The sequence below is a fragment of the Capricornis sumatraensis genome, chromosome 3 (assembly GCF_032405125.1).
Source record: "Capricornis sumatraensis isolate serow.1 chromosome 3, serow.2, whole genome shotgun sequence".
Taxonomy (NCBI): domain Eukaryota; kingdom Metazoa; phylum Chordata; class Mammalia; order Artiodactyla; family Bovidae; genus Capricornis; species Capricornis sumatraensis.
The window spans coordinates 38,602,119-38,741,339 of record NC_091071.1 but is presented as its reverse complement, the minus strand read 5'-3'; the positions used below and the strand labels follow the sequence as shown (position 1 = coordinate 38,741,339).

At 57.9% G+C, this 139,221-nt stretch overlaps 4 protein-coding genes across 5 annotated transcripts; 2 read left to right on the top strand and 2 right to left on the bottom strand.

Moving 5' to 3' along the window:
• Positions 1 to 15,785: 15,785 nt before the first annotated feature.
• TFAP4 (transcription factor AP-4) lies at positions 15,786 to 27,451 on the bottom strand. Its single transcript, XM_068969016.1, has 7 exons — positions 27,256 to 27,451; positions 19,524 to 19,689; positions 19,319 to 19,417; positions 18,750 to 18,920; positions 18,122 to 18,262; positions 17,323 to 17,478; positions 15,786 to 16,510 (listed from the first exon to the last, which is right to left on the bottom strand). Exons 1-7 carry the CDS (start codon positions 27,342 to 27,344, stop codon positions 16,325 to 16,327), a joined length of 1,008 nt encoding a protein of 335 aa, XP_068825117.1. The 5' UTR covers positions 27,345 to 27,451; the 3' UTR covers positions 15,786 to 16,324.
• A 41,805-nt stretch (positions 27,452 to 69,256) lies between these two features.
• Positions 69,257 to 73,983, top strand: GLIS2 (GLIS family zinc finger 2). The gene is made up of 6 exons (XM_068968575.1): positions 69,257 to 69,428; positions 70,293 to 70,465; positions 70,998 to 71,174; positions 71,252 to 71,385; positions 71,486 to 71,604; positions 72,895 to 73,983. Exons 1-6 carry the CDS (start codon positions 69,257 to 69,259, stop codon positions 73,692 to 73,694), a joined length of 1,575 nt encoding a protein of 524 aa, XP_068824676.1. The 3' UTR covers positions 73,695 to 73,983.
• A 2,280-nt stretch (positions 73,984 to 76,263) lies between these two features.
• LOC138075278 (coronin-7) lies at positions 76,264 to 137,588 on the bottom strand. Of its 2 annotated transcripts, XM_068966948.1 has the most exons (31): positions 137,453 to 137,588; positions 135,019 to 135,115; positions 134,126 to 134,200; positions 130,448 to 130,518; positions 129,883 to 130,066; positions 126,937 to 127,013; positions 118,531 to 118,581; positions 112,999 to 113,085; positions 112,466 to 112,548; positions 92,682 to 92,736; positions 92,231 to 92,288; positions 91,997 to 92,142; positions 91,823 to 91,915; positions 91,577 to 91,708; positions 91,028 to 91,154; positions 90,539 to 90,714; positions 89,947 to 90,055; positions 89,747 to 89,833; positions 89,524 to 89,666; positions 89,345 to 89,449; positions 89,182 to 89,267; positions 87,454 to 87,595; positions 87,274 to 87,363; positions 86,357 to 86,473; positions 85,952 to 86,087; positions 85,449 to 85,537; positions 85,037 to 85,123; positions 78,015 to 78,099; positions 77,093 to 77,229; positions 76,693 to 76,758; positions 76,264 to 76,373 (listed from the first exon to the last, which is right to left on the bottom strand). In XM_068966948.1, the coding sequence occupies exons 1-31, from the start codon at positions 137,510 to 137,512 to the stop codon at positions 76,287 to 76,289; spliced, it is 3,138 nt and encodes a 1,045-aa protein (XP_068823049.1). In that variant the 5' UTR covers positions 137,513 to 137,588; the 3' UTR covers positions 76,264 to 76,286. The 2 variants fall into 2 exon arrangements, with proteins under 2 accessions (XP_068823049.1, XP_068823050.1); XM_068966949.1 differs by lacking the exons at positions 76,264 to 76,373; positions 76,693 to 76,758; positions 77,093 to 77,229; positions 78,015 to 78,099 and adding an exon at positions 84,284 to 84,898.
• Positions 105,905 to 108,475, top strand: VASN (vasorin). The gene has a single exon (XM_068968584.1). The coding sequence runs from the start codon at positions 105,905 to 105,907 to the stop codon at positions 107,921 to 107,923; it is 2,019 nt and encodes a 672-aa protein (XP_068824685.1). The 3' UTR covers positions 107,924 to 108,475.
• Positions 137,589 to 139,221: the final 1,633 nt, after the last annotated feature.

Below are 139,221 nucleotides of genomic sequence, written 5' to 3'. Positions count from 1 at the left end.
GGTCACGCCTCCGCCTGGATCTCGTCCCATCTTCCTGAAATCCATTTATCTTCTTCCTCTTCCCACTCCCTGGAGACTGGTCCTGGACTCTCTTCTTTTTCTCTCTCTGCAGCAGCATCCTCGGGGATCTCACAGCCTCGCCCTCATCTTTACCCAAACGGATCCCCAGACCCGACCTTCCTCCTAAGCTAAGCATCTGCATCCAGGTGTTCCTCCAGGACCCAGAATTCATGATGATTTCAGATGACCTTTTAAAATCGGTTATTTTACGATCCTGGTCTTACTTTTCTGGCAAGATGCTGCCTGCTGTGGCCTACATGAAACCCTCGGGGGCTCCTTCCCACCCAGCTCGCCAGGCCAAGGAGTCCAGCAGATTATTCCCCAGCATCTGTGGGGCCTGCCCTCCAGTCCATCCCTCTCCCTTGCCAGAGTACACATCATCCCAGCTCGTTCTACTCCTCCCTACAAACAACTGCCAGACACACTGTTCCAAACCACCCCTCCACCCCGTGGTTACCTGCCACCCACAAAGCAAAGCCCCCTCCTCAGCCCAGCACCGCTCACACTCTGGCCCCAACCCTGCCTCCCGGACTCGCCACAAACCCCACCTCACCCTTCCTCCCCGTGACCCTCCTGGGTCTCACCTGAGCCCCACCTTCCCTGGTGCATGAATGTGCTCATCCCTGTTTTTCCTCAGCATTCTCTTCTGAACCCTATGCTTCTCAAGGCCCATCTCAGACACTCCCTCACCTGGAAGACGTTTCCTGATCCACTCAGATCCACTTCCGTCCACCCCACCCCATTTACCTGGACCTCCCCGAGGACACGCGTGTGTATTCTTTGTGTGTGCACAGCCACAAGGGGGACACCCTATCTCCCCCAGCCCCGGACTGTAAGCATGCCAAGGACAGAGTGCCTCTCCGCGTTCCCTTGGCCCCACACCTGCGAACCAGCAGGCACACACTAGATCCGGGATGAATTAAGGAAGGTGTCTGAGTGAAAGCACTTTGCATCCTCGAGCAGTATTTAAATGGAAGGGAGGGTGAGTCTGGCTTTAGATTGGATTTGGGGTAGAGGGGCGCACCCCATAGTGGCAGACCCTATCCACGCCCTCCTCTTCCAGCCACACCCCTCCTTCCAGGCCAGAAGGCATCGTATCTCTATGCCTTGTCCTGATCCCTCAGGCCAGATCAATGAAGGAACAGTCACTTTCCTCCTGAGTCGTCTTCCTCCTTCCAGGAGTCTTGATTAGGCTCCTTCCTGGCCACCACACCTGAGCGAGCACCCAAGGCCAGGTGGATGCAACCAGCCTCAACGGACCCCTCTCTGGTCCAAGATTCCAGCTCTGGCCCTTGAGCTAGCTGTGTGAGCTTCACCGCCACACCCACGTGGGAGGCAAAGCCCGCATTTCCCAAACCGCGGCTCCACAGGCCACCAGGCTCGATGCCCACGTCGGGGACTGCATCCACTGAGCAGATCCAGACTAGCGCCTCATACACCCGACGTGGGAAGTGGACCACCTGCTCCCCACGACTCACCTGGCAGCACCAAGGCAGGAGCTGGGGACCTCACTGGGGACACAGCTTGTGGTGGAGGGGCACATGCTGCAAAGGCTTCTTGGGTCTAATTCCTCCCCAGGATCCCCTAGCTCATGACCTTCTCTCTGAGCTCTCCCCACAATTGGATCATGGCACTTGGGCTACCCTGCTGAGGGGCTGTGAAAACCACTTCCTTCTGGGTGGGAGAGGAAATGTCACGAAGGGGTTAGAGACCCCCATTGCTCTTGGAGGGCCTTGGGAGCCCCAGCACGCACCAATCTCTCACCATTGGGATGGCAGGGTGGGGCCAGAGCAGACTGGGTGAGTTTGCAAACCAGGGCTGGGCTGGAGGAAGCAGACTGAGACCTCCTGTCGTCCCTCAATCTCTGCCTCAAGCAGGTAACAGAAAGCAAGGCTGTCCTGAATTCAGCCTAACAAACACCAGCAGTTTAAGCCCAAAGAAATGTTTTCGCAGCACCCCCATTCCCACATGCTCTCTGGGGAGTCAAAGTTCAAAGGCATTGGTCTTGCCCTGTATCCCAAGGCAGCCATGCATGGCCCTATACCCACAGGCAGAGGAACTGGGGTGTCCAAGGAGGACTGCAGAGAGAAGGGCCAAAGGAGGCCAGGAACTCCCAGGTGGGCTGAGACCGGCCCTGGCCCAGCGTGCCTGCCGCAGACTCGCTGTCTGACCTTGACCACGGTTCTTTCCTCTGGTTTTTGCTCCCTCACCTGGACCATGAGCAGACTGAGTAAACCCTCTCGGGGCTGTTTTCCTCTGTCCTTGAGCAGGCTTGGCCCCAGGCCAGGTTCCCAAGACAAAGAGAAGGACGCTGGCGGTTACAAAGGACTGGGGCGGATTGGGGGTCGGGGAGGCTGTGGAGCCCATCACCCTGGTGCAGAGGACCACGGAAGCAAGGAGGGCAAACAAGAAGGAAAGGCGGCTCTGCAGGGTCCCCCCAGGAAGCGGGAAGGGGACCTGCCACCAGGGAGGGGTGAGTGACATGGGGCTGGAAATGAGGATTCAGCAGAGGGGTGGGAAGTTCAGGAGCAAAGCTGTGTCTGTGGCATGGTGGCATTTACTGGTAGCATATTCTACAGGCAAGTCAACCGGTAGAAAGGATTGTCACTATGGGGTGAGGGAAGCCACTCATGGAATCCCCTACCCTGGATCACAGGAGGAAACCATCTGGGGTTTACAATCTGCAACTGGGGGTTAGAAAGCCCGCCACTGTGAAGAACACACAGCACAAGCCGTGAGCAGTGGGGAGGAGGGCGGGGTCCCCGCGGGGTCCAGGCCAGGGCCAGTTGGGGGGCACACCACAGAGTCCAGGAAGGAAAGGACTGCAAAAAAAGGATCTTTGCAGAAAGCACCTGCCTGCCTCCTTTCCCAATGGCGAGGTCCCCCAACAGGACCTGTGGGACATTCCAGATGTCCAGTTCCCGTGGTGGGAGGAAACATAAAGGATGTCCCTAAAAGGCTAAAAGTTCCTGGGGCGACAGCGTGGAAGCTGCGGAGCTGGCAGCTGGGGCTGGGCGGTGCAGGGGAGAGGTCGGCAGTGGCTCCCAGGCTCAGGCTCCGATTACACGGCTGTTTCCATACTTAGCCGCCTGACAGCCGCTTGGAATCCTTGCCGCCCCGGCCACTGCAGCCCCATGGAGCCCAAATTTAACTCAAGGGCAGACAAGGGCAGGGCCCAGTGGCACACGCGAGGCCGGAGCCCCCCGCCTCAGTCTCCAGCCCTCGAAGGACTGGCTTCTGCTCCTGCCTGACACGGGACCTGCCTTAGACTTCCTGTCTGGGTCTAAGACCTCAAGAAAGAGAACCCCCAAGGCCCCACAGTCCCCAGCACAGAAGAAGCCTACAGTTGTCACGAAAAGGCGAAGCAGGGCTCCTGGACTCCTGGGGGGTTCCCAGGGCACCCCTGAAGCATTTTGGAGGGGCATTCAGCCCCAGGAGTCTTGGGAACAGAGGTGGCAAAATGCTCTAGTACCCCCTCCACACCTATAAATAGCCCCCACGCTGTAACCAGAGCCACCGCCTCTGCCACAAAAAGTGCTGAGATGTCACAGGAAAACCACGGCACACAGGCCCCAGCCCCCTTCCAGTGAAGCCCCTGGCCTAGCCCAGCTCCATTCCAGACTGGGTCCTGGCCCTCCTCTGAACTGCCAAGTTTGGTTTCCAGCTCTTCGCTCCAATCCACCCCAAACTGAGCCCCACTCTGTCCCATCGTTCCCAAGCCGTGCCCCCCTACCTGCCCTCACTCATGCAAAGCCAGGCACCACTCCATCTCCACCAGGTGGGAGGGTCAACTCAGTGACCTCCAGGGGTTCCCTCCACCTCCAAGAACAGGGTCCTCTGTCCGCCTAGGAGGCTCCAGTCTTGACTCCTGGGGTCTTCCTCCCCTACCATCTACCGGCTGGCCCTTCTCCCCAGGCCCCTGCTCAGGCTTTGCACCTGCCTGCACCTCTCAGGTCACGGCTTCCGCTCCCTCTGGCCTCCTCCCCACGAGCCCCCTGACTGCTCTCAGGTCTCTGCACCCAGTGCCTTCTCAGTGAGACCAGGCGGGAGGCAAAGGGCTGCCAACAGCTTCAGGAGCCACAGAGGCCTCATCCTCCGTCCACCGCCCAAGCCTCCCACCCCACAGTAAACAGAAAACCTCAAGGGCGCATGGGGTCACAGGCTGGCCCGGCCAACTGGCTGGGGGTCGTACCTGCTTGTCCTGGGAGCAGGAGTGAGGCCACGAAGCAGCAGAGCAGGACCAGCGCCCTCATGGTGACTGCCAAGAGAGCCCAGCTGCTCCAGACCTCTATTTATAGGGCAGGCGGCAGCGGGGGCGGGCGGCAGGGTCACACAGTCACCAGGGCAACTGGGCGGACGTGATGGGCCAGCAGCGCAGACCCCAGAGGCCGTGGATGCTGCTCTGCGCCTGCGGCGCCAGCTGCCATGGGAAAGGCAGGGCCTGGCTGACTCCTCTCCCGTGACAGCCCCAGGGTCACATGACAGGGGTCGCAGGGTGGGCAGGGGTGGGGGGTGTACAGCAGAGAAAAAGTGGGGTGTCCTTTTGGGTCTGGTCTGGGAGTCAGGGATCGAGTCTTCTCAGCACCTGCAGTCATGTGAGCTGAAGTCCATGCGAGCAGTCCCTTTCACACGCTTCGGCTTTGTGGACCAAGGGCCTATTAGACGACAGGCACTGACACATTTGAGGCCCTCTCTGAAGGTCAAGAGGGTAGAGCCTTGATGGTCAGTTGAGGAAAGCCCGTGACATCTGACCTTTGAGGTCGATGGCGAGGAGCCTTGGCTTCCCTCTCCCCTGGAAGAGACAGAATGCTGACGGGAGGGAAATGGTACATCGGATGCTGTGCGGTTGGGCAGAGCCTGGACGAACCAGTGCCTGTCCAGCAGCGCTTCTACAACACGCTACTTGATGCACTCTTCCCGGGGGCACATGACGGCCCCCTGAAAGCCAGCTCTAGAAGGGGTGGCGTCGGCTGGTCCTGCTGGGGACGGCGTCCCTGTGGGGGCGACCATTGGCCATGGGGGACAGGACAAAATGGTTGACAGGACAAAGTGCATCTTTCATGCACTTCCCATTTAAAACGGTTTTATGAGACACAATGGCCACACAGCAAATAACGTATTCAAAGTGTACAATTCGATATATCTTCACACACGTACACAATCACAATCAAAATGACAAATGGATTCCCCACGCTCAAATTGTCCTCACGTTAATTACAGTCCCTCCCTCTTCACCCCTCTTACCCCTTCTCAGGGCTTCCCAGGTGACGCTAGTGGTAAAGAACATGCCTGCCAGTGCAGAAGACGTAAGGGACACAGTTTCAATCCCTGGGTAGGGAAGATCCCCTGGAAGAGGGCATGGCAACCCACTCCAGTATTCTTGCCTGAAGAATCCTACAGGACAGAGGATCCTCGCGGGCTACAGTCCACTGGGTTGCAAAGAGTCGGACATGATTGAAGCGACTTAGCATGCATGCATGCCTACCCCTTCCCAGGCAACCACTGATCTGCTTCTTGCCACTATACATTAGTTTGCATTTCCTAGATTTTGATATAAATGGAATCATCCCATCTGCGTTCTTTTTTATCTGGCTTCTTTCACATAGTATAATGATAGAGACATTTTCACATTGTAGCACATATGAAGAGTTGACTCCTTTTGATTCTGAGTTGTATTTCATGGCCTGGATAGACCCCAGTTTGTTATCCATCACCCGTTGAGAGACTTTCAGTTTTTAAAACTGCTATAAACATCTATATACAATTCATTACAACATACACTTTCATTTCTCTTGGGTAAATACCTTGGAGTTGGGCTTTGCTGGCAGTCCAGTGGTTAAGACTTCAGGCTTCTACCTCAGGGGTCACGGGTTCGATCCCCGGTCAGGGAACTAAGATCCCACATGCCACACAGTGGCAAAAAAATGTTTTTAATTCTTTTCCCTTATATGTTATTACAAGATATTGAGCACAGTTCCCTGTGCTATACAGTAGGTCCTTGGTGGTTATCTACTTTATATATAGTAGTGCATGTATGTTCATCTCAAACTCTTAATTCACTCCTCTTAGTCTTTTTTCTAAGATGACCATACGGTTTATAATCCCAACACCAGTTACTCCACATCCTTACCAACATTTAGTATGGCCTGTTTTTCAAATTTTAGTGATTCTTATAGGTGTGTATTGATACCACACTATAGTTTAAATTTGCACCTTCCTAACAACTAATGATATTAAGCATGTTCCTGTGTATGTATCTGTCATCCACTTCTTTGGTGCATCTTTGATGAAGTGCCTATTCAAATATTTCCCCATTTTTTAATGTCTTCTGGAGACAATCCTTTATCAGATACATCATTTGTAAATATTCTGCGGCTTATCTTCTCATTTATATGTGTATTTCAAAGAGCAGAAACGGTTATTTTTATAAAGTCCAATTGATCAATGTGTTATTTTATGAATTATACCTTTGGTGTCATACCTAAGAACTCTTTGCCTAACCCAAGGTCATGAAGATTTTTTCCTGTTTTCTCCAGAAGTACAGTAGTTTCAGGTTTTACATTTAGATCTATAATCCATTTTCTGCTTTTTTTAAACATATGTTGCAAGACTGGACCAAAATTTAGATTTTAACAAATGTATATCCAGTTGTTCCAGCACTGTTTATTAAAAGGACTTTCCTGAAGCATAAAAGTGTTAGTGCTTACTCGTGTCCAGCTCTTTGCAACCTCATGGACTGCAGCCTGCCAAGCTTCTCTGTCCATGGGATTCTCCAGGCAAGAATGGGAGTGGTTTGGCATTCACTTCTCCAGGGAATCTTCCCGACCCAGGGTTCAAACTCAGGTCTCCCATACTGCAGGCAAATTCTTTACTGTCTTATCGACCCTGAATTGCCTTTGCATCTTTTTTTTAAAAAAATCTACTGACTATATATGTGGACACCTTGGTGGTCCAGTAGTTAGAACTCTATACTTTCTTTTTTTTCCCACACTTCCATTTTGAGGGGCACAATTTCCATCGCTGGTAAGGGAACTAGGATCTCACATGCCAAACAACTTGGACCAAAAAAAAGGTTTTTTATTTTAATAATTGACCATATATATGAGAATCTATTTCTGGACTATGTCCCGTTCCATTCCATATGTCACATATATCACATTCCATATGTGTCTGTCCCTTCACTAATCAAGATTGCCGGGAGAAATATCAATAACCTCAGATATGCAGATGACACCACCCTTATGGCAGAAAGTGAAGAGGAACTAAAGAGCCTCTTGATGAAAGTGAAAGAGGAGAGTGAAAAAATTGCCTTAAAGCTCAACATTCAGAAAACTAAGATCACGGCATCTGGTTCCATCACTTCATGGGAAATAGATGGGGAAACAGTGGAAACAGTGTCAGACTATTTTGGGGGGCTCCAAAATCACTGCAGATGGTGATTGCAGCCATGAAATTAAAAGACGCTTACTCCTTGGAAGAAAAGTTATGACCAACCTAGATAGCATATTGAAAAGCAGAGATATTACTTTGCCAACAAAGGTCTGTCTAGTCAAGGCTATGGTTTTTCCAGTGGTCATGTATGGTTGTGAGAGTTGGACTGTGAAGAAAGCTGAACACAGAAGAATTGTTGCTTTTGAACTGTGGGTGTTGAAGAAGACTCTTGAGAGTCCCTTGGACTGCAAGGAGATCCAACCAGTCCATCCTAAAGGAGATCAGTCCTGGGTGTTCATTGGAAGGAATGATGCTGAAGCTAAAACTCCAATACTTTGGCCACCTGATGCGAAGAGCTGACTCATTGGAAAAGACCCTGATGCTGGGAGGGATTGGGGGCAGGAGGAGACAGGGACGACAGAGGATGAGATGGCTGGATGGCATCAGCGACTCAATGGACGTGAGCTTGAGTGAACTCCAGGAGTTGGTGATGGACAGGGAGGCCTGGCATACTGTGATTCATGGGATCACAGGGAGTCGGACACGACTGAGCAACTGAACTGAACTGACCTGAATATCTCACTATCTTGATCACCGTGGCTTCCTAATAAATCTTGAAAATAGGTAGTATGAATCCTCCAACTTTGATATTCTTTTTTAAAGTCATTTTAACTGTTCTACATGAATTTGGGGATCAGTCTATCAATTGTATTTTAAAAGTCTTCTTGGAGTTTAATTGAATTATGGTGAATCTGTAGATCAGTTTGAAGAGAAATGATGAGTTATCAGCTGCAATGGGTGTGTCAACCTGGCTAGGTCATGACACCCAATTGCTGGTCAAACAACAGTGTAGATATTGCTGTGCAAGTGTTTTTCAGATGTGCCTAACATTTAAATCTGCAGTCTTGGACTTCCCACTTCCCTGGTGGTCCAATGGTTAAGAATCCGCCTGTCAAGGCAGGGGACATGGGTTCGATCCCCAGTCTGGGGAACAATCCGCATGCCAAGGGGCAACTAAGCCCATGCCCCACAACTACTGAGCCCGCATGCCCTAGAGCCTGTGTTCCGCAACTAGAGAAGCCACCTCAATGAGAAGCCCGCTCACTGCAACTAGAGTTTCCCCCACTCACTGCAAGTAAGAAAGCCCGCACACAGCAATGAACACCCAACACAGCCAAAAATAAATAAATAATTTAAAAATAAATAAAAATAATTAAACCCCAGCCTGAGTGAAGCAGATCACCCTCTCTAATGTGGGTGGGTCTAACCCAATCAGTTGATGGCTTTAAGCAGCAAGACTGAGGTCCCACGATGGGGAGGGAGTTCTGCCTTCAGACTGCAATGTCCACGCACCTGACTTCCAGCTGCTGCCTCCCCCTTGGATTTCTGACTTTCTGGCCCCCTCTGTAAACACAGATCCCATTGGCTGTTTCTCAGGAGACCCTGACTGACACACCAACAGTAAGTCTTCCAACCTGTGTTCATGGCTGGGGAGCTGGAGGGGGTGTGGCCCTCCTTGTGAGGGAGGGGCCTCATTCCGTCACAGGAGAGAAAAGGACGTCTGAACCAAGGAGGTGCCCGCTCCACCCGGGGCTTCGAGGGATGGGAGACGAACGTCACTACCTCACAGAGAAGCCTGAGGCTCTGGGCTGAAGGGACTTGTTCAGGGTCACCAACTAGGAACAGAGCTGCTGGGCTTGAGCCCGGATCAGCCTGCCTCACAAACCTGGTGCTTCTCCCATCAACCAAGTGAACAGCATCCATGGTAGGGGGAAAGGAGTTAGCACATGAGGGAAGGGCGTGGAGGGTAGGGCGGGGATGTGGAGAACAGACAGAGAGTCAGAGAAACCACAGGAAACCACGCCAGGAAGACAGGGAGGGTGAGCCCAGCTCCGCTTAATGGGTTGACTGCGTCTGATTTAAAGATGACCTGTTTGCGGTCAAACAGGTCCTTGTACACCCAGCAAACGACTCACCACAGCCAAAAGGTGAAAAAAGCCCAAGTATCCCTCAGCAGATGAATGAATAAACTGAATGTGGTCCAGCCATACAATGGGATATTATTCAGTCATTTAAAAAAAAAGAAGAAATACTAAGGTATGCTACAACATGTGGCTAAACCTTGAAAATGCTATGCAAAGTGAAACAAAAGTCACAAAAGGACAGCATGTTACTTTGCTAGGATTGCCGTAACAAAATACCACAGACTGGGGGCTTAAACGACAGTTTATTTTCTCACAGTTCTGGGGGCTGGAAGTCCAAGATCAAGGTGTCAGCAGATTTCATTTCTTCTAAAGTAGCCCTCATCAAGAGGACCTTCCCATTTACCTCAGGAGTTAGCGACTGTCTTCCTTGGAAGGACCCAAATTCCCATCATCCTCCCTACAATAACCCTCACAGAGATCCCTGCTTGAATACCTCCAATGACAAAGAGTACTACCACAGAGTACTGCCTCTGCTGTTCTGCATGCCAGGTGAGGCCCACAACCAGCCACGTGCTCCAGATCTCCTCCCCACTGCCATCCCACCTTCTCGCAGGAAGCCAGGGACACGCACCATGAGGTCCCCCGGAGAATGGAGATCGCCCCTCCCCTGATCTCAAACAAGCAGACCCCACTAATTGTCAGTGCCTGTCCAACCCAGACAATTCCTTCTCCCTACAAGGGAACAGGCTGTCATCAATTCTCTTTCCCCGTTTTCAGAGCATCCTCTCTATCTGCCTCAGATAGGCGAGAGGGGACGTGAGAGGGACGACTAATCTCTGGAATGTGTGCAGCACTCGCACGCAGGCTTCTCCAATCGCTGTGCGGTTTCCTCTTGAACTTGATCCTGAGGCTGCCATGGAGACAGGCCGCACCCGCGGGAACTTGTGACCTGGGCCCCCTAATTCAGGAAACCCTGCAGCTGTCACTCCTAGCTCCTTTTCAACACCAGGGGTGTGGTGGGGGGGACAGCCGGTTCGGGGAGCTCATTCCTGCCTACGGCTGCCGGATTCAGGGCCCATCCTGCCCCCCAGCCCCCAGTCCTACCATCCTCCTCTCAGCCAGCACGCGCTCGCGTCAATCAACACCGAAACCTGCAACTCAGCAGCGCAAGAGGAGAGAGGGGACCAAGGCAGGGGATGGCACTGACCCCACGCCCCAGCCCAGGACTTGCAGGGCGAGGGAGGGCATGCAGAACTCCAGACGGAGGGGGAAAAGACAAAGGCCACAAGGACAGCAGCCTGTAGGAGAGCAGAGAGAGGCAGCTGGATGAAGAAGGGATTGCAGAATGGGTCCAGGAGCGGCAGGGGCAGGCAGGGGAGAGCCAGAGACAAATCTGGGGCTAAGGACAACTTGGCCGACCAGCCCCAAGAGGTGGCTGGAGGATTTGCAAGGGCTTTATGTACTGGTCTGAGGCCAGTTAACCAACCGCTAAGGAGGCCAAGGTCACAGGGAGTCCCCTCCCTCTTTCTGCTAGATAGCCCTTCAACATCTCACAGAACTAGGGTGGGGGGCTAATGTTCTGCTGCCAGACACCCCCAAATCAGGGCACAAGCAGCGTTTATCATAACCCACCCTGTGCCAGAAAAGCATACAAATGGGTCCCAAATATCCATAAAGTACACCAAGAAAACAATGGGAAGTAACAGGAGATGAAAACCACACAAAGACAGGCACACGAAGTGGAGCCATGTGTAAGGCTGATACAAAAGCAAGCGGCAGTGCATACGTAAACCCTCACGTGTGTGTAACTTGATCACTTGCCAATTCAGTATCCTTAAAATAAGAACAAACCAACTGTTCCGGAGAAGTGAAATTATTTCTGCTGCTGAGACTCGACAGGAATTTCTTCTGAGGATCTTCACAAAGAGGACATGGTGCAATGTCACGATCCTTCAGAACAGAGGAGACATACATTTCCCATAAGATTTAATCCCTAACGAAGACCTTAAAATAGGGTGGGGGAGGCCACTAGGAACCAAGAACACCTAGTCCCCTCCCAAAGAAACCACCACAAAAGAGGGTCCACAGCACAGGCTTACGATGCCCCTTCACCGTCACTCTGGTGACAGAATCCATAGGCTGGCACAATCTATTTGGGGGACAGTCTCTACTAGAATATATTCACAATGGTCATAAGTTGGAAACACCCTAGCTGTCCATTATTAAATGACTGGCTAAACAAATTGTGGTATATTCATACAATGCAGTATTCTTAGAAATAAAAAAGAACAAACTGCTAATATATACAAAATCAAATATGAATCTCAGAGAATTATATTAAGAAGCCAGACAAAAAGAGTATATATACTGCATGATTTGTATGACAATATAAAATAAGCAAAACTAGGGACTTCCCTGATGGTCTAGTGATTAAGAATCCATGCTTCCCCTGCAAGGGGCCAGGGTTCGATCCCTGGTCAAGAAGCTAAGATGCCGCATGCCTCAAGGTGTGGCCGAAAATATATAAATAGAACTGTGGTGAGATTCTACTCTACACCTACCAAATTGGTTGGAAAAAAACCCTGAAAAATAGAGTGATCTGACAATATAATATCAAGTACTGGTGAGGATGCAGAGCAACTCCAGTTCTCAAAATCGCTGTTGCAAAATGGTACAGAGCAACTGCAGACACAGGTACAGAAGTGAACCCATGCAGAACTGTAAACTCTGAATAAGTCCTGTGGCCTGCACCAAAAACACTCACCTGGTTTCCATGGGGTACATTAGGTAGGCAAGATGTTAGCACTGGGGGAGGCAGGGTGAAGGCTGCAGATGCCTCCTGTACATTCCTGTAACTACTTCCAACAATTTTTTGTTTAAGAAACAAACCACTTGAAGGCTTGGTAAGATGATGGCTATATGGGTGTACATTCAGTCTGTGAAAATTCACGGAGCTAAATGCTTCATTATGAGCCCTCTAAGTGTATGTAATACAGTACTTCAATACAAAAGTTTATAAGAAAGATTTTGTTGAACTTTGCATTGGTCATGTCTCTCCTAGACGCCTTCCCTTCACAAAAAATACAGTCCAAGCTTCGTAGCGTGACTTGAAAGTCCTCTACAATCTGGTTCCCACATTATCTCCACTTCCTCCTCCTCCCAGGCCAGTGTCTGCTGTGCCCATTGGACACCGTGCCCTTTCTGAATCCTAGGCCTGGCTCCCAAGTGCCCAGATCCATGGCCTTCCCTACAAAGGTGTGGCCAGAGCAAGATGCACACAGTTTAGTTCAGTTCAGTCACTCAGTCGTGTCCGACTCTTCGCAACCCCATGGACTGCAGCACACCAGGCCTCCCTGTCCATCACCAACTCCCAGAATTTACTCAAACTCATGGCTGTTGAGTCAGTGATGCCATCCAACGATCTCATCCTCTGTCGTCCCCTTCAATCTTTCCCAGCATCGGGGTCTTTTCAAATGAGTCAGTTCTTCACATCAGGTGGCCAAAGTATTGCATACAGGGCTCCCAGATTCGGCAGGAAGAATGAGCTATTTCATGTGTAGTTTGTAAACAAGAGTAAGGGGGTAGGGCACAACCTTTGAAAGAATGATGAAGCCCAAGGACACGAGGTAAACTGATTAGAACTAAATGGGTCGAAGATGGCAGACAAGTCAACTTCAACTAGAACTTCATCCTCAGTAACAGCTCACCAAGGTAAGTGACTCACCAGAGGCGCCATGACAGTTCCACGAACATCAAAGACCAAAAAGTGGGTGGTGGTCCAATTCCTGGAAATCTCCAACTCTTCCCCAAAATTGTTGGAATAACCGTCTCACTCATTAGCCTATGAATTACCCAGTCCATAAGAGCTAACTACCACATTTAGAGGCTGTACTTGCGTTCCTCCATGGTCCACTCTATGGCACTGAAATGGCCTACATACTGTGGAGCGTTTCTTTCTAAATTAATCTACTTTTTACCTACCACTCTGTCTCTCACTGAATTCTTTCTGTGATGAGACATCAAGAGCTTGAGCTTCATTAGGTCTTGAAATCAGATGTATGACCTCACAAGACAGTGAGTTTTGGCCACCTTCGAGTCCCAGCCATTTGGGTTTAAGTTCCAAGCTGGGCTTTGGCAGTGTCCAAGTTTCCGCACATGGGTGCAAGTCCCAATTTGAGGCGAATGGTTTCAGTTTCTTACATTCGCTACCTGTGAGGAAATAACATCTCAAATATTGTGGGTTAAAAGGAAACAAGTTATTAACACTAAGGTCATTTGTTCCCTTCTGACTGCGACATCGTTAAGTCTCTGGAACGGCGGGGGCTCCAAACTTCTGCAGCGAAGGAGCCACCACAAGACCCAGCGGGCACAGCGGAAAGCCTGCGAGCGCCTCCGTGCGGAGTACACGCGGGAAACGCACGTTTGCAGCGTCTGCGTGCGGAGCGTGCGTGGGAGGGCGGGGGCGGGGTCGGGCCAGAGCCAGAGAAGCGTGCTATCGGGAGCGCGCGAGAAGGCCTGAGGCACCAAGGAGCATGCGCAGCGAGGGGCCGGGCGGGGCGGGGCGAGTCCGGGAAGGGGCGGGGCCGCGGCCGCGCCCCCGATTCCCGCCTCCTGCTGGTGAGACCGCCTACGGTAGCTGGGCTCCAAAGGGCAAGTCTTGGGTATTCCCTTGACCCCGCCCCCGAGCCCCGCCTCTGGCCTATAGGAACTGAGTAGTCCGGCAGACACCGGAAGGAGGCGGAGCCTCTGCCCCTGCTTGCCAGACATCCTGGTTCCACAGCGCCCTCTATTGACCCTTTTAGGCGCTGCCTGCAACCCGTAGGACGCGTCTTGCTGCTGCTGCCAAGTCGCTTCAGTCGTGTCCGACTCTATGCGACCCCATAGACGGCAGCCCACCAGGCTCCCCTGTCCCTGGGATTCTCCAGGCAAGAACACTGGAGTGGCGCGTCTTACACCTGGCTAAAAGGAGAAGACTCTTGAGAGTCCCTTGGACTGCAAGGAGATCCAACCAGTCTATTCTAAAGGAGGTCAGTCCTGGGTGTTCTTTGGAAGGAATGATGCTAAAGCTGAAACTCCAGTACTTTGGCCACCTCATGCGAAGAGTTGACTCATTGGAAAAGACCCTGATGCTGGGAAAGATTGAGGGAAGGAGAAGAGGGTAACAGAGGATGGGATGGTTGGAAGGCCTCACTGACTCAATGGACATGAGTTGGAGCAAACTCCAGGAGATAGTGAAGGACAGTGAGGCCTGGAGTGCTGCAGTTCATGGGATCGCAAGGAGGCAGACATGACTTAGTGACTGAACAACAAAATGCCATTGAACTGTTCACTTTTAAATGCTTAATTTTAAATTGTTAATTTCACTTAAAAAGTATTCAAAGTTAAAAAAAATACAGGCCCCTGCCTTCCTTTCTATCCAACAAATTCATGTCTTGAACAATTCAATGTGGGGTGAGGTGTGAATCCACTATTCTGCTCTGACCTCAGTCTGAAGGTACCTGTCACATACCTGAGGAAAAGCAGGTCAAGAGCGAGATGTTATTAAGCCATCTCTGATCATACAGAATTAAGAAATTTAACCTTGAGCCCTTATGATTCCCAACTTTCAGAAGAGAAAACTGAGTCTCAAAGATCAAGAGATGTGCCCAAGGTGAAACTGATCAACAGCAGACCGACTCCAGGACCTGAGCTCTTAAACGCCGCACCTTAAGTCAGTGCTCCCTTCCCTTCCGTAGATGAGCATCCTGTGGTTCAGAGAGGTTACACAAGCCGGGGAAGTGGCAATCAATCGGGAGCCCTGAACATCCTGTGTCCTTTCTCTAGCAGATAGGAACTATTGGTTTAGCTGTTCATTCTCTCCTGTCTCCCACCCAGGAGAAATTGGGAACCGCTTACCTCAATCCCAACACCATCTCCCATCTTTGCAGAATCCCCAGAGTAAACCCAAGGAATCTCAGGACCCTGATTTCTCATCATAACACCACAATACTAAGTTGGGGGAGTCATCACGCTCACCCACATCCAGTCCCTGTCCAGCAGGCCCAAACAGTACCCCCAGGGAGCTTTTGCCAGCCCCTCAGGACACAGTCCCCAGGAGACACAGAATCTAAAAAACAAAGTACAAACTTTATTTTGTTTCTTTATAAAGGCACAGTGGCCTCTTGGTTCCCCACCCCCCACTTTTTTAACAAAATATAATAGCTTCTCCTTGAACACAAAGACCTCAAAATTGTAAAAAAAAAAAAACCAAAACCAAAAAAGAACCAACAACAAACAAAACAAAGAGAGAGACAAAGACTTTTTGGGGGTGCAAGATGGGAAACCTGGAGGGAGAGGTGGGGGGCCGGGTGGTGAGGGAGGGGAGGGGAGAAGGTCAGCAGCAAACCCCAACCGAGAAGCAGTGGAGACCCCCGGACCCCCAGAGCCCCGACCTAGCCAGACCCCCAACCCATGTAAGTGCTTAAAGGAGAAAGAACACCAAAGAAAGAGGAGGGAAGGGGTAATTAAAAACTGACGGTCGTCGGGCTGGCTCCGGAGAGGGGAGAAATACCGTGGGGTTTTGTTTTGATTTTTTTCCCTGTTCTTAAAAACATGTTTCATTGAAAAAATGCTTTTTTGGCGGAGAGAGGCCAGGCACCTCCACGTCCGCTTCCCCAGCCTCCGGGGCCGAGGCCCAGCCCCACTTGCCCGGGTGCTACCAGGCGCTCCTGCCGCCCCAGCCCCGGACTTCGGGTAGAGCGGCTTCACTCAAAGGACGATTTACAGTATTGAAAAAAGAGGTCATAAAAGAGACCCAAATGACGCCGTAAATTTTGTAAAAATTTCTCACTCGTTCACCCTCGTCTCTCTCCCAGTTGCTGCCCCGCCCCCTCCAGCCCCCAGAAGGGAGAGGAGGGCTGGGGGGCTGGTCAGGGAAGCCCCCCGTTCCCTGCCGGCTCCTCCCGGCCCTGGTCCATGGCGTCGCTGTCTGAGGCCTCCGAATCGGAGGCGGTGTCCGAGGCGTGGGCCTCGGGGCAACCGCGGACCGGCTTCACGATGACGGCTCGCCGCTGCTCCTCCTCCTGGCCCTGGGTGCCCTCGATGTGCTGGATCGCCTGGGATTGGGTGGGGGAGGCTGCTGTGAGGATGCGGGGGCCATGTGGACCGCCAGCATCTCCAGCAGTGTCTCCCCCACCACCCACACACCCCCCGGAAAGAACCAGAAGGAAGCCTGGCAAAAGGGGCAGCCCGTTCAGAGTCAGGGGGAAAACAAACTTTAAAAGCTCTCTCATGAGCTGAATCTGGCTTGGAAGAGGGACAGTGCAGGCCTGCCTTTAGTCATAAGCCTCTCTCCCTCATTTATGTATTTCAAAAGCCTGCCTGTTGGCTTTATCGAAGGTCTCTGTTATTAATTTTATTATTCAGTTTGCCAGGTGCAACTCAAGTTCCTGGGACTTCAGTGGACTTTTTTTTTCCGTTTGGGCCTTTGGGTTGTTTCTTTCTTTGTAATGTTGTTGGGCCTCCCAAAGGGGGTCTCTGCACGAGGCTGGGCATAGCAGGGACTTCAGGCTCAACCTTCAGAGTTGAGCATCTCATTTCTTCCTCCTCCACCTCCACCCCCATCCCAAAACCCAAGAGACATATGCAAGAACTCTGAAAGCAGGAGGCTCCGGGAACAAAGGACAGCCCCAGCAAACCCCCACGAGGCAAGGAATGGGGTCTTCCCGGCCATCCGGTCCCTCCCTCTCTGCCCCTCACCCAGGATGCAGAGATGGAGACCCATCTGGTTTCCAGACCTCCTCCCCCAACTCAACACTCAATATCCCTGTCTCTATCCCCTCCACTCCCCCACTTTCTAATCTCCCCCCAAAGGGCCTGTTCCCAGGGGGCAGCCCCCAAGCACTGCCCTCTCCCCAGGCCCAGGTACCTGCACGATGGTGTCCAGATTTTGCCGGGACGTTGAAACAGAGTTGATGACCGAGGAGGGGCCCATGGTGACGACGTTGATGTGGTGGGAGGGAGGGGGTGCCGGCGCTGGCACTATCACCGTGGGGTGGTGGGTGGGGGCCGGAGTGGGCAGGAGCTGCGAGACAGGGGCCCTCAGTGTTTCTGCAAAGGTTCTAGGAGCAGCCCCTTCCCTTCTGTCCATCACAGAGGGTGTGGGACAGTCCTCTAAACCATCTCCCTCTGCCCACCACCTGGGGAACCTCCACCAAACACCCCAGCAGCCCATCAACCTCCTTCACTCACAGTTTGGGGCCACCCAAATCGTGACCCCTCCCACCCCTCTTATTTTAAGAAACGAAGGCAAGGTGGTCTGGAGAGGGACTTCTGACCATCTGAGACTGCACGGGCCTTCCCTCTCCACAGCCATGCCAGCATTTCACATTTAATAAATACAGTGGTGGTTAGGAGTTCAGACTGAATCTAGATGGCCAGGGTTCAAATCCCTGCCCCACTTCACTGAACAATCTTGGGCGTGTTAGTGAACCTTTCTGTGCCTCCAATTCCTCATCAGTAAAACAGGAGTAATAACAGCTCAGGCCTCAAAGTGCTGCTATAAGGAGTCAACATAATCATGTATGCAAGACACTGGGAGCCAGGAACGTCTACACTACTGTGACTGAGGCCCTGGGTCCGCCCTGCTGGATACCCGGTGGCACTGATGCTGGGTCTGAGAGCCCCGGCCCAGGGGCAGGCGGCCCCTGCAGGCCCCTCCCGCTCACCTGGGTCCGCAGGTGCTGCTGTTCCCGCTCCAGCTTCTCCTGGTGCAGCAGCCGGACCTGCTCCTGCTGCTGCTGCAGCTGCACCTGCTGTGCGATCACCTTGAGCTTTTCCGGGTACATGTGGGCCTCCAGGGAGCGGACCTGGGGGTGGAGCAGCGGGGCTCAGGGGCGGGGCCCTCCACATCTTCAGGGTTGAGACCAAAGTCCTGCACCGTAGCCCGCCGGGCCCACACTGACTCCTCTCCCTCCCACAGGCTGTGCTCCCTCCCTGCCTACCTCCAGCCCCAGGCCTTTGCCCATGTGGTTCCCTCTGCCTGGAGCACCCTTCTCCCCTCTCTGCTCCTCCCACCCTCACAAGGAAGCTATGGGGTGGAACCAGCCCAGATCCCCCACCTCGCTGATGCCCACTGATCCGATGTGGCCTTTACCACGGATGCGTGTTTACAGTGAGTGCCTCTGACTCATCTCCCCAGGCCCGGACAGTGACCACCCCCCTGCCCAGGGCAGGAACTTGTCTGGTTTGCCCCCCACTGATCACCCCACCGGACACCTGACACCCAGCCCCGGCACAAATCAGGAGCTCCGAGCAGACAGCATCGCCTCCCCTGCCTCACCCTGCCCGCCTCACCTGCTCCTCCAGCATCATGCGCACTGAGCGCTCCTTGTCCAGTTGCTGCCGCAGCTCGATCATCTCCCGCCGCAGATCCTCCGCCTTCTCGTCCTCCCAGATGTCCGGCGAGCCAATGCCCTCGTCTTTGTCCTCCGCCCGCCTCCGCTTGGGGGATGAGCCGCTCAGCTCCTGGGGAACCCCCAGGGGCTGATGAGTGTGTGGTGACATTGCATACACCACTACCACCACCAGGGCAGTGCGGAGCTCCATCGCAGCCCCCCAAAGCTGTCAAACCCAGATGCACGTGCACGAGGGAGCCCCCCTGTGCAAATTCACCAAACCAAGGCTGGAAAGGGAGACAGAAGGGACCTGCTTTCCCAAAGTCACCCAGTTGCTTCCAGAGCCCATCCCACTGCACTGCACTTGCCCATGGCTAAGTCAGGACCCCAGGCAGGAAGGCAAGTGCCAGAAGTAGGAAGGTCAATGGGGAAGAAGGGACCAGCAGCCACATCACAGTCTCAAGCCAGTGGTTGGGCCCAGACGTGCCCACGCCAGGGGGAGGGCACAGGAGGAGGGCAGAGCGCTACCTGGATGAAGCGCTTGAGCTGTGTGTTCTGCTGCAGGAGCCGGGTCTTCTCCTGCTCCAGGGAGAAGATATACTCTGCTGTCTGCTGGAGAATGGCTGCCTGAGGGCAGGAGGGATGAGTCAGGACCCCAACTGTTGATGTCTCGCGAGTCTCCCCCTCCAGCCCACCTCCTCCTCCAGGAAGTCCTCCTGGCACACTCGCCCACCTTGCTGAGCTTCTCTCCATCTGTGTGGGGGATGAGGGTCTTGAGGGACTGGAAGCCCGCGTTGATGCTCTGCATGCGCCTCCGCTCGTTGCTGTTGGCAATCTCCCGCCGAATCCGCCGCTCCTGGTCCCGCTGAGTCTCAGGGGTCAGTGGAATGTTGGCCAGGCTACGGGAGAACAGGGATGGGCTCAGGCTGGGTGCCCTCCATGCCTGGTTCCCAGTGGGCCCCTGTCTTCATCTCCAGAGGGTCCAAGTGTAACAGGCAAGCCGCCCCTACAGAATACACCGGCTCTGTCTGATGCCTACTCCCTGCAGCATACCAGGGGGCTGATGGAGTAGCATGTTCCGAAATGCCTGGCTGTCAACGTCAGTGTGTGGACCCTAAGTCTTGACCCCATTGTCTGGCCAACAGGCCTGAGTGGGACCCGGAAACCCACATGGCTAAGAATCCCCGTGATTGGATGCGAGTGGCCTCAGGTGATAATCAGAGACACCTGCTCTTGGGACACCTCTGAGCTCCTCACTGTGCCCCCAGGGCCCCCTCTTTCAGGGTCTCAGGCTTGAGGATGGAGGAGGATGTCCCTCCTCCCTTCCCATCTCCACAGCCACATACGCTCCTACATACACCCCCAGCCCAGCCCAAGACACTGTGCTAAGACTGCCAAGACAAGCCGGGTACCAGTCACTCCAGGAAAAGGGCCCAGCCAGGCCCCTCTACGGACAGTTTGTCCCCAAGCCCATCCACCCTGAAAGGCAGGCCCACCCTGGGCCAGAGAAGCGAGGCTCCCAGCACACAGCAGGCGATGTTATTGCATATTATGTGATCGCATCTCGCAGGAGAGGCAGCCAGTGGAAGAGGACAAGGCTGCAGGCTGAGAGGCGTTGGCGGGAGATGGAGCCAGCAGCAGGGCTCTGGGCCCAACGCCACTGCTCCCGAGGGGTGGGCCTGTGTGTGGCCTGAAAGAGGCAGGCTCCCCTCCCAGGCCCTCTCCTGCAACTCCCCCACCCCTGGCCTGATGGCTTCCAGATGCCAGGCTCCCAGAAGAGGCCACTGGCCCCACCCAAAGCCACAGCCCCGGCTGCCTCCTGAGGGGCCCTCCTGGGGTGACCTGGTCCAGGCCCAGGCCAAGACAGCTCACACCCCCGGATCTGGGGGAACGAGGGGAGATGGTTCTGAGCAGCTTTTTTCCATCGATGGCGGAGCAGCCTGTGCTCAGAGGCAGGTGCCCGGCCCCCTCTGACCACCCCCAGGAAAAAAGGAGTTTGCTGGGAAACCAAGGAGGGGAGCCTGTCTACCACAGCCGAAGACAGTCAAGGTCTTCCTGGCCCCCCAGCAACCCACCTATCCCTCCTCATTCCCCTGAGCGACCCCCTGAACTTGCCCTTGCCCCTTCCTGAGCCTCCGCCTCCTCTCCCCACATGAGGGTGGTCAGCTGGGGGTGAGCTGGGAGCAAGCTTCACATCAGCTGGTGCTAGGGGTCCACAGACCAGCCCTGTCCTCCACCAGCAGCCCCAGCATCTCCCTGGGAGCCCCCCACTTCCCCTGCCAAGATACAGTTCCCTCACAGGGGCCCATGACCCCCCGTTTACAAATGGGACTGAGGGCTCAGAATGGGAGGGACACGGTTTCCTGGTCAGACAGCTGGGCACCTGGCTCCCCGACTTCTGGGCCAGGGGCACCTCACTTCTCTGTTTCCCTAACCCGACAGTGGGAAGCTTCTCAGGTGGCACTAGTGGTAAAGAAACCACCTGCCAACGCAGGAGACATAAGAGACGCGGGTTCAATCCCTGGGTGGGGAAGATCCCGTGCAGGAGGAAATGGCAACCCACTCCAGGATTCTTGCCTGGAGAATCCCATGGACAGAGGAGCCTGGCGGACTATATAGTCCATAGGGTCGCAAAGAGTAGGACATGACTGAAGTGACTTAGCATGCGCCCACACAGTGGGGGTGATGGAGAAAAAGAGAAAATGAAGGTCAGAGACCGGATGCGCAGCGGCTTGCCTGCCCTTTGCCGGTGGGGGGAGAAGGGAGATCAGAACTGAGTCTGGGCTCCCAGGCCTGCCAGTGCCCTCCAGACCCTCTGCGGCAGGTGGATGGGGAGAGTTGGGGAGAGACGTCCCCAGGAAGCCAACGCACCAGGTGACTCACATCCATCTGGGAGTTTCCTATTCCCCCATCCGGAGAGATACAGGGAGAGACGCCCCCACTCACCCATTCCCTGGGTTCCCTCCTGGTGATGCCCATGCATCACCAGAGATGGAGACCAGAGCTGACCAGAGCATTAAAGGGTCAAAAAGGAGCCCCATCTGCACCCCTGGGCCACTCTGAGTGCTGGCCCTTCCAGAAGGCCCACCTGTAGAGCCTAGCCACAGAGTTACTGTTTTCTAAAAGTCTTGAGAATTAGGACTGGTGCTTTCTGCTGGGGGCCCGGGTTTAACCCACCCCTGGCTGGGGAACTAAGATCCTGCAAGCTACTTGGTGTGGCCAAAAAAAGTTAAAAAATAATAAAGTCTTAAGTTCTTAACATAATGTGCTAAAGACTCACTTTGCTGGAATTATCTCAACCTTTGCTGGAAACATCTCAACCTTCCTCTGAGTCAAGTGGCCTGATGGGATGAGGACACTGAGGCTTGGGAAGAGAACAGCTTTGGTGCGTGCTGAGGCTGGGACTTGAACCCTGATCCCAGCGCCACAGGTCAGATGCCCTGACAGACAGGTGACAGTCACCGCGTAGAGAGGCTGTGCACAGGTCAACAGGTCAGCTCTTACTGCCATTCACAGGACTTTTTGTATTTTTCCCTGACCCCCAAGGACACCTAGTGGCTGAGCTGCAATGAGGAATCCAGGGTTCTGGGAGGGGAACTGGCATGCCCAAGGTCCGGCAGCCACACCAGGATACCACAGGCACCTGCAAGAGCCAAAATGCATGCTCTCCTCCCCTGCCTGTGGGCGGCACCCTCTACTGAGGGCTCACATACAGCCCTGTAGCCCCCCTGCCTCCCAGCTGAGATTCACCAACTCTCCAGGCTGAAGCCAGAACTCAATAACCCACCCCCTACCCCACCAGCCCACTCATCTGCTCAGGAAACCTCAGCCCTGGGGAGCCAACCTCTGGCCCCTCCCTTCTCCCCAGGATGCCCACGAGGTGGGGAGACACCAAAGGAGACCACAGGACCCCAGGCCTGAAAGCCCCAGCCCAGACGTCCCCAGAGGGAAGGGGGCCTGGCTCTTCTGAATGGTCCATGCTGTCCCCTTCAGCACCAAGTCCCTCAGCCCAGCCTCCTGGTTCAGGAACTAACTAGCTGCTGGTTAAGCTCGTGCAGACTTAAAAGCTCAGAAAACAGACTTCACCCCAAAGCCACAGTTCCTCATAGGGATTTGGGCTGCCACCAAGACCAACTCACCTAAATAGCCCTGGAAGTTTCTTTAATAGAATGCAGACTAACCCAAAGTTCTGATGAGTGGAATCATGACTAACCAGGGGTTCTGAGTGCTGGCCTGCCAGGGGTTCCTATAAAGGATGGCTAATTAGCATTTCCAGTTGCTACTGTACTAGATAAAGTGGGTTTTTCTGCAAATGCCTGGAAGTTTCTTACATTTCTTTTTGAGTTTTGCAGAAGTATACCCGATTTACAGTAATTGTAAGGTCCTTCCACTCTTTCACATCAACTTCAGAACCCCCAGGTCAGCAGTGAGGCGTGGTCCACAGACACTGTCTCTCTCTCCTCTCCCTCCCTGACAGCCCTCAGCCAGCCAGTCTCCTGGGGTTGGGCAGCTGGTGGCAGAGCCCCCAGTGCCAAGACCAGAGCTGCCGCTCCCACTCTCAGGGTACCCCCACGACAGCCCCTCCCCTCCCTCCCCCCAGAATAACCCTGGCATCCCAACCAGAGGCTCGAGGGCAGGAAAGCAGGCTCTTCAAGTCTAGATCCCAACCTATACCCGCCCCTTCTACCCAGCCCAAGTGCAAATGGGTATCCCCCATTCCCCACACCCGCCCCCCAATACCCACCCAGCTCCAGCCTCAAATTAGCCATTGAGAGCTCTCATTTCACACTGCCCCAAAGTCATTCACAAACCTACCACTCAATGTCTACGCAGAGGTGGGAAAGCCCACTTGGAGTTTTTCCTATACCCCAAAAAGGAGGACAGGAGGAAGATGACCCTCTCACTAAGGATGCCCAAGGCCCCCATCCTTCTCCTGCAGCAGCTACTGAAGCAGCCTGAGGCCCTGGCCCATGCCCATTGCTTCTATCCATACACCCTGCCTACGGTCCCCAGAAGAAACCATGTCCGGACTGTCCCCATCAGAAACAACCCTCCCCCCCATTTCTCCAGCCTTTCAGAGGGAGGCCTGCATTGGGTTCTAGCGGAAACTCCAGTCCTGCCACTTACTAGCTGTGGAATCCCAAGCTTAGGCACTTTGCCTCTTGAAGCCTCAGTTTCCCCATTCAAAAAATGGGGACATACTGCCTCACTTCACAGGGCCAGAGTGAAGTTTAAAAGAGATAGAGGAGGAGGACTTCCCTGGTGGTCCAGCGGCTAAGACTCCGAGCTCCCAGTGCAGGCGGGCCTGGGTTTGATCCCTGGTCAGGGAACTAGATTCCACATGCTGCAGCTCAGTGTTCTCATGTCACAACTAAAGATCCCTCATGGTACAATGAAGATCGAAGATCCCACATGCCACAACTAAGACCCAGCGCAGACAAGTAAACAGAAAAGTAAATAAATGAAAGAGAGAGAGATCGAGAGTAACAAGATGCTTTGCTTTTCCAGAGTTTGTACCCCAGATTCCAGAATTCATGCATCTAAGGAAACTGACAAGACTCTGTAGCACCATGAGACTTCCATATCCTAGGAGAGGGGCAAGTTCTAGTTCATTGTGGTGTCTTCAATCCCAGCACATGGTGTGTGTATGCTTAGTCACTTAACCATGTCCGACTCTTTGGGACCCCACGGACTGTAGCCCACCCGGCTCCTCTGTTCATGGGATTTTCCAGGCAAGAATACTAGAGTGGGTTGCCATGCCCTCCTCCAGGGGATCTTCCCCACCCAGGAATCAAACCTGTGTCTCTTATGTCTCCTGCACTAGCAGGTGGAGTCTTTACCACTAGTGCCACCTGGGAAGCCCCAGCACAAAGTAAGTGTCTTGTAAGTGCCAGACCAGGGACCCAACACACACTCCAAAGCCCCTAATTGTTCTCTCCCTCTGAGGGGAGCTGGCCTCTTTCTCCCTGGCAGCGGGCAGCTAAACTCTTTAAGACCACCATGCTCCTGATTCTAAGAATCCGAGCGCCACTTAACAGCTACCAGGCACTTTCCACATGCATAGCCAAGCTTCACAGGTGCTTCATTTTACAAACGCTGAGAGCAGTTAGGCAACGGGTCCAAAACCACACAGTGTGTGAGGGCGCCGCTGTCAGGTACGCCCATTCCATCCCACCCCCACCCCCGCCCACGGTCCAGTGCCCTTCGCTCCAGCAGAAGAGAAGCAGGGAGCCCTGCTAGTCAACGAGGGATGGAGCAAAGTCCACCAGCCTGAGAAGCCAGTATATCCGGCCAGAAGGTCCTGCCCAACCCACATTCAATCCTACCTCATCCGGCAGCTCCGTCTGAAAATGAATAAACCCAGAGGCCCCAACTTCACACCCAGCACACAGGCTGACAACTGCCTCACAGCTGGGCAAGCCAGGCAGTCCCCATGCCCAAGCCTGGGGCACTTGGTCCCTAAGGAACTGATGGATTCCTCCGAAGGGGGAGCTTGGAACAGAAACAGGTCAAGCAGGAGTCCTAGGGGGCCCAGAGAGGACTCAGTCAAGCCTCACGCTTTGTGGCCAGAGGGTCCTATGTTGCCACACCTGCCTGAGGTCAGGCCCAGGATGTCCGCTCCAGCATCTGGGGCAGCTCAACCCACCTCCTCACTGCCCAGCCCTTCCCTTCCCTTCCCGGAGCAACCAACAGTTCAGGGTAACAGCAGGGATCAGAGTTCAAGTCCCAGCCCCACCAGTTGCCCTACCTGTTCCTTCCCAAACCTGGGTCCATAAAGCCACTTAATTAACAGAGGAAGACTGTTAACAATTTGATGAGAGAAGTCCTGCAAAACGAGACCCTACAACGTATTACAAGCTCCAGAATTGTTTTCTTTTTGTTTTCACTTATTACAGCTAAGCCCTCCAGGCGGACGGACCTTGGGGAAGGGCCAACACTCAGGACTGCTGACTGCCCACCACCTTGAACTTGAGAGTAGTTAAGGCAGGAGCCCTGTGGGGGGAGAGGGGGCGGGAACGATGTATACGTGTGCAGCAACCTCCACCTAGCCTGGTTTCTGCAGCCCATGGTGTCCACAAGCCTTGGCCACACCGCCTGCGACTCCTCCTCCCTCAGTCCCCGCCTTGACTGCCCCGGGCGGCAGAGCACGTGGCCCCAGCCCTGGGGAGCCATTTCTCTCCGAAAGCGGCACGGGAGGAAAGGAGCCACAGGTCCCAAACTTGGACCCGCAGAGAACAACCCACGCGGTATCGCAGTCCCGCAGAGTGTTCAGTATGCTGATACACAGGCCCTTCTAGCGATCAGAATTGCGGGCGTGTGCATTTTAACAAGTGTCCAGGGCGATTCCCCTGACCCATTCTCTTCGGCAAAGGATAGATCCCGGAGCAACCCGGGCCAAATTTAAGAAGCAGGTCCTGGGGAGGGCTACGGATCTTGGACCACCCACCCACCCAGCCTGCTGGGCAACTGGATGCTTTCGGTTTATGACTGGGGGGAGGGGCGTGAGACGCGAAAGTTTGCAGCCGAGGCCCACGTGCGGCGGGCAGAGATCCGGCGAGGCTAGGGGCGGCCTATGGTGCCCACTCCCCCAAAAGCCCCCCTACCCGGCCTGCCTCGCCCATCCCGCCTGCGGGGGCCGAGCTTTGTGCGGGTAAAGCATGGCCTGGGCGCGCCTACAACTCCCACAATGCCGCACCGACGCGGCGCGGAGAACTACAGCTCCCGCGAGGCGGCGCGCGGAGGTCCGCCTACTCCAAGAGGGCTGCAGAGTCACGTCCAGGCCTCGCTAGTAAACAGCGCCCTGGCGCGGGCGGCAAGCTAGCAGGCGGCCGCCAACGTGCCCGGGTCCGCGGCGCTCCCGGCGGGCCGCGCTGGCCCCCCGGGTCCCGCCCACTCCTGCACCCCCTCTCCAGCACGCCCTCCGACCCCGCTGCAGCCCCGGTCCCAGCAAACACTCACAACCACCCGGCTCCCCGCACCCCCCTCCCCGCGCTCGGAGCCGCGGCGTGGCTGCATTGTAGCCCCTGGCCCCGCGGCCCCACGCGCGACACGGGCCCCCCGGTCCCCCTTGGAGTGGGGGGGCCCAGAGAGAGCGATGAAGGAGGGAGAGGAAGGAAGCCGCCGCGGGAGGGGGAGGAGGAAGCGCGGCGGGGAAGCCACCAGCACCAAGCATGGCCGGGACTGCTGCAGAACCACGTGGGTCTGTTTGCAATTTACAAACGTCGCGACTCGCCCGCCTGCAGCGGACAAAAGTGACCGGGGCCGCTCGGGGCCCCCACGTTCCGAGGGAGGAAGGTCCCCAGACGGCCCAAGCCTGGCGCGCGGGGCTGCAGCCGCCTCGGCGGATAAGAAAGGCGAGAGGGTCCGCGGCGCGGGCCATGCGTGCGCACACGCGCGCCCGCCTGGGCGGACTGGCCGGGGGCTGCAATCGTGGGAAGGGGGTGAGGGGGAGGAGGAGTACACACCTACAGAGCCCTCCTATCACTTCTTTCTCTGTTTTCCTGAAATGTTGCAAAGAGGGCACCTTCTGAGTGGGCACCATGAAATACTCCATAGCGATCGGCCCCCCTCCTCTGCACGAGCCAGGTCCCGCGGTCCGCCGGAGAATGCAAGATGGAAATCCGAATCAAAGGGCAGCGCCGGACGGAGGTGCAGAATCGGCCGGTCCCAGATGCTGGCTGCGGCGGCGGCGAGGGGAGGGAGGCGGGCGGGAGGGGCGGGAGGGAGGTCTCTCCGGCCTGCCTCCCCGGGCGTGTGTATGTGTGTGTGTGTGTGTGTGTGTGTGTCTGTGTGTGTGTGTGTTTGCAGCTGATCAGATGTCTGTTTCAAGGCGGGAAACAGCTGGTGAAAACTCAGCACTCCCCCGGCCTCCTTCCGCGGAGTAAGGAATTGCATGTAAACAAAGGACTATTTGCAGCGCCCCCCAGGCGGCGCGAGGCCTGGGCGAGAGGGGCGCGGGCCCCCGGGGGTGGGTGGTGGCCCCGGTCTGCGGGCCACCCCCCACCCCAGCTCCGGGTGCGGGGGCCGCGGGCGGCCTTGGGGGCGCGGCTTGAATGGAGCGAGCTGCGGCCGAGCTACATGCGCCACTATGGGTGATGAGGTCCATCAGCTGACAGGTTGGCAAGCGTAGCAAAAAAAAAAAAGAAACGGCCAGCCACAGCGAGGGAGCCCAGCTTGTGCGCCCGGGGTCCGACGGGGACTGCCTGGTACAGGGTCTGCGCCCTCGAAGACCCTCGGGGGGCGGGAGCGCGCTGCTGGGCCTGGCGAAGGCGAAGGCGGCCTGGGGTGCTGCTCGAGGCTTTTTTTTTTTTTTTTTTTTTACGGTTGCAACTGCTCGGAGAGGAGCCGCTCTGGCGCGCTCCCTCCAAGCCCAGGGCCCCCTGGAAACTTGCGTCACAGCCACCGCTTCCCACATATAACTTGGGGCCGACTTCAGAGGCCAAGCGGCCCCCTCCCTCACTCCCTCCCTTCCCAGCTGCCCGCCGCTGGCCGGTCGGCCTGGGCTCCGGAACCTGGGAATCCCGGAGCCGGGGAGGGGAGGGCAAAGCTGGGGGCGGCGCGCCGGGCGCCTCAGATCCTGGGGCTGCCTTAGGCAGCAGGGGCCCGGGCGAGGAGGGAAAGGTGGAGGCGGGCCAGGACAGCAGCAGCCCCGGAGGCCGGCTGCCGGCGCGGCCCGAAGGTCCGGTGGCTGCTGCGGGTTGCCTCCTGTCCCCTTCTCTTTAGCCCTCCGCTGGGAGGCTGGACAGCGAGAGGCCCGCCGAAGCTTGGCCCCGGCAGGCGGAAGACTGCAGCTGCCCATTCGTGGCGAAGCTAGGGCGAGACTTGCTCCCCCGGCAGGGTGCGCTCTCTACCAAGGGTGAAGGCCAGGGACGGAGGAGGAAAGGACTCCTGGCCGGCGAGCTTCCGTCCCCTCCTTCCCGCGTCCCCTCCCCCGGCTCCTAGAGGTTGGCCCCTGGTTCAGGAAGACCGCGCCTGCCTTGGAATGTCCTTTCTCCTGCCCACCGCCTTCCCCAATCCCATCCGCCTTCCAGGTTCCCGCCCAGATCGCGCCTCCTGATTGAAATCCTCTTAATAACAAGGATTACTGTTATTATTAGGAAATGTTATTGTTTTTAGATATTTGGAGCCCCTTGTAGAGGCCTGGCAGTTTTACCTGAATGCTTTGCAATCCTTCAAGACAGCTGTTGGGTAATATCTGGGGTCCCTGGGAGGCTTCACTGCGGGAGCAGGAAGGATGACATCGGGGGGCAGTAGAGGATACAGGGCCACTTAACTGTCTACACTAAGCAGCGTCCACAGTGCCTGGAGAATGAATGGAGAGCTGGGGGAAGTGCGTCCACCCCTCGCTGTCTTCTTCAAAAATCCCTTGACCCATCCGGAGCCTGCTTCCCTGGGCACACTGTCACTCCAACTGGCCTCCCCATTTCTGCCAAAGGGACCTTCTCTTCTAGGGCCCTGTCTTGTCTCCGATGCAAAAAACCGCACCCCCTGGCACAAACCCAGACCCCTGGCTCAGCTGCCCCAACACCTGAAATACCACTGCTCCCACCACCCACCCAACTCTTTCCCGTCACCTGCTTCATGACAGTAGCATGAGAAGTCCCCAGACTCCGGGCTGGTTTTTTTCTTTTTGGGTGTGTTGGGTCTTGGTCGCAGCCAGTGGACTTCTCTAGTTGTGGTACCTCGGCTTAGTTGCCTGACCAAGGGTCAAACTTGTGTCCCTTGCATTGAAAGGCAAATTCTTTACCACTGGACCACCAAAGAAGTTCCTCCAGGCTATTTTGCATTCCCAGGAGACTCTGTAGACCCCCTTCGTCTGACCCTTTCTTACTTCCTTCCGGTACTCCTATATTCGGGCCACTGTGCCCTCTAGAGTTCTCAGAGGCTGTTCCGCAAAATCACTTTGATCCTTGGACCTTCCCCCTCCCCTTCTGACTCTAAATTAGGCATCAGCAAACTTTCTTTAAAGGGAATGTAAAAGTTATTTGCCCGTGGAATCTAAAATATGACACAAATGACCATATCTAAGAAACAGAAACAGAGAGAACAGACTCACGGTTGACAAAGAGGGAGGAGCAATGGAGTGGGGGTTAGGGATTAACAGATGAAAACTATTATATATAGGATGGATAAACAACAAGGTTCTAGTGTATAGCACAGTATTCAATATCCTGTGATAAACAATAATGGAAAAGAATATAAATATATATAATATATATATTAAAAACTCAATCTCTTCACTGTACAGCAAAAATTAATACAACGTTGTAAATCAACTACACTTCAACAAGAAAATTTTTTTTTAATATTTGTATTAGCTTCCTATTGCTACTATAACAAATTACCACAAACTTAGTGACTCAAAACAGCACAAGGGAATTACCTGCTGGTCCAGCGGTTAGGAATCTGCACTTTCACAGCCATGGCCCAAGTTCAATCCCGGGTTCCTGGTCAGGGGAACTGAGATCCCACAAGCTGCATGGTGCAGCCAATTTAAAAATATATGTAATTATATATACTTTCTGGAGGTCAGACATCCAAATGGGTTGTATTTGGCTAAAACCAAGGTGTCAGCAGGGCTGCATTCCTTCTGAAGGCTCTAGGGTAGGAAGGGGAATCCATTTCCTTACCTTTTCCAGCTCCTAGTGGTTGCCTGCCCCTTCCTGGCTCCCAGCCCCTTCTATTTTCAGAATGCATCACTCCAACTTCTTCAGTCATCACATCTCCTTATGTGACTCTGACTGCCCCCACCACCACCACTCCCTTATTGATGACCTTGGGCCCAAGCAGATAATCAAGAATAATTTCCCCATTTTAAGATCCTTAACTTACTTATATCTTCAAAGTCCCTTTTGCCATAGAAGGTAACTTATTCACAGGTTCTACAGATTAGGACATGAACATCTTGGGGAGGTCATTTTTCCGTCTACCGTACAATCTCAGTTCATACAAAAGCTGGCAGAGGTTACAGTATGCTCCATCAATTTCACTCCTAGGTACACATCCCCCCAAAAATGAAACCAGGGACTCACACATGATCATATACCAGTATTCACAGAAGCATTATTCACAACAGCCAAAAGGTGAAAACCATCAATGGATCAATGGATAAACAAACTCTGATCTATTCAAACAACTGCATATTATTCAGCCTTAAAAATGAATGAAGTTCTGATATATGCTACAGCCTGGCTGAACCTTGAAAACACAATGCTAAGTGAAAGTCAGATACAAAAAGTCACACATCGAATGACTCCACTTCTATGAATGATCTACAATAGGCAAACGCATTGAGACAGAAAGTAGATTAGAGGTTACCAAGGGCGGGGGAGGGGGAGGGGAGATGGGGGAATTATTGCTTAATAAGGGGTATGAAGTTTCTGTTTCGGGTGATGGAAACTTTTGGAAATAGTGGTGGTGTTTGCGCAACATCATAAATGTAATTAATGGGACTGAATCGTGCAGTTTAAAACAGCAAAGTTGTTCATTCAGGTGAACACACAAAAATTTTTAAATGGTAAATTTTATGTTATATGTATTTTACCACAGTTTTTTAAAAAGTTAACAAAAAAATAAGAAAAGTTCAGTGGTCTGGATTTGACTCGTGGGCTATAGTTTGCCTGACTCCACAGGTGAAGGGAGGGGGCTTGCCGCAAGCCCCTTGTCTTCTCTCTTTGCTCCTCCAGTTTAGGTTTCACAGCCGAGCAATCTAATCTTCTTGCATGCATGCTCCCTTCTGAGTCCAGCCCTCCACCTGTCCTGCCCCTGCCCCCACCCCTGGATCTGAACAGCGCTGGGAAAAGGAAATCCCACCATCTTACTTTTAAATGCTGGACCAAGATCTTCAAGTGACTCCTTTGTGTGGCTGGCAGTCCCCTCCTATGGCCCTGCTCCCTCCTCCCTCCCTTCCCAAGGCTCCTCTGCCTCCCCCCTGGTACCTGAAATCTGCTATCCAGCCAGCACCTAGATGTGAGTCCATGTTCTGTCAGTGCCTGGAGAACCCCTCCACGTGTATTCTTCAAAGATGTCTCTCCAGCAACTGTCCCCCACTCCTGCATCCTTCCCTCCTGCCTGCTACTGGCTCATTCCCACGTGGAAAACAAGCCATCTTTATTCCCATTTAAAAATGGCAGAGTCCCTGGTGGTCCAGTGGTTAAGACTCCGTGCTTTCACTGCCGTGGGGCTGGGTTCAATCCCTGATCAGGGAACTAAGATCCCATCAGCACCGCAGCTCAGCCAAAAAGAAAATCAGACAATCACACATTCCCTTCCCAAGCTACACTCTTGACTGCAAAACTCCCTGAAGTGGCTGTCTATGCTCACTTTCTCATCCTGCTCACTCCATCTGGAGCCAGAACTCCATGAAAACTGCTCTCACTGGTGACTCCAAGGAGCTCTGTTTCATGTCTTCACTGTATCCGACTTTTTTTTTTTTTTTCAGGGCCCCCTGCAATGGAAGCAAGGAATCCTAACCATTGAACCACCAGGGAAGTCCCTAAATGACCTTCTTGAAGTTCTTTTCTGCTTGGCATCTGAGATATCCCGGGGCCACAGTCTTTAGACCTCATCTCTTGTCTACACATACTCCCCACTCTTTGGACCACAGAGTTTCCAGAAAGGACTCGAGGCCATGCAGTGTGATTCAGAATCCAGGAGGTTCTACCCCAACCCCAGCTCCTGGTGTTATCAGGGTGACCGCAGTCAAGTTCCTTAACCTAAATCAGCTTCCTGGTCTGTAAAACAGAGGCCATATAGTACCTAGCTTGCAGGCTGACTGTCACAAGAAGTCACCGGCACACCTGGCTTGTCATAGCATTAATAAGTGGTATTTCCTGGTATCACTGGGTTGACATGGGTGACAGCAGCCAGAGGTAGCTTAGCTGGCCCGGGAGAACCGGGGAGGGACAGAGGAGGGGCCCAGCTTTCCCCTTCCCCTGCTCAAACTTGTCACGGTGATGAAACTTCCCTGGGAGTTCAGTGGTTAAAACTCTGCACTTTCAGTGTAGGGGGTACAGACTCAATCCCTGGTTGGGGAACTAAGACCCCCATATGCTTCGTGGCACAGCATATGAAAAAAAAAAAAAAAACTTGTCACAGTGAAAGGAAGCAAGCATGTTGCAGGTTTCTTTTCTGTTGAACGTGGTGCTCACCTGCTTTATAGTAAAGACACTCACAGGTAGGATCTGGTGTGAAAACTGGCCTGCAGATAGTTTGTCCTTTAAAAAGGAAGTCTCTGTGAAGACTGTCATCAAATAACTGCCAGTGGACAATCGGTGTTAGAAATGCAGATGATCAGAAATGCAGATTACAGAGCTGACAGCCAGCCGGTCCACCTCCAGCAGGGCTCTGGGGCTGGAGACCCCGGGACATCCAGCGCTTTGGAGAACAGGTGAAGGGAGCAGACTGACTCAGCCTAGGGGAAAGAGCCAAGGGCTACAGTGTGGCCTGGGACACCGCCCTCCTTTCTCTATGTTGTCAAACCCAAGCCCAATCAGCCCGCTTCCCCCCATTCCCCTTTGCTGCCTTTCCCCCAGCCCCACCCCCAGATTCCTGGTGGGAAGAGTGATCTAGAATAGGCTCTATTGATGACTGGATACAGAAACCATGGTCTATCACCCAGTGAAGAACTGCTCAGCATGTAAAGGGGTGAAGTACTGATACATGGCACAAAGTGGATGAACTTTGACAACATGACGATCAGTGAGAGAAGCCAGACATAAAAGGCCGCATATCGTATGATTCCATTTCTATGAAGTGTCCGGAATAAGCAAATCCACAGAGGTAGAAAGTGGATTAGTGGTTGCCAGGGAATGAGGCAGAGACATCACTTTGCCAACAAAGGTCTGTATAGTCAAGGCTATGGTTTTTCTGGTAGTCATGTATGGATGTGAGAGTTGGACTATAAAGAAAGCTGAGTGCCAAATAATTGATGTTTTTGAACTGTGGTGTTGGAGAAGACTCTTGACAGTCCCTTGGACTGCAAGGAGATCCAACCAGTCCATCCTAAAGGAAATCAGTCCTGAGTATCCATAGGAAGGACTGATGTTGAAGCTGAAACTCCCAAACTGGCCACCTGATGCGAAGAACTGACTCATTTGAAAAGACCCTGATGCTGGGAAAGATTGAAGGCAGGAGGAGAAGGGGATGACAGAAGATGAGATGGTTCGATGGCATCACCGACTCAAACATGAATCTGAGTAAACTCTGGGAGTTGGTGATGGACAGGGCAGCCTGGCGTGCTGCAGTCCATGGAGTTACAAAGAGTCAGACATGACTGAGCGACTGAACTGAACTGAAGGGAATGAGGGGGAGTCTGGGAAATGGAGAGTGAATGCTAGTGGGTATAGTTTCTTTGGGGGGAGTGATAAAATCTTCTCGGTTGATTGTGGTGATGGTTACAAAACTGGTTGTATTAAAAAAACCCACTTAATTGTACACTTTAGATGGTTGAATTACATATAATAAAGCTATTATATTAAACAACTTTATTTCTTTAAAAAAATAGCTTTGTTGACCCTGAAGATTTCCATAAGTCCCAGGAGCCCCAGAAACCTCAGGGATCCCCTAAAGCAAAGGGTTCCAGAGCATCTTTCTTCAGCCAAAGTGGGATCTGGCTGCCCTCAAGGTGCCATCAGCGCTACCCTTCTCAGAACACACTTGCCCTTCTCTGAGGGTGGCTGGAAGCTCAAGTGAGAGATGTGAGCTGTAAGACCACGGATGTAACCTGCACCCGGGAGGGCGGGAGGGGGGACCATCAGCACAGAGGCTGCAGCAGGTTTCCACTCTACCCAGCGCCCGAGGGGCAAGGGATGGGTTTTTCTCAGTTTTCAGCTTTTATCCTATTTGTGCATCTAGAATACTGTTCCTCTCTTTGGAATGATGATGTACTTATTCCCTGTTGCCGCGTAACAGATTTCCATCAATGTACTGGCTTGAAACGGAGAAGGCAATGGCAACCCACTCCAGTACTCTTGCCTGGAAAATCCCGTGGATGGAGGAGCCTGGTAGGCTGCAGTCCATGGGGCCGCGAAGAGTCTGAGCAACTTCACTTTCAGTTTTCACTTTCATGCATTGGAGAAGGAAATGGCAACCCACTCCAGTATTCTTGCCTGGAGAATCCCAGGGACGGAGAAGCCTGGTGGGCGGCTGTCTACAGGGTTGCACATAGTTGGACACGACTGAAGCAGCTTAGCAGCAGCAGCAGCAGCATTGGCTTGAAACAGTACCATTTATCATTGCCAGACGTGGCATGGCTGGGCTGTCAGCTCAAAGTCCTGCTGGGTGAAACTGAGGTGTTGGTGGGGCTGCAGACTCACTGGTTGTCAGCAGGATTCAATTCCTGCAGCTGTAGGACTGAGGTCCCATCATCTTGTGGGTTGTCGGCTCCTGTAGACCATCCTCAGGCCCTGTGGTCCCTCCATCTGAGGAACAGAGAGCGTCCCCACCCATCGATTCCCTCTCTGGCTTTGAATCTCTCTAATCTCATCTTCCACAAGCAGCTGGAGAAAACTATTTTTTTTTAATGGCTTTGAGTGATTAGGTCAGGCCCACTTGGATAACCTATCTCTTAGGCAACTTATAACCTAATCACGGGAGTGATGCCAGGGTCACAGGTTCCACCCACACCCAATGTAGGGAGTTCACGAGAGCAAAGGTCATCGGGGGTCATAGGAGAATTCTGCTGCCACAGAAGGGAGACCACGAAGGAGGTACAGAGAAAGTTAAGGAACTTCCCTCAGGAAGTACGGAGAATTGGAGATGGAGCCTGAAGCAGAAACGGGGGCCCCAACCCTAATCTGAAGCTTTATCCTCTACACAAACGTGACAGGAGCAGCGGGTGGATGGACAAGATGACCATTCGGGTTCCGGCTGACGTTTCAGGGCCCACATGCTCACGTGCACACAGGGAATCCCGGCCTTCTTGGGGTTGAGGGGTGTGGATACCAGCTATAGGAGCAGGGATGAGGCCCCATAGAAGCATAAAGCCCTTGCCTGGGAGATGATCCTAAATGCACCCAGGAAGGCAGATGGGGGTCAAACTGTGATACCCGCCAATGCCCTGGTCCCCTTTCCTACCCTATCCACAGAGAGAGTCCTGGGCCAACAAGACTGGGGTCCCCCAACCACTAGGGGGCGACTAGCACACACAATGTTTTTTGTCCGGGCTCACCCTGAGCACATCTGGGAAACCCAACTGCACATACTAGGGTAGAAGCTCTGACCACTCAGCTTCCTACAACCCCAGGGCCCCAAATCCCCAGCCACCAGGCCCCGATCACCAGATGCCCGCTTCCTTCTAACAGGCTGATCTGATTCACTTTGCTCACAAGTGAGCCTTTGACAAGGGGGCTGGAACCCACCTGTGACGTGTCCCCTGTCTCCTCTCTCTGGTCCCACCCTCCCACTCCGTGTTTCCAGGCCTGACACTGTAGCCCATGGTGGGGAGCCTCCTGCCTTCTCTTTTCTTCCTCGACCAACTCGCCCTGTCCAGGCCCCCCCTACCCCCAACCCTGGGAAATTTTCCTCTGCTGCTTTGCAACATGTCAACTAGGAGGAGCCAGGTCGTCTGCTTCGATTGGGTGCATCCCCGTTATAAAAACTCAGTGAATGGCCATTCTGGCTGGACTTTCCATTTTAGACAGCAATGGCTGGCTGACCACTTCCTCAGTTGGTTGTAAGCCGTCAGGGCAGCTACAACAATCCCACCAGGAGCCTGGGTCTCAGCATAGCAGGAAAGGGGGACCAGAGGTGCAGGGGAGGGAAGGACAGGGCCTCTGGGCCTCCGGTCAATATAAAGGAGGCTGAGTCGGTCAAGGCACCAAGGGAACCATGGCTGGAGGGGACAAAGGGTCACCAGAGGCGCCACAGGAAACCGCGAGGGAGCATTTGGGGTTCAGAAGGAAAGCAGGAAGCAGGAGAATCAGGGAGGAGGACTAGAGGGGTGCTGCTGAGCTCAAGATGCTATCAAGTCTCCCTCTGGACTGCAGGCTCTCCTCTGAAGGAGACAGGGATGGGGAGAGAAGGCAGGACGTCCAGCCCCATCTGAGGATGGGACCGGCCAGGCCAGGGGAGGGACAGACGCCTGCTTTGATGAGAAAGCAGACCTGGGTGGGCTGCGAGGGGGGAAGCTGATGGGAAATGGGAGGAGCTCTCCCTGGGGAGGGGGGCTCAGCATGCCAGGAGGCCCCTGTGTATATGGGCATGAGAAGTCTGAGCCACGCATGTGCCTGACACCTGCTGCTCTGGTGGCTTTACCTGCATCCCCCGTTTCATCCTCACTATGGACCCCCAATCCTGTTATTCCCCGGGAACTTGCCAGGGTCACCCGGCCAGTCTGCACCAGTGCCTGGCTCCCTTCAGGCTCCTCTCAATGACCTTGCTGTGATCATCCCCAGAACAGCTGCAGGCTGAGAACTCACTCACATGGTCCCAGGGTTCCGGCCCTGCCCAGGTAAGGCCAGGTGCAAGAGGGGAGCTGAGGGATGTGGAGGGCGAGAACCCCGTCTGCTAAAATGACAAGGCCAGGTTCACGGTGATACAGAACCCACGTGCTGTGGATGAGAGTCAGGGCCCAGACAGCCAAGGAAGGAGCAACTCCTGAGGGTCAGGGAGGGCTTTGGCTTCAAGTCTGGGCCAACAGGGAGAAAGACGGCGAGCAAGCTCCCTGGAGGGGAAGCTGGCTGGAGCGAAGGAAGGCTTCTGGGTGGTGGTCTCCTCCCTCGGCCTCTCTGGACCTGCGCCCACATGCAGCCACGTTGCTCCCACCAGCACACTGGGGGTTAATGTCTGTCTGGTGCAGTGACCACAGAGGCAGGCTGTGATGCCAGTAATGCAGAAGCTGAAATTTGAGAAGCAGAGGGGAAAGGGGCAGGGCTGGGAAAGGCTCGGCGGCAGAGAGGAGAGAGGGTTTCCCTGGCAGGACCTGCAGCTCCGCTCCAGCGGCCAGAAAAGACCCTCCCTCCGCCCCCATCCCCTCTCTGCGTCACCGCCCCTCTGCCTTAGGCTGCGGGCTGTGGCGCCAGCTCAAGGTGGTCCCCGGTGGGCCAGCGTCCGAGCCCTTGGGCCACAGAGCTGCGGATCTGGGGAAGGATGGAGGGCGTGCCCAGGCGGCCAGCGGAGAATGCGTGAGGCCCTGCCCGGCGCTGCCGGAAGCGCTGGGTGGGGAGCAGGCCGAGGGCAGAGTGGGGAGGAGGAGGACAGGAGGTCCCAAGGCGCCCGACCTCAGAGGCCTGGCCTTGACTCCCCGCTCCTTGGACAGGACTGAGTCATGGGAGACACATGAAGCTCCCCGCCCCCTCCCCAGCCCACTGCCAGCCCGCTTCTGCCCTGAGGACTGACCTCGAGTTCTTCCCAAGTATGTGTGAGGTGCTGGGCACAGCGTGAGCTGCTCATCTCCCTGCCCTTAGTCAGTCCCACAGAGTTTCGGCGGGTCTATTATTGTGACCCCCATCACAGAGGAGCAGACGGAAGCTCAGAGAAGCTCAGGAGCGTGCCCAAAGCCACATAGCCAGAGTAGCAAAGCTAACTCGAACCGGGGATATCTGACAGCAGATATGCCATGCCATGCTCCTGGCAAGGAGAAAGGAACAAATTCCACCGGAAGGTGACCCAGGGCTGCACGGCAAATCCAAGAAAGCAAGAGATGTAAGGCAGCCCAGGAACCCCAGCAAAGAGGCTGCAGGTGAATGAAAGGGGCAGCAATGTTTGGGGCTTATACTCCACGAGGTGGTGCAAACGGCATCTGGAGGGAGCAGGGCTGGGTCTGGTCCAGCCTGGATCCATGGATGACGATGCTATGGCCACAGGCACCTCTCGTAACCCCCTAAAGCACATTCCTTGGAGCCACTGGATCATCATTGAGCAGGTGACCCACTCAGCTTGACAGATCACAGAGGACTTCTGGGACTTCAGGTGTGCATGGCCCTTGTTTAAAGAGTCAGCAACATCTACTGTGCAGTAACAGTGGACAAAGCTCTGCTAAATACAGGCAGAAACACCAGGGTCTGTTGACCAGGAGGCAGGAGGGTCCTTGCTCCATAGCTTCCAGCTGTGACGTGACCTTGGCTCACCTCTCTGAGCCTGGGCTTCCTCACCTGCAGGAGGGGGATCATGTCAGCACTGAAACAGAGAGCTGCTTTGAGGATTAAATGAGGTGTTTGTCAAAAAAAACACTTAGACTGGAAAAACTTCATCTTTACAAAAACTTGTACATGCATGTTCCTAGCAGCATTATTCACGAAAAGCGGAAACAACTTGAATGTCCTCTGATGGATAGATGGATAAACCAATGCTGATCCATTCAGACAGTGGAATATTAGTCACCCATAAAAAAGGACTGAGGTGGATGAACCTTGAAAACATGGTGCTCAGTGAAAGAAGCTAGATACAAAGGACCACATATTATAGGACTCTGCTTATATGAAATGTCTCAAACAGGCAAATCTGTAGAGTCAGAAAGCAGACTAATGATTGCCAGTGGTTGGGGGTGGGGAAGGAGAGGAATGGGGAGTGACTGCTAATGCATTCAGGGTTCTGTTTTGTTTTAAATCAATGTAGGGGCGGGTTGTGCCATGCAGCTAGCAGGATTTTAGTTCCCAAACCAGAGACTGACCCCAGGCTCTGTGCAGTGAAAGCACAGAGCCCCAGTCACTGGACCACCAGAAAATTCCCAAAATCGATTTTAAAAAACCAGAAAACTAGTTTTAAGTTCACAGCAGTATTGAGCCAAGATTCAGAGACTTTCCACCTGCCCTCTGCCCCAACATGTGCACAGCCTCCTCCATGATCAATCCCCACACAACTGGTACATATCTTACAGTTGATGAATCTGCTGGGCTTCCTTTGGGGGGATGATAAAAATGTTCTGGAATTAGATGCTGAAGGTGGATGCACAACTCTGTGAATACGTTAAAATCCACTGGATTGTAAATATTTTTCCGTGTGCAAACTGCTTTATTTGTTTTTGGCTGTGCTGGGTTTTGTTGCTGCGCAGGCTTTTCCGCAGTTGCAGAGGGTGGGCTACTCTCTAACTGCAGCGTGCGGCCTTCTCATTGCAGTGGCTCCTCTAGTTGCGGAGCGCAGGCTCTAGGTGCACACAGGCTCAGTAGCTGCAACCTGCTGGCCCTTGGGGAACGAGGGCTTCAGCAGCTGCGGTGCAGGGGCCCAGCTGCTCCGTGGCACGTGGAATCTGTGTCCCCTGCATCAGCAGCTGGACTCTTTATCCACCGGGCCACCAGGGAAGTCCTGGATTGTCCATCTAAAGGGGTGACTTTTAAGGTATGTGAATTATACCTCAGTTTTTAAAAAGCACTTAGTAAGAGCTCAGAAAATGTAGCTCTCGTTATATGTCCTTCAACTTCAGAGAGTCCGTCGTCTAATGGAAAAGAGACAGATGAACACATTGAAAAATCTTAGAGAAGAGAGCAAGGCAGCCTGGGCCCAGGAGTCTGGGTCGCCTATCCTAGAGTCAGGCTCAGGGCACGTAGGACGTGGACAAGGGACAGATGCAGGAGCCCCTCCATCGCCGAGGGGGCTGATGTGGTGATAAGCTCCACACAGGAGTACCAAGCCCACCATGTCCAGAGGAGAATAAGTGTGAGTGCGTGAGGCTGGCAGGGATCTGAGGAGGTAGCATTTGGACTCAAGTCCTTAAGTGGGAGGATGTGGTGGTTTGGTGGGGATGAGCAGATGCCCAGATGTATTGCATCCCAGAGGGATGCTGGGAGGCAGGGCTGGCAGGAGTGGAGGGTGCTGAACCCAGGGTGGGGCGGGGTGGAGGCATACTCCGTGGAGCATGTACTGTGCCCCAGCAGATTCTGGGAGGGGCTGCACTTCACAAATAGCTGCAAAAAGCTTACAGGAGGCCGGCCCTCCGCCCTCCCAGAACCTCCAAGTTTCTCTTGAAGGCTCCAAGAGGTTCCGACCACTCTGGACACCAGGTTTCCTCTTCTGAGGAGCCCTGGGCCTGGGTTCCCTTTCGGAGCCACCCCCCACTACAGGTCCCCAGGATCCAGGAGAGACAGGATAGGAGACGGGTGAGTCTGGGTCCCGCCCTTCACACACACACAGACACACACACACACACACAGACACACACAGACACACACACCCCAGTCAAATGACCAGGCAGGCTTATGCTGCGCAAGGAGGGACAGAACGTCACTCCCAGGAGTGAGCCTGGGCCCCTCCTCCAGCCCCGGTAGAGCTGAGGGCACAGTGAGGCGACTCCCAGGGGCAGGCCTGAGCCTGCAGGCCCGCAGGTGACGCTCACCCACTTTTCCCCTCAGCCCTTTCCTGTCCCTCCTGCCTCCACCGTCTGCCTACTGTAGTCCCTAATCCAGGGAGAAGCCAGACAGTACAAAATTCCTTGGAGAACAGAAAGGAGCCTGCATGCTCACTCCCACATACACACACACTCACACATACATGCACACACCATCCTTTCAGCCCACAGGGCAGACCACAGAGCACCTAGATTCAGGACAGAGAAAGGTACCAAAGTCACTTAGCTCTGTGTTTTCTCCAGGCTAGGCAAGTGCCAGAGGATCTGCAGGCATAGTCTCTGTCAATCCCAAAAAGAATCCCATGAGATTTCATAGATGAAGAAAATGAGCTTGTGAGAGCTTAGGGAATGTAGCCAGTGAGACACCCCAGTAGGTAAGGGTCATAAAGCCGAGTGCATTGCCTGGCAGAAGTGCCAGATGCCAGTCCTGTGGGGGCAGCTCACAGAGTGTGGCTTCTGCCCATCCCCTGGCACTGGCTTCTTTGGGGGACCACCCCCAAATCCCACCTTCTCTGTGTGGCTCTAGGGGTGTGAGCCATGCACTGGGGCGAGCTCCTGACCCGGACCTGTCCCATCCAAGTGTCCAACATGAGCTGGTTCCCAGATGAGCCAACGAGGGGCAAGCCAAGGGTCTCACTGGAGCCCCAGGGAGAGGCAAGCTGGGAGTTTGCAGGCCTTGGGGAGCGATGGCCTGAGTGAAGCCACACTGGACACTGGGCCGGGAGATGCAAGCCAGTGACAGCACGGGACCAGCTAGGCCCTCAGCCTTTGCAGTTACATGAGCTCTTAAGCAACTGGTCTTTGAAGGAGGGCCCCAGGCTGTCCTGCCCCCTTAGGGGCTCTGGTGGCTGAAGGGCTGGGACAAGGCTGGGGACGGGGCCTCACCTCTCTCCCAGAATCTTGGGTGGGGAAGCGTGGGACCCTGGCGGCCTCTTCCTCCTTGGCTGCCTTGCTCACTTTGACCTTCAAAGCTGACATCTGCCTGCAAGACTCCATCTCTCCTCCTGGAATCCAGCCTCCAGATGTCGGATCGGAGTCGGCGGCTGGCGGCAGCCAGTGGCTGCCAGCCTCCCCCCAGAGTGAATCAGCCACATTCCAAAGGTGCGAACACAGACGCCGCGCCCTCGGCAGCCTGGGGCTGCAGACTTCCTCCCCAGGCCCGCCCGGCCCCTGCTCCCTCCCTGCCCGCCTCTTCCCAGCCAAACCGGGCTTTGGGCTTCCTTTCCAGAGACATTCTCCTGGAACTGGAACAGAGAAAAAGAAAGCCACTGGGGCTGGGAGGCACCCCGACCCGCCCTGCTGGCTCTCTCCCCTGCAGGGAGTGTGGACCCCAGCCCGGCGCCCCCGGCTGTTATCAGTACTTGCTGTTCATTCACGCTGCGGGAATTCACTGAGCACCTACTATGGGGCAAGCAAGAGAGAGGCAAGCCCCTGACTGCCCGGAACCAGACCCAGAAAGAGTCCGAATCAGCTCCACAGACAGACAACAATTCCAAGTGCAGGAAGAACTCTTAAGGAAAGAAAGAAGAGGCTGACAGAGGACAAGTGACAAAGGGAGGGTCTCTCTCGGGAGTCACGTGTAAGCTGAGGCCTGAAGGATGAACGGAAACCTTATCTACAGTCACTTCTCTGTGTCCCGAGAACTACAGCAAAGCAACCCCAAAGAATGTCTCTCGATTCCTCAGAAAGTTTTTGAGTTCTTGTGTTCGTGCCTTCTGTCAGCACTGATGCAGGGAAGTCTGGCTAATTATTCTTTTTTTTTTTTTGACCATGTTGTGTGGCACGTGGGATCTTAGCTTCCCAACCAGGGAGCAAACTTGAGTCCCCGGCACTGGAAATGCAGAGTGTTAACCACTGTACCCCCAGTGAAGGCTCCTGGCTAGTAGTTGTTTTTTTTTTTTAATAAAAGCTTTATTGCAATATAAGTCACATAGTATATAACTTACCATCTTAATGTATACAATTCAGTGATTTTTCAGTATTTCAACGTGCTGCAACCCTCAACACAATCAATTTTAGAATATTTTCATCACCCTCAAAGAAACCCTGCACTGCTTACCAGTTACCCACCCCACCCCAGCCCCTGCCCCAAGCCTCTGGCAACCACTCACCTATTTACTATCTATGGATTGGCCTATTCTGAACATTTCAGAGCAAAGGAATCATACAGTATGTGGTCTTTTGTGTCTGGCTTCTTTTGATGAAAGAAGTGATGTCAGTCATCCACATGGTAGCCTGTGTCAGTACTTCAGCCTTTCTCCTGGCTGAGTAATATTCCAGTGTGTTTATCCATTCATCCACTGATGGACCTTTGGGCTGCTTCTACCTTTTGACTGTTGTGAATAACACTGCTGTGCACGTCTGTGTACAGGTTTCTCGTGGACATGTGTTTTCTCTTGGGTGCACACCTGGGAGTGAAGTCACCAGGTCAAATGATGACTCTATCCTGAGGAACTGCCAGTGGCCGCACCGCCTGATATGCCCAACATGCCCACTAGCAGTGGGAGAACATTCCAATTCCTCCCTCTCTTCCTCAACACTTGTTGTCGCCCCTCCTCTTTTGTGACCGCCATCTGCTGGGGGAGCTGCACCCCCATTCCTTTCGCGACTGCACTGTCCCACTTCCTGAGGATTCCAATGTTTCCAAGCCCTACAACAGGTCCTGCTGTGATCCACCTCCTCCTTCACAAGGGTCAAACCCTAATCCAGTCCAGCGCCTGGAGACCTTCAGGTATGAGGAGCAGTGGAGAGGAGAGATGGGCATCCTGGTCTGTGCCTCCAAGGAAGCGAGTGTGGAAGAGGAGCCTGGGCAATTGCCCCCAGGAGTTCCTGTATGAACTGAGGCCTTCCTCTCTGCACCTTCACAGAGTGGGGTTTCACCTGTTCCTTCACCCCACGGCCCTGGATAGTAGGCACACCATAAATACCTGCCAAATGGGTGAATGAATGAACAGAAGGTGAAGAGAACCCAGAGTCGGGATTGGTGGTTAGAAGCTCAGGCTCTGGGGTGAACTGGTTTCCACTGAAGGCCACCTCTGCTGCTTTACAGCTGCATGCCCAACTTCTTGGCTTCTCTGAGCCTCCCTCGCCATCTACAAATTGGGCCTGACAGTGACTTTCTACCTGACAGCATTTTGTTTTAGATTTATTTTGTATTTTACTTTTGGCTGCATGGGGCTTTGCTGCAGCACAGGCTTGGCTACTCCCCAGCTGCCATGTGCCGGTGTCTCACTGCGGCGGCTTCTCTCGTTGTGGAGCACAGGTTCCAGGCGCACTTGGGCTCAGCAGTTGTGGCACATGGGCTTAGTTGCCCTGTGGCACGTGGGATCTTCCCAGACCAAGGATCGAACCTGAGTCCCCTGCATTGGCAGGTGGACTGTTAACCACTGGACTAGCAACGAAGTCTCTGACAGCATGGTTTTCAGGATTAAACGCGCCAAGCAGTGTTTAAATTAAATGTGCCAAGGAATTCTAGAGACAAGGTTACAAATCATCAATCCTCACAAGTGCTTTGTCAGATAAGACTGTTGTTATTAATACCTGCTTTGCCATTATAGACAAGGAAATGGGAATTTGGGGGGCTCAAGGAATCTGTCCAGGCTAAAGGCTGGGAAGGGCAAAGCCAGGATTTGAACGAAGACCCCGACTCAAGGCAGGGGCACTGACTCAGTGCCACGTGGCCCCTGACACAGATGGGGGAAAAGCCAGGCAGCCTCCAAGTAGTCCAGTTCAGATGACACCTCTGGGCTGAGTCAAGTTCTCAGAAAGTGAGGGGGCCACTGGGGAGTTCAAAGGCCCCTAACTGCAGTGGCCAGATGAAGGGACTCAAGAGATGTGTGACGGGGGGTGGGGGTGGTAATAAAAGAAAAGGTATTAATACAGAGACCCCCAGCCTGGGACACCAGGACAGACACCTGTGTGGTGGGTGGGGGTGTGTGTGCACTCGGGGGTCTGGAAGGTGAGAGGGCACTATGACTTTTAACAGGGAAAGCAGAAAGAAGTCAGAAGTTTCCAGCTGGAAGCCTGGCTACTGGGATGGGCACTCTTTCCTGTCAGGGGTACAGCTTGGAAGGAGCATCGAGGAACTCACAGTGGGTGGACCCCCCTCAGGGTGACAGGTGTGGCCAGACTCCCCTCAAGTCAGAGCCTATATCGAAGAGCTCCACAGGGTTAGCCGAGGGGAGATATCACACTAGCCCCTGAAAATGTCAGGCTGATGCACCTCAGAAGCTGGGTAGCACTGAAGGGACTCTTTCGGATAGAGATGAGGTTCCTCTCTCACTTTAAGAAAAACCCATTTATTTATTTGGCTGCACTGGGTCTTAGTTGCAGCAAGAGAGATCTTCCTTACGGCATATAGGATCTTTCAGTCACAGCATGTGGGACCTAGTTCCCCAACCAGGGATTGAACCCGGACCCCTTTAACTGGGAGCACAGAGTCTTAGCCACTGAACAACCAGGGAAATCCCTCCCCCTCACTTTTGCCTCTTCAACTGAGGAAAGGAATCAAACAGAAAAGGAGGGAATCCTAGGGAATACCCAGTTTTAGGGGCCCACAGGTAGGCAGGCGGTGCAGACCCCGGAGGGCTTCGGGAAGGACAGTTGGAAGGAGGTCTGCCTAGGGGGAAGGCTCAGGACAGCTCAGCGGTAAGCGGGTGATGGGGCAGCCTGCTCTTTGGGGGAAACGGCTGGGGATGGATTGAGGCAGAGCTATCACTTAAGACTCCATCATTTATTTTAAACAGGGAAGAAGCTCAGCTGATGACAGCACCCCAGCGGAGAGTGGAATGCACTTAAATCCAGTCGTGGAAAACATTTACACACACACCAGGCTCTGGATCTGCAAGAAGGCTCCAGAAGGGGTTTCTCATGGCTGCCTGGCTGGGAGGTCCAGGACCGTGGTTTTCCAGGTTTAGTCAGAGGACCAGATGCATCTTAACTGCTTGGGAGCTTGTTAGAAATGTGTACCTCTGGGCCCCGCCCTCAGTAAGTCTCTCAGTTTGAGAACCACTGTGGCTCTAAGGCTCAGAAGCTCTCCAGTTCAGCAGGCGACAGACAACACAGCCAGACTGATCTGAGGGGACCAGCTCTCAGCTTGTTCGCGCATTCTCTCCAGGTTCATCCCTGTGACTTGCAGCACTCAAATGTGACACTTCAGACCTCTCCCCCTCCACCCGGACACTCCCACACTCAGCCTACCTGGTCAGCGGCCAGAGCTCCAGCCGCCCCCTCAGTTCAAGGCCAGGGTGTACAGAAGGTCCCAGGAGCCCAGGTAGAATAAGAGTCATTCTCCCAGGGAAGCCCCCTGCCAGCCGGGTGCCCCCAAGGTGCCTCTGGCCCCACCTGCAGCACTCCCACCCTGAGAAGAGACTGACCTATCTGACCCAGGCGCAAAGGCCTGGAGACTGTGTGGCTAAGAAAGAAGAGCAGAAAGTGTCTCCATCCCCTTTGGTCATTGTCCCCTCTGCCACCCCAACAACCCCACAGAGTATATGTGTGTGTGTTGGGGGGGGGGGGCAGCAGGGGTGTGGGGTTGTCTCCAGGCCACACATGAAATATATCTCCTCTACAGGGTGAATCAGCTCCCTGAGGGGCAGGGCTCTGGAGTCAAATGATTTGGACTAGGATCCCACCTCTGGTCCTTAAAAAAAAAAAAAAATTTATTTGGCTGGGTCTTAGTTGGGGCACAGGGGATCCTCAATCTTCTTTGCAGCATGCGAGATCTTTGGTTGTGGCATTTGAACTCTTAGTTGCAGTATGTGGCATCTAGTTCCCTGACTGGAGATCAAACCCGGAGCCTGGGATTGGGAGCCAGGAGTCTTGGCCACTAGACCACCAAAGAAGTCCCCTCTGCTCCTTGACAGCTGTGCACACTCAGTCCAACCACTTAACCTCTCTGAGCATCTACCAAATGGGCGTGATGGTAAATTCCACTGTGGTCCTGTACCACCAGGACTGTGCTCCAACACAGAGGAATGCGGCACATGACTTATCCTCCCAGTGCCACATTTCACACCATGGCCGAGGCCGAGGCTGGAGTCTGTGCCAGGTTAGAGAAGGAGCAAAGCTGAAGACTCACCACCCTTGCCCTGTTAGAAACTCTCAGGATCAGAAGTGAAGTGAAGTGAAGTGGCTAAGTCGTGTCCGACTCTTTGCAACCCCATGGGCTGTAGACTACCAGGCTCCTCTGTCCATGGGATTTTCCAGACAATAGTCCTGGAGGGGATTGCCATTTCCTTCTCCAGGGGATCTTCCCAACCCAGGGATCGAACTCGGGTCTCCCACATTGTAGACAGAGGCTTTACCATCGGAGCCACCTTAAGTGCATAAGCAAATCTTCACAGGAGATTGTCCCTTCCCACAGCAGAGAGCGGTCAGCATGGCCAGCCAAACCCAAATAGGAAGCACTGAGGCCCTTTCCCTCTGGTCTGAGCAGTGGTCAAAGAAATGTGCTGCAGGTGCAGACATGGGTGAGTTGTGTTTCGAGCGTGTGTGTGTGTGTGTGTGTGTGTCCGTGTGTGTTAATTTCTCCAGGCTCGCAGGGATGTTTGGGGGATTCTGCTCGTTCTGCACTAGCTGGTTGCACGCACACAGAGCCTGTCTGTCTGGTTGACTCCGCCTTTATTACTGCTCTGGAGCACTGAGGCTCACAGGGCTCTTCCTCCCCGACCTTCCCACCCCCCCCCCGCCCCGCCCCCATCCTAGCAGCCTCTTCCAGCCTCTGGGCCTTCTGTCCTCCCTTCCCAAGCCCACTTGTACCTGCTCCAGAGCCTGGAGGGGTGACAAGTGCCTCCCAGGCAATAAAAGCCTCTCCTTGATAGGCAGACATCCTCGAAGACTCCTGCTACATCCTCATTCTGTGTAGATTTCAGGCTGGATTTCAGGGCTGGGTATGAATTACACAGCAAGCTGGCTTTGGGGAAGATTGTTAGCTAAAAGGCCCTGCCTGCCCGTTCTTCCCTTCAGGGGGTCAGTCACACCCTCTTCCTCCAGCACTTTGGGAGGAAATTGAGGTGCGGCACAAGAACCTGACTCGGTCAAGTTCACCTTATTCTGGGTCTCTTGGGTGTATCGGGCAATGACGCCAGTCTCCTTGGGCTCCAATGCTGTGTGACCTTGGGCAAGTTATTTAGCCTGCCTGAGACTGATTTCCTCTCAGATAATGCTAGCGCCCAGGTCCGGGCTGTCCTGAGGCTTAAAAAAAATAATATACATAGAGCACCTAGCACTTTGCAGGGCACCTGCTCAACACTGAGCCATTATTATCACGATTCCATCCTTTCCTTCTTCCTGTCTCCATTCCAGCCACACCATCCTCAATGCCCGGCTGCCCCCGACACCCCCAGGTACAGGCCTGTTTCCTCGCTTCCTCCGGGTCTCCGCTCAAAAGTCACCTTCTCCAGGCCCCCCTCAGCGGTCTGGGTGTGCCATCCCGTGCTTTTGTTCTCACCCTGACACTCATCCGACATACTGGACGTTCTACTGATACACCCGCTGGCCTCTCTGGCTCTGGAGCACAAGCCCCGTGAGATGCAGGGCTTTTGCAGCCTTCTGCCCCCGGGGAGCCCGCGCTGGAGTGAATGGGTTCCTGTCGCGCCTCCCGGGTTGCAGGCGCGACTGCGAGCCTGACTCAGGGGCCAGATCGCGCCCTGGGGGCCGCCAAGCCGGGTCGGAGCTAGAGGAGCAGCGAGCACTCGGGCCTCTGGCCGGCCGGGTGGTGGAAACGCAGGCCCCGGGGGCCGGCGCCGGAGACAAAGGGCGGCCCTACCTGCGCGAGGGGCGCGGGTACCTCCCCGAGGGCGGCTCCGGCGCGCGCCCGCGCGAGGTCACGTCCGGGGCGCGCCGGCCGGAAGCAGGCCCAGCGCGCGGGGCGGGAGGGGCGGGGCGTCTGCGGCAAGGCCACACCCCTACGGCCACGGGCCCGCGGCGAAGGCGGGGCCAGCAGGGGCAGGGCTGCCTCGCACTTCCGCTCTCCTCCGCCGGCTAGTTTATATTCATGAGGCGAGGGGCGGGTCCCGGGTCCCCCACCCCCACCCCGTGGCACCCCGCCCCGCCCCCAGGCCGCGGATCCCGCCTCGGCGGAGGCTCTGGCCCCAGTGGGGCGCCCCCGGCTTCCGCCTCTGGGAGGGAGTTTCCACTTGGTCACGACTCAAAAATGTGTCGCTCCCGCTCCTCCGCCCCCTCGTCCCTACCACGGTAGGGTCTCCTCCCTCGGAAGACAGCGGGGCGGGGTCGGGGGAGGGGCGGCTCCTCCTTCACGGGGCAGGTCCGTAGGGATGGGGCTGACCCTTCCCTCCCTCTCTCCAAGTTAGCGCCTGTAAGAATCCTCCTTTTTAAAAACGATATTGATAATAGTTCTAATGGATTGAGCGCTTACTCCACCAAGCACTGTGTATTATATGAACCTCTTTAATCCTCCCAATAGTCCAACTCAGCTAAATAAAACATTGTCTCAGTAATCAGAAGATCAGAAAGTTGAGTGACTTACCCACCACCACACAGCCCCACTCCTTGGGCCTTTTTCCGGAAATGTTGGTACCGTTAGGCTGAAGTGGCAGGTGCTCACCCCCGCCCCTTTCAAGAAATGGGCTTATTAATTAAGGCACTCCAGGCTGGCTGGGCGTGGCTGAGGGGTGGATCTGAAAACCTCCTTCACTTGAGGAAGACTAGGGGGGGAAAAACAAAGCAGGGGGGCAGGACAGGCTGCACAATGGACCCGATCCAGTGCAAAAATGAAAACGCACTGGGTCTCTTCACAATGATTAATAATCCCAAGATGGTGAAGGCAGAACATTCAGTGAAGTCTGGTGGTGGTTTAGTTGCCAAGTCGTGTCCGACTCTTGGGACCCCGTGGACTGTAGCCTGCAAGGTTCTTCTGTCCCTAGGATTTTCCAGGCAAGAATACTGGAGCGAGTTGCCATTTCCTTCTCCAGGGGATCTTCCCGACCCAGGGATTGAACCTGGAGTCTCCTGCAGTGCAGGCAGATTCTTCACCAACTAATCTACCAGGGAAGCCCCAAATCACCCTTGGGGGTGGATGAGCCCTGATAAGTGTCAGGTTTGTGCGACTGAACAGGTGAATGTCCATGGAGCCCTGATGAAGGAAACTGGGGCCACTTATAGGGGCGGAAAAGCCAGCATGGACACCCCCACATCCAGTGTCTGTCCCTCCCTGCCCAGGAGCCTCACTCCAGGCTGACATCTAGAGCTCAGCCTCCAAAACTCCAAAAGCTGAGCGCTTCAGGCCCTCTAGGGGTCAGGTGTATCTCCAGTGGGAGAGTGTGTGTCAAACCCAAAAGACCCTGCTGGCCCTGGGGGCTGTGCCTCCGGGCGTTCTCAGTCAGGGGCCCTGCTGGCAGGTGGGCTGGGTCATACATGCTGGGCCCAGCAGGGCCCTCGGTTCTGACTCAAAGCCCTTCTTTCTCTCTGGAGCTGAGAGTGAGGAACAGTCAGGGCTGATTCCCAGAATAAACACCCCACCCATAGTCAGCCCCAGCCTTGCAGCCATGGCAAGCCAGCGCCAACGGGGAGAGAGCTCTCCAGGCTGACTGCTCAAGGTTAATAAGTCACCCTGATCTCACTTCTTGCCACAGCTCCATCCTTGTGCCTGGGCCCCACTCACAGTGGGTTGCAGGCTTCATTAATAATAATAGCGCAGCTACCATTTGCTGCGCTGTTTCTCCCTTCCAGCCCTTTGTGTTCCCTCTCAGTAGAGCCTCATATAGCCCCGTAGCAGGCATGAGGATCACCGTTTCCCAGACAGGGAAACTAGGAGAGAGTTGATGACTTGGCTGAGGTTAAGAGCTAGAGTTTGGGGTTTGATAGATACCATTCATCTATCCTGGTTCCTGTTACCTCTCCTACGTCTGAAACAAGTCTTCAGGCTCACATGTTGTCTTGTATTATTCAATTCCAGTCCCTTGAATAGATTAAAGGCTCTGGAAAGAGAAGAACCATATTTATACAGCTGAGTTACTCCTGTACTGAAACTCATCATGTGTTAACCAAAGAGCCATGTACTAAGTGGGCAGGTATATGTGTGTGAATGAGTGAGTCATGTCCCTTCTGGGTACTGACAGGTAAGGAGCCCACCCTAGACTGAGCGATCCCCTTGGAAACCTGGATGAGTTTGCTAGCCCAGCATGCAACAGACCCTCAATAAATGTTGTTGAATGAACATGTGATAACAGTTTAATAGGGATCTGTTGAATGAACGGGAACCTAGGAGATGTTCAATAAATGTTTATTGGGAATTCCCTGGTGGCCCAGTGGTTAGGGCTTGGTGCTTTCACTGCTGGGGCGGGGGTGGGGGTAGGGTGGCCTCGGTTTGATTCCTCATTGGGGAACTAAGATCTTGCAAGCCACGCAGCATGGGGAAAAAAAAGTTCACTGATGAAGGATTAAGGGACAATATTCAGCCCCCCAATATATTAGCAATTATCTTAGTTCCAGTGGCTATAACAAAATACACAGGCTGGGTGGCTTAACCAACCATTATTTCTCACACTTCTGAAGGCTGGAAGTCCATGATCGAAGTGCTCACAGACTCATTTCCTGGTGTGGGCTCGTATCCTTGCTTGCAGACAACCACCTTCTTGCTGTGTCCTCACATGAGAGGAAGAAAGGGAGGGAAAGAGAGAGCTCCAACTTTCTTCCTCTTCTTATAAGGGCACCGATCACATCATGGGGACTGCATGAACTTATTTAAACCTAATTACCTCCTAAGGGCCCCATGTGCAAATATTATCACCTCAGGGTTGGAAGTAGAGCTTCAATATATGAATACAGAGGAGGACATAAACTTTCAGTCTCTAACAGCAATATTTATGATGATGCCAGGCCCTGGGCAGGACCCTGTAGGGGGGTGACAAAACAGATACTGTCCCCTATTCTACTTCTTGGGGAATTTATGCTCTAATAGAAGAGACAGTATAAAACACATGGGAGGGGAGCAGGTGACAAAGGATGGGTACTCAGAATAAGGGCTCCTGGAGGGAGGAAATCTAGTGTCACTAGGGAAAGAAGACATCCCTGTTCACCCACCTTGCACTTAGAAGGCCATGCTTGGCCTGACTGCCATAACAAATGCTGCCTCCCAGAAAAGCATACCATGAAAAACCCTCTCTTAGTCTGGCCCTCTGAAATGTTCCACACTCCATCCCATCACTTAGTTGATGCCTCAGGGAGGCAGCATTTATAACAAATGCTTTGGACTCAGATTGATTGAGACCACAACTTGGTCTATGCCTCCTTCTATCTTCTAAGACCTTGGCCATGTCACTTAATCTCTGCCTCAGTTTCTTTCTCAGCAAAATGGGAATAACCATAGGGCCCATCCTCAGGGTTATTGTGAATATAATGAAAGTAAACCATCTCATTCAGAGAAAGAACTGGTCTGGCTGAGAATTGAGGGTTTCTGGTTGGGTTGACTCCACCAAAATTATATAGAGTTCCTCATTCTTGTTGGGTTTGCAGGTGCCAAATTTAGGGGTTTGTCTGCAGCTAAGGGGACACCAACTGGGTCCTGGAATTGAAAAGCAGTGGGTCAGGCTTAATGCTACCTGCTGTGGGTGTACATATGTGCCAAGTTGCTTTGGTCATGTCGGACTTCTGTGACCCTATAGACTGTAGCCTGCCAGGGCTCTGTCCATGGGTTTCTCCAGGCATGAATACTGGAGTGGGTTGCTGTTCCCTCACCCTCCCCTCCCGAGGATCTTCCTGACCCAGGGATCAAACCTGTCTCTCTTATGTCTCCTGCACTGGTAGGCAAGTCCTTTACTACTAACGCCATCTGGGAAGCCTCTTGATTCCTAGTAGTGATTGCTAATGTGTATTGAGAATATACCTCATTTAATTTCCATAACAACCTCAGAAAGGAGATACTGTTATTTACCATCCAAATGTGGGAATCCTAAGTCAGAGTTCTCACTGGGAGCAACGTGCTTGTCCATGAAAACACAGGGGAGCAGAAAAACAAATGAGAAAGGTCCTCACAGGTTAAGGTTTCTTGTGGTCAGGTCCCCTCATAGTGTGGAGACCTGTGGATTTCACTTGAATCAGTTGCAGCTGAACTGTGAGACCCAGAAGGGCAAGGATGGCTGGGATTGTTTACTATCTGTCCCCACTGTCACTGGCATCCTGTAAGCATTCCATAAGCAGTTTTAACAGATTTAAAACTTGCCCCTTGTGTACCTTTTAGGATATACCTGCATTCCCTCGCAGCTGGAGCCTGCAGGGCCAACTGGAACAAAGTGAGGCCCCAGGCTGCAGGGCCCCCTGAGGGCCAAATCCGGGAGGCAGGAAGGGGGCGCTCTGTGGCCCTTGGCCCCTCCCCCTCCCCATGCACTGGCTGGTCAGAGGACCCAGAACCCAGAGCATTGGCCCTTAACAGCCCCCTCCTAGCAGGTGCTAGGTCCCGAAGCTGGCCTTCCCTACGGACCATCTGCCGGCTAATGTTTAACCCGGCCTCACTCCACATTATTCACACAGGGAAACTGGGGTGGGGTGGGAACAGGGAAGGTCACCTCCAAATGGTGCGGGCCTACTGGCCTTTCATGTATCACCCAACAGCCTCTTGTCTGTTCATGCAACAGTCATGAGTATGTATTACTTGTCCATTTATGCAATCTAATATGTATCCGTTTGCTGGAAATGTAATGAGCGTTTACTACCTGCCCACATAACAGCTCACAGCACCAATTATGTGCCCATTCACCCAACAGTCGTGAGCACTACTATACCTACCTGACCACTTAAGATGGAATGAGCACCTGCTCTGTGTCCATCCGAGAAACATATCCTGAGCACCTACTATGTGCGGGAGCATGGTGCCAGGCACTGAGGATGCTGAGTGATGAAGACCTGCTCCTCTCAGGTTCTGGCCGGGCACCAAGTGCACGAATGAAGGCAAAATTACACCCAGAATCAAGACGCTTCGCTTGGAGTGGATGGTTTTCCTCTCCCGGACTCCTCAAGGCCAACTGGCAGCGCTGGCCAACACCAGGAGGGTTTGTTTTTAAACCAAGATTTGCCACCTGACAGCAAGAAGATAATTAGGCGGGGTCTCCGGGTTGACCCAAACAAAACACACTTAAAGAATTCGAGTCTGGGATTCAATCTCAGGAGGTGGAAATCAACTTAGCCTGCTGCAGCTGATTTCTCACTACTTGCACTTCTTAACCGTCCGCATCGCGCTGGGCGCTGAGGGTTCAGGCGCGATCAACCACCCTCGCAGGCGCTCGCGCTGATGATGCAGGTTGTCCCCAACTGCTGGCACCAAAACCGCGGTGGGGACTCCTTCCTATTCCACCGAGAAGGAAACTGAGGCCGAAGACAAGGCGAGGACCAGCAGCCCGACGTCGGACGGGAAGGAGGGGCTGAGACCAGCCTCGAACCCTCGCTTGCGCCGCCCCAAATCCGGCGCCCCGGCCTCTGCCCGCCGGGCGCTGCCCGCGCGTTCCTGGAACTGGGCTGGGCGGAGAAATCAGGGCCCGCGGAGAGGCACTGCCGCCGCCCTCCCCGCCGCCCCGGGCCGCTGGGGGCCTGGCCAAGGTGACCCCGCGGGAGGCAGACGAGGGCCCCCCGCCCCCTCGGCCGCCGCGACCTCCTCCATCTTCCCGGTCTTTGGGTCTTTTCCTCTGGGCCCACACGCCCTCCCGCCGGTCCTCCTCCGCGCGCCGCCCCCTCTCCGGGCTTCCCCGAGGGCGGGACGTCCCTCCCCGCCAACCACCCCGCCCGCCCGCCCGCCACCCCCAGGCCACCTCCCAGACCGTGTCCTAGCACTGCCCTCGGGCCGGGGGCGGGGCCGCGGGGGGGGACCCGAGGATGGGGCAGAAGAGGACGCGCGCGCGGCCTGGCCGCGGCCCGGCGCCCCCTCCCTCCCGGTTCCCGCTCCCCGGGGCCGCGCCAACCTCCCTTCCTCCCCTCCGCCCCTCCCCCGGCCCAGCGCCGGCTCCCGGCCGCCCCCTCCCCCCGACGCGCACGCCCCGCCTGGCAGCTGGCGCCCCGGGCCTGGGGCCGCGGCGGCGAGAGGGGTTTGCTGGGAGGGAAGCAGCGGGGGAGGGAGGCGGGGGGGAGGCCGCCCCCCGCGCCCCTCCTCCTCCCCCTCCTCCGCGGCCCGCCGGTCCCTCCTCCCGGCTCCCTCCTCCCTCCCTCTCTAAGACATCCCCGCACGGCCCGGCCGCCGCGGCCACCTTCCCTGCCGGAGCTGCAGATGTGGCGGAGCGGCCGGGCGCCGGGCGGCCGTGCCAGGGGAGCCCGCACCCCGTGAGCCTCGCGCCCCGGCCCCCGCCCGCCCGGCCCCCTCCCCCGCTCGCTCCCCCGCCGCCCCCGACCGCCGGAGCCCGCAGCCGGGAGCCCGACTGCCCCCCGCCGCCGAGGTAAGAAGCGCCCCCCCCCCCCGGGCATCGCGCCGTGAGGAAGGGGACCGGCGGGAGGGGCTGGCCTGTTGGCGGGGGCTGCGGGACCCGGGGGTCGCCTCCCCCGCGAGTCCGCGCCTCGCCCCGGGCTATTGTGAGCCCTCGCCGGGGCCCCAGCGCTCGCTCCCTCGCTCGCTGGCTCGCGCGCTCCCTCCCTCGCCGGCTCCCCCGGCCGCGTCCCTCCGTCGCGCTCTCTCCTCCCTCCTTACCTCCGTCCGTCCGGAGGCTGGGCAGAGCCGCGGCCGGGCCCCAGGAGGGAGCAAACTTCGGCAGGGAAGTTGGGCGGCCCGCGGCGGGGGGCGCGCTGCTGGGTGAGAGGGACCCCCCACCCCAAGGCCGGGCACGAAGTTGTCTGGGGCAGCCGGGCAGCCGCCCCTTCCCACGGCGGGGCCGTTTCTAGGACGGGAGCTGAGAGGTGTCTCCTCCCGGGTCTAGGGAAGCCTCCCCCTGCTGCCCCTGGCTCGCTCCGGCCTCCCTCGGGCCGGGGGTCAGGACTGGGAGCTGGCGTCCTGTCCAGCACTTGTTACCCCCTGCTGTCCGCGTGCACGCAGGAGGGCCGGGCTGAGTAGGGAGGGCAGGGGTTTCCAGCCCGCCTGAGGGAGGGTCCGGAGGGGGCGGGAGGAGGGGGCGAGGCAGGTGCATCCCGAAGGAGGGAGATGCCTGCGCCCTGCTTCCCCGCAGGCCCCCTGGGATGGGGCTGGAATCCAGGCTGGCACCTGGAGGCGTTGGCACACTGCCCTGCCCAGCCGGGTACTCAGGCCACAGCAGGGCAGCTTGCCGCCCGTAGGCCTGTCCAGGAGGGCCTGCCTGGCTGGCCACCCTGGGCAGGGATGGTTGCAGGGAGCTGCCCAGCCCTACCCTGGGGCCTGGGAAGCGGGAAGGGATCCTGGGAGGAGCCCTGGGCCCCCAGCCATCACAGCCCAGGATCTTGGCTCTGGAGGGAGCGCTTGACACTGAGGGGGCAGCCAGGCCAGCTGGGGACCTGGCCAAGGCCTGGGCTCCCATGGTTCTTGGTCTGGGCCAGGGACAGGGCCTGAGCTGTGGTCCTTGGAGGCGGCCATGTGAAGATCCAGCATGCCTGGTTCTGGCATTCAGGAGGGAGAGTGGGGCTTCACTGGCAGCTTTGGAAGAAGCTCGGGGAAGGGGATTCAGTGTGCCCACCTGCCACATCTGTTCCAGCCCCACTCACACATCCTCTCCACGACCTCTGCCTCCCCTTTGCTCCTTCTTCTCCCCTCTGGGCCCAGGCTGGGCCTCCCAGCTGGCTCTGGCCCGCACTGGGGGAAGGGCTGCACCTGGGGACCCTCCTCCCAGGGACACCCCTTTCTGAGCTCCAGCCCAGCTTGGCTTGGCCCCGTCTGCTGTCATCTGAGCTGGAGACAGTGCCAGGGGCTTGGGGACCATTTATAGGAGTTGAGGACCCCTTGGGAGCGGCCCTGTTTTCCTTAGCTATTTCCCCTCCCCCTCCTTTCCGGAGCTGCCATTAGCGCTGACCCTCCGACCCCTATGCCTGCCCGCCCTTCCCTGTCTGTGACCTTTGACCTTTGATGTTAAATCCCTCCAGCTGGGGCTCTTCGGCCCCTAAGTGACCCTGGTGTAGAACCTCTGGGGGGCGGGGGGGCCCTCTCCTTGCTCCTGGCTCTCTACACAGGGACACCTGCCAGTCTCTCCCTCACTGGTGGGGAGGAGGTGCCCCAGGAAGCCAGACAGTGAGTCACCCCAGTTCCAGGCACCACTGCTTTTGGGGTCAGTGGCTTTGGGGGATTCACTGGAACTGGGCCACAGCCTGGAGGGTGAGTGGGAAAAGCCCCTGGCCTGGGAGTCTGACGTCCTGGATTTGACTTCTGGCTGCGCCACCAACTCCCAGGGGTCCTTGGCCAAGCCAGGCTCTTCCCCTTTCTGGGTCTCAGTTTCCTCATCTGTAAAACCAAAGAGTTGTACAAGGTGACCTTCCGGAACTGCAGAGTCTACGAGAAGACCTGGGGGTGGGGGGTTGCCGAGAGGGGGGCTAAGGCCAACAAAAGCCAACTCTCAGTTATCCGTGGGTGGAGCCAGGATGAATAACTGAATGCCACAGACATCCAGAAACCTCATTTTAAACAATCCTGTGAACTGAATCCCGCCCCCCCATCTCCCCCCCAAGGCTTTTGTTGTTTCTGAAAAGCCCAACTGCAAATGGGTAGCCACAGCGATGTCTGATGTCTTCTCCTGCCTGGGCTCCCCGCCTTGCTGGGAGCCCCCGCCTGCCGAGGGTGACAGGGCGACGGTGCACCCTGGCCTGGGGAAGACAGAGCTCTGCCAGGGCCCCTCCCTGGGGCGTGTCAGAGGGCCTGGACCCCTCTCAGTCCCACCCTGTGGATCCCTCTTCCCTCCTTTCTTGGCCTGGCCTTGGCCCAGGTGGTGGGAGTGTCATCGACCACCGAATCCTCCCAGGGTCTGAGCTTCGGTACAGAAGGAAGAATGTGTTTTTCCTGACAACGTTTTCCCATGTGCGTTTCCATCTACCCGGGCTCGGCTCGCCTGGCATCTGAGTTTCCCACTTGGGCGAGAGGGTGGGGATGGGTGCCAGGCAGAGTTTGGGGCAATCCCAGGATGGGCGGGGTTGGTGACAGCTGTGGTGGGGGGGACCAGATGTGGGACTGGGGCGTGTAGTTGAGCTCTCTGGGAGGCATATGGGGTGGGTCCCCGCACCCCAGTGCTGAGAGGCACACTGGTGGTGGGGGCTGTCTCCACTGCCCTACGCCTCCCCAGGTTCCATGTCCCAGGCGGAGGAGGCCCCTTACCCAAGTGGGAAATTCAGATTGCAGTGGAGAGGCCCTGAGCTGAGCACAATGAGGCTGGGTCTTCCTCTGTTGGAGTTATTGTTATTTTACATTTCACAGTGAGGCCAGAGGGGTGACCCCTGGAAGATGCTGGCTGGTCCTCTTTTCATCTCGATAAGCACCCTTTTCAGAGATGGGAGGTGTCCATGGCTGGTGAGGGGGGTCTCTGGGGCCAGCCAAAAGATGCTGATCTCTCCCAACTGGGCTTGTGAAAGGGTCCTAGAGATGGGCCGCAGCCCAGACATGAGTCTGGGGGCTGAGCTCTCTGAGAATGCCAGGGCCAGCCCTGGGTGGGAGAGATCACAGCTTTTGCAAGGCCCTTGAGACACAGCTGCCCCCGAGGTTTCCCAGGTAGCTGCCTCAGTCCCACTCTGGGGGCAGGGACCTGCACTTTCAACCAGGACCACTCGAGCTTTGCTCATCAGCCACAGTTGGGGTGACCCTGACACCTGGACAGGAAAGGACTTACTTGGGTCGGGGGGTGTCTTATGTAGTGGCACAGTCTAGAGTAGACCCAGATTTCTCTCCAGGCTCCAACTTGGCCCTACAAACCCCTGCTGTCTCTCCAACTAGTAAAAATACCAGCGTAAGGTCCCGGGGGTGGGGGTGAGGGTGGGGAGGTGAAGTGGGTCAGATGATAGAGCAGCAGTGGGGGACGCCTCAAACAGCTCCCTGAGAAGATCCGCAGGATGCCTGCCAGTGGCCATCACAGGCGTTGACACCCGTCACCTGAAATTGCTACATGAGCTTCTTGAGAGAGACCCACTGATCCCTATTTGGTAGAAACTGAGGCACAGGATGGAGGAGGGCTGATGGGCATCTGGGCCTGAGTTCCTGGGTCTGCCATGGCTCTGGAAGGTGGCGGTGGGGTCTGGTGGCCACTTTCCCAGCCTGGCACAAGAGAGGAGCCCGAGCTGGCCCTAGCAGCTGTGTTCACCGGGCCCCACGCCTCCATCCTTTCCCTGGCACTGATCCTCCTGGCCTTAGCTCCAGACTTCTCCATGGGGGAGCCGAGGCCCAGGCCCAGGGCTGCAGGGGATCCTGGTCCTCTTTCCCATTCCAGCTCTGGGGCTGTGGGACCCCTCCCAGGGAGCTCCCAGCAGCCCCCCTCCCTGGGGTCTGACCTGCCTTCTGCCTGGGACATGTCTCTTCAAGCTTCCTCAGGTTGGGCTGAGTAGAGGCCCTGGCTCTGGGCACCTTGAGGGGCAGGGAGCTCTGGCTCTCTGCCCCCCCTCCCCCCTCTGATGAATGGAGGGTCTGGTTAACTGGTAGCCAGGTGGGGAGGGGCCTCCAGGGCACAGAGATGGGAGGTGATTCTAATGGGGGAGGGCTTCCATCTGTTCCACGTGCCCCTGATGGGGGATGGGTGGCGGGAGCTGAGACTCTTCCAGGGACATAACCGTTGTGGGGGGGGGGGTGCGGTTGGCTGGAGCTTCCGAAGGTCCTTTGTCTTCCTGCTAGACAGCCAGGTAATCCTCTGCACAGGGCGGGCCTGGTGTGTGACCTGTGTGTGTCCACGGAACTCCAGTCCGGGCAGATGGCTGTCTGCAGAAGGGCTCAGCACGGGCCCCTGGCCCCCGGCCTCCCTCCTCCAGTCTCGGCCAAGGGCGGGTGGGAACCTGTGGAGGCCCCAGGAGACTGCTGAGCTGCCTGACTCAGCCCTGGGAGCCTCCAGGAAGACGTTCCTGCCTGGCTGACTGAGGGTCACAGGCTAGCATTCCACTGGGACTCTGGCAGCAAGGAGGTGGGAGGCGGACACTGAGGCTTGGAGATTGGAGGGCCTGGCCCAAGGTCACTTGGGGTCAGAGAGGGCCAGAGGGGAGCCAGAGCCTCGGACTGTGTGGCCCTGGCCCCTGAAATGTCAGTTCAGTCCAGAGCCCCTCCTGCTTCTCTGCTGCCCCCCGTCTTCTGCACAGTGTGGGGGCAGCTGTATCTGGAGGAAGCCTCTCTCCCTTCCCCCCACAGTCCACCTGGGTCTGCCTGGCAAGTCCCAGCCTGCCTGAGCCACTTCTCCCCAGGGCCACTCCTTCCTGTGTCCAGGACCCCCCACCTGCCACCCAACCCCTATCACCACACTCCTAAGCTGACTGACCCAGAGCTGTGATGTCCCCCTCCCTACAAGGCTGTGGGGCCCCCCATTGTCCGCCCTGCCCCAAAGTGCTCCCCACTCCAGTGCTGCTGGCTATCTCCTCCTCCAGGCCGAGCCCCCAAATCCCCGGTTCAGGACACCTAGTGGACACCCTGAGTGATTCCATGGGCCCTGGGCCCCAAGAGCCTGAAACAGGCCAGGCCTGGCACGGCCCCAACCCAGTGGGTGTTTCCTTTGGGTTTAGAGACGGCCCCTGGCTTCTGGACTTGCTTTCCTGCCCAGAGTGGGAGCAGGGGCGTGGCAGGGTGGCTGGGAAGAGGGCGTGGGGGTGGAGTCGAGAGTTTATGGTGGAGCCCCTGCTGGGCCTGGTCTAAGCCAGCTGTTCTGGGGAGGCTCTGTGCTAAGGCTGGGAGGATGGGGGTGGGGGCGGTGGCAGGAGATGAAGCTGGGGGAACTGGACCCTTCTGGTCATCTTAACCCACCAGGGTTGTGCCTTACCCTCACCACCCGGATCTGCTCCTGGGTCTCTCACCCCAAACCTCTGTGGGCAAGCCCTTCCCTTTGTGGGCCTTAAGCCCCTCCACACCTCATCCGGCTGGTAGGTGCCACCAATGGATTCATCCCCTCAGCAAACTCTCAGTACCAGGCATTCGAGAAAAGTGAAGGGCAGGTATGATGGTGCCCTTAGAGGGATGGTTTGGAAGTTCAAGCTCTGGTCCTACTCTCGGCCGGCCCCCTCCTTTCACTGATGGGGGAACAGAAGCCCAGAGCCCTGTCCACATCAAATTGGGAGCAGGCCTGGTTCTCTGGGTCTGAGTCCGCAGCCGCACTTCAACTGCTGCCCAGTTCCCTCTGGTTGGAGTGGTGTTAAGTGAGGACTTGGACCAGGGCACCTATGTCAGGCAGCACAAGGCACTGCAGGCTAGGGAGGCTGCCCTCAGCATTGTGGGGACAGAGGCAGACCCCCCTTGCTTAACGCTGAGGGACCTGGAAGAACAGCCCACGTGTGGCTGCAGAAGGCAAAGATCAGGGAGGGTGAATCTGGGGAGACTTGCTGGAGGAGGATAGCAGCTGGAGGAGAATATGGAAGTGTGGAAGGTTGTGGGGCAGGAGCTAGCACCCGAGGGGGGAGCATCAGGCTGGCAAAAGGCATGGAATCCTGAGAAAGGAGGTGCTGAAGGGGAGAGTCTGGGGATAGAAGATGGGCTGGAAAGGAAGACAGCAGTCTTCTGTATAGAGTACTCCGTGGCTCCCCAGTGCCCTCCAGGTCACTGCCCACTGGCCTGGCCTTTCTCTTGGGCTTCCTCCTTTGCTGAATGACAGGGAGACTTGCTGTGGGTCAGCTGGGGCCACACCTCCAGGCCTCTGCCATGTTGGGTGCAGACTGTGGGCTTTGGAGCCTGGAGGTGCATCCCAGCTGTGCTATTGATAAGCTCTGTGATTTTGGCAGATAGTGGAACCACTGAGCCTTGGTCTCCCCATCTGGAAAGTGGAGAGGATACCACCTAACTCCCAGGGTCCTGAGGATGGACAAAGATGGCGCACAGGAGGCACGCTGGCCATTCTTGGCCTGCTGAACGCCTGAGGCCCCCAGCCTGTTGGCCCCTGTCTGTGTGGCCGACGTGGATCTTAGCAGCCCACTCCTGACACTGTTCACCTCTGTGCAGGCTGGGTGACCTTCATTCTTATTCATCTGTGGGCCCCCAGGACCAAGTGGAGGGCCTGGTGTTGGAATGCATAACTGAGTAGTTGGTAAATGAGGCGCAGGGAAGGGGCGAAGTCCAGAACCTGCCGACTGCCTCCTGCCCTGTGAGTTGGCGGGTGCTGTTCCCAGTGGGCTGATCCCTATCCCGAGTCTGTGGGGGGAGGGTGGGGACACGGGAGGCACTCCTGGTCTCGTTCTGCAGCCAGGGTCGGTGTGGGAAGCGCAGTGTTTCCTCTTCAGTGGGGACTGGGCCTCACGCCTGCTCCCACCCACAAGCCCCAGAGTCCAGGACCCTGATGCTGGTTACCTGCCATGTCCCGCGTGCACAGGTGTGACACATATGTGTGTACCTCTATGTCTAGGGGTGCCCATCCATGTCCTGTGGGACGCTGGCCAACGCCTCTGCAGGCCCTCGAGAGCACTGGCCGAGCGCCCAGTGCTGCCTGCCTACTGTGAGCAGCCCTGCCTGGCAGGGTCCAGGGCCCTGCCTGAGCCTTGCCTCCGGGTGTGTGTCTCCGTCTGGCTCCCCTGCTGCTGGACCCTCCCTGGGATCTGGGCGGCCCAGGGCCCAGCCCTTCCCTCTCCACCCGTGCCCCCCCTCACCCCCCGGCCCCAGGCGTGGGGGCTGCTTGGCGGGCTCCCCTCTGGCCCAGGCCCAGGTGCGGGCAGTGCTCACAGCCCCACGCACCACCTCCCCCCAAAGCTGGGCAGACAGGAAAATACCAGACATAGTTGTGCAAAGGTGGCTGCAGGCGGGCAGGCAGCAGGGGGCGGGGGCCCGCCTTGATGGGCCTGGAGCCACCCGGCCAGGGGAGGCCTCTGTGCCAGGCTGGGCCCCGCAGCTGGACGGGTGTGTGTGTGTCTGTTTGAGCTGCACCCCCACCGCATTCTGGTGTCACCCTGCTGGTGTTGGGGAGGGAAGTGTGGATCCTAGGGAGCTGGAGCTGGGGAGGGGCGTGGGTGAGCCAGCTGCTGGCCTTCCAGCAGCAGTGGTGCCTGACCCATTGGGGTGACCCTGGAGTTAATGTGTGGGGCCCCCCCCAACCCAGCCCAGGGTTGGGAACAAGAATCCTCAGGGCTACCAGTTGCTGGCACCGCCTGTGTGCCAGGTGCCAGGCAAGCTTGCCCCGTGAGCTGGCACCTTATCCATGGTGCCTGTGTTCCTGATGAGGAAACCAAGTTGCAGAGGGGTGGCTGGGAGACTGGGACCTGATAACCAGACTCTGGGTCCCTAAGGTCCATAAGCCACTAGCAAGAGCCACAAGGGCATGCAAGGGCGTGTGTGTGTCTGACTCCGCGACCCCATGGACGGTAACCTGCTAGGCTCCTCTGTCTATGGAATTCTCCAGGTAGGAATACTGGAGCGGGTTGCCCTGCCCTGTTCCAGGTGACTCTGGGTACATGCCCAAGTGGGGGCTGCCAGCTTGCACCTCTGCTCAGGTGCTGCCCAGCTGGGAGCTTTCCCAAGGACTTTATGGCTGAGCAGGGAGCTTGGCCCTGGCTGTGTCACTTGGGGGCCATTGGTTCCCACTTGGGCAGGGTCTAGCCTCCAGGGGACCTGGAGTAGCTGCTCCCCCCCCCCACCAATCTGTGTGCTGGCTGAGCACCCATTTTGGGGTGAGGGCAGGGTCTGCTTTCCCATCTGGAGGTTCCCAGGAAAGGCGAAACCCCACACTCTTCCGGAAAGTACTGTCTGCCCCACACTGGGCCCTCTCCTGGGACGTGCATGGGCAAGCCCTCAGGATAAGCCCCTCCCTGGGTCCTGGGAGGAGGCCTGTTTCTTCCAGGCTGCTCAGAGACTGTCCGGGACCTCCCAGTGCTCTCTCTTTGATGCAGTCAGGTTCTGGAAGCACACTGGGGCCAGCTGGGGCCACCCTGTGGGACAGCAGGGCCTGCAGCCCTCCCTCTCTGGGGCGCAAGCTTGTTTAGTTGTGTCCTCAGCTGAAGCAGGGGTACTCCCAGGTGAGGGCGAGACTCTAGGTCTGTGGGTACAGCAGGAGGGCCGGTCCCCTCTGTCCTCGCAGCCCTCCAACTGGTCAAAGACTTGGGGGACTCAAGTGCTGGTGACAGTTTATTTACAAGTTTAATTATGCACCTACTATGCGCCCAGCACTGTTCTAGGTGCTGAACATTATATAACAGGGGGAAACACTAAAGTAATCATTGGATGGGCATCATTGATTTCTCCCCAAAATCCAGTGGAGGGGGGTGTCTTACACTATTGTGTGTGTGTTTAGTCGCTCAGTCATGTTTGACTCTTTGCAACCCCCACGGACTGTATGTGGCACACTAGGCTCCTCTGTCCATGGGATTTCCCAGGCAGGAATACTGGAGTGGGGTGCCATCCCCTGCAGTATTATTGTCATCTTAATTTAGAGATAAGGGCAATGAGACCCAGACTGGGAGGTGACTTGCCCTGACTCACGTGGGCAGGACATGGCAGAGCCAAACTGGAGACCGGGTGGTCTGACCCATACTGGAGCCCTGCTCTGCAGCCTGCTCAGGAAGTGGGTCTGAGGAGATGAGGCCTGCCCCTGCCTTCGGCTCCCGCCGCTGGGCATCTGAGGAGGGCGGAACCCTTGGCCGGAGCAGGGTGCAGCAGTGGTTCCCAGGAATGCGGGGCTGTGGGGCCGTTTGCTTTGGCAGCACGTCTGCCCTCAGCTCTCCAAGCCTTCCTGTGGGCCCCCCAACAGTCGGCCCCTCCAGCGCCCACTCACTGCCTGCTGCCCCTCTGGGGTTCGGCACGCAGCTCCCACAAACCCATGGGCAAGGCGGAGGTGGGAAGCCAGAGCTCCTTTGCCTGCCCCTTCCCACATCCAGGGTCCCCTGGGGTACCGATGGGTGAACATGGCTTCTGGGTTCACCTGGGCTTGAAACTCGGCTCTGCTAGAGACAAGCTGTGTGACCCGGGACAGTTCATTTCCCTGAGCTTCAGTTTTTGCATCTGTAAAATGGGGATGAAACAGCACCTGACTTAAACAGGTGCTGGTACATTGCCCGACTATCAACAGCTGGGGGATGGTGGTGATATTTGTCCTCGGCTTCCAGTCCCAGGCTTGCCACCCACTTGTGCAATGTGGGCGAGTGGTGTCCCTTCCTGGCCCTCAGCTTCCCCCCATAGGACCCATGTACTGATGGTTTTGGTCCCTGTACCAGACGCAAGGGGCATCCTCTGAGCAGGTGGGAACTGATGGGCACAGGGGAAGCCAGGGACTTGCTTCTGCTTTCATTCCATAGCAAGAAAGCCACGTGGACTTTTGAGAACTGCCTCCTGGGCCCTTGTCCCCAAGTCCTAGGTTGGACAGGTCATGGCTGACCAAAGGGCAGAGTCAGGACTATGCCCCCACACCCTACACCCCCATCACCTGGGAATAAGGGGTGTGCCTCTTGTTGCCTGACGACGCTGCTATCTTGGCTTCCACTCACCTGGCTCCTCGCAGCTGTGGGGTGGGCGGGACGGTGGGGGCCATCTTACAGCGGGTCCTATGCTCCTTTTGGCAAAGAGACCCCGAGTGCCTCTCAGTGGGGTGTGCCGAGCTCAACGCCTCCATCCACACCCGCACTTCTCCCGGCTGCGGGGCAGCCAGCGGGCCCCTCCCAAGCAGTGACGAGGGGCTTTCTCCAATTAGCCTGGTGACCTTGAGCCTCAGTTTCCTCATCTGTGCTCAGCAGAAGCGGCTTTAGAGGGTTCGGGGCACACAGATGGCTCCCGGCACATGGTGGGAACGCGGTAGATAAAGACACCGCCCCCCCCACCCTCTTTAGGGTCCGCGCTCCGCCCCTCGCCGCGGGACCTGGCCGAGGCGGGGCCTCCTGCGGGTCTCAGTTTCCCCGGGGGCTGGCCCCGCCGCGCGCTCGTCCCGCCCCTCGGCCGGGGGCCGGCCGCGCCGCCAGGTAGGGCCGGCCGGCCGCTGCGGGAGCTGCAGCTGGGGGCCGTCTGCGCGCGGCAGGCGGGCGCACAATAGCGGCCATTGTCTGCGCCAGGCCGGCGGGCGCGGCGGGGCGGGGGCCGGCCCCCCGAGGGCCAGCGCGGCCCACCCTCGGGGTGACCCCGCCCCGCCCCCGCCGCCCCGGTGGTCCCCGCGCGCTCCCGCCCCGCGCCGCTTCCTCCCGCTCCCTCCGCCCTAATTAGTTCCTTTCGCAGCTGGAGCAGCGGCGCCCGGCCGCGCGGCCACCTCGGCGCCGCCTCCCTAACCGCCCCCTCCAGCGATCAGGGAATCGCACAACCCCGCGGTAGCAGGGCGCTCGTGGGGTCACCTCGCGACTAGCGGGAAACTGGGCTGGGGCTTTTGCAGCCAGGCTCCGTGTGGCACCCGCTGGGCACCGGCCCTCTCTGGGCTCCGCGCTGCCTAAGAAACTTGCCTCTGCTCTCGGCGAGGCGGGTCCCTGCCCTTATCCGGAAAACAAACACCGCATGTCCACCCGCCCACCCCCGAAAATCAATCCGGTGATGGCTGGCTAGCCGGCCTCCAGGGGGGTGATTACCGCGCCAGTCCCGGGGTTCTGGCGCGGGTACGTCCCGCTCAGGGCCTCTGAGGCCCAAGAGAGGTGACACTAGCTCTCGCCTGCCCCCCTTCATCCAACCCGGGAACAAAGAGCAGAGCCCGAGCCCAGAACTGGCCACCCCCCTGCCTGTGGGGGGTGAAAGGGGACACTTCCAGGTTGATCACGGTCAAAGCAGGAAGGAGGGTCACAGGCGTCTTACCCCTGGATGGATGGGGACAGCCTGGGGTAGGGGAGTGCTGGGAGCTGTGGGTTCTGGGGGCTGATCCTTCTTCCTTTTCTAGGAGTGACCAGTTTTGGTCTCCTGGCTTTGCTCTGGCTCCATCAGAATGAACCCCTGTTCCCAGGGCAGGACCAGTAGCAGGAAGTAGGGGGCTTAGGGTGGGGTCTCTGGGGACTGGGTCTGCTGATTCAGTTGGTGCTGGAGTCCCAGCCTCACCCTGGGAGACTAACTCCTTTTGGGGTCCTCCTTTCTGAGCTGAGGCAGTGTCTCCTGCAAGTCTCCGAAATGCGGTGACCCATGGTGTCTCCCTGGTTCCCCTCTGGCAGGGACCTGGGGTGGGGTGGGGTGCAGTAGGCAGGTGCCAAAGGACGTTACTTGAGCAGTGTTGCCGTTGAGAGTCAGTGTCAGTCTGAATTCCCAGTTCCCAAACCATCCTGCCCTAGTGGTCTCCTCCAAGAGATCGTGTGGGGGGCGGGGGACAGGCTGTGGGGAGGCCTGTGGCCCTAGGCCAGCTGAGGGACCAGGCCACCAGCCCTTCCTGGCTCCTGAATTCTTAATCAGCATAAATATTTACTTCCTTCCTCCCTTTCCAGGCTCCCAGCACAGAGGAGCTTCAGGGAGGTTGGACTGGGCCTGTGTCTAAAAATAAACAGGTGGAGGGACAAGCAGACACACAGACAGACAGACATCACTGGGGGGTGGGTCAGGCAGAGGGCAGCTCCCTGCCCAGACAGAGGAAGAGTGGAGGGGCCCAGGTCCATTGATCACTGTCACCCACCCACCTGCCTGCCTAGGACTGGAGCTCCTAAGGGGACAAGGTGGCAGTGTGGTCCCAGCCCCCGGTGTCACTGAGAACTCCTGACCTATGCATGCCCTGCATGCGGGTTCATCCAGAGAGATCTGCCAGCTCCCACCTGATGGAGGAACAAGTCAAGTCACAGATTTCGGTCCCAAGGCCAAGTGCAACTACCAATACTGTGATAATGCAGCTCCCTCCCCAGGCTCAGACTCCAGCTTTGTTTTGCCATGTGCTGGGGTCTTGGGATGTGTCCTCAGAAGCAGAGGGCCCTAAGTGAGGACTTTGTGACCTGTGTGTACACAGGGTCTTGTCTGGGAGATGGATGAGAGGAGGCTTGGAGCTGGGGCAAGGCTGGTTTAGCGTTGCCTCAGGGCTTGTCCTGGAGAAGATGACTGGGAACATGGGTCCCCATCCTGCTCCGTGGAAAGCTCCAGGCAGCTCAGCAAGCACACGTACTAGTGAAATATACAAAGTCTTTTACCATGTGGTGGTCTTGGGAATGTTCTGTATAAAATTGTGAAGAGCTGGAGTTGGTGAATGGCAGGGATTATCTTCTTTGGCAGATAGATTGTCAGGATGCAATCATCTCAATGAACAAACACAAGGAAACAGCATTTCCCAGCATGCGAAGTTTGCTGCCATGAAAAATGATGTTGGAATTTGGAATGAAGAGTTGACCTTGCTCTTGGGTTTTTTTTACATGTGAAGAATGTTATGCCGTTGAGAAATTCTAAGAAAGTGGTGAAAATGTACCAATCAAAATAAGAGTATCATCACTATTAAAAAAATTATGTATGTATGTGTTTTACTAACCACTAGACAACTGATCACTTTTCCCTATCCTGGCCATGGCTGGGCCATAGTCCCCAGCTGCCCCCTGGTGGTAGCCCAGAGCCTCTGGCTCCCCAGCCGGTGGGGCCCTCCGCCCTGGAACGCAAGGCCACCTGTCTGTCCGCCCAACCCTAGGGACCAGGCTGTGCTTTGCAAGGCTTGCCTGGGACAGGCTCTGGGCCTCATTCTCTTGGAGTTTGCTAGGGAGCTGCCTAGAGTGGTTGGCCCAGTGGTCAGTAGCTAGGCCCTTTGAGGGCTATCTGGGAGGACACTCATTGCCCTTCTGGCCTGGTTCTGGGTCTTCTGGCTCAAATCAGGCATGTGTCCCAGGCATCACCTCCCACCCAGTCAGAAATGACCTTTGGGACTTGCCCAGCCAGTTCCAGGGAGAAGATCTGGCCTTGAATCTGAAGGCTGTGCAACTGCCTAGCTCTGCAGCTTGAGGCCATCACTAAAGCTCGGTTCATGGCAGGCTTGGACCCTGTGAGCTTTGCTTCCCAGAAAGCCTCACGGGAGATGAATGCATTAGATCCAGGTCGGTGGTTGTCTGTCTCTGATATACCTGCTGTCCTGGGCCACTGAGAGGGTCTCTGTGCCCGGGAGACAGCCTTCACGCTGCCCCGCGCACACTGCCTCTCCGCTCCTTTGGGCTTTAGTGAGTGCAGCCTGAGGATGAGTCTGGAGTCCCAGTGTCACAGCACATCTCTTGCTCGCTCTCAGGTTCCTGCCTGAATACCAGCTCCAGAACCCCTCGCTGCCTGCCACCGCCGCTTCCACCCCCCAGCCCCCACCACCATGCACTCCTTGGACGAGCCGCTCGACCTGAAGCTGAGCATCACCAAGCTCCGAGCAGCGAGAGAGAAGCGGGAGAGGACGCTGAGCGCAGCCCGGCACCGAGCCCTGCACAGGGAACTCGGTCTGGTGGACGACAGCCCCACACCTGGCTCCCCGGGCTCCCCGCCATCAGGTACTGCATGCCCGGGGCAGAGCAGTGATCTCAGAGCCCTGGCGATAGGAAAAACGTCCCCTGATGGGCTCACCTGGATGCAGCCGCAGCCCCTCACAGCCTCACTTAGGGTGCCCCCCATCCTGACACTGTCTACCCACCCTCCCAGCAGTTCATCTCTGCATGTTCATCACTGTCCCTGGGAGGAGGGGACTGACCAGCCCAGCTCCCAAAGCTGGCTCAGCAGAGCTAGTACAGACAGGCCTCTGGGTGGATTTGGGGGAGCTTTAAGGGGCAGCAGGGAATGCACAGGTAGTAACAGAAGGCCTTGTGGCCCTGTGTCTGGGCTCGGAGGTGGTGTGGTCGGCCAACCAGGCAGACGGGGGATCAAGCCCAGCGGGTGCTTCTCTGGGTGCGGGGGTTACTTGAAGCTCAGGTCTTCCACTCCATTTCTGAATGTGGACCCTGAAAACCGGATCTACCATATCTGAGCTGGGCCACCCAGCCCAAACCTTTCATGTTACAGAAGGGGGCACTGAGGCAGAAAAGGACTGGGGGGAAAGTGAGTAAAGTCCTTACCTGACATTGTGATGGGAGCCAGGCGCCCTGGATTCAAGTTCCTGTTCAGTTACTTACCCTGTGTGCCAGCCCACCCCCATCTGAAGAATGAGTACTTCCTGTCTTAACCGATGGCCAGGCTCCCACCTTGGCAATTGTTACACCTGTCGGCTGTGGAGGCTCCGATTCCTGGGTTCCGGGGTGGCCGGGGATGGGGGTGCCATGGCTGGGGTCTGCTCCGAGTCACAGTGGAGGAGTCATGGGCGGGAAGTCCTGGCCCGCCAGGACTCCTGGCTCCAGTACCCCCAAATCTTGCCTTTGTCCTAGGCTTCCTGCTGAACCCCAAGTTTCCCGAGAAGGTGGAGGGACGCTTTTCGGCAGCCCCCCTGGTAGACCTCAGCTTGTCGCCGCCGTCTGGGCTGGACTCCCCCAACGGCAGCAGCTCGTTGTCCCCCGAGCGCCAGGGCAACGGGGACCTGCCCACAGCGCCCACCGGCCCGGTAAGGGGGAGATGTGCGTTCTTGAAACGGTGCACTTACCTCCTGGGCCCGCTGTTACAAAGGACCACAAACTGTGTGGTTTAAAGTGGCAGAAGTATTCTGGAAGCTGAAGTCCAGAATCACCGTGCTGATGGGGCTGTGTGCCCTCCCAAGGCTCTGAGGGCTCTTCCCTGGCTGCTGCTGGCTTCTGGCAGCTCCAGGCGCCCCTTGCCTTGTGGCTGCGTCACTCCAGTCTCTCTGCCTCTGTCATGGCCTGTCCTCTGTGTGTGTCTCCAAATCTCCCTCTTCTCTTGTTGGAGACACTGGTCGCTGGGTTTAGGGTCCCCAGCCAGCCTGACCTCTAAACTTACATCTGCACAGACTCTTTCCACAGAGGTCCTGTGCACAGGTACCAGTAGTTGGGGCTGGGACATGTCCTGTGTGGGGCACTGCTCAGCCCCTGGAGAGAGGGAGATGGGCCAGGCGGGCAGGGGTCTGGGCCAGCGGGCCCACGGGGCAGCTGCTGACCCGCTCTGCCTCCCGCCTCCCCCAGGACCTCCAGCCTCTGCGCTACCTGGACAGTGTCCCCAGCTCCTTCCAGTTCTTCCTGCCGCTGGGCTCTGGGGGGGCCCTGCATCTGCCTGCTTCCTCCTTCCTCACCCCCCCAAAGGACAAGTGCCTCTCGCCAGAGCTGCCCCTGCCCAAGCAGCTGGTGTGTCGCTGGGCCAAGGTGAGCGGGGAGCTGGGCGGGGCAGGGTCCGGGGCGGGCGGCCCCCTCGCGGGCTCAGCACGTTCCTGGCCTCGCAGTGTAACCAGCCCTTCGAGCTCCTTCAAGACCTGGTAGACCACGTCAACGACTACCACGTGAAGCCCGAGAAGGACGCGGGCTACTGCTGCCACTGGGAGGGCTGCGCCCGCCACGGCCGTGGCTTCAACGCCAGGTGAGGGGGGGGTGAGGGGGCAGGAAGGGGGGCCCAAGTGTCCAGCGGCTGAGCCGTGCTCCCCACCCCCCTTCCCCCCCCCGCCTCCCCCCCGGAGCAGGTACAAGATGCTTATCCACATTCGCACCCACACCAACGAGAAGCCGCACCGCTGCCCCACCTGCAGCAAGAGCTTCTCCCGCCTGGAGAACCTGAAGATCCACAACCGGTCACACACAGGTGAGGGCCCCCGGCAGCCAGGGGACGGGCACACACCCCACTGTGTGGCCGTCCCTTCCCAAGCACCACATGCTGGGGGGTGTCCTGTCCTGTTAGGGGGAGACCCGCCCCACCCGCTCTTGGGGCACAGACGCGTCTTCCTGCGTCGTGCTCGGCACTGTGTCCGTGTGGTTGTCGACTCGTTCCCCCTCTGACTGTGGCGTGTCCACTCGCCCCTCACGGACCCTGGCACGCACAGTAGGGCCAGCACTGGCCGGCAGAGCCACACGCCTAATCTTAAGTTTCCTAATCACCCTCACCGGAAAAAAAAAAAGAACAAAGAAATACACGATGAGATGAGTTATTAATACAATGATACATTTTCTTGAGCTCAGTATATTCAAAATGCAATCATTTTAATATTAAAACATCAATGGGACACTGAAATTCTTTTCCCACAAAGTCTGCAGACTCCAGAGTGTATGTTATTTATTTGTTTGCCTCGGGTCTTGGTTGCATCGTGAGAGATCGTTCGTTGCAGGCGCACAGACTCTAGTCGTGGCACACAGGCTTAGTTGCTCTGAGACATGTAGGAATCTTAGTTCCCTGACCAGGGATCGAAACCACGTCCCCTGCATAGCAAGGTTGGTTCTTAACCACTGGACCACCAGGGGAGTCCCTCTGGTGTATATTTTATACTCGAGGTACTTTCAAAAGCTCACAGCCTTGTGGGGTTCTGGCCAGCTCTGGTCGGCGGAGACAGCCTTTTAGTAAATCTGGAGCCACTGGTGAAAGTGAAGTGAAAGTGTTAGTCACTCAGTCGTGGCCAACTCTGGGACCCCCAGGCTCCTCTGTCCATGGGATTTTTCCAGACAAGAATACTGGAGTGGGTTGCCATGCCCTTCTCTGGGGGATCTTCCTGACCCAGGGATTGAACCCCTGGTCTCCTGCATTGCAGGCAGATTCTTTTTTGTCTGAGCCACCAGGGAAGCACTGGTGTAAGCCTGGAGCCACTGCCAAGTCAGGGTCAAGGGCACCCCTGTGTGCTCACTGTGAGCCAGGCACCAGCAGTGTCTGTGTGTCATTACTTGTGAAAGGGGTCACTGTCATCACAGCCTGAAGCATAGGCCCAAGGCCGAGGGTACATACAGCCAGGCCACTGGAGTCAGAGCTTGCGTAGGTGCTGGGGACACGGCTGCCCCGAATCAAACAGCCTGTGGTCTCGGGGAGGTCTCTGTCTGGGTGAGTGGGTGGGCGGGGCTGGCCTGGGCCAGCGGAAGACCCTCATTCAGGCCCCGCCCCGCCCCGCAGGCGAGAAGCCATATGTGTGCCCCTATGAGGGCTGCAACAAGCGCTACTCCAACTCCAGTGACCGCTTCAAGCACACGCGCACCCACTACGTGGACAAGCCCTACTACTGCAAGATGCCCGGCTGTCACAAGCGCTACACGGACCCCAGCTCGCTGCGGAAGCACATCAAGGCCCATGGCCACTTTGTGTCCCATGAGCAGCACGAGCTCCTGCAGCTCCGCCCACCCACCAAGCCCCCACTGCCCACCCCCGACGGCAGCCCCTACGTCAGCGGGGCGCAGATCATCATCCCCAACCCCGCCGCCCTCTTCGGCGGCCCTGGCTTGCCCGGCCTGCCCCTGCCTCTGGCCCCTGGCCCCCTGGACCTCAGCGCCCTGGCCTGTGGCAACGGCGGGGGCGCTGGGGGTGCGGGGGGCATGGGCCCTGGGCTGCCCGGCTCCGTCCTGCCCCTCAACCTGGCCAAGAACCCGCTGCTGCCCTCGCCCTTTGGGGCCGGCGGACTGGGCCTGCCCGTGGTCTCCCTCCTCGCTGGCTCCGCTGGCGGCAAGGCTGAGGGGGAGAAGGGGCGTGGGGCTGTGCCGGCCAGGGCCCTGAGCTCGGAGGGCCGCAAGACCCCCCTCGAGAGGACTGAGGGCAGCCGCTCCCGGCCGAGCCCCGACGGCCTGCCCTTGCTGCCAGGTACTGTGCTGGACCTGTCCACGGGCGTCAACTCGGCCGCCAGCAGCCCAGAGGCGCTGGCCCCCGGCTGGGTGGTCATCCCGCCAGGCTCCGTGCTGCTCAAACCAGCCGTGGTGAACTGAACCCACTCGGTGGACGCTGACCACCTGCAGCCCAGTCGGCAGCTCCCAGCCCTGCCTGCCTGCCTGCCCCTGACGACGAACAGAAACTCTTCTGCGAAATAGCAATAATGTCCTCCTGCCCTGGGGGCGACCCTGGGCAGCAAGGATGGTGCTAGAAGGGCATGGTGGGCACCCGGGCTCCTGAGGAGGGGAAACAAGTCTGCCGGCCAGTGGAGAGCCGTGCCACTGAGAGCTGAGGCCTGGCTCACCTCCGGCCCACGCCTGCCCGCCCCCCACCCACTCTGGTTGTCTCCCTCATCCCATGGCCAGCTGGGCAGGTCACCCTCTCTCCCTTGCCCACTTGTCAGCCTTGACCCAGCAGTGGGGGTGGAGCTGGGGGTTGGCTTCGGCCCTCCCCGCTGGCACCAGACTCCCTCCCACCCCCTTCAGTGGTGAGCTGGGAGGAGCCCCCTGGGATCAAGGTCCCACCCCATCCTGCTTACTCACCGGGCCCCTGCTCTGGAGGCTCCTGACCCCTCTCCCTCTGGTCCACCCTCCAGAGGGAGAGCAAGACAGACGCAGGCCGCGGCTAAGCCACAGCAAGAAGCCACCTCCTCCCATGACAAGGCGCCTCCCGGCTGAGGGAGGGAGGCCCGCTTGACCAGCTGCCCCCACTGCCTGCAGTCTGCAGTGGCCAACACGCTGCCCGAGGCGAGGGTCCCTGCTCTGGGCTGGCTGGCCGCTCGTCTGCCCCTGCATCCCTCTGCTTTCAGGGAGCCCTGAGTCGGGAGAGGTGCCCAGCTCAGGGAACAGGCGGGGCTGGGCCTGGCCTGGGACCCTGCACCCGGGGATGGGGGAGGCTGGCTAGGGACAACCCCAGGCCAAGACACGGCTTCTGTTCTGGGGGCATCAAGGCAGAGCCGGTGCAGAGGAGGGGGCTCCAGGCCAGTGCTGGGCATGGGAGCGTCCCAGTGGCTACGGACAGATGAAGGACCTGGGCTCAACAAGGGATGAGGGGCAGCGAGGCAGCCACGGAGGCTGTGGGGGCAGGGGAAGCCAGAGGGGAGAGCTGGCCCTGTGGCCTGCTTCCTTTGGCTTCTCTGAACTAAGCCCCTGCCCTCCAGGGGCCAGGGGAGCCCAGGGCACGGGGGCTCCATGTGCCCCTGCAGCCCACGCTGCTCCCCAGCCCAGGGGCCAGGCTCTCCCCACCAGGCCCTGACTGGGCAGCAGCTTGTCTCGTGCCCCACCCTGGGCCCAGCTTCAGTCTAGGGGGTCCTGGCCTTGGCCCTGCCCTAGGCTGCACTCTCCACGTCCCAGCTGCAGGATGGGGGAAGCTGTGGGGCCGCAGGGGGACCCTTGGGCCCCTGCAGCTCTGAGGTCTCCCTGCTGCTTCTCTGCTCACCCGCCCTTTCCTGGACCGCCCTTCTATCCCAGAGGGGTCACCCTGACCTGGCCCGCTGACAGGCCTGCAGCGCTGGCTCTGCCCCTTGAAGGGGCCACAAGCAGAGCAGGAGGGAGCTGGTCTCCTTCCCTGGCGCCCCACCCCGGACCCAGGCCCCTCACCCCAACAAGGGCCCCAGGCCTTAAGTCCCCTTTGGGGCGAGGGGTTGGACTCAAGCCCCAGGAGCAGAGGAACAGGGCATAGGAAGGCGACATTAGCTCAGCATGTGACTCGGTGATAGACCAGGCCCGAGGAGGCCGGTGTACGTGTCGTTGTTGTCGGTCTGTTGCACATTCCAGGATATCAGTATTCTAACAGGTTCTAAGTGCCTTTCTATCGTAGCTTGTTTTTCCTCCTCTTGGCTCCATTGCTGTTAGCATAGAGTTTAAAAAAAGAAAAGAGAGATAAGCTAATGACTATAACAATATATTCCTCCATGTGAGAGGAAGTTTATAAAGAAATGAAATAAAAGTGAGTTACAAACATGCTTTGTCTTAGATGTGCCAGGAGCTGGGCCTCACACGGGAGACCACCTCCGGCCGCCCATGCCTGGCTCTGGGGTCCCCCACCCAGGCCAAGGCCCTGTTCCGGGCTTTCCTTCCAACCCTGTGGGTGCCACAAGCTCTCTGTCTGCTGCTGGGAGCTGGATGGGACAGGCAGTGCTGAGATGGAAGGTTCTGCAACATATGTCGTGGGTTCAGCCACACCCGCCACTAGCATCTTGGCTCTGGGAGGTACCGGGCTCCCTGGCCTCCTCGGGGCCATCAGGCTGGCAAAGGCTCCTCTTCCTCGGCTGTATCCTGGAGCTGACTCCCCAGATTACTGAGGGGCTACCGCCCAACCCAGCTCAGGAAAGGGAGGCCTGTGGCAGAGCTGGGGCCCCGTCCACAGTGGGGCAAGCAGGGCCAACCTGAGGGCGGCGTGGGAGTGGCCCATCCGTCTGATGCATGACGGCGTGACCACTGGTTGCCTGCCCTGGCCCCGCCAAGTGTCAGAGGCCAGACCATGGGCGGGCGAACACCACCGCCTCTCTTCCCTGCACAGCCCCACAGCTGGCAGGAAGAGCGGCCTGCCTCTGGAATCTGGACATGCATACTCAAGAAATGCGGAAAAGACATTTATTACTGAGCTATAAATTAGAGGCGGGCGGGTGGGTGGGAGGAACCAAGCGGTCACGTTTTAGGTGGCTGCTGTCTCTCCCTGTCCTCCTGGGCCTGGATTCTGAGTTCCTCCTCAAGACGCTCCTTCGCTCGGACCACCTAGGGAGGGGGTCACAAACAGTTAGGCTGGGCACCCTCTCCCTCCCCAGGTTCTGCTCTGGCTTCCTGGAGGGCTGTGGGCAGGTCAGGGAGCTGGTTCCAGCACCCCGCCAGCTAGCAGTCCTGGCTCTTCAAGGCCATGGCTGCTGGGTGGCCACCATCCAGGGTGACACAGGGCCCAGGTCAACACAGCCCCACTGGCAACCCTGAGGGACTGGCAGTTCAGGGGGCCCCCTGAGCCCTGGGCACCCTTCTCCTGCCAAGCTCTGAACCGCCCAGAAGTGAGGGACGCCCCAGCCTGCCCTCCCCCCATGCTCACCTTTGACTGCAGGTAGAAGGAGCCACCCACGGATTTATCGTTCACCTTGAATAGGTGTTCGTAGTTCTGCAGAGGAGGGGAGACGGTGAGTCCCTGGTTACAGAAGCGGGGGAAGCTAGGAGATGACAAAGAAGGAAAGCGAAAGGGCTTGCCCCTCAGCGGGTTCCAATGCTGGGAGCCGCTAAGGGGTGGAGAAGCAGACAGGCGCCCATGAGACAAGGCCTGTGCCTCCGCCTCTGCGGCCTGCACAGCAACAAACGATGGTGGCCTCCTCGAGTCCCAGCCGGCCGCGCTCAGGGGCCCTACTCCTGCCTCCTTCCCTCCCCCCATCAGCTGGCAGCCTGCCACCTTCTCCCCACTTGTGGTCGGCTTATCTCCAAGCCGGCCGGGGGTGCCTTACCTTCTGGATCTCCTCGGGGCTCAGCTTGGAGACATTGAGAATCTGCTGTGCCTCCTGGAGGCTGAGGCCCGAGAGGTTGGAGGCGGCTGCAGACTGGTGTCCGGCACGTCCCCGGGCGTCTGCCGCTGCTCGGCTGGCTGTATGAATATGCGGTTGAGCGCCCGACCTTGGGCTTTCCCAGGGAGCAGCTCATCCCCACCAGGGGGTGCGGGAGGAGACGGGCAGGGCCGGGGGGCATCTCCTCCAGGAGTGGATTTTGGGGGGTCAGGGGTGGGTAGGCAAGTGAAGACAGATTTTCCCCACCAGAGAACGGGGCAGGGGCTGGTCAAACCTGGCATCAGGTCTCCAGCCCAGACCAGGAGATGACCCTGTCCCTCGTCTTCCCCACCCTCTCACCCCGGGCATGCGACAAGTCGGGGAGCTTAGGCTGCTAGGGTAGCAGAGTGAGGCTGCGGGCAGGGGTGGCAGCCCAGATGAGACCCGGCTGCCCTGTGGTCACCGAGGCCACTGAAGCAGGCCGCCTTGGGTGACCTCTTGATTTAGGAGCCAGTACACTTTTCCTTAAAGGGTCAGAGAATATATTTTAGATTCTGCAGGTCAATTAGTCTGTGTTGCAATTACTGGACTCTGGCTGGCTGTTCCAATAAAACTTTATTTGCAAAAACAGGCAGGCAGGCAGGCCAGTGTGCCCACTCCTGGCCGGATGCTCGCGTCAATCAGGTCTCCCTTCTCTGGGAATGTCCCAAGATCAAGCACTGCCCCCTACAGGAAGTGTCCCAGGCCACCCAAGCTGCCAGAACCCAGCCCACAAGGGGTCCCTGCATTCACAGGTGGCCCAGCGTGAGGGAGAGGCCCACAACTGCAGGGAAAATCTCACCCAAGCAGGATTTCCCAGCCCAGGGAGACAGGAAGCCAAGCTTACCTGCAAACTCCTGCCGCAGGGCCCGGGCAAAGGCCCTGCCCACCACCTGAGCGCCCATCACAATGATCTGGGCCAGGTATTTGGCCTGTGGGCAAAGAAGGCACCTGTTAGTGGCTGCATTCTCAGGGCCCCGGAGATGAGTCCTGGAGGTGCTGGCCGAGCGGCAAGGCTGCTGGAAGGCTGAGGCAAGGGACCCCAGCATGGCAGCCACAGGCCACTTCCTCCCGGCACCTGATACAAGCTTCTGCTCTGGGAGGCACTGGAGGCTCACAGGAGAGCAGTCTTGAGTTTTGGGGGGCAGGTACCCGAAAGAGTCCTCCAGAGGGAGATGGGACTCTCTCTCAGCCTTCGGACAAAGCGGACAGGAGCCAAGGCAACGTGGCCTGGGAGCCAGAACTCGGGGTCGGTCCCGGACTCACCGCCAGTTCTGCATCTGAGCTTGGTGGGTCCAGCCTTCATCTGTTGGTGGTGAGATGCAGGGCCATTCTGATTCTCCTCACATTATTCAAGTCCATTCCATTCGACACAACAAGAGAGCAAAACGCCCTCCACCCTCGGCCCCTGTTCCTCCACTGGCTCACTGCTTCACTCAAACCCCGCCTGAGAGTCAGTGCCAGGGCATTAGACACACAGGACCCAGCCCTGCGGGAATCCCCACTGCCATGCAGAGTGGGAGGCTTCCACTCAGACCACGTGGTCCAGTGCCCCACGGAGGCGAGTGGGGCATCAAGCAGGACCAGAGGTGGGCACGGTCAACGGAGGGAGGGGAACCCTCAGGAAGGATGTGGGGACTCTGGGGGGTGAGGGCACTCCTCCCGGGCAAGTAGGATCATGATGGTAACACGGGGGCTTTTTCAGGCAGAGGGACCAGGGGAAGCCCAGACTAGGAGAGTGTAGGGGACGCCTGGGAGCAGCCAAGAGCCTGGGGGACTTGTGAGGCAAGACGAGTAATGTGGCTGAGACGCAAAACACAGACCTTACTATGACTAGGGGTAACAGACAGCGCATGCGTGTGAAATGGTACACAGGTGCGCATGAAGGATACCGGCGAGTGCTCACTGAGGGTCACCACGGATCACGTGGCACCTCCAAGTGTTGGTGTCCAACAAGAACTTAGCCAGGGTGTCGAGCACTGTGATGGACACATTCTATCTATTGTGCCATCTGATCCTGACAGCTCGAGACAGGGAAACACAGAGAAGTTTAGTGACCAACCTGAGGACACACCACTGGCACCCAGGAGGAAGATAGGCAGAAAACCCACAGCCCGTGCTCTCAGCTGTGGTGTCCCCAGGCTGCCCAACTCACGTAGGGTCGGCAGGGAGGGCGACCGAACAACAGAAGGGCAGGACCCAACTCAGAGGCCGAAGACAGGCTTGTCAGATCCCAGTGGAACCCGGACTCCGGAACTGGCCTTGCTGGGCCCCCCTGATGGGCGAGGTGGGTGTGGTTCCAGGCCAAAGAAGAAGTCAGTTTGGATTTCACAAGCCCCATATTTCACACCAGAAGGCAAAGCTCTGTGAAGACTCGCCAGGGGTCAGAGGAGGGGCAAGGCTGCAGGTGCTGAGGTGAAAAGGCCCAGGAGGATGCGCTTCCGGTGGGAGAGTCTCACCTGGCTTCCCCCAACCCCGGCTTGCCTGAAGCCTCTCCCACGTGGGGCAGGAGGCTCTGAGATGGACAGCTAGTCCTGCCGGAGGGACAGAGAGGCTGACAGGCCTGCCAGTGGTTCCGAGGATTCCCTTGGCCAGGAATTCCCGCCAGGCCTCGGACCTCCCCTCCTGCTGCCACACTTGAGAGCCTGCATCACCACACGTCTGCACTGCCCTGTCCGGGGAACAACACAGCCCAATGTGGGACCAGAGCCCTGCAGCTGGCAAAGGACCGCAGGTGGCGTGGGGGGCTGGGGAGCACTCGGGAATGTGCTTTGTCCCATGTCAAGTGCATCAAGAAGCGAACCTGGACCCGGACAGACTGACATGCAAAGCTCCCTTCACGGCACAGTTCCTTGGGCTGGTAAGCCGAGCCAGCATGGACCCAGCCTCTTATCAAGGACACACCAGGATAGAAAGGAGGCTGTCTTTGCCCAGGGCGCCTGCAAACAGCTGCGCACATCACAACCACGCAGGAAGAGGTCAGGACCAGGACTGTCACATCTGCCAAGGCACATCCAGGGGTATGGGCTGTGGCGGGCTCCAGTGGGTGCCCAGTACATATCTGAATGAATGCGACACTTGACAGGGCTTCCCAATGCCTTCCACTCCCTCTGCTGAAGGAGGGCTCTGGCCTTCCCACAACAGACACACACACACACACACACACACACCCACACACACACACACACAATTCCCCATTTCTGTTGCCGCTGCAGCCAATACAGCCCACCCCCCAGCTCCGTCTGGTTACAAAGAACGGTTCTGGTTTTATCTTCCCTCACCACTCTCCACCGCACGCACTACAGACAGACCCTTTACTCCCTGACTCCAGGGTCAGTTCCCCTACTTCTTTACTCCAAGGTCTCTGTAGCTCTGAATTCACACATCTCGGGTCACTCTTCTCAAACAGGATCTTCACTGAGCTGCACATAGCGTTTTCATTACCCCACCCCCAACAAACGCCAAACCTACTAACCCACTGAATACCCTCCTTCCTACGCCAATATTGTCAAACCTCAACATCCTTCAAGATTTGGCTTGGACACAGTTGGCTGTCCAGTGGTTAAGACACCATGCTTCCAATGCAGGGGGTTACAGGTTCAACCCCTGGTCAGGGAACTGAGATCCCACGTGCCACCACCAAAAATAAAGACAAAGCTCACATCACCCCCATTTCCTGGAGTGAAACCTTCCCAGGCTCCCCCCATTTCTACCAACCCATTCTGCACTGTCTTTCTTTTCCCATCAATATATTGTCCTATTTAATGGATTCGTTGCCTTTCTCCTTTAAGGTACAAACCCCTTGGGGGCCACCTTTTACTCGGTCCCTCAAGGCTGACTGAGTCACATGCAGGAACATCTGTGAGGGACCCAGTTTGGGGGGGTAGTGGGGAGTGGTCCTCAGAAAATGGGAGTGACTATTACAAGGCAAGAACAACCACTATGTGTGTACCATCAGTTAAAACCAGGACGAGAGACCCCGGAGAAGTCAGATTCTCGGAGCTCCAGGTTGTTTACCTCTAAGATGGAGACAATGAGGGCAGGGCACCTGCTTAAGAATTAAATGAGAACCTACATAAGCCCCAGGGCTCCGGGCCTGCCACTTGAAAGCTCTCACCTTATCACGATCAGTTAAGAAGTGGTTCCTCAAACCCACTGCCTCAATAACTTGGGGAACAATCCTCTATCAGGGGATAGACCTCAGGACTCTGCACTGTTAAAGGTCCCCAGGTGACCTGACTCTGCCAGGGTGGCCCAGATCTGTGGGCTGGCTCAGGATGATACCGCAGATACGCTCAATTATCGGTGTCGCAGGGTCAAGTCCCACTTCTGCCACTTGCTCGTGAAGAGTCCCGCAGCCCGATTAACTAGCTTTCAAATGTGAACAATAATGGGGCGACACCATCAACTAGCTCGGGAATCGAGCAAGGACCCCCTACACAAGGCTGGTGCACGCGGCGACCGCATCTGCTCGGTATTCCCCGGCCCGCCTCGCCCTCCAGCCAGACGGCTCTCCCTGGGCCCCAAGGTCGCCAGCGCCCGCAGAAGGGCGCCCGGCGGCGACCCCCGCCTAGTCCCGGCTTCCCGCCGGGCATACAGCGGGGCGAGCGGCGCCTGCAGCCCGGCCGGAGCTCCTCGGCCCGGCCCCCGCCCCCGGACTCGAAACGGCTTCTTCCCCGCTCCTCCGGTCTCACCATGGCGACCACTCAGGTTCAGAAGTCCGAGGGTCCGACTTCCTCGCCCCGCCGCCCCGGCTCAAGGGCGGCCGGCGGGTCAAAGGTCAAGGGAGACTGCGAAGAGCGCATGCGCAGGGCATGCGCGCTGCTCCACAGAGGCGCAGGGGCGTGGGCGGAGACCTAAGGTCTGTGGGCGGGGCTGTGGGTGGGGCCTGCCTCTGCCTCAGGTTCCCAGGAAACCTCCCGAGGCTTAGGACACTGGACACCGTAGCCCCCGTGACTACCCTGGGGTGCTAGGAACAAAGAATAAGGCCTGTTCTATCGGGGGTGGGGAGAGATACTTTTTCCCTTCATTTTGCCGAAGTATTTGGGACTTAAAAGACATAGAATAAACATACATTTCACAAACGTGATAAGGAGTAAGATGCTAAATTTTCACCAATATTTAAGAAGACAGGAAAACTTCAAAAAAGGCTTCAGGGACATCCCTGGTGGTCCAATGGTTAAGAATCCACTTTGCAGCAGACACCACTTTGCAGCACACCAGTCCAGGACCTAAGATCCCACATGCCACAGGGGCAACTAGGCCCAGGCAACAACTGCTGAGCCCTCATGACAAGAAAGATCCCACCTGCTGCAACCAAGACCCGACACAGCCAAATAAATAAGATTAATAAATTATATATATATACATAAAACTAGTAGTTAAAAAAAGGAAAAATCTGTTTCGTTTCAGGTTTCTTCTGTCTAGGAAGGAGGGCTCTTCTCATTCCTCCAAGTCTTTGTTCCAATGTCACCTTCTCAGCGAGGCCACCTTGACCCCCTACCAGGGCTGCAACTTGTACTCCATTCTTTTGCTTTTTCAAAAATTTTCAGTCGCACCACACAGCCTAGGGGACCTTAGTTCCCCACCAGGGACTGAACCCATGGCCTTGGCAGTGTAAACCGTGGAGTGAAAGTTCCTCTTTGCTCTTCTACTACTACCAGCTTTATTGGGAGATAATTCATACCACATACAATTCGCCCCTTCAAAATTCACAATTCAGTGCTTTTTAGTATACTCACAGAGTTGTGCAACCATCTCCACTAGTTCCAGAACATTTTCATTCCCTGCTTAAAACTCCATACTCATGAGCAGTCACTAGCTGTTTCCCCCTCCCCTAGTCCCTAGTGACCACTCACTGTCTCCTCAATGAAGGTCTCTTCTGGGTGTTTCACAGAAATGGAATCATACTATATGGGTTTCCCAGGTGGTGCTAGTGGTAAAGGACCCACCTGCCAATGCAGGAGATGTAAGCAAGGGAGCTCTGATCCCTGGGTGGGAAGATCCTCTGGAGAAGGAAATGGTAACCTGCTCTAATATTCTTACCTGGAGAATCCCATGGACAGAGGAGTCTGGTGGGCTACAGTCTATAGGGTTGCAAAGAGTTGGACACAACTGAAGCGACTCAACACGCATGCACATGTCTGGTTTAAACTTCCATTCTTGATCCCTATTTTTTTTCTTCCTGAAACTCTTATCACATTCTATCAAATTATACCATTTATCTGTTCCCTCCCACTAGAATGTGGATTCCTGGTGGGCAAGACCTCTTTTCTCCTTTTCTCTACTCTTGGGCATCAGCACCTGGAAGAGTAGCTTTTTAAAAATTTTTTTACTGTCGACTGTACTGAGTCTTTCTTGTTGCACGCAGGTTTTCTCTAGTTTGGGTGAGCGGAGCTACTCTCCTGCATGGGCTCTGGAGCATGGGCTCAGCAGTTGTGATGCACAGGCTTATTTGCTCCACGGCACATGGAATCTTGTCAGACCAGGGATCGAACCCATGTCCCCTGCATTGGCAGATGGATTCCTAACCGCTGGCCAGCAGGGAAGTCCTTCATTCCTGTTGAATGAATGAGCGTCCGGCTGCCTCCTACCATGTTCTGGACCACCGCCCTTCTTTCCTTTCCTTTGAGTCTCCAAATGCAGTCCTCCCTCAGCGCCCTTCCTTTCATCTGAAGCATTCTTCTCAGGGCTCTTTCCCAGGCTCTGTGACCCTCAGGAGTTTTCTCTTAGCTTCGTCACTTCTCAGACCCTGACCACGGTCTCCCCCTGCATCCCAGGGGCTCCCTTTCATGAAGTTTATCTACTTCACAGTTCTCTACACACTGTCTATCTGTGAACTTGAGCATAGTCTGGCTCCCCTCTGCCTACTAAAACTGTGCCAAGTGCCTTGAAAAGCCTTGTCTCTCCCATTCATGACCGGAGCTGCCATCCAGAGAGAACCTGGCCAGGTACCCATGTGTCGGAAGAATGAATGAACTCCCAGCAGGAGCAGAGTGAGGCCTGGGACCAGGTGGAGCCCAGGGCCAGACTACCGTCACCCTTACCGCTGTCCCCTTCCCCTTCCAGCCAGCCAAGAGACCACAGTGGCACCAGGGTGACCAGCTTAGAAAAGTTTAATTGTTGAAAACATCCAGGACACGTGCAGGCCAGTCCCTGTGGGGCTCACACCCCCTTTAATTGGGCTATTAGCTCTGTGACACCCATTTCTCCTGGCTTCAAGTTTGGGAAGCAGGGTGACTGGTCCCAGACCCCTGAGGCTTGAGCTGCTCCAAATGGCCAGGTGGAGGGGCCAGCCCCCTAGACCCTTGACCGGAACTGGGGCAGCAGGCCAGATGGGACGGCATGTGATAACTGAAGGTGCTGAGCGAAGCCAGCCCAAGCTGGGACCAGCCCAGGTCAGAGGAAAAGGGGACAGGGAGCCCAGAGCCTGCCCAGGGACATGCTCCTGAGCCCTCACCCCTCCCCACCGCTATGCCCCTGGCTCCGCATGCTAGCAGGCAGTGAGGAGAAGCGCCCAGTTCCAGAAAGAGCAGAGATGTGGACAATCCATGGAGACTGCAGCAGAGCCCAGAGGCCGTGGAAATGCCCAAGACTCAAAGGAAGCCGGGGCTTCTGGGATGAGGTGTGCCAGGGCCAGGAGGTGGCTTCCAGTTTGAGGGAGAGATGTGAGGCTTTCCTGGAGGTGGCAGTGGAGGGTGAGGCTAGAGGCGGCTGGTGCGCAGGCTAGTCCTGGGGAGATGAACCAAGAAGCAGGGGTGGGGGGGGGGTAGTCGGGAGGGCCCAGGAGGCAGGCATGGGTGAGCAGGCTGCAGGCGTGAGTCGGGGAGGGACAGGACAGGATGCTGGCCCCCCAACCAGTCCACTCACCCACTCGTCCTCATCCACGCCTTCGAAGGAGTCCTGTGGGAGCGGGTCCTCCCGGTTCCCTAGTTTCGCCACCATGGCGCTCAGAAGCTGGGGACAGGGTGGACGGAACAAGAGGCGGGAAGTGAATGGCGGTCTCTGTATACGGAGGTCCCAAGTGCACTTGGGTCTGGTTGGGTTGGGCCGGGCCAGGCCTGGGAAGGGCCTCTCCCTGCCCTTCCCTGGCTTCCTGAGCCCCACCCCCTTATGACGGTCAGTTTCGGAATTTTGGAAGACCTCCCCATCAAGCTGTCCAACTGACAGATGGGTGACACTGGCTCCTGGCCCAGTCGGGGTTGGACTAGAGAGCTGAAAGGCTGCGCCATGTGCAGCCAGGACCCCTTCCCCCGCTGCGGCCAGCCCTCTCCCCGCCTACCTCTTCTTTCTTCTGCTGGTCTGACTTCTCCTCCAGGTAGACTGAGGAGGGGGCCCGCCGGGCAGGGGCTTCACGGGGGGCCTGGCTCACTGGGGTGGGACCAGGGACAAGCATCAGGCAGGAGAGAGGCCCCTTGGGACCAGGCTTCCTGGTCCGACCCCTGGGTTCCAGCCCATAGGAGATTCCGTGGCAGAGAGTCCAAAGGTGGCACTCACAGCTACCCAACCCTCGGTTCACGTGGCCTGCCCTCGGCACCAGGCTGTGTGAGTGTACTCACGCACATTTGGGGCGGGGGGCTTCTGATAGAAACACAGACCCTGGGCGCTACCGTCTAGGGGCTCAGAGACCAAGTCCAAAGTACAACCACCTGTCCCTAGGAACACTAGAGCTTCCTGAGTGCCAGCAGGGGTGGAGGGTCAGACTTGGACCTTCTGCCCCTTTCTTCAGCCCCCACCTGCTCCCCTCCATCCTCCCCTCCCCCATCGCCCAGGCCCTCATCCTACCTGGGGTCATGCCGGGGGGCTGCAGGCTGAGAAGCTGGGGTGTCCCGTTAGCACCTCCCAGCCAGGCCTCAGCGCTGAGCGCTGGTTCCCAGCTCATGGTGGTGTCGGGGAACACGTCATCCTGGAAGAATTCTTTCTGCAGCGATGGAGGAAGGGGCTGCTCTGAGGCACCAAGCAAAGGCCCAGGGCACACAGGCCTCCACTGGGCAGGCGGGCATGGCGAGACCCAGGACCCCAGTCTGAGGTTTCTACGGGGCTCAGAATGTCAGCAGAGTAAGGGGCGCAGATGCCCCACAGAGTAGTGGGTGGGGCAGTCTGGCAACAAGACCAGCCAGGCCCCAAAGCCCCTGACAGGGGCCGGGGAGTGGGGGGGCTGGGCGTTGGCATGCTGCATCCCCAGCTCACCCTGACTCGGGGCAGCCGGAAGGCGACAGGCTCCAGGGAGGTCTGGCGAAGTCGCAGGCATCGGGCAAACTCCACCTCCCGCACGTCACACTCTGTCTTGGGCAGGAGGATGAATCCCTGGGGTGGCAGGGGAGTGTGAGAAAGTGAAAGTCGCTCAGTCGTGAACGACTCTGTGACCTCATGGACTGACTGTACAGTTCACGAATTCTCCAGGCCAGAATAGTGGAGTAGGTAGCCTTTCCGTCTCCAGGGGATCTTCCCAACCCAGGGACTGAACCCAGGTCTCCCACACTGCAGGCAGATTGATTACCAGCTGAACCACGGCTGATGCTGGAGTCCAGAGTTTGCTGGCACCCGGACCCCCAGGACCTCTCACTTAGGACCTCCAGGAGCAAGGCCTAGCCCTGGACGGTGGTGTGATGTTTAAAAACTAGCTCTTGGGAGGAAAAATGCCCTGGTTTGTAGCATTTGCCTAGTTCCATGGTATAAAAATTGCCCGCCTGGCCAGCTTCACACCAACAATGTGACTGGGGGAATGCAGATACAGGAAGAGAAGTGCTGTAACAGCTCGGGATAGATCTCTGGCGGACAAGGGCCCACAGATTAAGTAACCTCGACAGCACAAGTAACAGTGAAGTCAAACAAAATAACTGTGAAGTGATAAATTAAATATCTATTGCCTTGGTCTTTAATGCAACTTATTTGTGGGTTCATAAGACTTAACCTTACGTAGTTTAATTTTCAGTAATGGGTGAGTTTAACAACCAGGTCTGGAGGCTGCCCGGCACACCCTGCCAGCCAGGGCCTGGTGACCCGCAGGTCCCATGGGCCCATGCAGTTTGCCCATGTGGCCACTAGAGGGCGGAGAGCCCGCGGTCCTACCTGGGGACAGACCCAGAGTCGGCGCGCCGGCTCACCTTGTGGGGATCCGGCGATGTGAAGCTGTTGCATTCCAGGAAGAAGGGGGCCTCGGGGAGCAGCTCGTACAGGAATACGCGGGTATCGCCCTAGGGGGATGGCGGCAGTGAAGCGGCTAGCTTCAGGTGCCTTCCCCCCCGATACCTGCCCAAAGCCCCCGCCTGTGCTCCCCAGCCCACCTTGCCCGTGAGCAGCACCAGGCTGGTGTCCGGGTCATAGCTGGGCAGCAGGGTCGAGGGAGCCACGTCCAGCCCCAGCACTGCGGAGGGGCCACCAGCCAGGGCCTTGGCTGAGTACAGGAGGAGCTGGCGCTCGCTTCGGCTGCAGGGGGACAGAAGTGGGTCCTCAGAGCAGGAGGGGCCCGGGGCAGGCATGACAAAGACTCCAGCATGTCTGGGCTTTTTTCCCCAACATTCTGCTCTAGGGTCCTTGCTCCAGCCAGGCTGTCACCCTTTGGGCCGTTCCACCAGAGTCCACTGCCCTCTCCTCCGGATCTGTGGTTACCAGTCCCTTTGTGACCCAGGTCAGAGGTACCTCTCTTAGGAGGCCCCGCCACCCCGATCCTCCCCTTAGAGCACCAAATGCCCTTCCCCTGGACCTCTCCAGGAGGCTTGTTCTGTTTTGTGTGCTTCATCTGGTCCCCACCAGGAATGGGCTCCTCGCACTTGGGACAGATCTCATCCCTCTGGGCCCCCAGTTGATTCCTCCTCATCTCTCTCCCTCTCATCCACCCATCCATTCACCCATCCAGCCACTCCACCATCTATCCACTGACCCACCTATCCATCCACCCATCCATCTGTCCATCCACCCATCCATCCATCCACCTACCCATCCATCCACCCACCCAACCATCCATCTATACAACCATCCATCCACCCACTCACCCACCCATCCACACACTCAACCACCCATCCACCCACCCAACCATCCATTCATCCTCCCAACCATCCATCTACCTACCCATCCATCCAACCATCCATCTACCTACCCATCCATCCAACCATCCATCCACTGACCTACCTATCCATCCAACCATCCATCTATCTATTCGGGTGGATACCCAACCATCCATCTATCCAACCACCCATCTAACCACCCACCCACCCATTCATCCTCCCAACCATCCATTCCTCCTCCCAACCATCCATCCACCTACCTATCCATCCATCCATTGACCTACCTATCCATCCAACCATCCATCTATCTATCCACCCAACCACCCATCTATCCAACCATCCATCTACCCAACCATCTATTCATCCTCCAACCATCCATCCACCCACCCATCTATTCATCCTCCCAACCATCCATTCACCCATCCATCTATCCATGCATCCACCCCACCATCCATCCACTGACCCACCTATCCATCCAACCATCCATCTGTCCATCCACCCATTCATCCACTCAACCATCCATCCACCCACCCACCCACCCATCCATTCATCCTCCCAACCATTCATCCACCTACCCATCCATCCATCCAACCATCCATCTATCCAACCATCCATCCACCCTACCATCCATCCACTGACCTACCTATCCATCCAACCATCCATCTATCTATCCACCCAACCACCCATCTATCCAACCATCCATCCATTCATCCTCCCAACCATCCATTCACCCATCTATCTATCCATCCATCCATCCACCCAACCATCCATCTGTCCAACCATCCATCCACCCACCCACCCATCCACCCAACCATCCATTCATCCTCACAACCATCCATTCACCATCCATCCATCTATTCATCCATCCACCCATCCACTCAACTATCCATCCAATAAGTGAGTGTGGGGACAGCTTCTGCACACCTAACAGGTGTATGTGTATCTTGGGGACGGGGCACAGTGGATGCTGAGGTCTGGGGATGGGAATGGTGATCCCAGAGTCCTCACCTGTCAAAGCCTGACACCAAGAGATAGTGACCGTCACACACCCACACAACGCGGGCTCCACGGGCCCCCTCGGGCCCTGGGCCTTCCTGTTAGGATACAGCATATGAGACCCAGCCGGAACCCCCACTGGGTCTGAGGGCTGCCCCCAGCCCATCCTGCTCACCTGCAGGGGCTCAGGGCTACCCCGGGGCTCGTAGATCCGCAAGCGCCCATCTTTGCAGACAGTGGCCAGCTGCTGCCCGTTGGGGCTCCAGGCCAGGCCAAAGATCTGGGGGCAGGTGGAAACGTGAGAAGCAGCCTCTTGCCCCATGGCTGGGCACCTGCCCCCCAGAACTATCGTACCTGATCCCGGTGGCCCTGCAGCCTCAGCCGCTCGGCTCCGACCTTGAGGTCCCAAATCCGAATGGTGAGGTCGTAGGAGGAGGAGGCTAGTATGTTGGCCGCCAGTGGGTGGAAGCGCAGAGAATAGATCTTCTCCGTGTGGCCTGGGATTGAGGCGTGGGGTGACACTGAGTCCCCCAGGAGCCTCTGCCTATCCCCCAGCCCCCACCCAGGCCCCCATCACCTGTGAGTACTGCCTCAGGCGTAGTGAGCACCTCCTGCAGGCCCTCGGGGGGGACCCGCCACAGCCGGATCCTGGCGTCCTCCCCGGCTGCAGGGTGAGCAGGCTTGTCACTGCTGGCCCAAGGCCCCCAGGCTTTCCTTGACCCCATCTGGGGCCCCGGGACCCTTCCTCAAGCCCAGCGCCCAGCCCAGCCTCCTTACCCACGGCGAGGCGGTAGGGGTCAAAGGGGTCCCAGGCCAGATCGGTCACAGCCACCCCATTCTGCAGCGTGGGCAGTGCAGTATCAGGCAGACGGCCAGGCTTCCGTAGCTGCGGGAGGTGCCCCCACCCCAAGGCCCATCAGTACCAGGCAAGAGAGCCCGGTCCCAGTGGCTGCAGGGCAAGCAGTACGCCTGGGCCTCACCGTCTGCAGCCGATGACCCCCCGGGTAATGCCCAAGCTCTCTGCTCAGTCACCTTGTGCTCTGACCCCAAGTGCCAACCATGAGGCCCCCAGGAAGTGAGGGGGTGGCTGGAGCAGTGGGAAGAGCTCAGGCTCGGGGCTCAGGGGGCCTGGGTTTGATTCCTAGCTCCACACTTACACGTCATGTGACCCCATGGGTCACTAAGCTTCTCTGTGCCTCACCACTCTCATCTGTAAGACGGGGATAAGAGTGGCATCCCCAGCATGGGACACTGGGCGGTTTGCCTGGCACACGGTTTGAGCATAGAGAAGGTGAGCTGGCATGGGCACTCGACGCCTTCAGCATCCTGCAGGGGAACATGGGGACTGTGTGGTGGGGCTGGCCCTCACCTCCAGCACGGCCACTTGCCCCCCGCTGCTGAGCAGGGGCACAGCCACACGCAGCTGGTTAGCACAGAAGCCGTCACTCTCGCCGGGCGTCGTGAGGTTGAGCCCCTTGAGGTTGGTGATGTGGTTGTCTCGGTGCAGGACGGTGCCCTGAGCGTGCCGGAACTTGGAACTGGGGCCTGGGTGCAGGGAGCAGCAGGGACACGGAGCCACATGAGGTGACGGTCCCCAGCCTGCCCACCCTGCGAAGTCCTGCAGGGGCACCTGGGCCAGCCCTGAATCTGGACTGCCTGCTCCCCTCGGCAAAGGACCCCAGCTTCTGCCGGTCCGGCCAACACAACTGCCCAGATCTCAGAAAGTGCAGGCCATCAAGATTCACTTCACCCCACAAGGAAGTGACTGGTACAGGAGGGGAGTCAGGACTGGGGTGCAGAGGAGGGTGGCTGGGGTGGGGGGTGGCCCAGGGCGCCCGTGCTAGGGGCTCACGCTCACCCAGCAGGCTCTGCAGGGACCGCTGGCTGGGGCTGGTGCCGATGCCGCTGGTGCTAGTGAGTGAGGGCCCCAGGCTGGAGGGCGTGGAGGGCGAGGTCAGCGAGCTGAGTGGGGAGGAAAAGCCCTCCTGGGGGAGAAGCACCCGGTCAGCCAGAAGCCCCCTGTGGGTGGGTGGTCCGCCAGGGTCTGGGGTCATCACCCTGGGACACTGGGGTGGGCGAGAATCCCCACTGCGGGATGTGGGGTTGGGGATGCAGTCACTGACGGGGCAGGAGGTGACATGGGTGAGCCGAGCTTTAGCGCACGGGGCAGCAGGTGGCAGCTGCCGGCTCCTGACTGTGGGAAGGCGGGCCCGGACTGGTCAGGATTGTTCAAGAGAGGCTAGAAATCTAGATTTTTTTTGTGTGTGTGAAAGTCTCACTTCCTAGGCATTTTGCACGATTTTGAAAACACTGGGGTTCTTCACTTCTGCTTCTCGAGTTTCTGACACCCGTGGGGCAGGCCACACGCTGTGGCCTGCCCAGACCCACGCCCCCTGCTGATACTCACGCTGGGGTCCGTGTCACCCACAGGTGTCCCCGCAGGCCGGGCTGTGGCAGGAGTGGGCTCTGCAGGGGGTGCCAGGCAGGAAGTGAAGCTGGGGTGGGCCCAGCGGGCGGGGTGCAGGCTGACCCTCTGCACCTGTGGGGAGAGGTCCACAGTGGAGGCAGGAGAGGTGAGGGCCCGGGGAGGGGACACCGGGCCACTGAGTGCCAGCCATGGCCGGAGGGGCTGTCAGCCAGGCCCCGGCCTTACCTGCTGGTCGCTCCCCGCCCACCAGGTGTTGGGGTCGGAGGCGGGGACACAGCCTGCGGTGTCCGGGAACAGGTCTTCGTGGAACTCCATGGTCTGGCGGCAGACAGGGGCAGGCTGGTGAGCTCAGGGTCCCCCACTCCAGGCCCTCCCAGCCCCTCCCGCAGGACCCCTCACCTTGCGGGGTACGTGGTAGCTGATGGGCACGATGGCCGTGTCGCTCAGCTGCAGCACTCGCAGCACCTCGCAGCTCATGACGGCCAGTGCCCGCCGGGGCACAAGTGCCGCCCCCCGCAGCGTGCTCTCCAGGAGGCACTGGGTCACTGGAAGGCACACGGTGGGTGGAGGACTGTCAGGGCAGGCTGGGGAAGTGGGCGATGGTGCAGGGTGGGGGAGGCGGGCAGGGCTTACCCAGGCTCAGTGCTGGCTGCTGGGGGGCTGCCTCATAGCAGTAGAGCTGGTTTTCTCCCTGCAACAAAACCCACCCGAGTGCATGCTGACTGTGCTGGTGGTCTGGGCTGCCTGGCTCCACTCTTGCCACCCCGTCCCTCCCCGAGGACTGAGTCACAGCACCACCATGGCAGACGCCTACTAAGCGCTGAGCCGAGCTGGGGTGACGCCCCCTGGCGATCGGTATAACAAGCGCCTGCTGGGTGCTCGTCTGCTCCATTCCCAGCCTCATCCTCGGGCAGCTCACACTCTAGGCTGTGACCCTGACTGTGTGCCCACAGCCCCTGGCAGGGGCTGGAGCCCAGGCAGCACTGTCCCAGCTCCCCCTCTGTGTGGGGGCGGTGAGCATCCTACACTCTCTACTTTGCCAGTCAGGACCAGATCTGGCCCAACATGGGTGGGTTCTCCTCACCTTTCCTGCCAGGACCAGGAGCCCCGAGTCTGGGTCCAGCAGGGGCATCAGAGACCTGGGGGAGAGAGATGGCCGGTCATGGGACTACAGCCAAGTCTCCGTGACCGAGGGGTGGCAGCAGGGCTGAGAGTGTCGCAACCCTAGACAGGGGCTCAGGCCAAACTCGACCGTGGCCGGGAGGGGTGCAGCAGCATCCACACTGGTGTCTGGGGACCCTCCACCCACCCACTCTCTCTGTGCTCCCAGCATGCCCCCGCTTCCCAGCCTTTCTTTCCTGGGGTCCATCTGCCCAGGGCTTCCCTGGTGGCTCAGTAAAGAACCTATCTGCAAGGCAGGAGATCTGAGTTCGATACCTGAGTGGGAAGGAAATGGCAACCTACTCCAGCATTCTTGGCTGGAGAATCCCATGGGCAGATGAGCCTGGTGGGCTACAGTCCACAGGGTCAGGGAGTCGGACGTTACTGAGTGACTAATATTATTTCCATCTCCCCAGCTGCTTCCCCCCAGGACTGTGGCAGGCCCTGGGCACAAGAGAGCTTCCCCCACTTTCTGCACCTCAGCCGTGATCTCCTCCCAAGCTCAGTAGCGCCAGGAAAACTCCCCCACCAACCCCCGATGTAGGTTTTGTCTGTGGTCTCACTCCAACAGCCTAGACACCAGGCTGGGGAAGGTAGGGGGGGTGGTCGGAACCGATGATCCCCTCCATTCCTACCCGGCACAGTCGGCTGGGTGCTCCCAAACTGCACTAGGGCTAGGGGCTGTCGCCTCGATCACCCGGCTCCTGGGCCTCGATGGCCTCGTGGAGGCCCGGCACCCGCCTCAGGAGCACTTCTGAGCCCCTGTGCCCGAGCCTGAGCCAGGGGCCGAGGGCAAGGGCTCCTTCCTGCCCTGTTTTCTGGTCTTCGTGTTCTCCATCCCCCCATTCCCCAGGTGGGCCCTAGGGCAGGGCAGAGGGGCCAGGCTGGAAGCACCCGGCGTCCCTGCCGCTCTCGGCCAATGGCCTGTCACTGCCCAGGGGTTTACTCCCCTTTCTCTCCTGGACCCTGCAGGGCCCCCGGCAGCCCACCAGCCCTGTGAGTGCCGCCTTCCAGGCCCTGAGGAGGGGGAAGGAAGATAGGGAGGCACCCAGGAGCACTCGGACAGGCAGCTTCATCTGGTTCCTGCTCCTGGTCTGGTGTCACGTCCCTGGGGACCCACGGGCCTGAGCCCCAACCTTGACACGGACACACTCATACTCAGATGGAACCCCGCCACCCTCGCGGTGGTCCCCATGGTCAGAGGTCGCCCAGCTGTGGCAGCTGCCTCTGGCTCTCATCTAGGCAACAAAGGGCCCAGCCCACCTGCCCCTACCCTCACTGGAAGGGAGCCAGGGAGGACTGGGAAGCTGGGTGGGGCCCTGGGTGTCTCCAACAGCTTCCCTGAGTGCCTGGGGCCCGTCACCTGTTAGCAACACAGCCTCTAATTACCTCAGGCTCTGCAGGGCGAACTGGGCTCAGAACTGCCCTTTCTGGCCTGATCTGACCACTGACCGCTGTGAGGGGGAAGGGGGAGCAGGGGAACAAAGTGGTCGTGTGATCTCGGACATCCCCTGCCCTAACACTGGATCCAGTGGGGGCAGATGTGGGTCCCTTTGGCGGCTCTAACTGGACTTTCACTCACATCATTCATTCCTGGTTGAGCTGGTCAGTGCCCAGACCTTAGCTGGGCTGTCAGCTGGGACCGAAGGTGAGTGTAACAGGCCCCCACCTCTGTCCTCAAAAGCTCACAGCCTGGGTGATAGGCAGATACAATTCCAAAGGTAAACACGTGAAAGAAGAGTTTTCTGAGGACACATGGCAAGAGGCCTGACCTCTGGCTGGCCACAGAGCAGGGGGCGTTACATAGGACCCAAAGGTTAAGGAAGGAGTTCCAGGCAGAAAGAGCAGCACGTGCAAAGGCCCTGTGGCAGGCAGGTGCATGGCCTTGTTTGAGGAACAGAAAGTAGGACGACCTGGCTGGTGGCCTGGGTGGTGAGAGAGGGTCTGAGGCCAAGGGTGGGGTGGCAGAGGCCACCTGGAGCAAGGCCTGGGGCATCAGGAAGGGAGTTCAGCCTCCTCCTGTCAGATGAGCAATAAAGAAGCAAATGACACATCTCGAGAAAGGTAGGATTAGATTTGTGCGGAGCAGAGATCAGTGTAGAGACAGTCAGGAGGAATGAAAACAAGAGTCTGAGAGCAAGTGGGCTGGGCAGGGACTCCTGCCATCCTGCTGCTGCCATGGCGAGAAATGGGGCAGCGGCCTGCCAGTTCCACCCTGGCATTGGTGGCTCACTGGTGCTCTAAACCAACCTCCTGAAAAGGCTCGACCTGGCATCCCACCCCCCTACCCAGGCCCCATCGGCCCTGGCTGGCTGGCCCACTGACTCAGGTGCTAGGGGCGCGGGGGCAGGAAGTCATGGAGGGCAGGGCTGGCTTCTCTGACAGGTCAGGCCAGTCTTCCTCGCCTCGGGCGGAGCTACCTGAGCAGCTCCACCAGGCAGGAGCATCCTGCCCTTGCTGTCACACAGGCCAGCAAATGGGGTCACGGCACACGGCCCCGAGGGTTGGCCAACAGCTGGCACGGGCCTGACCCCAGGCCTTATAAAGACAGCCAAGCCAGGTTTGGATCTGGAATGCAGAACCAAGCCCCAGCCTGGCACAGGGCCAGAGGGCATGAGCGCTGGCGAGGGCATCTCTCCTGCGGCCGTGGCACTGGGGGAAGGGCTGGCATCTGGACCTGCCACTAGGAACGGCTGTGACCTGGGTCTGGGGGTCTGCTCTGGACTCAAAGCCATGGAAAGTCTAAACCCTGAACCCAGGTCCCAAAAGATGGGAGAACAAGGGTGGTGTCAAGTGGGTCCTGTGGGGGAGGGCTTGTTCACTCGCAAAGTCGTGTCCCAGTCTTTGTGACCCCATGGACTGCAGCACTCCAGGCTTCCCTGTCCTTCACCATCTCCCGGAACTTGCTCAAACATCCATTGAGTCGAGAGGGGTCGGCCCCTGACAATCCCACCAGCTTTCCCAACACTACTGCAAATAACACAGGAAGGACCACAGGGAGTCTGCCAGGAAAAGCAGCTTCAAGAAGCCTCCCCTAGTTCTCTCCGCTAGCCCATCACTCTACTCAGACCCACCACCTAGACATCTGGGCACTGCCACTGGTCCAAAGCAGTCCAGCTCCCTCAGTTCTATTCTTATCACCCAGGCTGGCCACTGGGGTTTGCCCGAATCAAGCCCTGACCCCCACCCCCACTCTCTTGCTCCCTTAGAACTAGGTCCTAAGACAGGGTAGTGCCTTGACACCGAAAGAGGACAGGATGGACAAACTTGGGGGGGGGGGTGGCATCTCCTGGAACTTCCCTTCAATTTCTGGGTGGACGGGAGCAGGGCCAGTGTGAGCCTAGGCTTGGGATCGGGGGGGGGGGGGGGAACTGGATGCTTTAAGCAGGCGGTATCTCACTACCAGCAAGAACAGGTCACAGAGACGAGAAGCCCCAGACCTGTCAGCTAGTCCTGTTCCTTTAGGAGCATCAGGCTAGACTTCCCTGAGAGTCTCAGGGGGGACATGGGGCCCCAGGGCAGAGGCACAGGGACAGTCTGAGCAGAGCCAGACAGTACCGACCGCAGACTCAAACTCTGCAGGGAGCAGGGGGAGTGCAGCAGTCTGGGGTGGGGCGACCTGTGAGTCTGGGCCTTGGTCACAGGGAGCAACAGCCACCCAGCCTCGGCTGAGAGTTTCCGCTCAAGGCAAGCCGGGAAGTTCTAATGCGAAAACACTGGACTTTTCAGCATTGCCAGTAGCTTCCAACTTTGAAAAAGTCCCGCGTGAGTCAAATGAAATACACCTGAGGGCCTGCCCACTGACCTAGGAATGGACATTCAGGGGTTTGCACAGCACACCCCACATCCACATAAGACAACAAAAACGAGGGGTGCAGACCCCTGCCCATCCTGGCAGGCAGCCCTGTGGGGGGAGAGGTCCGGAGGAGGAGCAGAGCTGAAAAGGAAAGTCTGGGAGGTCACTGTTGCGGCTGAACTCTGCTTAGCCCTGCTAGAGACTGGACATGGAGACCATCCTGCCTTCTGGGGGCCATCAAGTTCTTCAAAGGCCACTCAAACTGCCCCCATCCCGAACTGGTGTGGCCGTCTGCTGGGATAAGCCATCAGGCCCGCTGAGATTTGAGCTGGCCCAGCCAAAGGCTTTGGCTGCAGGCTGGGCTGGATGGGGTGGTGGGTGTCCTGGAGCCTGGCTGCAAGTCAGGAGCTGAGCTGGTCCCCAAAGGCTCCAAGGCACAATTCTGACCACAAGCGCCGAGAGGGTGGGGTGGGGGGGAGGGCAGAGCAGAGTGTTTTCCTGGAAGCCTCCAAGGCAGGGGATTTTTCTGGACTAGTCCAGCCCCTGGCACCCTCCCCTTCTGCTCCATCAAAGGGCCACTGTCAGCGGCACTCAGGCCCCACCTACTGACAGTGAGGCCCAACCTGGCCCTTCAGCCCAGCATCCCCCAGCACATCTGGCCTTGATGCTGCCAGTAACTGTGGCTGGTCTGTCACATCCCCTTCCTGTGTCTCAGCCCCCCCATCTAAGACACGGGGAAAGCAGCCCAGAGCAAAGGTCAGGCAAAAGGACCCCAGGATTCAGATTTGGCATATTGAGGTCGTGCCTATGAGGCTCGCAGAAGGGCTGTGTGTGTGGCCTCCCAGAAGTTCTTGAAATTGGAATTAGCAACCAAGAACAGCACACTTAAAGAGATTTCACCTAAAAAATACAGATTTCTAGTTTCCCTGAAAAATCGCAAGTTCTGGCAGAGTGGGACAGGTCATCGGGGCTGCCCTCCCGAGGTCTCCAGACAGAGGCTCTGGGGGGTGGGGGGCATTCCTTGAGTTTAAATCACCTGCCCCATCTAGGTTTGGGACGCTTGGTCTCATTCGATATTCGCTCTTTTTTTCACAAAACACAGGGGTCGGCAAACTGGACCGGGCTAAACCGCGGGACTCCTACGACTCTCTCTCAGTCGCCTGTTCGGGAGGGCGGCCGGGTGAGGACCAGCCTGCCCGGCCAGAAGACCCTTTCGGCCAGGAGAGGAGGCGGGTCTCCGCCGGCCCCGCCCCGGCCAATGGGGGGCGACCCCGCCCCCGCCCGCGGCGGCCCCGCCCCCGGCTCTTAAGGCAAGGACCCGCCTCCGGCCAGGCGACTCCGCAGCCTGAGCCCGAGGCAGGGAGAGACAGACGCCGACTGCCTCGGGACCTCGCGATTCGGGACCCCGGCAGCCGGGCTGGAAAGCACTGAGGCCGCGGCGCGTCCCGCCCGGCTCCCGCCGCCGCCGCCGCCGCCCGGTGAGTGTCTGCAGGGCTTGAGGGCTGCGGGGTGGGAACGGAGGGCGCCCCGGGCGGGCTGTGCACACGCGCCGATCACGCGCGCGGACCTCCCGCCACCGCCTCCCCCCACCGCCACCCCCGTCCGCCGCGCGCACACGCACTCAGGCCGGGCACGCGGGCCCCCAGTCCTTGCAAGATCACCTGGGCCAACTCGCCGTGCGCCCCAGCCCGTCCCCCTATCTGGTAGTTCTCGGACGCCGACAGCTCCACGGCCTGGGATGAGGGCGCGCGCGCGCGTACGCGGCTCACCGGCCTGCGGGGCTGCGAGCAGACAAAATAAACACCCCCTCCCTCGCTTCCTCCTCCCACGGCTGGGCCCTCCAGCATGACTAGTTTTATGAATCAAGCCCCTTTGAGGGGATGGCTAGGACAGTCTTAGGTTACTTCTACCTCCTGGAGTGACACAGTCTGGTTCTGGTCACCCCAACCCCGATCCCCACCCCCCTGTGCAGATCCACGGCCTGGGTTCGGCCCTGAGGGCCCATGTCACTCAGGGCAGAGCATGGGGGCCACAGGCATGCAGCCCCATTGGAGCAGGGTATGGACCTTGCCTGGCCGGCTGGGGTCGTACTCCAGGTATTAGGCTGCCCCATCTCTGCCTCTTCCAGGGAAGGGGCTTTGCTTAGGCTGAGAACCCGATGGCTTGGAGCCAGGCTAATCTATTGTGTCCCTGGGCTGGCAGCCCTGGGGCCTGAAGGCTGCGAGGTCCCCTGTGGTCACTGGCAGGCCAGTTGATTGGTGCCAAGCATTCTGCCTCACCCCCGTTCGTTAACGATTACCACACCAGGGTCGCTGACTACCCCTCCCGTTGGGGCTGAGGGGTGGAGTGTGAAAGGTGGGAAGGAGGAAGTGGCCCTGAGGGTCACTCTGCTCACCTTCTGCACCAAGGGCAGGTGAGGCCCCGGATGGAGTGTGGCATCAAGACCCAGAGGCCCCACCTCCAGGCCAGGGCCCTCTCCAGGGCCAGGGGGCGGGGTGGGGGGGTCTCGAGTCAACTAAATCTCGAGGTTCCATCCCACTAGGCTAGACTTTGGGCATTGGGGACGCAGAGGGGTGGCTGGGCAGGTGACCTCCGAGTGGGGTCAGCAGGTTCAGCGGGCCATGACGTCCAGTATGGGCCCAGCTATTGGCAAGGCCCAAGAGGGCTGAGGCAAGCGGGCGCAGGGGGATGGGAGAGCCGTCCCCTGAATTTGCTGTCTTCTCCCAAGGGAATTAGCCCCCAGAGCTTCTGTAAACAGAGTGTCAGAGGCAGGAAGAGGGCTCTGGTAATGAGCAGCCCAGCTGGATTCCCTCCAGACCATTATCTGCCCCCCCACACTCCGGCCCAGGGAGGATGAGCACACACGTGCCAGGCTGGGGGCCTGGGCACTGACTGTCCCTACCTCCCTCGGCCTCCTGCAGCTGCAGACTGGGACCCGAGGGTCCAGAGGGTCAGCCTGGGCGGGTGGCCCAGGGCACTTGCTGGTATGGCACCACGCTCTCCAGACCCTGGACGTGGAGGAGGGGTTCAACACAAGAAAGTCCCTCACAGACAGTGCCCACACCTGTGCTCGCCCCAGGCAGATGTCCCCAGGGAGATGCCCTGGGCAGGAGAGGGGTCCTGACCACCTCCACTGGTCCCCACCAGGACAAGTCCCAGGTAAAGAGAGCTGAGTCCTTGTGGGGACTTTTAAGTGGACGCCACCCCTGGCCCGGGCAGCTCCTGGGATCAGGGGGGCAGGGTCTCAACTGGGCCCTGGCGGCATCTCCCACCTCAGCAGGCCAGCTGGCCAGTTCTCCTAAGTGACCGGAGAGAAGACTGGGTGAGCCCTGTATCCACAGAAGCAACCCTGACAATGGCAGGCCCTGAGCTCATGGGAGGGACAGCAGCGCCACTTCACGGGGTTAAGGGTCCCCCCCCCCAGAGCCCCCCTCCAAGTCCCCTCCCTGGGCCAGGGAGCCCAAGGCTCTGCCAAGAAAACCAGCTCCCCTCACTGCTGTGGAATTTGAGAGTTCTTGGAGAAGCAGGAGGGCGTGTGTGTATGTCTCAAAGCACAGCCCAGTGGGCGTGTGTCTGGCGTGGGCATGTGTCTGTGCGCGCGCGTGACCGGAGCACGGCTGTGTTTAGGGGCAGGCAGGGGTGCCCTGAGGCGGGGCGGGGGCTCGGCCTCCTTCCTTTTATCGGTTTCCACATTCCAGAGGCAGCCGGACTGCTTTCTCTCAGCTGGCTGGGCCGCCTGGCTGGCCAGGCGGCCAGGCCCGTGGGCCTCCCCCGCGTTTCCTCATTCCAGCTTCCCCGGGTATGAGGAGGCTGGAGCGGGCGCCCCCACACACGCACCAGGCCACCTTAGGACTGGAAGTGGGGGCAGGCGAGGGGCCGGTTTTTTTCTAAGGTGGGGGACAGCCCCCACCAGTCTCCTCCCAGGGAATGCAATAAGGCTCTGACATTCCTTGGAGGCTGCCTGAGAGATTTAATTAAGGAGGAAGGAGGGAGCTGGCCTGCGCTGAGAAGAGGCTGGGTGTCCCTGGGGCCCGCAGGGGCAGCAGTGAGAGGTGAGAGGCAGGGTCGTGGTCTGGTTCCCCCCCCCACGCCGACCGATGCCACCTGCCCACTGATCAGCTCACAGACCCTGCAGAGGGCCTCCTCTGTGGCAGGGTGACCAAGAGCCCCAGGCATGAGGGCATCAGAAGAGCAAGCACCCCTCTGGGCGAGGGGCTTCTGCCTCCTCACACCCTGTCTAGGCTGCAGACAACCTGGGCCCAGCTCGCTTGGGGCTGGTGGCCTCCCTTGGTGACTAAGGTCTTCCTCTGGCAAATTCAGGGTTAATTGCAGGGTTAGGGCCCTACCTGATGGGTGTCTTGGCCCTTGGTGGGGACAGGGCAGTGAGGAGGGCCCGTCTCTGAGCCCAGCCCCGGTGGCATCACACTGGCGCGTGCCGACGGTGGCATCTAGACCAGCCCATTCCGAGTTGGGAGAGGTCCTGCGGGGTGGCACCTGCACTGACCAAGAAGGTGCATCCTGCTGCCCTGAGGGCTACCTGAAGCTGGCGACTGGCCTTAGTCACTGGTCTCCCTGCCCTGGACTGACAGGTCTGGCGGCTCCCAAGTCACCCACAGTGCCCCAGACAGCACCCACCCGGAGCCAGCAGCTCCCGCTGTGGAGTGGGATGGGGAGGGGGCCAGCCTGGCTCTTCCGGTGCTGCCGGCTCAGGAATCAAGGCTTCCAGAGACAGGGAGCCGACTGCCATACAGACTGCCTGCCTCGGCGACCCTCTGCCCAAGGATCTGTGAGGCTGGGCTAGGCAAGGAGACCCACCCACCCAAAGAGCTTCTCTGAAACACAACTCTGCCCGGTTCTCACCCCAGAGAGTCTTACTAAATTGCCTGGGGGAGGGCGGGGTCCGAGCACTGGAACTTTGTTCTAAAGCTTCCTGGTGATTTTCAATGTGCAGCTGGAGTTGAGAAGCCCTGTAAGTGGGAGATGGAAGGGAAGGGACCAGGAGAAGTCGTGGCGTGGTGTGTCAGGCCCTATCCACAGCAAGAACAGAACCGGCTGGAGGTGGTGACACCGAGTGGTGGGCCCACCCCGCCCCCACAGCCGGCTTAATCACAGGGCAGGGTGAGGATCCCCCCCACCCTCACCCTGAGGGCTATCTCTGGGGAACCTGAGGCTCAGTCCCCTTGGCTCCTTCCACCAGGGCCCAGGATCGAGACCCCCGCCTGCTGGGCCAGGGGCTGCTGCCCGCTAGGGCTGGGGAGGCGGGTGGACCGGACCCGGACCCGGAGCCTCCTCAGACACGTCAGCGAAACCGGAGCCAGCCGTCCTGGCTGCCGGCACAGTCCCGCCTGCCTGGGGGGTTGGCAGACTCCTGGGCTGGGCTACTGCCAGGCCTGGCTGGCCGGCGCTGGGAACTGCGGGGTCAGAGCCGCAGCCCAGACCCCGGGTACCCACTCTGCAGCGTTGGGTGCAGGAAGGGGCGTGTGCCCGCTGCTGTCTGCCTGTACCCACCTCTGCCCACTGAATAGGCACGGGAGACGCTCCAGCCTCAGGTCTGGAGCCTGGGTCCCTCCCACTCGCCAGTCTCTGCCTGACCCAGGGCCTGTGTGTGAGTAGTTGCCTGCAGGTGTGTCCCATGCTAAGGGGTGGGTGGGGACACTCTGGGTCCCCGAGAGCTGAGATGACCACGTTCTTACTCACAGAGTCCCTCCTCCTGTTCCCCACCCCCCATCACATGCTGAAGTGCTGGCCAAAGGACAGCTGATTTCCCCCCACCCCTTCTAGAACGAAAGATGCCCCCAGCACCACCCCAGCCTGCTTGCTCCAGCTTCTCCCGCTTTTCCATGCCCAAGCACGGCAGGCAGCCCGTGTGTGGAGGCCCCACCCTGGGCCCAGGAGCCTTGTCTGTGCTGAAATGTATGCATCATGGCTCCCCCACCCAACGCGTGCAGAGGTTTCATGGGTGACACCCTCAGTAGGTCATGTTTACCGACCCACTTATTTAGAGACCACTCAGAATGTTCTCCAAATACAAACTAAACAGTTCTGAGACTCGGGGGCTGTACCCACCCCACGCCCCCTGCTTCACAGATGGGAACTGAAGCGAAGGGCTGGGGCCAGGCAGCCAGTACAGGCAGTTGGATCCCAAAGCCCCACCCCGGCTCAGTCCCCTGGCGGGCCCCGTAGTGGGGCCAGGCCAAGGTGAGTCCGTGAGGGGTGGGCAGGCCCTGGACACTGCCCCCCACGCCCCATCCCAGGGCTGTCGCCAGCACCCCGCCCCCACCCGCCCTCTGCAGAGGGAGCGGTCCCGCCGCCCTGCTGGAGTCAGCAGATCAGATATCAAAGCCCAGGCCCCTGGTCCTTCGGAGCTGCTGAAATTGCAAGGGCCAGGACAGCCGTGACCCCGGGGAGACGCTCCCGCCCTCAACGCACACACACACACACACCAGCACGCGCCCAGACGGGCGGAATCGCTCCCAGAACTTGTTAAAGGAACTTCCCCATTTCAAACAAACAGGAGGACATGGAACCACAACCCTGGGTGCTCAGAGCCACGTCCAGGTGAAGCAGGGCTGGGGAGACACAGCCCACAGGTGAGGAGGGAGCTCAGAACGTGTGTAGGGGCGGAACTGACCTTCGGCTGCCCTACCACCGCCTCTCCATGGTCAGCCTTTATCCTCTGGGGCCCTCTCATCGGTTCCTGGTGGCAGAGCCCCCAGAGCTGATGGCCCCGAGCTGTCACCTTCCCACGCCTCAGTGCCAGCCCCTCTGGATGAGGGAAGTGGGGTTCAGGTGAAAACACTCAGCCCTGTACCTCAGGGCTGGGAGGCAGGGTGGCTACTGCCTGTGGGGTCTTCCTGGCAGAGGATGCCACCCCCTACCCTCCGCCAGCTCAGCCAGACCCCCAGCATCCCTGCCTCCCCCCACCCGTGAGGACTGCACTGATTAAAGGGCCAGCAGACTATAGAGGGAAGCTCAGAGTCCATGCCAGGCCCCTCCTCAATGCAGAATGGGAAACACACCCAATATGCATCTCAGGCCCCCATAGACCATGCCTGGCCCCTCGGTGCCAAGCACCCCAGCCCTGGGAGGTGTCCTTTCTGAAACGCCGGATGGACAGACGGGGAAACGGGTGCCGAGACAGCCTGCTGTCTGTGACCTCACACCTTGAGCGCCCCTGACCCAGGGCTGCCAGACTGGAGTGTGGGGCTTTTAGCTGTGACCTTGTGTAAGGCCCAAGGGGAGCTGAAGCTGTAGGGGTGGCCAGGCTGGCCGTGGGTAGGGGCCCCCGTCCCCGAGCCTGCCTACTACCGTCCTGACCCTGCCTGCCCTCTGCCAGGAGGGTGACTTCAAGGGGAGGTGGCTCACCCCCGATGCGGTGAGGGGGCGGGGGTCGCTCCCAGCACATCTGGTGGCCAGGCCGTACCCGCCCCTCTGAGTCAGTACGGGTGGAGCGGGCCCAGGCAGGGGAGGAAGCTGGGTGCGGCCCAGAGCCCCCCGGGGACGGCGCCAATGGGGCTGCGGTGCGCTGGGCCTCTGGGTTCGGGCCGAGCTTCCCCACAGTTCACTCAGCAGAGATGTTCTCTGGGATGCAGGGAAGCAAAAGCCGATGGGGACACCCCTCGGGGAGAGGACTACAGGACCTAGAGAGCAAAGGCCGGGGCACAGGCCAGGGTCAGGTCTCCGGAGAGCGGTCATCAGCGTTAATGACCAAGGGGCAGAGGGGACCCTGCAGGTGGGTGGCTCTAGGCAGGCCCAATCTGGTGACGGGCTTTTACCCAGAGCTGGCCCGACACCATTGCGGCCTCTGGAGGACCACCTGCCCCTCCTGGACTCAGGTCCAGGAGCCCACGACCCCGGGGAGGGCAGCCCGGTGCATAGCAGTGGGCAGCACACCAGCCGGGGGGCCCTGTTACCTGCGTGGCTGGAAGGCTGGCCAGTGTGGGGGAGGGGAAGCTGAGCCTCAACACAAAAGGCCCTTGTGTGAGCTGGAGGCACCTGGAGGAGATGTGTGCCGGCCTCTCAGGGGGTCTAGGGGCCCACAGGGCGGGGGGACTGCTGCTGGGGTGGCCCCCGGCTCCCCGCAGAAGCCTAAGTGAAGGGGGCCTGTGCTATGGCCCTATCCTGTCTCAGGCAGTTCAGGCTACGAGTGGGAGCTGAAGCCGCTGGAGGAGCTACCCCACACGGGCAGGACTAGGCCCCGTGTCAGGAGGGCAAGCCCAGCTGCACCTGGACGTGGTTAAGGAGCTGGGCTCCAGCTCAGATTTCCAGGCAGTGTGAAGGCAGCAAGTGCCTGCGCCTCCAGGAGCCCCTCTTCTGTCATCTGGGAGCACGGAGAACAGCTCCCACCTGGAGGAGCTGTTGGGTGACGCTCGGTGCCACTGGCACGTGGGGATGGCAGCTGCCCCTCCTGTGCCATGCCTGGCCCAGAGTGGATCCTGAGAAATGGCGGAGGATCCGCTCTGGAGCATCTCCAGGCTTGGTGCTCTCTCCACCACACAAACTGTATCCCCCAACCTGCACCCTGGGCCACTCCAGGGAGGCCAGAGCCCCCCACCTTTAGTTCTGTCATCATGGCTCAAAGATGGGGGTGCCTGGAGGCCAAGGTTCCCTGCCTCCCCCTCCCCAGGAACTCTCCTGCTGGCTGCGTCCTGGGCAGGTCTGACTTCGCAAGTGGAAAAACACCGATCCCATAGTTTCCACATGAGGTCTTCCTGCTGTGGTCTCTCCTCACTTGCAGGACGCGGAGCGTGGCAGCGGCGGCCGGGGGCAGCCAGCTTCTCTACTTACGCGCTCGGCCGCCTGCCCGCCCATCTCTCCCGGATGCTGCGGGAGGAGCTGCCGCTCTAGGACCTGCATTCTCCCTCCTTTGCCATCTGCCTCCGCACAGATTTTTTTTTTTTGGGGGGGGGATGTTTCGGGGGAGGGCACAGAGCCTGATGCTTTTTGACCAACACGTATTCTCTCTGAGCTGCAGAGAGGCTGGAGGGCTGGAGCTAAGAGTAAGGGGGGAGGCCAGCTGTTCGTGGTCTCTGAGCGTTTGGGAGCCGGGCCCCCTCTGTGTGCGTCAGTCAGCCCACCGAACCCTGGTGTCAGCGCAGGAAATGGCAACTGATACCATGATGAGGCCACATGACCACTCACAGTCACATAGCGAGGGAGTGACGGGGCAGCGGCAGGAGCCCGGCCCCGGCTCAGGGGACCTGACTCACAGCTCCTGTGTGCTGTCGGGTCTGAGGGTGGGGAGCAGAGGGGGGCTGGGAATTCCCCTCCTGACCCTTCCTGGAGTGGCTGTCCCCTGGGGCCCCTGACTCACGGTCTCCCGTTTCCCTCTCTGCTCCCAGGGACCAGAGATGCGCTCCAGGGCCCCCCTGCGCCTGCTCCTGCCGCTGCTGCTGCTGCCAGCCCTGGGGCCCGGGGCGCAGGGCTGCCCACCCGGCTGCCAGTGCAACCAGCCACGGACTGTCTTCTGCACCGCCCGCCAGGGGACCACCGTGCCTCTGGACGTGCCGCCCGACACCGTGGGCCTGTACGTCTTTGAGAACGGCATCACCACACTCGACGCAGGCAGCTTTGCTGGCCTGCTGGGGCTGCAGCTCCTGGACCTGTCGCAAAACCAGATCGCCAGCCTGCCTGGGGGTGTCTTCCAGCCACTGGCCAACCTCAGCAACCTGGACCTGACTGCCAACAGGCTCCGGGAAATCACCAACGAGACCTTCCGCGGCCTGCGCCGCCTTGAGCGCCTCTACCTGGGCAAGAACCGCATCCGCCACATCCAGCCTGGCGCCTTTGATGCGCTCGACCACCTCCTGGAGCTCAAGCTGCAGGATAACGAGCTGCGGGCACTGCCCCCACTGCGCCTGCCCCGCCTGCTGCTGCTGGACCTCAGCCACAACGGCCTCCCAGCCCTGGAGCCTGGCATCCTGGACACCGCCAACGTAGAGGCGCTGCGGCTGGCCGGCCTGGGGCTGCGGCACCTGGACGAGGGGCTCCTCGGCCGCCTGCGCAACCTCCACGACCTGGACGTGGCCGACAACCAGCTGGAGCGTGTGCCCCCTGCCGTCCGGGGCCTGCGGGGCCTCACACGCCTGCGGCTGGCCGGCAACACCCGCATCGCCCAGCTGCGGCCGGAGGACCTGGCCGGCCTAGCGGCCCTGCAGGAGCTGGACCTGAGCAACCTGAGCCTGCAGGCCCTGCCGCACGAGCTCTCCACCCTCTTCCCCCGCCTGAGGCTCCTGGCAGCCGCCCGCAACCCCTTCAACTGCGTGTGCCCCCTCAGCTGGTTCAGCCCCTGGGTCCGGGAGAGCCGCCTGACCTTGGCCAGCCCGGAGGAGACGCGCTGTCACTTCCCACCCAAGAACGCCGGCCGGCTGCTCCTGGACCTCGACTATGCCGACTTTGGCTGCCCGGCCACCACCACCACGGCCACGGCGCCCACCACGAGGGCCCCCGTGCGGGAGCCCACGCTCCTGCCTTCCAGCCCGGCTCCCACCCAGCTCCACCCCACGGAGCTGGCCACTGAGGCCCCGAGCCGGCCGCCCCCCACGCCCCTGACTGCGGGGCCTGTGCCTCCACCCCGGGACTGCCCGGCGTCCATCTGCCTCAACGGTGGCACCTGCCACCTGGGGGCGCGGGCCCACCTGGAGTGCCTGTGTCCTCAGGGCTTCACGGGGCTGTACTGCGAGAGCCGGGTGAGGCCGGGACCCAGGCCCAGCCCCGCCCCGGCCACGCCACGGCCCCTGCCCCTGGGCATCGAGCCCGCCAGCCCCACGTCCCTGAGGGTGGGGCTCCAGCGCTTCCAGCAGGGCAGCGCCGTGCAGCTGAGGAGCCTCCGCCTCACCTATCGCAACCTCTCGGGCCCCGACAAGCGGCCAGTGACACTGCGGCTGCCCGCCTCTCTCGCCGAGTACACCGTCACCCAGCTGCGGCCCAACGCCACCTACTCCATCTGCGTCCGGGCCCTGGGGGCTGGGAGGGTGCCTGAGGGCGAGGAGGCCTGCGGGGAGGCCCGCACACCCCCAGCCGTCCGCTCCAACCATGCCCCGGTCACCCAGGCCCGCGAGGGCAACCTGCCGCTCCTGATCGCGCCTGCCCTGGCCGCCGTGCTCCTGGCTGTGCTGGCCGCCGTTGGGGCGGCCTTCTGTGTGCGGCGGGGGCGGGCTGCTGCAGCTGTGGCGCAGGGCAAAGGGCAAGTGGGACCTGGGGCCGGGCCCCTGGAGCTGGAGGGGGTGAAGGCCCCCCTGGAGCCAGACCCCAAGGCATTGGAGGGTGGTGGGGAAGCCCCACCGGGCGGGCTGGAGTGCGAGGTGCCGCTCATGGGCTACTCGGGGCCCAGCCCACAGGGGCCCCTCCCAGCCAAGCCCTACATCTAAGCCTGGGAGGGACGGACCGCCACGGGCGGGCCCTCAGCCCCGCTGGGACCGGCCAGGGGGTCCTGCTGCCACATCAAGGAGCTTCTCAGATTTGGATGACGAGGACACGTCAGGACCCGGGCTGAGTGACCGCGGCATGCCCCTGCCCATCTCTGGACCTCGGTCTCCTCTTCTGTGAGACGCTGGAGCCCAGGGATGACCCTCTAAGGGCCCCCCTGCACGAGTGTCTGGAGGACGGTGTCACCTCATCCTCTGCAATGTGCAGCCCCTGGGGTGGGGCCGGCCCTGCCGTGTGCTGGTAACACAGGCCTGGGGCTGCCAAGCCCCTCCACCCTAAGGAGACTCTGGGGGGCCAGTGAAGGAAGCCCCCGGAAAAGAGAGCAGAGGGATAGTAGGACTGGGGATGGGGGCAGGTGATCCTGCCTCGGCCCTGGGGAGCGAAGAAGCAAAAGAAACTGGAAAGAAAGATGCTTTAGGAACAAGTTTCGCTTTTGTTTTTTAAATGTATTTATAAAAGATCCTTTCCCATTTATTCTGGGAAAATGTTTTTCAAACTCAGAGACAAGGACTTTGGTTTTTTTTTTTTAAAGACAAATGACGATATGAAGGTCTTTTGTAAGAAAAATAAAAGATAAAAAGAAACACCCGTGTTTCTCGGCACAGCCCCAGGGTACCTGCGCGGAGGCGGGGTGAGGGCTCGCAGGGTCGGCCTACAGCGGGGAGCTGGAAGCCGGGACCCTACTTCCCAGCAGGTGCAAGGCCCCAGTCGGCACGCCCTGGGCTGTCCAGCTCACCTGAGGTGCCCGGTCTAGCCTCCCGGGGAGACGGGGGACCAGGTGGGAACAGGGAGGGGTAGGGGGCCGCTTCAGCCTCGGGGCAGGGGGGCACTGAGGGCGGCCTTCCCCTCCCCAGACCCAATCTTCTCCCAGCAGGAGCTGCCAGGCTCCCGGGAGAGGCTGGGGAGAGGCTCGCAGAAGACAGAGACCCCCGGGGGTCCCTCCTCGGGGACCAGTCTGACCAGCAGTGCACCGCCCACCCTCCTCTGGGGAGGGGTGCCTTGAGCCGTGTCCCCCAGGCCCACGATGGCCCTGGACCAGGTGGGGTCAGCCCTGCCTATGGCCCCGTTGCCCCTCTGCGTGGGCTCAGGCAGGGAGACCCCAGCCTTCTGCTCCAGCCACAGAGATGGGGCTGTGGTGGAGGGAGCGAGGTCCTAAGTGGCAGAAAGCCTATGGGCAAGCAGGCGGGGCCCAGCCAGGGCTGCGAGAGGTGGCACCCACGGGCAGGAGGTCTGCTGGCCCGAGACCCCCCTTTACTCTCTGCACCGGGGGGGGACACAGGCTTCCCAGAAACCCTGCACTATGAGTGTTTTCCTGGAAGCTGCCGGCTGAGGTGGGGCAGGGCCAGGGAGGCTGTGCACAGCCCTGGCTGCACCAGGTGCTAGGAGTTTGGGGAAAGGAACCAACACAGACACAGACACCCGCCGCCACCTTTTCCAGCCACCCTCTGGCGAGAAGGGAGGTGGCCCTGGGGGGCCACAGAGGCCCTGCAGAGGCCCGCACAAGCTCCCCCCAGGCCCCTGCCCACCGCCCTACACAGGTTGTGGCCCCTGGGCCCCGGGCTCACTCAAGTGGGAAGGAGGCGGCCCAGCCAGGCCTGCGGAACAGGCCCTGCGGCTCTGGGTGTTGATGTCAGCGCTGGCCACGCGAGGCTCTGGATTCAATTATTGGCTGCGGAGGGTTCTGGCGTGAGCAAGGCAGAGGCAGGCGGGGGGCTGCGGTGGGCAGAGGGACCGGGGTGGGGCCCTCCCCCTGAGGCAGCGGCCCAGGTGGGTTTCCTGTGCCTGGATCCCATTAGGGGAACGGCTCTGGCGAGGCCGGCCCTCCCCTCTGGCAGCCCCGTCAAAGGGGCCATTGTGGGCCTGTGGGCTGCTGCTCAGCACAGTGGCTGCTGAGGGAATGTTTTTGCTGCAAAGCTAAACCTGGTGAATGGGGCGGCAAGGGGGGTGGGTGGCAGGGGCCGCAGGAGGCAGGCGGGGCACTCATGCCAGCCTCCCCAGAAAAGGTCTTTGGGCCTCCCATCAGAGTAGGGGCTGGGCGAGGAAGGGGCGACTGGGGACCGAGTGGGGTACGCAAGGCCAGGAGGCAGCCACGACCCAGGGTGACTGTGGGTGGGGAAACACCAGCCTCCGACCGGGTCCTCGAGACCCCGGGGCTACGTGTGCCCTTCAATCCCTCTAAGGAGAGGCTCCCGGGCGCAGAGCCGACACTTGCTCCCTGGCCCTTGAGGGGCGGTCAGCCTCCTGCCTCCAGGAGCCGGGAGGGGCCGCAGAAGCTCCGGGTCTCCAGGGAACACGCTGGGATGTGGGGTGGGTGCCTCTGGCCAGAGCATGCTCCCAGCCTCCACCCTTATGCTCACTCCCAGGATGACCTCAACAGAACATCGATTTCTCTGGCTTCAGCTTTTATGCACTGGTAACATCTGGAGAAAATCCTCCATTCGCCTCCACTCAGGGCTGGTAACTGCTGACTGTTCACACAGCCCAGGGGCAGGGCACCCAGGACAGGTAGTGTTTCTGCCTCTCCAGGGCCGGAGTATGAGCTGCTCGGTCAGCCCCAACGGTAACCCCCGCCTCCACCCTGCACAGAAGTGCGGGGTGGCCGTCTGCCTGGGCCCAGCCTTAGGGATAGGACCTGCTGCCCCCAGGGAAGGGCACAGCTGGGAGCAGAGACAGAGACCCCTGGGAGGGGACAGGGAGGGGCATGTGCCTGACCCCTCTCTGGCCCCCTGCAGCTCTTACTGTTCTACTCAAATGAAGGTGGAAAATCTGTAAAATAAAGACAACGAGCGGGTGCGGTGGAGGCCTAGGTGGTGCGCGCAGCTGACACCCTGCACGATTCCCACCTTCAGCCCAGTCAGCAGCCCCCAAAGTCGCAGGGGGCCCCTGTGGGGTTCTGGCTTCTGGGGAGCCTGGGGGTAGAGGGCCCACCAGCTCTCAGGCCGGCCTGGAGGCTGGCATGTAGCCTTGGCGTCCACCGGCTTTGCAGAAGGCTGGAGAGTCCCAGCTCCTCTGCCAAGGGCGTGGGCCCAGTGGGGCAGCGGCCAGGACTGGGGGATGAAGGGGGCGGGACACTGGCCTGGCCGCCCATCTGGGAGTGATTTGAGAAATTCCAGGCCTCGCTGGCCCTGTGAGGCTATTCTTAACTGCTGTAATTACAGGGTCAGCCTTGGCCAATGGCACCATGGGGTCTGGGCATCGTTAACTCCCCCAGGGGCCACGCTGGGGCGGGGGGTGGGGCTGTTCCTGTGGGGTGGGGGTAGGTAACCAGCACAGATCAGGGGCGGAGTCTAGAAGGCAGAAGTGGTGGGGTGAGGAGCCCTTGATGGTCAGTGCGGAGCCCTTGATGGTCAGCGCGGATCCCTTGTCCAGGCTGGGCCAGTCCCCTCCCTCTGCTGGGGGGCTTGCAGAGAAAGGGGTGTCTGGCCTGGGGAATGAGATACCAGTGCAGCACCAGGGCTGGGGAAGGGGCTGCTGGACACGAAGCCAGGAGGCCTGAGAGCCCTAAGTCCTCCCATGCAGGGAAGGGGTCCTAGTAGTACCCCTGGGATCCCCATGGCCAAGAGCAGGCAGAGGCCTCATGCCCACTGTGCGCTTTAAAGGAATGTGGGGGGCCTCACTCACCCTCGCCCCCTCATCTGCAAAACGGGCCTTTCCAGCTCCCCGTCCTCTCCCTGTGTCGTGAAAGAGGATGTGAGTCGAGGGTTTCTGCCCCCCAACCGTTTCCCCTTCCCTGGGGCTCTCAACGGGGCCACCCTGGCAGGAGCTCCTTGGGCACTCAGCCTGCCCCCTCACGGCCCGCCCTGCTCCATCTGTGACTCAGTTTCCCCAGCTGTAAAACGGGAGAGGAAGGGGCTGGATGGACATCCAAGGACCAAGGCCCCGTCCGAGCTCTGACCTCTGCGGGTCCCTGCCTGGGTAGGGGGTTCAGCAAGCCACACTGAGTCAGAGCTCGGGGACCAGGTTCCACCTCCTCCTCCCCCAGCCCCCTGTACCTGATCCCTTCAGCCGGCCTCCCCAGGCCTGGGCAGTCCCGGCGCCGAGCTGGCTCGGCCAGAACCCTGTGGACGCCACCGTAAACCCTCCTGCACGCACCTGCAGGACGGTGGGCGGATGAAGTGACTGCCCGCACCCCTGACTCATCCAGGACTACCAGTGACAGCGTGGGGCCTGGGCTGGGGTCTCACCAAGCCTGAGGGTCCAAGGCCTGCCTCCAGACCCCATGTTACCCCACGTCACCCCACGTCTACCTCTCAATCGGAGCCTCGGTGTCCCAGTCCTCAGCCCCACCAGAGCACTCACAGCAAAATCAAGCGCATCCCCACATACCTTGTCCCCCACCCGCTGAGTCACAGTCTCCTCCCCAAAGGCCAAAACACACTATGAGCTCCCGTGCAGAAGCCTGCCCCCGACCAGCGGCGCGCATTTATACACATCATGGGGCCTTCGACACTCGCCAGCCAACCCAATGCTCCGGCCACTCCTACCTGGGAGAGGTGTCCAGGGTGAGCGAGGTGAGGGCAGCGGACAAGAGCCGGGTGTCCCAGAGCTTGACTTCACGCTCTCGCATCTGCAAGGAGGGGCAGAGAGGGGCTCAGAAGGGCCCATGCAGGAACCCCGGGGCCAAGGACATGGGCTGGCACGGGGGCACTTGCCCCAGAGCAGAGCTTGGAGGGCAGTCACGAGGGTGGGGGGTGGGGGTGAGGCACGCCAGGGAGGGAGGATTTGGATTTTCACGTCCTGCCCCTTTAAGAACCCATAGGTGACAAGGGGGTGGGGCCCTCCGTGGACTCTGGTCCCTGGGGGTGTTCGCCACAGTTCCCAGGGTCAGGCTTAGCTACTGCAAATGGAATCTGCCAGTTCTCAGCGGCCGTTGGTCCCCTGGGGCTCTGAGACCCAGCTGCACGCGGGGCAGGGCCGTATATGGACAGGCCTGGAGCCGGCCGTGGCCCCTGCCTCCCAGAGGGGCTCGTCCCGCCCTCGTGGTGTGTATGTCCGGTTTGGCCATGAGGAGCCCTACCTGGTTGAAGCCAGTGGACACGAGGTGCTCCTGGGTGCCTGTCCATACCAGTCGGCCATCCCTGCTGTTCTCATGGGCCGGCGTGCTCTGGGGGAAGAAAAGATGGCGTTGAGCCCCAGGGCCCTCCTTGGGGGGTCCACCCACCCGAGGGCCCCTCGGAGGGCAGGAGCGGCCAGCTGGGGCCAGCTCCGCACCCAGAGGGCCGACCTGGCCACCAAGCTTGGGCTTAGTCTCTGTCTGGCTGCCCTGTGCACTGCCAAGGCCCCTCTTGAAGTGGCCATGGGGCTCGGGATGGTGGCATATCCCTGTGGGTGCCCCAGAGGGGGCACTCGGTTGCTGGTCACCGACCTCTGCCGGTCACCGTCCTCGGGCTCTGGGACCCAATGCCCTCCTAGAACTTCATTTTCCCGGCTCATGGCCCAAGCTGCCTGCTTCCCAGAGCTGTCTCGAGGATCAACTGAGACCACATGTGATAGGAACAGGCCTGCCACAAAGCAGCGTGCAAATCGGGGGATTACGAGAATTACTGCTGCCTCCTGACACTGTCAGGGGGCCGGGGAGAGGGCCTGGTGCCCAGCGCAGGGAACAGTCACTGGAGGGGGCAGAGCACGGCCCTCCTGTGGTGCTGGGGCTGCCAGTAGGAAGGCTTCCTGGGCCAGGGACGGGAGGCGGGTTCACACTGCGGGCGGCCCTGTCCCTGGAGCCCAGGCGGCGGGGAGCTGGGGCGGGGGGCGGGGGGGCGGCCAGAGGAAATGCAAACAGCTCCCTCCGAGTCACCCTGGCCCCTGGAGCCTGAGACGAAAGACCCTGTTACCAAAAATAGCTCACCCCAAACCGTGGCCAGCTTCCTCCAGGCTTCCCACGATCTCCTTGGGAATGAATGAGGGAAGGAGGCGGCTGAAGGGAGCTGGCCCGGCGCCCCCTCCTCAGCCCGCGGAGGCTGACCCCAGCGTGGGAGCCCGTCGGAAACAGCTCCGTGTCGTTGAGGAGCTTTTCTCACTGCTCCCTTCCCACCCGGCTCGAGTCGGCACAGGAAGTTAGGCTGGAGCCTGAGAACTGGGGCCCGACGTCCCTCGCTTCATGCAAGATGGGCTGAGGGGTCGGGGCGAGGGTCAGTTCTGGAACCGGCACCCCAGGGTCAGTCATCAGCGTCACTTGGGCTCTCTCGCCCTCTCATCGGTGTGCAAACATCCCGTGTAAGGAGTGCCAGGCAGCTCACACAGCTTTCGCACACCCTTTGTTCATTCAACAGCCCTCTCCCTGGCCAGGCACCGCGCTGGGTGCTGGTGGTGGGGCTGGACACTTCTCAGATGGACGGTCACGTCCTGGGTGAGGCAGGACTGCTCACTCATCTGTTCTTTTGTAACATGAATATCCGAGCTGCATGTGACACTGGGCACTGGGGACACAGTGAAATAGAAAAGGGTCCCCACACTCAGAACGTGCAGGCTGAAGGGCCCACGTGAATCAAATAGAAGCAACGATGTCAGCAGGTTAGGGCGCGAGCTTCGGGTCAGACTTGCTAGGGGAAAGCCAACAGCTTGTGGCTGTTTCCTGACCTGAGCACCGTAACAGACTTCCTACTGCAGAAGTGTTTGGGGGTGAGTCCGGCACAAAGCAATGTGCTCTTTTCAAAAGGATGGTCATGGGGCACACGAAGTATAACTGAGGAAAGGGGTTTAAGATAACAGTTGAGTTAAAATACGAAAGATCGACGGGCGCGAGCCAGCGTGGGGACCGGCATCTGTGAAGGGTGGGGCCTTGGAGACTCAGGAGGCCAGCACAGCTGGCACGGGGGTCTCAGAGGAGGGGGTTTCGGGGGAGGCGGCGGTGGCACCCGGGTCCTACAGAGCCTGTGGGCAGTGGGGGAGCCTTTCCCCTCTAGAGGCACACGTTTGGATGGAACGTTCCTTGGCCTGTGTCTCCCATCTTCCTATTCCAGGCCTGGAGAAACCAAAGGCACAGAGAGGGGAAGCCATCTGCCTCAGTGACCCAGCAGGGCAGTCTCCCGCCCACCATCGTTCCTGTTCTCAGTAGACAGAGCTGACGGAGGACCGGCGAGGGGACAGGCTCAACCAGAGGCAGCAGCACCCAGACCAGGAGCCACCCCCACCAGGCAGCTTGGGTGTCTAGCTGTCACCCTGGGAAAGCAGGTGGCGACGGGCAGGGCGGTCCAGCTCGCCTCATGGCTCTCCATCCCTGCCTCAGGCCTCAGAGGGCACAGCATCCAAGAAGTGGAGGGCAGGTCGGAGCTTAGCCTGGGCCCAGCGCGCCTGCTGTGGGTACACCCGGCTCAGTCTGCCCAGGGACCATGGGAAGCCCCAGCAACTAAGAGAGGCCTCTATCCCAGAGGACTGAAGTGACTTTCGTTTTCAAACCTGGCAAGTTCTCCCCTGACCTCAGTGGGACTTGGGAGGAGAAGCCTCCCCTCGGGATCCCCAGGTTCTCCTCCTGAGGCAGAGGGCAGGCGGCAGCATGGACCCAGCCTTGTCACAGGGAGCCCCTGACGGTGAGCCAAGCCTGCGGGTCAGGCCCTGGGGTTCCCCTCTCACCGATGGCTAGGTGTCCTGCAGGTGGAGGAGTCCCCCCTCCTCCGTCCATGTCTCCCCCACACCTGGCCCCAAGGAGAGAACAGGAGGGCTGCAGCCAGGCAGCGCCTGCCCAGCTCGGGCGCATACCCGGCATTCCAGCTGCTGCAATGCTGCCAAACCCCCTCTGTCGCCACGGCAACGCTTCCTGTGAGGGGCAGGGCGGCTGGAGGAGCAGCCCTGAGCTGGTCTGGGCCAAGGGGACCTTCTCTGGCGGTGAGACCCCCCCATCACCCGCCTGTGCCCCTCCTCAGTCATGATGCTGGCCCCTAGGCCTGCCTCTGTCTGCACCGGGGGTCCTCTGACTGCTCCTGCCCAGGCCGGCCGGCCCAAGCCTCCCCATCCCTCGGCATTCCCTCACCACGGCAGCTACCTTCCCTGGCACGGCCGTGGCTTTAGGGCCTCAGCCACCCCCTCTCCCCGGCCCCTGGGGCCCTGCCACAGTGAAGGGGCTCTGGAGTGAGATGGACCCAACTCGCCTCCGCTGTGAGCTGTTGTGACCCTGGGGACAAAAGTGACCAAAGGGCTGACTTGACAGGATGCTCAGGAGGGTGGAAGGAGGCTGTGCATGCCAAGGGCCTAGGACACAGTAATCTGTCATCAATGGAACCAAAACACAAAGTGGGGGGCGTGAGCAGGAGGGAGCCGCCCAAGCATCTCCTGCTCCAAGCGCCAGCTGCCAGGGGCCAGGCCCAGAAAAGACAGTGGGGGAGGAGCCCCCAGGTCCCAGCCCGCGGGGATGGCCCAGGGACAGGGGGGGCGGAGGCCAGAGGGAGGGCAGTGCCCGCTCTGTGTGAGGAGCATCCCAGGAGGAGGCGCTCCCAGAAGGCTTCTCCCCCAAGCTGGCCCCTCAGCTCATGCCGACCCGGCCGCCAGCAGTGGTTTTCCTAATGGAAGCCAGGTGCGGGCCAGATGCCCCGGCGGAAGCGGGGGGCAGGGCCGGGCGGAGGGCGGCATTCCAGGCCCCGCTGCCCCCGCGCCCACGGGCTGAGGGGCCGAGCACAGGCACCGGCCCAGGAGCGGCGAGGGGGTGGCAGCCACCCACGCTCTTCCCAGGTCTCCTCAGCCCAGAAACCCCCTTCAGGGGGGCTCCCCCCGCCTCGCTGAACTCGCAGCCCTTGGACGGCGGCCACTCCATCTCCACCTCAGCACCGTCGCCGCCTCCCCCTCACTGGGGGGGACGGAGGGGAGGAAAGCGCTCAGCCGGGGGACGGGCCAGGGGCGCTGCCTGGCTGGGGCTGGGATGGAGATGCCCGGCGCCGGGCCTGCACGGACCCTGGCGAGGAGAGGGTGACAGACCAGAGAAAGCTGAGCGGACAGCGCTGCCGTCTCTCTCCTTGAGCTGAGCCTGGTCCTTCTCTCTGGGCAAACACTGGAGGCGTTCCGCAGAAAGCTGCAGGGAAGCTGGCTGTTCAGGCTGCCCTGAGGCTCAAATGGCTGGCCCACTGGTCACAGGGCGATGGGGCCGAAGGACCGGGGCCAGCCTTGTGGGTGGAAGCACGGCCAGGGTGGGGCCAAAGCCACTTCTGCTGGGCCTGGCTCACCTGCCAGGACAGGGCCTCCTTTAGGTGGTTGGCCAGTTGGAGGTGGAGCTGACTGCCCTGTCCTAGACAAAGAGCTGCAGCTAGCTGTGTGAAGGTGTGTGTGTGTGCCCGCCTTGGGGGACTCTATGTGTGTGTGTACATACTGGGTCGGGGGAATGTCACCCCCTGGCTACTGCTACTTGGGTTTAGACTGGTGGATGTGTGTGTGTGTATCTGTGTGTGTGTGTTGTGTGTGGGTGTGTACGTATTGGGTTGGGGGAATGTAGCCCTCTGGCTACTGCTACTTGGGTTTAGGCTGTTGGATGTGTGTGTGTGTCTTTGTGTGTTGTGTGTGTATGTCTCAGAGGGAATACAGCCCCCTGGCTTCTGCTTGGAGTTAGACTGGTAGTTCAGCCTTGACCTTGGGCGGGGAACAGGCCCTAGATACGGAGCTGAGGCATCTGTGCTGGGCCTGGGGCCTCGCTGGGGAGCTCTTCCCACCAGCTGGTGCCAGGACCCTGAACTGCACTGCACCTTCCTTGGGAAAGATAGCACCTCAGCTTCTAGAAAAACTTTGAAAAATGTAAACCCATCCACCTCACTGCTGCCTTATAACCCCGACAGCTCCCACGACACAGGTGACAGGCCCCTCGCTTGGGCTCCTGGGCCAACCTGTCCTGCCCCAGGCTGTCTGCAGCATCACCCCAGCCTCTGCCCTGAGCCAGCTCCCTGGGGAAGTGTCAAAGCGCTCCCACAAGAGAAACCCCCAGCAACTGCCCCGTGTTGTTCACTGTGGAACATTCTGTGCCTGGCAGTGGGCTGCCCTCGAACGACTGAACGAGTCCCCAGTGGCTCGGTGCCTGCAGCATGAACCCGCGGCCTGGCCTCTCTCTCGGAACTTGAGGGGCCACACGTACCTGTGCACAGCCAGACACGGACCAGACACGCTCAGGGCCCAGGGCCCATGGGTCGGGCAGGCCCCCCAGTGCTGGCTGGGAGACTGGACCAAACACGCTCAGGGCCCAGGACCTGGAGGGGTGCGGAAGGCAGGGGCTGGGTCTCTTTGCTCCTCTGTGGCCAACCTCCGCTGACAGTACCAGGAAAGCTGGGAGGGGATGAAGGTCTCAAAGAAGAGGAACTTGGCATCTCAAATTAGCTTTCTGAAGCCACAGGATGGCTCCACTGAAGGCCTGTGGGCAGCCTGGCTGCGCCCCACCCTGTGGTCAAAGCTGGACCTTCCCAAGCCGCAACACGCTTCCCAGAAACAGCCTGAGCAGCAGGAACCACCACCCAGGTGACCCTCATGTGCCCGCTGGGCCTGGGCCAGGGCACGGGCATGGCAGAACCTGTGTGCCAGAGGCCGGCTGCCCTGCCCACACCTGCTGCAGCCTCATCCCAGCCCTGCTGCCCACACGACTCACCTGGGCAGCCTCAGGCTTTGCTCTGGGGTCGAAGATCCGCAGCTGCTTGTCCTGGAAAAGCCGAGAAGAGAAAACAGCACAATTAGGGCAGGGAGGGTCTCTCGGGGCCGGTATGCCGGCCTACCCCAACCCCAGGCTCTGATGGTCCTGCCCCACAGTACACAGGGCAAGCATCACCCACCAGACAAGCCCTCTCCAGCCCAGGTTCCTCCTTCTCACAGCAAGGGGCAGGCCTCCTTGCCAGCCCCAGGCGCCCACAACAGAGAACCCAGTGACAAGGGTTCACATTTCCTGAGCACCTACTAAGCGTATGATCTCGCCCCATCTTTCTAACCACCTTGCAAAACTGTGCTATCCCACGACCCCGTCAGACACAGAAACCAAAGCACAGAACCAAACTCGAGGTTCCCAGCTGCCATACGTGTCTGGGCCTGTCCAGGCTAGAGGGGCTCACAGGACAACATCACTTCTACACTGAACCTGGCGTCTAACCAGGATGGCATGCTTACACATCCATCTATCACTCAGTATGCAGTTACTGGTTCAGAATACCCAAAGGTGGGGATGGGAAGAGATAGAAAAAGAAAAAATAAAATAAAATAAAACAAAACGCCCATGCTTTAAACAGCTTTATTTCTGTGGAATAATCGCTCTGCGTGTGTGAGTGTGTGAACGTGTACACAAACATACATGCATAAAGGACTGGGGGAGGGGGACAGAATCTATATCCACTGACTATTTACAGGTTTGGCCGTGATGAACTGTTAAATGCAAAAGGGAAGATGCCCAGTAATTCGTGGTGGTGTGATTCTACTGTGGTTAAAAACAAACAAAACCTCCATTTGTCTGACCACATTCCTGTATGTTTTGCAAGAGTGCTGAGTAAGGAGAACGGTCTTGACAGGTACGGGACGTGTGTTAACACTGGGAACCAGGGCTGAGGCAGGTGAGAGGTGGTCAGCTTTTTATTTTTACATCTTAGCATGGCTCCCCTTTGTTTCAGTCAGCACGGTTCATATTTTCTTATTTCAAAAAACAATCAACCAGCGATGAACAATTGGAATTCGAAATGTAAAACAATATTGCTTATATCAGCACCCCCCAAAAAAACACCCCAGAAATATTTAGCTATACATCTAACAAAATATATATAAGATGGACACAAGGAACACTACCAAACTCTGATGAAAGAAATCACAGACTTAAATGGAGAGCTAATCCATGTTCACAGTTAGGAACAATCAGTATTGTCAAGATATCAGTTCTTCCCAACTTGACATACAGATTCAATATGATCCCAATGAAAATCCCAACACGTTACTTTGTGAATATCAACCCACTGACTCTGAACTTTATGTGGACAGGCAAGAGACTCAGAATGGTCGACACAGCAGGAAAGGAGGAGAACAAAGGTGGTGGACTGCTGGTCTGGAGTATATCCTAAAGCTCTGGGAATCAGGGCAGTGTGGGTCCACACAAGACAGACAAACAGACCAATGGAATGGAACAAAGCACGGAGAGAGAACCCCTTAGCTACAGCCAGCTGGTCTCCAACACAGGAGCAAAGACAGTCTTTGCAACAAATGGCACTGGAGCAACTGGGTATCCACATGCAAAGAAATCCATCTGGGCATGCACTTTACGTCTTTCACAAAAATCAACTAAGAATGGAACATACACTTAAACATTAAAATGCAAACCTTTATTATAAAACCTCTGCTGCTTAGTCGCTTCAGTCGTGTCTGACTCTGTGTGACCCCACAGACGGCAGCCCACCAGGCTCCCCCATCCCTGGGATTCTCCAGGCAAGAACACTGGAGTGGGTTGCCATTCCCTTCTCCAATGCATGAAAGTGAAAAGTGAAAGTGAAGTCGTTCAGTTGCGTTCGACTCTTCGCGACCCCATAGACTACAGCCCACCAGGCTCCTCCGTCCATGGGACTTCCCAGGCAAGAGTACTGGAGTGGGGTGCCATTGCCTTCTCCAATAAAACCTCTAGCAGACAGCATATGAGAAAACCTCGGTGACCTTGCGCTTGACAATATAAAGAACTTACATTACAAAAAAAAAACCAAATAACCCAATTAAAAATGGGCACAGGACTTCAATAGACACTTCTCCAAAGATACACAAATGGCCAACAAGCATGTGAAGAGATGTTGAACATGATTAATTCCCAGAGAAACACAAATCAAAATCATGGTTAAGATTTTGCATCTCTCATCAACGGAATGGTTGCTGTCAAAAAAACCCGGAATAGGACTTCCCTTGTGGTTGGGAGTTTAAGGCTCTACCCTTCTGATGCAGGGAGCATGGGTTTGACTCCCAGTTGGGGAAGTTCCACATGCCATTGGGTGTGACCAAAAATAAATGAATTAATTAAAAAAACCCCAGAATATAACAAGTGTTGGTGAGGATGTGGAAAGTTGGAACCCTTATGCGCTGTTTGTGGGAATATAAAACAGTACAGATGATATGGAAAACAGTCAAGCAGTTCCTCAAAAAATTAAAAATAGAATTACCATATGATCCAGCAATTCCACTTCTGTGTATAAACCCAAAAGAACTGGGAACAGGGTAACAAAGAAATATTTGCACACCCATGTTCACAGCAGCATTATTCACAAAATCCAAGATCCAGAGGCAATCCACGGGTCCACTGACTGATGAATGGATAAACAAAATGCATTCAATGAAACATTATTCAGACTGAAAAAGGAAATTACGTCACATGCTATAATATAGAGGAAGCTTAAGGACATCATGGGCTTCCCTGGTGGCTCAGAGTAAAGAACCTGTCTGCAATGCAGGAGACCTGGGTTCAATCCCTGGGTCAGGAAGATCCCCTGGAGAAGCAAATGGCAACCCACTCCAGTATTCTTGCCTGAAGAATTCCATGGACAGAGGAGCCTGGTGGTCTATAGTTCATGGGGTCACAAAGAGTCGGACATGACTGAGCAACTGACGCTACTGAGGAACATTATGCTAAATAAAGTCAGTCAGTTATAGGAAGACAAACAGTGTATGATTCTACTTATATGAGATGTTTAAAGTAGTCAAATTCCTAGGTATGGAAAGTAAAATGATTACGAGGGGCTGGAGAAGGGGGCAAAGAGAAGTTGTTCAATGCGTGCAGAGATTCAACTTCAGAACAATGTAAAATACTTAATATGAGAACTGTACACTTAGAATGGTTACAGTAGTAAATTTTATAAGCGTTTTTATGCCAAAATTGAAAAAATAGCTATCAGTCCGCAAAAAGGTAGGGAAGACCCATACATAAATGAATATTACTAGGTAAGTGAAATAATTCAATCTGGAAAGGCTACACATTCCATGATTCCACCTATGTGACACTCAACATCCAGGAGAAGTCGAATCTCTTACGGAGACAGCACAAAGATCAGTGGTTGCTGAGGGTCTGGGAAGAGGCAGGCAGGCATGAACAGGTTAAGCATGGGGCACTTTCTTAGAGGAGCAGAACTATCCTGTGTGATGTTGTAAGGAGGGACACAGGACATCGTGCACTTGTGGGAACCCACAGGAAGTACGTGGAGTGAACCCTAATGTAAACTGTGGGCTTTAGTTACTGTAGCAACACTGGTTTAACTTTAACAAGTACACCTCACTGATGCAAGATGGAGCGGGGATGGAGGGGGATATATGACTCCCAGCCCTGCCTGCCTGGTCCCTCCCGGGTGCCTGGGATGCAGACAGTGCTGGGGTCTGCCACTCAGAGGTGGTCACAGGTAACTCTGGGGAGGAACCAGACCTGACTTGAGCCCAAAGGACAAGCGGAGCTTGGGCTGGAAAGGGAAAGGCATTTGAGGAAGAGGACAGAGCATGACTGAAGATGAGGAGACGGGAGTCTGAGGGCACGTGACATGCAGGGAAGACAAAGTCACGCGGGGAGGGCATGGCAGAAATAGGGGGCACTGGGCAAGCGCACAGATGGACAAGGCAGGGGTCCACGCTGGAGAGTCCTCGAAAGCCAGGCCTTCCTGACACCTGGCAGGGTCCCAGGGTTCTCGGGTCTCGCCCAGCACAGCCTTGCGGCCGTAGTTTACGGAGCCCTTGCTATGTGCCAGGTGGGCACCAGGCACAGTCCAGGGATTAACCCTGAGGCACTGTCTACTCTACAGTCTCAGGTTCGGGACGAGTTTGCTTACAGACAGAGATCAGACAGATGGGGCCAGCCAGTGAGGGACACAGGACCGAGGCAGAAAGAACAGTGAGAGGATGGGGAAAAACAGAGACACAGACGGAGACAGCAATAAACACAGAAAAGACAGTGGGGGCCAGGAAAGAACCACCGGAGGCTAAGGACAGAGACGGCAGCAGGAGCCAGAAGGAGGGCGGGTCAAGCAGGGGCAGCGCTGGATCTCGAGGTGACAGGCAAGACAGAAGGCCTCCTGGCAGCAAAGGGCACTCCCCCTACCGTGGAGACAAAAGGGCCAGGGTTAGGACGCCAGCTCCACCACTCACGTGCTCCGTGACCTGGGAAACCCAGGGTGCACTGGACGTGATGGCAGCAGTTCTCAGAGGTCAGAGGCACCTGGGGAGCTGGGCCACGGAACGTAGAATCCCAGTGTCAGGTACAGACCAGGGTCCAGACAGGGCACTGGGGGCTGGCATGGCGCTGGCGGGGCCAGCACAGCACTGAGCTCACCAGCGCAGCCCACCCCGCCAAGCAGGCCTAGCCGGCCGCGTCCAGCCATCTGTGGGGCCAGTGAGCCCCCTAGTGGCCACCCACTTTTCCTTTCCTGCAGGGGTAGCAGCTGGGACAGGAGCAGGAAGGGGCCAGCCTCACAGGCAGAGCAACTGAGGGGGCGGGAACGGGGGCGCCTCCACCAGGCACCACTCCAGCGATCCCCTTGGGAAATCTTTGCTTCTTGTCCCTGCACCTTTGGGCTCCGGGTGCAGAGGGCCAGAGTTCCACCAGACTCGGAGCTGGATGGCCCCACTAATCCTCCCCACGAAGACACCAGCAGGCATGGAGCTGAGTCATCGTCTTGGGACCCGATGGGGAAGTGGGGCTCTGTGACTAGATGGATCTTCTCTCTCCACTTGCCCCAGTTAGCGCCCAATTTTGATGGTAAATGGAACTCAGACTGCTGGGGAGAAGGGGCTGGACACCCCCCCACCCCAAAGCAGGAGGCCAGTCTGGAGTCTGGGAGCCCCTGGGGGTAGTACCTCAGGGGCAGCCTGGCCGCAGGCTGGGTGGTGAGGGCCTTCAGCCCTGGATGCTGAGGGCCCACAGCGGTCACCCCTCCCGCACCGCCACCCACACCCATGCACACGGTCAGCGTGGGGACAGCATGAGCCCCTTGTCTCAACAGGGATGGTTCTGATGCAGCCCCCGAGCCCTCTGCACACAATCCCCAGACCGGAGGCTCTCGTCCCCTCCCTGGGTTCTCTAGGTTCTCCTGGGCTCTGGCAGGCCCTCCTCAGGGAGCCACTCTTCACTGTCCTGCCCCCTCCCAGGCTGCCATGCTCCTCGCTGTCACCCCACCCCCAGAGCGCCATCTGATCAGGTCACCCCCAATGCTAGGGGTGCCTATTGCCTTTCAAAACACACCCTCACTTGCCCTCAGCCCACCCTCCCCTCCCCGTGGCTGCACGCCTTCACTGGCCATCTCTGAACATGGCAGGACCCCTGGGAGACACGCCTGCCTTCCAATTAATTCCTCTGCAGCCTCATTTGTGACCCCTCTGGGAGCTCCAACCACACTGGGGTCTGGTTCACACCAGGCCCAGCTGGGCTGTGAGCTCTGGGGAGGGCTGGTACCTCTGGCTGCTCCACAGGAAATGACCCATGTCCAGCCCCTAGACACCTGCTCCCCAGACACCCTGCCTGGGGCTGGGGTGGGGGCCTGAAGCCGAGGGGACGTGGGGCAGAGGCCACAGGCTGGATGGCCACGAGGCTGCAGCTCTCACGTCATATACATACTGTCCATAGCTGCCGCTTTACCAGGCGGTGCTGACGGAGACAGTCTGGTCTGTAGAACCTGGAGTCTCTACCACCAGGCTCTTCACAGAAAAAGTCTTGCCCCTGCTCCAGGCTAAGGAAGTTACAGAGAACAAAGGGGAACAACCCTCTATAGAGATACATCCAAATGTTATAGTTTGTAACACAGTGACACAAAGTGGAAGTAATCCACACTTCCGAGAGCAGGCCCTCCACTAAGCAAACTGTGAATCTATGTGATAAAATACTTCCTGTGACATTTGTTAAATCTTTGATAAACTGAAAGAAAAAAATGTTTATTACGCGGGACAAAAAATGTACAGGGTAGAATAATGTGGATACTATGTACAGAGGGACTTTCCGGGTGGTCCAGTGGCTAAGACTACACTCCCAGTGCCAGGGGCCTGGGTTCGGTCCCTAGTCAGGGAACTAGATTCCACAGCCTCCAACTAAAAATCCCACACACCACAACTATGACCCAGCCCAGCCAGATAAATAAATAAATATTAAGGGGCAAAAAAAAAAAAAGATGCTATGGAAAAACCCAGATAAACGTTTTGGTCAACCCCACACTATACTTGGGCTTCCCAGGTGGTACTAGTGGTAAAGAACCTGCTGCCAAAGCAGGTTTGATCCCTGGGTCAGGAAGATCCCCTGGAAAAGGGAATGGCAACCCATTCCAGTATTCTTGCCTGGAGAATCCCACGGACAGAGGAGCCTGGCGGGCTACAGTCCATGGGGTCATAAAGAGTCAGACACAACTGAAGTGACTTAGCAAAATACTGTATTTGGGTGATCAAAAGGAGACACTTTGTGACAATCCCCTTCCCTCCTGCCTCCATGTCTCCTCCCTCCCTGTCTCTTTCGGTGTCTGTCAGGACTGTGTTAGTCCTTCTGCCTGGGACATCTGTCGCCTCCTCAGCAGGGTAGCCCCAACCTCACTGTCCCTGGGAAGCCTGAGCCAACTTCCCAGAAGAGCCTGTGTAGGCTCCTTCCTTCATGGGCGGCTTCAGGCAGAAGACATCTCACAGGCTCCTGAAGGTCGTGCACTGCCAGCTGCTTCCATGCAGACTCCTCCCCAAACGCACCCTCCCCCCACCGGGGGCTCCCTGTCTCCTCATGGGTTCTGTCCCTCCTCGCTCCCTCTACCTCCTCTCACCCCTTCCCTCCCACTCGGGGCTCCCGTCCCTCTGCGGGTGCCACATGAACACAGGCCCCCACCTTCAGCTCAGACCCTGCAGGTACCACATGAACACAGGCCCCCACCTTCAGCTCAGACCCTGCAGGTGCCACATGAACACAGGCCCCCACCTTCAGCTCAGACCCTGCGGGTGCCACATGAACACAGGCCCCCACCTTCAGCTCAGACCCTGCAGGTACTACATGAACACAGACCCCCACCTTCAGCTCAGACCGCTGCCCAAAGCCCAGTCCCTGGACTCAACAGACATCACTGGGACGTCCTGGGGCCTCCGACCCCACGGTCTCGGGGGCAGGCCCTCCTCCAGCCTGCGACCCAGGAGCTGGCCTCGTGACACGCCCCCCCAGCCCTCTTGGGTACTCTGTGTCTTGTCTGCATTGCCCCCTGCCCGGGAGGCTCCTCCTTCCCTCCCCCGAAGGTCGCTCCACCTCTGCTTTGGACACCCCTCCTTTCTTCCCCTGACCACACTGGCCAGATGCTCTGTCCACACTGTGGCCAGGGAGCCTCACGGTGCAGACCTGCTCCCCTCACACCCCCACCCTGTCTGGCTTTAAACACTCCGCTGCTTTCCAGCTGCTTCTACAGTAACAAGCCTGATGGTGTGCTCACGGTTCTGCCCTCTGCAACAGCCCGCTCCCCCGGCCCCGCACCAGGAGCCCTCCCCTCCCAGGCCCTGGTCAGAGGCCAGGCCTCCCTGGCGTCTCTTACCACTCAAAGCACCTCTGATCCCTCTTTAAATAGCCTGGGTCACCGTCAGCGGTCACAATTATCCTTTTGTCTATGATCCTCGGACCTACACTGGCCGCCCCCACCAGCACGGGCCATGGTGGACACAGGACCTGACGTCATCAAGGACCCTGAGGCCTGCTGACTGCCTGGGGGAGGGGGGCTGGCACAGTGCCCTGCTGTGGATGCTGCCTGACACAACTCTCTGCCACGGTAACAAAGTGGCCAGCAGCCAGGAGGGGCTGGCTGAGGGTGGTGACGGGAGCCCTTAAGGACCAGTGTGGGGCTTTTCTCACTGGGCGGGGGCTTTGGGAGAAAAGTATGAGCCTGAGGAGTGAGGACAACAGAGAGGAACAGCCATCCTGGCTTCAGTTCTCTGCTGCCCCACAAGTACTGCGGAGCCTCACAGGTACTGCTGGGGTTCTGGGCTCTGTGACGCGACTGCCCTGGCAGAGCTGGGCATGCCTCAGGCCCTGGCAGGCACGTTCTCATGTCTCACCACTCACCCTTACCTTGCATGTCGTGCCCAGCAGGGCTCCATCCCGGCTCCAGGCGGCACCCTGCACCAGGTCCCCATGGGTCGCCAGCTCTGCAGAGAAGCAGCCAAGATCAGGAGGGGTCCAGGGTCCCCCCACTCTGCCCCAGGCAGTGAGAGTCTCAGGAAAGCGGGTGCAGGCAGGCCTGGCTTGGGGGTAACTCTGGGGAAGGGGCAGCTGCTGGGAGGGTGCCTTCTGTGCAGAAGCCAGGGCAGCAGGGCCTCCAGGTTGGGGGCGGGGCTTCATTCAGCCCCACTCTTCTCAGGCCACACCCCCAGCCAGCTTCCTGATCCTGGGTCACCTCGCTCACCCCGCCACCAACATGCCTCCCCATTCCCCTGCAGTGGGCCACACAGCCCATGGAAGTGTCACACACAACCCTGCCCTGGGCACCTGCTCGGGCCTTCTTCACTCCCTCCCCAAATAGCATGACAATTTTAAAATGTGTCCACAAATTCTTTGACATCTCTCCAGTTACTGGCTGAATTGTGTCTCCCCTCAAAAGATGTCAAAGTCCCAATCCTCAGCACCAGTGAATGTGACTTTATTTGGAAATAGGGTCTTTGCAGATGATCAAGTTAAGTTGATAATGCTAGGATAGACTCTGATCCAGTATGAATGGTGCCCTTGTGAAATCAGACCGAGACAAACATGCACAGAGAGAAGACGCTGTGAAGAGAGGGAAGACGGCCATCAACAGGCGACGGAGCACGGGAACCACAGGAGCACTGGGCAGGGAGCCTGGTCCAGAGTCTCCTGTGCAGCCTCAGAAGGAATCAACCTTACCAACACTTTGATTCCAGACTCTGGTCTCCAGAGTTGCGAGATAATAAATGTTACGTTATACTCCTCAACTTGCGGCAACCCTAGGAAACTAACACCTCCTCCTTTCAAAATGTGCACCCCAGCAACTTCCCTGGTGGTCCAGTGGCTAAGACTGGGCGCTTTTATTGCAGGGGGCCTGGGTTCGATCCCTGGTCAAGGAACTAGATCCCACATGCCACAACTAAGACCTGGTGCAGCCAAACAAACGTAAAATATACATGAACAAAATGTGCAGCCCAAGCCCTTTCCTCTTGAGTGTGAGCAGGACTTGGTGACTGGCTTTTCGCAGAGGGCATGCATCTCCCAAAGCTGCAGCATAAGCAGCTTCCTCCTTGCTGCTTCTCTGGGACTGTCCCCTGGGGAAGCAGCTGCCATGTGGTGAGGGTGATCAAGCAGCCCACGGGGAGGCCAACAGGGGAGAACTGAGGCCTTTTACCCACAGCCTGCACCGTCAGAGTGAACCATCTAAAAAGCAGATCCTCCTAGGCCAGTCCAGCCTTCAGGTGACAGCAGCCCCGGCTGACAGTGGGACCCTTAACCTCATGAGAAACCCTGAGCCAGAGCCACCCAGCTAAGCTGCTCCCAAATCCCTGGCGCTGATAAATGTTTTCAGTTCTCTTAAGCCTCTGGGTTTGGGGGTAATTTTTTCTGCAGCCCAAGGTAACTACCATGCCAAGGTCTACCTCCCTCAAGTTAATCCCAGCCCTGTCACCTGCTTGAGCTGCGGCCTCAGTCACGTTATTTAACCTCAGCTACTATACGGGAACGGCAACAGCCCCGTGTGAAGCTCTCGGCACAGTGCTGGGCAGACAAGAAGGGCCTGAGACGGAAGTTACAGCTGCGGTGACTCCCTGATGACACACTGCCTGGTGGCCTTCACCTCCACTGCAAGGTCGGGCGGCTCTCAACTGCACCAGGAGCACACTGGGGGCGAGGAGCACCTTGAATTTCAGGTCCCTTGGGGCACAAGACAGCTCCATGGTGAATGCTGAGTGACTTCTCAGGAACTGATACTGTCAGAAGGCGGGTCCCTCAGACCCGTTATGCTGTTGGCCCTTTGTCCCTCCCCCAGAGGTGGGGACACCACCACGGTGACCCTGCACAGCCCTGGACAGTCTGCACAGCCCTGCAGGGCAAGTCGGTCCTTCAGTTCTCTGAGCTTCACGTCTATCCCCTAAAAAGGGGATGAACTTGTCTAGGAGGACTCCGCAGAAAGGATTTGGCAACTCTGTCTCAGAAAATGCCTAGGCTCCTTGGTGGGTCCCTGTTGATGGGTCAAAATCACACAAACACTAAAGATTCTGACCCACAGCTGCCACTGCCTATTCGTGGTCTGAATGTTGGTGTGCCCCCAGATTCACAGGTTGAAACCTAACTCCCACTGGGATGGAATCTGGAAGCAGGGCCACTGGGAAGCGATAAGGTTACACTCATGAAAGGGCTCGGTGCTCTTATAAGAGAGACCCCTGAGAGCTCCCTCACCCCTGCCTCCGTGTGAAGAGACAGCCACCTGCGAACCAGGAAGCAGGTCCTCTCCCGTGCCTGGATCTCAGACCTCCAGATTCCCAAACTGAGAAATAAATGTTTACAACCCAGTTATGATCCCAGTCTATGGGATTCTGTTGGAGCAGTCCGATGGACCAGGACACACACCGGGGGAAATGAAGCAGCAGCACTGTGCAGGGACAGGGGGAAGTGGCGAAGACAGCAAAATTCTCATCTCCTAGAGGAGAAATTAGCAGTCTGCTTTCAAAACTGAAATGACACACAAGTCAAGAAATAACAGTATAAGGAAGTTATTTAGACATATGAAGAAGAATGCAGAAAAAACAGCCAAATGAGATGAAAACAGACGGCTATGGAAAGTGGGGAGGGTCAGGGTGCTTGTTAACAAGTCTTGTAAAATTATATATTATATATACACGCACAGTTAAACAAATACACAGATACATACACACGTAACTACATATACATATATATATCACACACATGTGAAACCTGACACGTGTCTTGAAACTCACATTACCGAAATTGCAAACAGACAGAAAGTGGTGCCAGACGGGGCTGCCCGGGGAGGGGCCGTCGCGGTGGCCCTACCTGTGAGGGGCTGCTGCTTGGTGGCGTCCCAGACCTTGGCAGCCCTGCCCGCCACGCTCAGCAGGATGCCGTCGGCGGTGGGGTGGAACTGCAGCACCTGCACCTGGGCGTCCTCGGGGCCCAGCAGCAGCCCGGGCCCCGAGGGCAGAGCCTGGCCAGATGCCGGCAGTCGCCACACTTTCACCTGCAGAGAAGAGTGAGTCTCTAAGCCCAGGGCTGGTGGGGGCGGGGGGGGTCTCCCTGCCTCCATCCAGCCTTGTTCCGGGTGCCCCCACTCCAGGGGAAGGGAGGGGCGGGCTGGGGGGCCGAGGGGAAGACGTGGGAGTGGGGGAGCCAGGCACTGTGCTCTGTCCCCTCCAGGACTCCCACCACCCCACCCGGGCCCTGCTGTCTGCAGGAGCCGTGCAGCAGGGCACAGGTCACAGCTGTGGCTCAGAGCAAGTTCCCGGGGGCGCATGAGAGTTGATGTGGTGGGGCGGGACTTAGCAGGAGGGGCTGGACTGGGAACCAGCAGGGCCCTGGGCCTCATAAGGCCTCAAACAGGTCTTCCAGCCGCTCCACTCACCGTCCTGTCGGCTGAGGCCGTGGCCAGGAGGAAGTCATCGAAGGGGGAAAAGTCCAAGTCCGTGACCAGGTCTGTGGGAGAGAAACAGCTGACACGGCCAGACGAGGATCAATGTCCTGTTCCAATCCACTGTGCCCTCTCCCAAGGCCAGAACCACAGCCCAGGGCCTCCGGGCTGACCCCTCTGCCCACACGATGGCAGGCTGGAAATCCTCAAGGGGAGCGCACTCTAGAGACGGTGGGCCAACACCACAGTCCCCACCTGCCAGACACAGGCCCAGACCCCTGTGGCCCCTGGTGGCCAAGGGCCCAGCAAGAGACTGGCAGGATGGGTGGGAAGCTCCCCATGTCACCAGGCACCTGCATTCGCGCAAAATCCAGAGCCCAGTTCGGGTGAACAAAAACAAGTGCCAGCCCCCAAGGGAATCACAAACAGGACAGACCACGGGCTACTCAGCGCTCACGGACCCTCCCCACCACCACAGGGACACGCACTTCTCTGCAGATGCAGCAAGAGGAGGGCTGAGCATGGAGGGGGGCTTCCTGGAGGGGGCAAAGCAGGCCCTGGAGAACACTGAGGGTGGCACGGGTCAGGGCACCGGGCAGGAGGGGGCTGGGGTGGCACTGCCGACCTAGGAGTTCTCTGCCACTTGACAAGCCAGGGCTGGCCCACCTGCAGGAGCTCACCCGCCCCAAGCCCAGGTGCCGGCTTCTCTCTGAAGGGAATACGACCGGGAACAGGAGGCTGAGTGACAGGCACCTTAGGGACTGCCCTGGGTGGAGAGCAGCCAGCTGGGAGGCGGCAGTCAGCTCTGAGCAGGACCCTCCTAAGGCCTGTGTGTCCAGTTGCTCCTTCAGTTCTAGCAGCTCCCCAAGAATCTCCCAATAAATCTGTGGCTTATGAAAGCTGGAGTTGGTCTCAGATCCTTGCAACTGAAAAACCTGAACTGCTGAGCTCTGGGGGGACCAGGATGGGGGATGGGGCACACGGAGTGAGCCAGAGCCCAGAAGGAAAGTGAGACTGGGGGCTTCAGCGGGGTAGAGCTGGTTGAGATGTGAGCAGGACAGCCAGGCCCGAGTCACCAAGGCAAGGAGCATAGTGACCACCCTCCTGCCAGCCTCCCCAGTGCGGCCAAGCAGACACACTGTCGTCCCAGGCCAGCGGACCCTGAAGACAAGGAAGAGAAGGGGCGGACAGGGACAGGCACTCCTGGGAAAACCCCAATCTGGACTCCTGATCACAGAATCCCTGCCACCCAACCCTGCGGGCTCCTGACAGGATAGGGCAGGGCCCAGGCTGGGTGTAGATTCTGGCCTCCCCAAGGGAATGAGCAGCGGCTGATCTGGGCGCCCAGCTGTGCTGGGCTGTAGGACCGTGCCCTGAGGGTTCATCTCACCAAATCCTCACAACGACCCTCAGAATGGCACTGTGGCCTCATCCCCAAGTGGAGGATGAGAACATGAGGACAGAGAGGTTAAGTAACTTGCCCAGAGCTGCACAGCTAAGAAGGGGATAGGCTGAAGGTCAGGCAGTCAGCCCAGCTTCAGAACCTACAACCTCAGCACAACAGCTCGCGGCCTTTCCCACATCACAGCATGCTCTCGGCCACTGTCCCCCAGCCCAGTCCTGCAGAAACGGTCTCCAGATGCTGCCCAGCATTCTGTTCCCCACACCAAAGCGCCACCCGAGAGCTGAGAGGCAGAAGGTGTCCCAGAAGGCAGGGCATCCCAAAGTCAGAGCAGCAGCCAAAACCCCCGTCACTGCAGTCCCCCCCGACCCTCCACCAGCACCCAAAGGGGAGAGGCGTGCCTGGCGCCCTGAGGGTAGAGTCTGAGGAGCTGGAGTGAAGCGCCCCCAGGAGCAGTTTCCAGGCAAGGCTGCTCCCTTGGGGAGAGGTGCTGAAAAGCTGGAGCCACAGAGAGGCTACGATCCACCAACGAAGCCCAGTCCAGCTTCCAGTAACAGGGCCCTCACCACCCTACATACAGCTCCAACTTGGGGCTGCTTCCCTGTGAAGAAAAATCACAAAGCCAACAGCACTGTGCCTAAAATACCTGGGTTCCGACTCTGGCTCTGCCAGCAGCAATGCCAGCATCGCTAAGCTCCTAATAATCCCTTTGAGCCTTGGTTTTCTTAGCTGAAAAATCGGTTATTTAAAAACCTACTTCTTGAGAATTCCCTGGTGGTCCAGTGGTTAGGACCTGGTGTTTTCACTGTCATGGTTCCACGTTCAATCCCTGGTCGGGGAGCTAAGATTCTGCAAGCTGTATGGTGCAGTCAGATAGAAAATAAAAACAGAAACCTACTTCAGAAAGGTATGAAAAAGGATGAGAAAGCAGAATTCGTCTATGGGCTACATTAGATGGATCACAAAGACATTATGCCGAATGAAACAGACCAGATTTGAAAGGCTACATATAACGTGAATCCATTTATGTGAAACGTCCAGAGAAGGCCAGTCCACAGAGCAGAAATCAAACAACGTTTTCCGTGAAGGCCGGGACAGAAAACATTTCAGGCTTCGAGGGACATACGGTACCCGTCTCCTTAACTCTGCAATTGTTGGGAAAAGCAGCCACAGACCATAAGTCAATGAAGAGGTGTGGCCGCGATCCAATAAAACTATTTACAAAGACAGGCAGCGGGCCAGTTCTGGCCACACAGTAGCTCGCAGCCCCTGCTGCAGAGGCAGAAACGTCCATGAATGCCTGAGGCTTCAGCGCCTGAGGCAAACACATTAACTGCCAAGGGACATGAGGGGGGGTCTTTCCAGGATAAAGGAAATGCTCTAACTCAATGGTGGGATACCCGACCCCGTAACTTTAACAAAAGTCATCAAATGCTTCAAATAAAACAAGCAATGTTTATAAGTATGTAAACAATACCTTGACAAAGTTGTTTTAAGTTTTAAACAAGGATGGGGTAAGAAAACGAAGACAGTGCTGAGCGCCCACGGAAAGCTCCATCATTCTTCACTACCGTCATCTTATTAACTGCCAACCCTCTGCATCAGGACTGAGACACTGAGCTGCACACCCAGACTGGGGATGGAGGATCAGCGCCCTTCTCTCACCCCAAGCCACCCAACAGGCAGCCAGGAACACAGGCCAGAGGGTCTGGGCCCGTGGCCACTGCAGCTGGACGAGGAAAGAAGAGGCGCTGCTGCAGCCTGAGAAGACCAAACCGTTCCCTCGATGTGGGCAGGCTGCCAGGTGGACTGCTGGGCGCCCCCAGAAGCAGCTGCAGGGGTGGACAAAAGCTCTCTTTGTGAGGGCCCATCTCTGGCTCTGCAGCCCAACCCGCCCCCTCCTTGGAGGGCCCTCAGCAGCCTGCCTGGCTGGGAGGATGCCTGCTGTGAGAGGTGATCTGCTGGGCTCCAGACAAGCACAGAGGGCTAAAAACCACACGGGCTTGAGTCTTCCACGGTGACAGGGAGCCATCATCAGCCTGGAGCACAGGCTGGTGCAAATCCGCCTCCTTCCAGCCTAATCACCTGGAGCACCAGCTTCCCTCCTCTCTGTCCAGGCTGGAGTTCTCAACCAGCAACAGCTTTCCCACAGTGAGGGTGACAGGAAGGGCCCAGCCAACCACAGGGGTGCAGGACCAGGTGAGCAGGAATCCCTTGCCCCAGGGCAGGAGGGGTGAGTTCCAGGCTTCCTGGGTCCAGTCTCTACTCACCTGAATGGCAGCCCAGGTGAGTCACCTGTCTCTTGTCCTCTCCCTGGCTTTCCAGAGGTACAATGCCCAGTACACCTGTCAAACAAAAACAGGGGCTCTGACTTCAGGCCTAACAGGGGATCTACTGTCCAGGGCTCCCAAAGGACACGAGACCCAAAAGCTTGGCCTAACCCTAACCTTCCCAGAACCTCCAAAAACAGTAAGACCACATCCTTCTGGACGGAGTGGTTGGCCCAGGCTCGGTTCCTGCCCCACACAAGACTTCCACGACATCGACTATGCAAAGACACAGTTGTCTCTTTATGGCGCTGTTTGGCCCTGGTAGTTGGCTTGGGGCCACCAGCTGCCACCTTCCCAGTTCTACTTGAGAAAGAAGCTGTCACCCGAGGGCAGCAGAGCTGAGGGAACAGGATACAGTGAGATACAGCTTTGCCTGAACCCCCTGGAAGTTAGTTATATAAACCAAATGGTATCTGTTTTATCTGTTTCTTGCTTATGTCAATTTGAGGTCTGAGTCATCACTAGCAACCTTCAGAGGCCCAACTAACACAGGGAGCTTTTACCTCCCTATTGACCCCAGCTGCCCCCGCGTGAGGAGTGGGTTGCATATGGGGACTGTTGGAAACAAAAGCAACAGCCCCCATGCCCACTCCAGGCCAAGTTCTTGAAGACCACAGCCGACACGTTTATACAATGTGTGCTGTCAAATGCCCAAATTGAAGTCCATCTGCTTACTGCACATTGACCGCTTTGCAGGCGTCTAAGGCCCTTCATGGTGCTGACTTCTGAACCCCGAGAGGTCCCTCCAAGCCTCTGGCCTACAACGAGCCTGTCCTTCTGCCCTTGGTAGGGTGACAACACGTGACTCTCCACATCTATGTTCACCTCCCTACCTGGACGGTCAGAGTTGAATGCAATTAAGCTGCAGCTGGCTTTGATATGGTTCCCACATGAAGGGGCAGTGCCTGCTCGAATGTCACTGATCCAGGCCTGAAAATAGAGAAAAACAACAATAAAGGGTTGGCTAGGGCTCTGCCTAAAGCAGGGAGTAGGGCATACTGGAGAGAGACTCTACCTTAAAGCTGCACCATTAGAGATGCAGGCCTTTGGATCAAACCCTGTCCCCACGCACAGCCCCTTAGAAAATACAAAAAATGTCCTTGAAACAGCAATCTGTCATAAGGGGGTCAATTTTGAGTATTAAATAAGTTCTCTAATAAGGGGCAGGAAAATGTCAGAAGGAAGTTCAGGCTGAACGAAGTCAAGGGGCTAACTGGACAGTGTGTGTATTGGCTGAGGGTGCGGACTGACTCTGTTAAAAGGGAGAGAGAAGCAGAGAAAGGAGAAGTGAGCATCTAAGATAGATGGACTCAACTTCCTCAACTGCATTACTGAAGGCCTCCACCAAGTACGAGTCTCCTCCAAGCCCCAGAGAGAGAAAATACACAAGCTCAGAAAGGGGACAGTCAAGGCCTTTCCATCAAGTACTATAGTCAGGTAAACAATGCACCTCCATGAACAGACATTAATGTTAACAACCCCAGCAGAAGAGCAGAGCAACTCTTTTTCTAAGACTGAGCTCAGTGAGGTCCCAATATTTCTTGTATCAGCACCTCACAGCACCCCTGATGATCATCAGGCACCCACATGTTCCAGCCCACCCGCTGACAGCGTCCTGGAAACCACCTCCACCACCCTAGTTTCTATTTCAGTGTTCACCTGCTGGGGTAAAATGTTATCATCCAGTATTATTCTTCCCTCTGGACTAGTGTTTACTGTACAAATACAATGATAGGAAATACAATAGTTTTGACAAAGAGAACAGACCACCTGTCCTCCCATCTCCCTAACATGTAAACTGTGTTAAGCTCTCTCTGCTATCTCTAGTTCCACACCTGTCTGCTTGCCTTGCTGGACTGAAGTCCACCAGGAACAAGTCCAATTGAGCCCCTCAAGTCCACTCTAGGCCATCTCAGGTCAGGACACTCTCCAAGTGTACTGACTACACTGAGTGACCGTCTTAAATGCAAATGTGAGAACCTATCAGTGACCACCCCTTCAATGGCTCCCCGCTGCACTCAGAAGAAAACCCAGCTTCTTCCTGGGGCTCTCGGGCTCTGCAGGTCCACTCTGGACTAATCTGACATCATGCTTCCCTCTCACTGCCCTCCAACCACCCTGCCCCACTTTCCTTGCTCCACCTGGCTCCTTCTCACCCCACTCTTCCCGAATGCCCAGCTGCTTCTCACCCTTCCTGCCTTAGCTTAAAAGTCACCTCCTCCCAGCTGACGTTCTGGACTACCCTACTGAGGTTAATTCCACCTCTAGGTCCATCTCCATCTTAATCCCAGCGCCACTGTGTGTGTTCCCCAGGGCACTTATTAAAATTTGCATTGCTCTTGCCTGCCTGCATGCTTGCTGTCTGTCTCTCTCCTGAGCCTGTAAGCACCAGAGAGGGAGGAAATTGCTGTTGTGTTCACCACTGTGGTTCCAGCAGCTGAACGTGGGACGTGCCCAGGAAACACTGTCCAGAGGATCAGAACCAGGCTTCTGCTTCAGGTTGTCCTGACCTGAGATGGCCTCTGATGGGGTCACCAGAGGTCAGTTTCTCCTCTTCATTATTGGAAGACACTCCCAGGCTTTCCAAATAATGTTTCACAGCAGACCGGAGCTGGCATCGACTCTGAAGTACATCCCTCATCAGGCCTCCTGCCTTTCCGGCGGGCCGAGGGACTCCCCCGCCACCTGGTTCAGCTCTTTCTCTGGCCTCCACCTGCTTCGGCTTCCCACGCCCCACCCAGGCTTTGGCAGCATCACCCTGAGTAGGGGAAGAGCTCAAGCCAGCCGCGAGAGGAAGCGCCGGCGGAAACCCAAGGGAGGGGCGCGTCTCTGGCCGAGGAGCTCCCCCTCTCCAGTGACACACCCGGACTCGCCAAGGCCAGGACAGAGAGGGGCATCTCTCTCGCACCCCAGCCCCGGGCAGGGGCGATCAAGGAGGCGGGGAGGAGGCGCTGTGGCTCCCAGGCGAGGCCGACCGGAAGCCGGGAAGGCAGGCAGCCTCGTAGGCCTCAGGCCTCGGCCTCACCGGGCGGGCGGCACCGCCTCGAGGGTCCCGTTGCGAGGCAGGACCTTGGTGCTCAACGAGAGCCCAGAGTGCCTCAGGAGCGCCAGGCTCTGACCGCCGGGGGGCCACAGGGCGGCCTGGACTCCTGACCCGGGCCTTAAGGGGGCGCCCCCGGGGCAGGCGGGCTCGGGGGGCTCCCCGCGCGGAGTCAGGGGCGGGGGAAGGGTGGCCGCCGGGCAAGGGGCGACGGAAGCCGGGCTTACCTCGCGGCGGGGCGGCCGAGCCTCCGTGTGCCGGAACTTGGATACCTTGAAGCGGTTCATGGCGGCGGGGACAGCGGCGGGTGCAGCTTCGCGGACCCGGGCGTCGGCTCTCAGGTGCACAGCTAGCAGCCGGGACTCCCGCCGCCTCCGGCCCCACCCGCGGTCTGCCGCCCGTGGCCACGCCCCTACGCGCCCCAAGCCAATCGCAGCCCTCTCCGGCCTGTCGGGCCACACCCCCATCCCCCTCTCCCTCCGCGCGCACGCCGCAGGCCCCACCTCCCGGCCAATCGCCACTCGACCGCCCCTCGAGGCCACGCCCCAATGCCGGAGGGTTGGCGTCGCGTACCGAGAGGTCACGTGCGGCTAGCTGTCCGCCCCTGGCCGGGTTGGGCGTGCAGGACCCTGGACTACGGCTGCGATTTTGTGGGCTGGGTTTGGCCCCGGGAGGCTTTCCAGGGTTCGGGGCACGCCCTTCTTCGGGAGGAGGGAAAGCAGAAATGAACTAGCTCCATTTCGGAGACAGGGAACGCTCTCAGGCGCCGCTGGCACCGTCACAGGGATAATGAATGGCAGCAGAGGAGAGCCCGTATCTGATGCAAATCCCTGCTGATGGGACCTAAAGGCTCCGCTTCTCACCCACCCTGCTTAGGTCAGGTGGGCTCCGTAGGAGGGGGGAATGGAGCCTTCGGCGTCCCTTATAAGGGCAAGTCTTGGCCGCAGGCCTTGGGCGCTGTGGGCCAAGACTCCTGGTAGGCAATCAATCAATTACAGATAAGCTGAAACGGCAGTAGATAAGAGCTGTGGGGAATCCCTTGAATGGCCAATTTGCACAACCAGCACTTCTTGTTTAGTTACGGAACAAACCTGGGGCCATTCATTCCACAAGCCTTTCTCTTCGCTTTGAAAATTGACTCTGATTCCAGAATAGGCTTTCTGCTTGATACCAGACGGAACACCTGCTCAGGCGAGTCTGGAAAGGGGACTTTGATCTGAGGAAGACGAATGATCAGTCGCAGCGGCCAGCTGCTGTGAAAACTCGCTTTCCGCAGCCGGCTGCAGACAACAGCTTAAACAGGCAGAATGCCTAGAGGGTCATTCTGAAAGCTCGGCCTGGCGACTAGTATGCATGGATCCCTAAAATACAAGTTCTTTTTTTCAGTTCTCACAGGTAAACTGTGACCACTCAGAGGCCATTACTGAGTTAGGAGGGAACTTTGATCTCCATAGACTGTCAGGTTAAGTTGACTGAGCTGGGATTTTAAATTTTGAGCAGGCCGACAGCCACTGAAGTGTAGCTTTCCCAAGACATACTCTTCAGACACTGGAATTCCAGCAGCTTTGCAAAAGGCACCATTAGTGCAATCTTCAGTTGGTTGGTTATTTCAATTATTGCAGACATCGCTTGTGCTTTTTATAAAAAATTGTGGCAAGAAAAATAAATAAAATTTAACATTTTTACCTATACAGTTTAGGAGTGTTAAACTTTTCCATGCAACACTGGAACTATAGCCATTAGACAACAGCTCTCCATTTCCCCTTCTCCCCAACCCCTAGTAACCATCATTCTGCTTCCTGTTTCTATGAATTTGACTACTTTAGATACCAAATCTAAGTGAATAATACACCATTTATCCTTCTGTGACTGGCTTATTTCCTTTGGTTTAAGGTCCCCATATCTGTAGACCAAATTTAGCCCATGGAATGTCCATTTGATGCTTTCAAACTGTGGTGCTAGGGAAGACTCTTGAGAGCCCATTGGACAGCAAGGA

Coding starts and splice junctions, on each gene's coding strand:
- LOC138075278 (XM_068966948.1), bottom strand. CDS start 137,512: ATGAACCGCTTCAAGGTATCCAAGTTCCGGCACACGGAGGCTCGGCCG. Junction 86,474..87,273: donor CATCGCCGGATCCCCACAAG/GTGAGCCGGCGC, acceptor CTGCCACCCCAG/GGATTCATCCTCCTGCCCAA. Junction 76,759..77,092: donor GCCCCGAGGAGATCCAGAAG/GTAAGGCACCCC, acceptor CCTCCTCTGCAG/AACTACGAACACCTATTCAA.
- GLIS2 (XM_068968575.1), top strand. CDS start 69,257: ATGCACTCCTTGGACGAGCCGCTCGACCTGAAGCTGAGCATCACCAAG. Junction 70,466..70,997: donor CCACAGCGCCCACCGGCCCG/GTAAGGGGGAGA, acceptor CGCCTCCCCCAG/GACCTCCAGCCTCTGCGCTA. Junction 71,386..71,485: donor GGCCGTGGCTTCAACGCCAG/GTGAGGGGGGGG, acceptor CCCCCGGAGCAG/GTACAAGATGCTTATCCACA.
- TFAP4 (XM_068969016.1), bottom strand. CDS start 27,344: ATGGAGTATTTCATGGTGCCCACTCAGAAGGTGCCCTCTTTGCAACAT. Junction 18,921..19,318: donor AGCTCAAGCGCTTCATCCAG/GTAGCGCTCTGC, acceptor GGGGTTCCCCAG/GAGCTGAGCGGCTCATCCCC. Junction 16,511..17,322: donor ATCTGGACACCATCGTGCAG/GTACCTGGGCCT, acceptor ACCCAATCCCAG/GCGATCCAGCACATCGAGGG.
- VASN (XM_068968584.1), top strand. CDS start 105,905: ATGCGCTCCAGGGCCCCCCTGCGCCTGCTCCTGCCGCTGCTGCTGCTG.